At 46.1% G+C, this 144179-nt stretch overlaps 4 protein-coding genes across 7 annotated transcripts in view; 1 reads left to right on the forward strand and 3 right to left on the reverse strand.

Moving 5' to 3' along the window:
* The window catches only part of LOC137381331 (zinc finger protein 229-like), a 5142-nt gene extending 411 nt beyond the window's left edge, over positions 1-4731 (reverse strand). The window contains exons 1-2 of one of the 4 annotated variants that reach the window (XM_068053741.1): positions 4690-4731; positions 1-2837 (exon numbers count right to left, since the gene is read on the reverse strand). The exon at positions 1-2837 is cut by the window's left edge and continues 411 nt beyond it. In XM_068053741.1, the coding sequence (XP_067909842.1) occupies positions 1309-2487 (1179 nt within the window). In that variant the 5' untranslated portion in view covers positions 2488-2837; positions 4690-4731 and the 3' untranslated portion in view covers positions 1-1308. The other 3 variants (XM_068053739.1, XM_068053742.1, XM_068053740.1) reach the window with 3 other exon arrangements.
* A 25453-nt stretch (positions 4732-30184) lies between these two features.
* Positions 30185-86772, reverse strand: LOC137381549 (zinc finger protein 271-like). Its single transcript, XM_068054245.1, has 16 exons — positions 86364-86772; positions 81618-81686; positions 75908-75979; positions 73101-73991; positions 67413-67508; positions 60008-60220; positions 58905-59097; positions 57165-57228; positions 56415-56421; positions 53682-53981; positions 45688-45781; positions 40597-40693; positions 35080-35091; positions 34496-34713; positions 33645-33887; positions 30185-32841 (listed from the first exon to the last, which is right to left on the reverse strand). The coding sequence occupies exons 4-16, from the start codon at positions 73880-73882 to the stop codon at positions 32077-32079; spliced, it is 3084 nt and encodes a 1027-aa protein (XP_067910346.1). The 5' UTR covers positions 73883-73991; positions 75908-75979; positions 81618-81686; positions 86364-86772; the 3' UTR covers positions 30185-32076.
* A 20695-nt stretch (positions 86773-107467) lies between these two features.
* Positions 107468-109529, reverse strand: LOC137381550 (zinc finger protein 165-like). Its single transcript, XM_068054246.1, has 2 exons — positions 109491-109529; positions 107468-107875 (listed from the first exon to the last, which is right to left on the reverse strand). The coding sequence occupies exons 1-2, from the start codon at positions 109527-109529 to the stop codon at positions 107468-107470; spliced, it is 447 nt and encodes a 148-aa protein (XP_067910347.1).
* Positions 109530-141133: 31604 nt separating this feature from the next.
* The window catches only part of LOC137381333 (zinc finger protein 271-like), a 17409-nt gene continuing 14363 nt past the window's right edge, over positions 141134-144179 (forward strand). The window contains exons 1-2 of the mRNA XM_068053745.1: positions 141134-141544; positions 142753-142902. The gene's annotated coding sequence lies outside the window, so the exon portion shown is untranslated. The remainder of the gene's footprint in view (positions 141545-142752; positions 142903-144179) is intronic.

Here is a 144179-nt window from a genome sequence, read left to right on the forward strand (position 1 = left end):
TACGACTGCAGAGATCATTAATGTGAAAAATACCAGATATGAGCCCCCAGACCAATTTAACAAATTACAGAAGATTTCACGTTTTAAGTCTTTTGTTATCACGGAAAAGAAATCCTCAATGAACTAAACAGTACTGTGTAAATAGCTGATACCCCAAATTACAATCAAAGGTATTTTCTTTACTTATTCATAATATCTCACACTACATTTATATGTTACACAGTCCTTTTTGATGAAATCCTTTCCGGTTAAAAGTCACAAATTCTTCCCAGGTGCAATGGGTTGCATCTCCCAGACTTTTCAAAAATACAATATTTTCTTTCTCACTTCTCTAAGCACTTATGACCTGAACATCTGTGAATAATGTGATTCCAGTGATCTTGTGTGCCCGCTACACCTCCGCAAACTTCGACTCTCAAAAAACAAGGTTTAGATTTCCACAACCCTTTGCTGTATATCTTCAGACAGCAGGCATTCGCTCTCTCTCGCCAGCTGCCTCTGCTGGGTGCCTTCTCTTACAGCTTCCCTTGAGGCCTCACCCTGATGGGTTCTCTTCCTACAGCCTGCTTGAGGCTACAAAGTGATGCTTCATTCCATACAGCCTGTTTTTCTCCAGAAAGTCTGTAAAATTTACTTGGTCCTAGAATTCAACAGTTGCTCATTCTTCTCCAAAATGCAAAGACCAGAAGTCCACTCTCACAAAGCTACTCGGCCTTCCATTGCCCCCAAGTGTTACCACCTACCGGTTTGTTTACTTGTTCTCAATGACTGATTCCTTGTTTTACAACCCAAACGTCTGGGAGGGTGAAACCCATTGTTCTTCAGGTGTTGGTGCTGTAGTCTCGGTTCCTTCAGAAAACAGTCTTTGATCTGTTCCCTCTGTTGTCCTGGTAACCTTTTACAGAGTGGAGGTGAGGTCAGCTGACCTCCTGGATTCCACGTTAAACTTTTTAAAAAAAATCACAATCTATAAAACATAATCATGTTCCAAGGTCCAGTGTTCCTAACACAGGTCACATCAACAGAAATGAACTGTGACTGTGGCTCAGTTGGTTCCATTGTCAGAAGGTTGTGGGTTCTGGCCCCACTCCAGAGAGTTTGCTGTGTGCAACTGGCTGCCGTGTTTCCTACATTACAACAGTGACTACACTTCAATCGTACTTCATTGGCTGTAAAGCACTTTGGCATGTCCTGAGGTAGTGGAAGGTTCTGTATATGTGCAGGTCTTTCTTTAACCATCAGAACGAACATGCTTCAGTCCTGGATGTGATTAACAGCGGCAACAACAGCAGAATCCAACCCCTGCAGTCACTTGTGAACTCGTTGATGTGTCAGCAGGTCAGATAACAAAGTGAATCCTTTCTCACACACGGAGCAGGTGAACGACCTCTTCCCAGTGTGAACTTTCTGGTGTGTCAGCAGATCAGATGACTGAGTGAATCCCTTCCCACACATGGAGCAGGTGAACGGCCTCTCCCCAGTGTGGGTACGCTGGTGTACAGTGAGGTGAGATGATCGCCTGAATCCAGTCCCGCAGTGAGAGCACTTGAAAGGTCTCTCGTCAGTGTGAACGCGGTGGTGTTTCAGCAGGTCAGATGAACGAGTGAATCCCTTCCCACACTCAGAGCAGGTGAACGGCCTCTCCCCAGTGTGAACTCGCTGGTGTGTCAGCAGACTGGATGAACAGGTGAATCCCTTCCCACAAACAGTGCAGGTGAATGGCCTCTCCCTAGTGTGAACTCGCTGGTGTTTCTGCAGGTCAGATGAACAGGTGAATCTGTTCCCACAAATGGAGCAGATGAATGGCCTCTCCCCAGTGTGAATACGCTGGTGTACTGTGAGGTCAAATGATCGTCTGAATCCAGTCCCACAGTGAGAGCACTTGAAAGGTCTCTCGTCAGTGTGAACTCGCTGGTGTGTCAGCAGGGTGGATGAACAGCTGAATCTGTTCCCACACTCAGTGCAGGTGAACGGCCTCTCCCCAGTGTGAGTGCGTTGGTGCCTCACCAGTTCACGTCTGCTTTTAAAGGTCTTCTCACATTCAGAACATTTAAAAGGTCTCTTATCACTGTGAATGCTCTTGTGTTTCAGCAGGGTTGATGAACAAGTGAAACCCTTCCCACACTCTGAGCACGTGAACGGCCTCTCCCCAGTGTGAACTCGCTGGTGTGTCAGCAGAGTGGATGACTGAGCAAATCCTTTCCCACACATGGAGCAGGTGAACGGCCTCTCCCCAGTGTGAACTCGCTGGTGTGCCAGCAGGTTGGCTGACTGAGTGAATCCCTTCCCACACACGGAGCAGGTGAACGGCCTCTCCCCAGTGTGAGTGCGTCGATGAACATCCAGATCAGACGGGGAATTGAATCCCTTCCCACAGTCCCCACATTTCCACGGTTTCTCCCCAGTGTGACTGCGTTGATGAGTTTCCAGCTCAGACGGGTAATTGAATCCCTTTCCACAGTCTCCACATTTCCATGGTTTCTCCATGGTGCAGGTGTCCTTGTGTCTCTCCAGGTTGGATGATCAGTTGAAGCCTTATCCACACACAGAACACGTGTATGATTTCTTCCTACTGTGAATGGTGCGATGTTTTTTCAGGCTGTGTAACTGGTTAAAGCTCTTTCCACAGTCAGTCCATTGGAACACTCTCACTCAGGTGTGTCTCAGTGTTTTCCAGTCACACTGATGTCTGAAACCTTTCCCCACAGACAGAACCAACAAACATTTCGCCTTCCACTTTCAAAGGCCAATGATATTCAGCTCCTGATGAATCGAGTCAGATCTTGATGTGATGTTTGGTTTGAGTTTCCTGTCTGCAAATCTCCTCTTCTAATACCCTGTAAAAGGAGTTTACAAAAGTCATCACAGGATAAAAATTCAGAATCGTGAAATTTGAATTCAATTCATAAAACTGGAATTACAAAGCTAGTCTAATGGTGACCATGAAAGCATTGTCGATTGTTGTAAAAACACATCTGGTTCACTCATGTCCTTTCGGGAAGGAAATCTGTTGTCCTTACCTGGTCTGGCCTACATGTGACGCCAGACCCACAGCAATGTGGTTGACTCTTAAATGCCTTCAGTGGGCAATTAGGAATGGGCAATAAATGCTAGCCTAGCCAGCGATGCCCACATCCCATGAACAAATAAAAAAGACAATTCTAGTTTCTATAGAACATTCTTTCCTCTCTTCTTCCCCCAAACATGTGGTTCATTCAAACTAAAAGATGATAAAGTAAGCAAAGTCCCAACAAAAGCAAAGGGAATAAAAGCAAAATACTGCAGATGCTGGAAATCTGAAATAAAAACGGGAAGTGCTGGAAATACTCAGCAAGTCTGGCAGTATCTGTGGAGAGAGAAAAACAGAGTTAACATTTCAGGTTGATGACCTTCCATCAGAACTGGTGAAGGTTAGAAATGTAATAGGTGTGCTGAAAATTAAAGGGGAGTAAGAAGAACAAGAGGGAAAATCTGTGATAGGGTGGAGGACAGGAGAGATTAAATGACAAAGATGTCATGGAATAAAAGACAAAGGGAGTGCTAATAGCTGTAGCAGAAGACAAAGTGTTCAACCAGAGAAAGTGCTAATGGGATAATAAAGTACAGCTCTGTCCGAAAACAAAAACATGAAAAACAAGATTAAGACAGGTGCTTGTTAAAAGAAAACAATGAAAATGGGGATCATGGTCTGAAATTGTTGAACTCAATCTTCATTCTAGAAGGCTGTAAAGTGCCTAAAGCAAAGGGAACCTTTCCAACAAAACCGGAGTGTTGTTAATAGTGTCTGAGAGACACTCAGTATCCGAGAGACACTCAGTATCCTGAAATGACCACCGGATGCAGAAGGTATCAAGCATTCTCCCTCCCCAGGGCCACCGGGCACGGCCAAGACCACGGAAGAGAGGCTGGCAGCCAGAGTGACACCCCAACATCCTGGATTTACACATTGCTGCTTTAACCAGGCCCAAGAGCAGGTCCAGAAGATTCTCTGACTTATCCAACCCCTCCACATTGAACAACGAAAGATTAGGAGCGTGCGACTAAATTGTAACTAAAAGTTCAGTAGCAGCCCCTTTACAGGAACTCTAACCTCTCACACTGAATATTTACATGGCTCATGAACTCCTCGAGGCTGCAAACTTCACATGCAGTCAGGGTGTGGGTGAAGCTGCTAAAAACCCTGTTGTCCAGGATCCTCCATCTCTCAGGCATTCGGACCCAGTTGGGAACAGAGACTCTGTGCCCTCACCAAGTTGGCTGCACATCCCCGACCCCACCCCACCCAAGATAGCGGCCAGTGAGCCTGCTGGTCTGGGCCTATAACCGCGGGGTAAACACGGGGCTTGTGGCCTCTTATTCAGGGCCTCAATCGACCCCAATTGACCATGTAGCTGCCCAGCTTACCCACGGCTCCGATTCCCTCCCTCCCCGTGTACACAATATCCTCCCGAGAACTCTGTTCCGCCTCAGTCTGTCAGTGTTTTCGGTTTCTGTTCCCGGATATTCCGGGTCTCCCTTCAATCGAGGAACTGAGTCCCTCCTTTTAATTTATTATTAGTTTCAAACAGGGCCTGTTACCGGGAGAAGCCCCGCAGCTGCCATCCCCGCTCAGAGCAAACGCGGGAGCTTCTAATTCGGGCTTTTGCGGCCTACGGCAGGTGTTTCTGAGGTTTCCCCGCCAACTCTCACCCGCTGCAAAAGCATCTCCAGCCCTCGCACAGCGATGATCACAATGACACAGCGCATGCTCCAGATACAGGCCGCATTGCGCTTGCGTACTGGACTCCTGTAGCATGACTAGGGCACATTCAAGGCCGCGGGGAATACTGGGAAAGAGCCCCGCCATTTAGTGAAGAAAAGTCTGTGGTCGGATTGTGATTAAATAAATCATACCCAAATGCCTGTACCTTCTTTGATTGTTGAGATCTGGATTTGATTAATAATACTTTGCAAATACTTGCCTGAGAGGGAGTGCAACGAATGCTCTCTAGGCTGATTCTATAATTGTCCTATCAGGAGAGATTGAGTAGACTAGGCCCATATTCCTCCAAGTTTGTGAATTCGAGGTGATCTTACTGAAACATATAAAATTCTAAAGGGGCTTGACCGAGTAGATGCTGGGAAGAAGTTTCCCATGGCTGTTGAGTCTAGAACTAGAAGTCACAGACTGAGAATAAGAGTTCAGCCATTTAAGATTTTTTGAAATTTTATTCTTTCATGGGATGTGGGCATCGTTGGCAAGGCCAGCATTTGTTGCCGATCCCTAATTGCCCTTGAGAAGATTGTGCTGAGCCAATATGCTGAAAATTGTTTTCAATGAAAGAATTAAAATTCTCCACCCCAAAGGGCTGTGGATGCTCAGTTATTGAGTGTAGTCAATAAAGAGATTGTTAGATATAAATACCGTGGCTACAAGAGCAGATCAGAGGCTAGGAATTCTGTGGCGAGTAACACAACTGCTGACTCCCCAAAGTCTGTCCATCATCTACAAGGCACAAGTCAGGAATGTGATGGAATACTCTCCATTGCCTGGATGGGTGCAGTTCCAACAATACTCAAGAAGCTCGACACCATCCAGGACAAAGCAGCCCGCATGATTGGCACCCCATCCACAAACATTCACTCCCTCCACCACCAACACACAGTGGCAGCAGTGTGTACCATCTACAAGATGCACTGCAGCAACGCACCAAGGCTCCTTAGGCAGCAACGCACCAAGGCTCCTTAGACAGCACCTTCCAAACCCACAACCTCTACCACTGTGAAGGACAAGGGCAGCAGAGGCATGTGAACACTATCACCTGCAAGTTCCCCTCCAAGCCACACACCATCTTGGAACTATATCGCTGTTATATATTGCCTCGGAACTATATCGCCATTCCTTCACTGTTGCTGGATCAAAATCCTGGAACTCCCTTCCTAACAGCACTGTGGATGAACCTACCCTTAATGGACTGCAACGGTTCAAGAAGGTGGCTCACCACCATCTTCTCAAGGGAAATTATGGATGGGCAATAAATGCTGACCTAGCCAGCAATGCCCATATCCCATAAATGAACAATAAAAAAAAAATTCTTGGATACAAAGGGAGTCAAGGAATATGGGGATAGTGCAGGAGAGTGGTGTTGAGGATGAATTGGGAGAAATGTTCCGGACACCTGGTGGGTTAGTGGCGGGTGGACTCCCTGCCGGAGGAGTTAACACCTTTTGCGTGGAGCACCATGCACCTCCTCTATCTGGGAGTCCACCTGAGCCCCGCTGAGAAAGCCTAGCTGGCAAACTGGCAGGAGTTGGAGGCGAAAGTCATCACTCGGCTGGGGTGCTGGACAGGACTGCTCTGAGTGCTTTCCTACAGGGGCCAAGCACTGGCCATAAACCAACTGTTGGCCTCGATGCCGGAACTGCTCATCGGACCCAGACCCTGTAACCCTCCTTTGGAGCTGATCCCATACAACCTGAGCTGCCTCTCGGAAATGCCCTCTGTTTCATACCAGATTGCGAGGAGGGGTTTCCTATACGAGCTGATCCTGCTCTCTCTTCACTTACTCACCCTCGTCTGCCACTTGTACATGCCATGGCGGTCCGTGTTGCAATCTGGTGGTGATGGGAAACCCCAGTGGAGGTCACTCTACGCAGGAGTCCTCCCCATTTACATTGGGGACCTTGCATGGCAGACCCATGCAATAGGCTTTTAAGTAGGTTCACGGACTCCCAGGCCGCCTGTAATTTCTGCAGCCTGGACGAGTCCGTATTCCCTGTTTATATGGAGTGTGCGAGGTTGCAGCCTCTCTTTGAGTATTTAAAGGGGCTACTCCTCAAGTTTTGGCTGCACTTCAGCCCCACGCTCCAGATCTTCGGACACCCGGTACAGAGGGGGGTGGGCCAGGAGGAGAATCTCCTCATTGGTCTGCTCCTGGGCCTGGCCAAGGTGGCAATTCACAGGTCCAGGCAGTGGGCTATCAGGGGTCCATCTGCCCTGATTGCCTGACCCTCTTCCGATTGACCCCGTGTGTCTCTGGAGAAGGAGCATGCAGTGTCCGCTGGTTCGCTTGAGGCCTTCTGTGACCGGGCTAGTCATAGATACAGAAAATTGCATTTTAATTTGAGTTTTGTTTACCTGTTTTTAATAAAGTTATTTATCTAAAGTACATATAAAGGGGGCCTGAGGAATGAAGGGCCGCTCGACAAAAATAAATAAAAGGGGCCTGGGGTATAAAGGCCTCCTTTAAAAAAAAAGTGGGGAAAAAATGGGGTTAGATAATGTTCCCTCTACACTGTCCAATCAAACAATCCCAGGAAAGTGTAGAGAAAACTATATTTTGTATCTAAATCTTGCTGTCGCTTCCCTGGGAGTCTCGGATGTTGACAATAGCTGCTCTGACTGATAAAATTTCCACTTCCTTTGCACTGACGTCCATCACTTTGATGAGCAATATACTCACCGAAAGGAGGGTACACAAACCCCTCAGCTTCTTCCCCCGGACACAGATACTGACCAACAAGGACTGTCAAGGACAATGACATTTCTCACTCAATAAGGTAGAAATTGATCCTGTATCTCTCCCCATTAATCCTGGGCTCCAAGGCTTGAATCCTGCTCCTGTTTCCCTTCCTGTAACAGCACTGAACTAAACCCAGCCCATAATGAGCAGGACTCAGGGAGGTTGGTTTTGGGCAATGCAGTGATGTCATAAAGCAGCAACATTCAGCTCAGCTGGTGGAGAGCTGGGACATCCTGTCTCAAAACACATCCCATCCTATTCATACTGAGAATCCCAGGGTGGAGAGCTGGGACATCCTGTCTCAAAACACATCCCACCCCATTCATACTGAGAATCCCAGGGTGGAGAGCTGGGACATCCTCTCTCAAAACACACCCCACCCTGTTCATACTGAGAATCCCAGGGTGGAGAGCTGGGACATTCTGTCTCAAAACACATCCCATCCTGTTCATACTGAGAATCCCAGGGGAAGGGCCAAGGCCCAGTGTGTGAAACACAATGAAGTGGGGAAAGGGGTGGAGAGAACAGGAGATAAATTAAGGAGTAGGGACTGAGGGACACCAGGCTTCAGTTTTAGAGTGAGAAGACTGACTTTAGTATTATTTGGATCCAGGGAGAGAACAGGGAGCAGATGGGGAAACTGGTGTGGATGCCAGCACAGTGAGGATATAGGGGAGGGAGACTGTGTAGAGCTGTGTATTACGGGTGTAGGAGAGACAAGAGAGGAAAGGTCAGAGGAGCAATTACTGCAGCAGTGTCCATAAATAGTGAGATTAAGAAAGGATGGGGTTAGAGTGGACCATGGACAGTCTGTTAAACTATCTCTTTGCTATGACCAGTTTTCCTTCTGATAAAAATAGCCTCCTGTAGCCCAATGATACAAACAGCCCATTCAACTCCACCATTATCCTTTGGTTTAGTGATGTCTCCCTTTGTGAAACATCGGCTGTTGTTAAGGCTTTTCATTCTGACTTGCTCACAGTGTGAAATGAGCTGCAGAACTGCCAACACCATCAGCTTTAAGGAGATGTTTCCCTTTGGAGATGGGATGTTCATTGAGTTTGATCAGGGGGATATTGGACAGGAAGCACACAGCATGGACATTACACTGCAGCTGGGATATGTGAGAGTGTTACAGAGAGGTTTTCAGGCACTTTATTAAACAGACACTTCTTTCCAAAAATATACTTTATTCATAAAATTTCTTTAAAAAAAACCCATAACTAATTGAATTGGACTTTAGATATAGTGCAATAGAGATCAGTTTCTTTCAGTACAGTACATGAGGTGCCTCACTACACTTGCCATTTCAGGTTATATTTACAATGTGCGTTTACATTCCACGTCAAACACTCTCTGGTGCATACAGCCCAAGGGGTTTTACACGGGTTCCAGCCCTTGGTATACTATGGTGGGAGGACCTTACACAGTGGCCTTTCCACATTGAGCCTTTGTGGCGGCTGCCCCAAGCTTTAGTGCGTCCCTCAGCACGTAGACCTGGACCTTGGAATGTGCCAGTCTGCAACACTCGGTCGTGGACAACTCTTTGCCCTGGAAGACCAGCAAGTTTCGGGCAGACCAAAGAGTGTTTTTCACCGAGTTGATGGTCCTCCAGCAGCAGTTGATGTTTATCTCAGTGTGCGTCCTTGGGAACAGCCCGTAGAGCACAGAGTCCTGCGTTATGGGGCTGCTTGGGTTGAACCGCAACAAAAAACACTGCATCTCTTTCCAGACCTACCACATCTTGGTGCTTGTTTGAAAGTTCTAGCAAAGCAGCAGTCTGCCAAATGAGTGACAGTCTGCTCAGGGAACCATGGGACAGGATCCACCATCTCCTTTTCCTGCAGGGCATCTAGGATATTACGCTGCCTGATGGACTTGTGGTCAAAGGCATTTCTCTGCACAAACTTTTCCATGAGGGACAGGTGGTATGCATGGTCCAACTGAATGGAGAGTTCCGCATCAACGTGGTCAGACTCATCCTTCACAACACTGGGGACAGATAGAACCTCAGCACATAGTGACACTTGGCGTTTGCGTACCGAGAGTCTATGTACAGCTTGATGCAGCCGCACACAAAAGTGGCCATCAGGATGAGGCCACTTTTCCCCCTTTATTTAGAGGTTTGAACATCATGTCCCTGCGGACATGGTCCATTCTCAATCTCCAGATAAGGTGGAAGATAGCTCGGGTGACCCCCACAGTGTAGCAGTGGGGTATGGGCCAGACCTGCACCACGTACAGTAACACCGAGAGTGCCTCACACCTGATGACCCGGTTCTTACCCGCAATGGAGAGGGAGTATTGCTCCCACATGACCAGTTTCTGTATCACCATGGCTGTTCAGTCCTTCCAGTTTTTGACACATGCCCCAGCCCCTCTGAACCATATCCCCAGCATCTTCAGGTAGTCTGACCTGACAGTGGATGGGACAAATGATCAGTCAGCCCAGTTCCCAAAGAACATGGGTGGCACAGTGGTTAGCACCACAGCTCCAGCGACCTGGGTTCGATTCTGGGTACTGCCTGTGCGGAGTTTGCAAGTTCTCTCTGGGAACATGTCGGTTTCTGCTGGGTGCTCTGGTTTCCTCCTGCAGCCAAAGACTTGCAGGTTGTCAGGTAAATTGGCCATTATAAATTGCCCCTAGTATAGGTAGGTGGTAGGGGAATTGAGGAAAGGTAGGGATGTAGTAGGAATATGGGATTAATGTAGGATTAGTATAAATGGGTGGGCCGATGGGCCTGTTTCAGTGCTGTATCTCTAAATTAAATAAATAAACATGGGCCTCGCTCTTGCTGTGATTTACTTTGGCTCCCGGGGCCAGTTCGAACTAGTCGCAGATGCTCATCAGCCTACGAACAGAAAGTGGATCCAAGCAGAAGACGGTGACATTGTCCATATACAGGAAAACCTTGACCTGAGTGCCTCCGCTGCCTGGGATTGTCACCCCGCTAATGCCTGCATCCTTCCTAATGGATTCAGAAAACGGTTCAATACAGCAAAGAAACAAGACAAGGGAGGGAGGACAGCCCTGTCTGACCCTGGATTTGATCGGAAAACTTTCCGATTCCCACCTATTGATTGAGAGTGCACTACTGATATTTGTGTAGAGCAGTTGGATCCAATTGTGGATTCCCTCCCCAAACCACATTTTGGACAGCACGTCCATCGTGTAGGTGTGCGATATCCTGTCAAAGGTCTTCTCCTGGTCCAAGGTGATGAGGCAGATGTCCACCTCCCTGTTCCGTACATAGGCGATCATATCCCTGAGTAGCGCGAGGCTATCAGAGATCTTCCTGCCAGGTACAGTACAGGTCTGATTAGGGCGAATCACCAACTCCAGAACAGACTTGACCCTGGCGATGACCTTGGTTGTTGTAGTCCACATTAAGCAATGAGATGGGCCACCAATTTCTGATTTCCGCCCTAACCCCCTTCTGTCTCTGTCACTTCCAGGACACCTTTGAGGATGAAGGCTCTCTTGATGTCTGCCTTGATGGCTTCCCAGCAGTGGGTCGGGGACTCAAAGAGGAATTTCACGGTTCTCCAACTTTTGTAATCCCTTTTGAGTTCCTCAGTGTTCGTTGGGGTCAATAGTTTTATGTTCAGCTTCCATGTCTCCCTGCCAACTCTCTGGTTGTGCTATAGGAGGCAGTGGTCAGAGAAGAACACAGCTTGACTCAGTGGATCTGATCGTGAATGCATGGGACACAAACACGAAGTCAGTCCTGGAACAGACGGACCCGTCTGGTTTCGACCAGGTGCATCTACATTGTGCTCCGTCTGCAGGGTTGCTGAAGACGTTGTACAGCTTGGCATTTTTACTGTTTCCATCAGGAGTCTGGACGTGGCTGCTGGATCGTCCAGCCACATTGATGATGCAATTGAAGTCACTGCCTAGAATAACCAGCCTGGACATCGCCAGCAGCAGTGGGAGCTGCTGGAGCACAGTTAGCCACTCGCTGTATTGAACCAGGGTGTACACATTGATTAACTGGACAGGAGCATTTTTGTACGTCTGTTACAAGGAGATGACTGCCCACCATCTCCTTAACTTTGGAGATGGTGAATTTTCCCCATGCAGCAGAATACCCATACCAGTGGAATGGGAATCATTTTCTCCTGACCAGATTGATGGCCCACACCCCTGTGGAAACAGCAAGTCAGCTTTGACTTTGGCCAGGTAACCCAAGGTCAAAACACATCCCGCAGTGGCTTTAGGGCTACACACATTAATAGAGGCAATTTTTAATCCCATTTAAAGATATTAGATTACCAGTCCAAAAGTCTATGCAAGTTCCAGCTCCTGCGTGTGTTCCTGCATACACGTGATGTTTGCAAATTGTTGCACTCGCAGGGCTGAGATACAAGTCCTGTTCTGCCATGGGAGCGGTACTGTTTTTCCACTTTGTTCCTTGTCAAGGCCATTGCTGCTCCCAGTTTCCCAGAGCTGGGGGGCGCTGGTTGTTCTCTCTGCCCCTCTCTCTCTGTCTCCCCTCCCTCTTCTCCCTGTCTCTCTGTCCTCCCTCTCTCTCCCCTGACTCTCTCTGTCTCCCCTCTCTCTCATCATCCCCTTCTCTCTGTGCCCCCTTCTCTGTCCTTCTCTCTCTCTGCCCATTCTCTCTCTCTATCCCCTTTTCTCTCCCCTCTCTCTCTGTTCCCCGTCTCTCTGTATCCTCTCTCTTTGTGCCCCTTTCTCTCTCCCCTCTCTCTCTGTTCCCCCGTCTCTCTGTCCTCTCTCTCTATGTTGTTCTGCCTCACTCTCTCTCTTTGTCCACCTTCTCTCTCTCTGTCTCTTTCTCTCTCTCTCTCTCTCTAACAGTTGCCGTGAGTGGGAATTGACAGCAGAGCAGTTATGTGGCTGGCCAACTTTTAAAAAAAATCACAACTGTCAGTTTCACAGCTGACAGGTACTGAGAGCAGGAACAACGCTTCCGAACTTCAGACAGATTTCTGGTTTTCTGGCGGGTTTTTAAAAAATATTGCAACCCGACAGAAAACCACAAATCTGTCTGAAGTTCAGAAACAGCTGTGAAACTGACAGTTGCAATTTTTTTCCATGCCAGTCTGGTCAGAAACAAAAAGCCAATGGGAAATTCCTCATCCCTGAAATTAGCAGATATAGACCTCAAATATGTTTACCATGGTCACTGGTGTCTATGTACGGACACATTGCTGACCGCTGCTGATCAACATTTTCCTTAAAGAGACACAACTCTCCCTGTCTCTGCTGGATAATGGCCCGATTACTGAAAACCACGCCATCAATTTTCAGACTGTAACTGACCTCATCTCTTCCAGAGGAGAACTGAACCCAGCCAGACACTGCATCTTCAGGGAGGAGAGAGAGAGGGGAACCAGAGAGTGTAGAACTGAACCCAGCCAGAGTCAGCACCTTCAGGGAGGGGAGAGAGAGGAAAACCAGTGAGTGTAGAATTGAACACAGCCAGAGACAGCACCTTCAGGGGATGAGACAGAGGGGAACCAGTGAGTGCAGAACTGAAACAAAAACAAAAAATGCTGGAAATATTTAGTAGGTCTGGCAGTATCTGTGGCGAGAGAAACAGAGTTAATGTTTCAGGTCTTGACCTTTCATCAGAACTGGTAAAAGTTAGAAATATAAGAGGGTTTGAGCAATTGAAAGTGATGGTGGGGGCGGGGGAAAGAAGAACAAAAGGGAAGGTCTGTGATATGGTGGAGGGCAGTAGAGATTAAATGACACAAGTTTTCATGATACAAAGCCAACTAAAGAAACAAAAGATGTGTCAAGGTGAGATGTACATGGCTCTCCAAATGCAAAGTAAAGCGATGAAGAAAGAAACAGTGGATGGGGGAGGGGGAGGGGAAGGGGGGGTTAAATGAATAAGCAAAACAAAAATGAAAGAAGAAAAAGAGGGGCAGAGGTTATAATCTAAAATTATTGAACTTGATGTTTAGTCCAAAGGCTATAAAGTGACCAATTGAAAGATGAGGTGCTGTTCCTCGAGCTTACATTGAGCTTCATTGAAACACTGCAGCAGGCCAAGGACAGAAAGATCAGAGTGGGAGCAAGGTGGAGAATTGACATAACAAGTGACAAGAAGCTCAGGGTCGCGCTTGCGGACTGGGCAGAGATGTTCCACAAAACGATTACCCAATTTGCATTTAGTCTCCCTAATGTAGAGGAGACCACATTGTGAGCAGCGAATACAGAATACGGCACTGAAAGAAGCAAACGTAAATCGCTGTTTCAGCTGGAAGCAGTGTCTGAGGCTCTGAACGATGAGAAGGGAGAAGGTTAAAGGGCAGGTGTTGCGTCTCCTGTGTTTGCACAGAAAGGTGCCACAGGAAAGGGGTGAGGTGTTGGAGGTGACTGAGGAGTGGACCAGGGAGATCAGAGGGAATGCTGAAAAGGGAGGGGAAATGTGTTTGGTGGTGGCATCATGCTGGAAATGGCGGAGGATGATCCGTTGAATATAGAGGCTGGTGGGGTGGAAGATAAGGACAAGGAAAACCATATCATGGTTCTGCGAGGGAGGGGAAGGGGTGACAGCAGAAATGCATGAAATAGATCGGACGCCATGGAGGGCCCTGCCTCGGTTGAGGAAAAAGGGAGATGGGATTGGGGAACTATGAGGTTGGAGGCCGTGGAGGGAGGATCTCCCAAGGAGATAAGGTCAGTGACAGTCTTGGATACAATGGTTTGATGTTCGGTAGTGGGGTCATGGTCCAGGGGGAGGTAGGAGAAAGTGTCACAGAGTTTGCATTCAGCTCTGCTAGGTAGAGGTTGGTATGCCAGACAACAATGGCACCACCCTTATCAGCAAGTTTGATCATGATGTTAGGGTCGGACCTGAGAGAACAGAGTGTGGCAAGTTCAGAGGGAGAAAGATGAGAGTGAGTAAGGGGAGCAGAGTAATTGAGACTGCCGATATCATGCTGTCAGTTCTCAGTGAAAAGATTGAGGTAGGGTAAGAGGCCAGAGGGAGGGGTCCAGGTGGAGGGAGAATATTGGAGATGGGTAAAAAGGTTCGCTGAGTGGGGGAATGACTTCTGGCCAAATAAGTGGGTGCGGAGGCAGAGGCAATGGAAGAAGAGCTCAGCATCATGCCGAGCGCAAAATTCATTGGGTTGGGCGGGGGCAGTAAGGGAATGAAGCTGAGGCCTTTTCTGAGGACAGATTATTCAGAACCAGAGAGGGGAAGATCAGAGGGCATTCTGAATACACCACAAAGCGTAAGATTCTAAGAAGAGATGGGGTCAGAGGGAAGGGAAGGGGAAGAAGGGTCCAGAGGGGTGTTGCTACCCATGAGTTGTTGCAGTTTGTGATCCTTTACACCTGAAAGGAAGATAAAACGTTTTTTGTTGAAGCACTGGATGAGGTGAAGGATGAAATTAAACTGTGGAGCAGCACAGGTTTGAGATAAAGTGAGTCGATGCTGCTGGAGAGAGAGGTTGAGAGTGTGCATGTGACAGTGCATGGCATTGAGAGTGGATCTTAGGATCCAGCGAGGACAATGGTCGAGGAATGCTGAATGTCCAGGAGAAATATGTAATCCTGGGTGGATAGGAACATAGAAACTAGGAGCAGGAGTAGGCCATTTGGCTCTTCGAGCCTGCTCCGCCATTCATTATGATCATGGCTGATCATCCAACTCAGTAACCTGTTCCCGCTTTCGCCCCATACCCTTTGATCTCTTTAGACCCAAGAGCTATATCTAACTCCTTCTTGAAAACATACAATGTTTTGGCCTCAACTGCTTTCTGTGGTAGCGAATTCCACAGGCTCACCACTCTCTGGGTGAAGAAAAAGATCCGAAACATGAAGGGTGGAATTTCAGGAGGAATCCACATGGAATAAGTTGGAGCCAGAGACAGTTGTTGAGGAAGGAGATGTGGCTATGATAGCGAGTTTTTGTAGTTACCTGATCAAAACTCAAGAAGAGAGATAGAAAACAATGAAGGTGAACAAGGTAGAAGAGACAAACGACGATCCCCATCAGAAAGAAGAGCAGAACTTCTTCCAGGTGGGTACTCCTGGAACAGAAGTGGCAGTGAATCAAACACTAACACAGAAACAAAATACTGTGGATGCTGGAAATTGGAAAAAAAAACACAGAAAACGTTGGAAATACTCAGCAGGCCAGCATCTGTGGAGAGAGAAACAGAGTTAATGTTTCAGGTCATGACCTTTCATCAGAACTGGAAAAAGTTAGAAATGTAACAGGGTTTGAGCAAATGAAGGGGAGTTGGGGGACGAAGAACAAAAGGGAAGGTCTGTGATAGGGTGGAGGCCTGGAGAGATTAAATAACAAAAGCTTTCAAGGTACAAAGCCAAGTGAAGAAACAAAATAAATAAAAACAGAAAGTGCTGGAAATACTCAGCAGGTCTGTCAACATCTGTGGAGAGAGAAACAGAGTTAAAATTTCGAGTCAGCTATGACTCTTCTCTTTTTATTTCAGATTTCCAGCATCCGCAGTATTTTGCTTTTATTGAAGAAACAAAAGATGTGTCTGGATAAGGTGTAAATGGCTGAATAGCAGCTGCCCAAACACAAAAAAAGAAACAAGGCTGGGGTGGGGGTAACGAACCAGCAAAAAAAAACGTGTTATGATCGAGGCAGGAGGAGTGCACTGTTAATTCAGTCCCACATCGCCACAGGTCACAACATATATTTAAATTTTCCCACTTACCAAAATAATCAATCAGACACTCTATTTTTCCCCAGAAAAAAAAACACACCAAACAGGTTTCTTTAATAAATAAAATTATGCATTTATTATAACCAAATTAGGGCGGCACAGTGGCGCAGTGGTTAGCACCGCAGCCTCACAGCTCCAGGGACCCGGGTTCGATTCCGGGTACTGCCTGTGTGGAGTTTGCAAGTTCTCCCTGTGTCTGCGTGGGTTTTCTCCGGGTGCTCCGGTTTCCTCCCACAAGCCAAAAGACTTGCAGGTTGATAGGTAAATTGGCCATTATAAATTGTCACTAGTATAGGTAGGTGGTAGGGAAATATAGAGACTGGTGGGGATGTTTGGTAGGAATATGGGATTAGTGTAGGATTAGTATAAATGGGTGGTTGCTGTTCGGCACAGACTCGGTGGGCCGAAGGGCCTGTTCAGTGCTGTATCTCTTAAAAAAAAAGTCTTAACCAATAATGAAGTAACCATACACACGAATTGAAATATTAAAGCCCCTTATTTTATCCTAGCCCTCACACACACACTCACATACATAACCGGTTAACTGGGGAAACAGCTGTTACAAAGAAATAGAAGGAGTAATAAAAAACACTCATGCTTAAAAGAAGATAAGGAAGTCCTTTGTTTGGCGAGGTGTCCCAAAGGCAAATAGGTGGCTGCCACTAGGAATCCTTCCAGGAAATGTTGATGAATGGTCTGGGTAGGCTTTCAAGGAATGCAGCTACTGAAGGCTTCACATAGGTCTTACATCAGGTATGTAGCAACAAAGGTTTCAATTCTCACACATTTGATGCAAGGTTATTTTAAAGATGCAAGGTTTCTGTAAACATTCAGGATGTCTTCAAATAGAGGAGGCGACTGTACAAATTGTTGCAGAATTGCTTTTCAAGAGAGAAAGATGGACTGGCTGGATTTTCTGTTTTCCTGGCAGGTCAATAATCAAACTCCAACTGCCTGTTTTAGCCAAACCAACTGGCTTTTTTAACCATTCAAAATTAAATCAAATTTTCCAGAGGCAAGTCCACGATAGCCATAAATCCTGACTTGTCAATAAGCAAATAGATCTCCAGGCCAAACCCCCTGCAGGGTTCTTTACAAATATGTGCCTTCCAGTAAAAACTTGTTTATTGGTCAACCTTCTGTTGACCTTCCTTTTAAGAAAAACTTCCACAAAGTTCAGCAATCTCCAGATGATTCAATGTCCAAAATTCAACTATAATTTCTCAAAAAAAAATTTACACAGAAAAACAGAAGCACTCAAGTAACACATGAACATGGGGGCAGAGGTTATGATATAAAATTATTGGCTTATAATGTTACCAAAAAGCATAGTAAGCCTGAGAATTAGGAATATTTTAGAATTCAACAAAGGAGAACAAAAATTGGTAAGGAAAGAGAATGGGGAATATGAGAGTAAACTGCAAGGGACATAAAAGCAGATAACGTTTCTATAGGAATGCAAATAGGAAGAGATTAGAGAAAGTAAACATGGGCCCATTAGATGCAGAGATAGGTGAAATTATAATGGGGAATAAGGAAATTGCAGAAACATTAAACAAATACTTTGCATCTATCTTCATGGTAGAAGACTAAGGAATTCCAGAATAGGGAACCAAGGGTCTAGCAAGAATAAGGAACGTAAAAAAAACCCAGTATAAGTAAAGAAATTAATGGGACAAAGTGGTGACAAAATCCCCTGACAAAAACCGCAAGATCAGTGCTTGGGCCTCAGCAATTTACAATCTATATTAATGACTCAGATGAGGGGACTGAGTGAAATGTATCCAGGTTTGTTGATGATACAGAGTTAGGTGGGAAAGTGTTCAAATCCTCTGAAGAAGGAATTTTCCTCCACACAAGATCAGGGGGCAGGTTGTTCAACCTTGCCCGTCTAAGAGCGAAGTCCAAAGTACGGAAAGTCCTCATCAGAGAACTCCTCTTTGCTGACGATGCTGCTTTAACATCTCACACTGAAGAATGCCTGCAGAGTCTCATCGACAGGTTTGCGTCTGCCTGCAATGAATTTGGCCTAACCATCAGCCTCAAGAAAACGAACATCATGGGGCAGGATGTCAGAAATGCTCCATCCATCAATATTGGCGACCACGCTCTGGAAGTGGTTCAAGAGTTCACCTACCTAGGCTCAACTATCACCAGTAACCTGTCTCTAGATGCAGAAATCAACAAGCGCATGGGTAAGGCTTCCACTGCTATGTTCAGACTGGCCAAGAGAGTGTGGGAAAATGGCGCACTGACACGGAACACAAAAGTCCGAGTGTATCAGGCCTGTGTCCTCAGTACCTTGCTCTACGGCAGCGAGGCCTGGACAACGTATGCCAGCCAAGAGCGACGTCTCAATTCATTCCATCTTCGCTGCCTTCGGAGAATACTTGGCATCAGGTGGCAGGACTATATCTCCAACACAGAAGTCCTTGAAGCGGCCAACATCCCCAGCTTATACACACTACTGAGTCAGCGGCGCTTGAGATGGCTTGGCCATGTGAGCCGCATGGAAGATGGCAGGATCCCCAAAGACACATTGTACAGCGAGCTCGCCACTGGTATCAGACCCACCGGCCGTCCATGTCTCCGTTATAAAGACGTCTGCAAACGCGACATGAAATCGTGTGACATTGATCACAAGTCGTGGGAGTCAGTTGCCAGCATTCGCCAGAGCTGGCGGGCAGCCATAAAGACAGGGCTAAATTGTGGCGAGTCGAAGAGACTTAGTAGTTGGCAGGAAAAAAGACAGAGGCGCAAGGGGAGAGCCAACTGTGCAACAGCCCCAACAAACAAATTTCTCTGCAGCACCTGTGGAAGAGCCTGTCACTCCAGAATTGGCCTTTATAGCCACTCCAGGCGCTGCTTCACAAACCACTGACCACCTCCAGGCGCGTATCCATTGTCTCTCGAGATAAGGAGGCCCAAAAGAAGGTGGGAAAGTAAGCAGTGAGGAGGATACAAAGAGGCTGCAGAGGGATATAGACAGGTTGGGTGAGTGGGAAAGAACATGGCAGATGGAATACCAATATGGTGACATTTGAAGTTATCCATTTTGATAGGAAAAATTAAAAAATCAGATTTTTTTATTTTTCCTATGAATGGTGAGGGACTGAAAAATGTTTGAATTCAGAGGGACCTGGGAGTCATTGTCCATGAATCACAGAAAGTTAACATGCAGGTACAGCAAGCAATTTGGAAAGTAAATGCCATGTTAGCTGTTGTTACAAAGGGATTGTGGTATAACAGTAAAGTCTTACTACAATTATACAGGGCATTGGTGAGGCCATACCTGGAGTACTGTGTGCAGTTTTGGTCTCCTTACCCATGGAGGGACATACTTGTCCTTGAGGGAATGCTAGATCTGAATTACTAGTTCTGTAACATAAGCACTATGCTAAAGCACCCCCACTATGCTCCATTTCCTTCTAGGTGGAGAGATTGAGTAGAATAAGCCTATATTCCCTGGAGTTTAGAAGAATGAGAGGTGATCTAACTGAAACATAATGATGTCTTAAGGGATTTGACATGGTAGATGTTGAGAAAATGTTTCATCTGGCTGGGGAATCTCGAATGCTAGGTCACAGACTCAGGATAAGTGATCAGTCATTTAGGACTGAGATGAGGAGAAATTTCTTTACTTTGTTACGACTGAGGCGGGAGGAGTGCACTGTTTTTCTAGTTCCACTTCTCCACAGGTTACAACATATATTTTTACCCAGTTACCGATCATACTGTCAATCATACTATTTTTATCCCAGAACAAAATACACCAACCAGGTTTCTGTAATAAACAACAAAATTATCAGTTTATTATAAAACAAGTGTTAACCAGTAACGAAGCAAAGCATAAACACACAGATGAAATATGAAAGTTCCCTTTTTCACACGCACGCGCACACACACACGCACATGTTAACCGGAAAAATAAAAAGATTCTCTCTTTAAAGCGCTATTACAAAAAAAAACTGTTACAAGGCTTTTTGTTTTTGGATTAAAAACTTAGGATTCTGTGCGTTTTTTAAAATTGCAAAAGGCTTTCAGTGGATATTGAGAGACCTGCAAATAGCTGAACTTCATGAATGTTTGAAAGAAAGTTCAAACAAAAGCTGAACTCTATGGATATTCTGAACTTGTACACAAGAACAGGAAAGCAAGTAATTTCAAGGAAACCAGCAAGGGGTTTGACCTCTTGGCTACTCTTTGAGTGACAAGAAAGACTTTATGACTGGACATGTGACTTAGTTCTGGAAGTTTCAGCTTCAGGTTTGGAGCTGTTTAAAAAAAGCCAGTAAGTTGGACAAAGAGCAGGCATTTGAAATTTTATTTTGACCTGCCTGGAGATTAGAGGAAGACCCAGAAAAAGTGTTGCCTCTCTGTAAAGGAATCCTGCATCTCTTGAGAAGAAACCCTGTATTTCAAAGCTGGCAGATTCCAATTGCCTCCTGTCTCTAAAGAATCCCTGCATCCAGTGTGGTTCCTGTTTCCTCCTGTGTTTTAAGAGATCCTGAAATTTGAAGAAATCTTCTACTACTGTACTGCTGCTGTAAAACCTAAGACCACCTGTTGCTGCACAGCTGATGGAACACCTATGTGAAGCCTGCTGCAGTTAAATTTCCTTGAACGTCTACCCATTACAGACTGTTCATCATCCTCGCCTGGAAAGACTTTGAGTGGCATCCAACTATTCAACTCTGGGACACCTCACCAAACCAAAGAACTTACGACCAGAACATGACACACTGTGCTACATTTTAAGAGCCCACTGCCAAAGTAGGCGGTGTAACAAAATGTGGCCCGCCTACAAGGGCACCGCGTCACAAAGCCCGCTCCCCACGATGACATGGAGGGGGCGGGCGGGCGAGCTGTTGCTACCAAGGCGTCCGACGCCAATGTGCAGGCACCATTTTTAAAGAGTTTATAGCCCTCAGTGGCCATTTAAAATTTAAAGGACCAGGTAAGTAAACATTTTGCAAAAAACAATTACATTATCTTTCCAAGCATTTTCCCACCCTGCAATGGCATCTCACAACATTCCTGCCCTTCCCCACCCCCACACCCCTGGAATTTGTCTAGGTCATTAATATATATCAGGAAAAGCTAGGGTCCCAACACTGATCGCTGGGGAACTCCACTACAAACCTTCCTCCAGCCTGAAAAACATCCATTAACCACTACTCTTTGGTTCCTGTCACTCAGCCATTTTTGTATCCATGTTGCTACCGTCCCTTTTATTCCATGAGCTACAGGTTTTCTCACAAGTCTGTTGTGTGGCACTGTATCAAACGCCTTTTGAAAGTCCATGTACACCACAACAGCAGCATTGTCCTCATCAATCCTCTCTGTTACCTCCTTAAAAAACTCCATCAAGTCAGTTAAGCATGATTTTCCCTTAAGAAATCCATGCTGGTTTTCCTTAATTAACTCGCATTTGTCCATGTGACTATTGATTTTGTCCCAAATTATTTTTTCCAGAAATTTTCCCACCACCAAAGATAAACTGACTGGCCTGTAGTTCCTGGGCTTATCTTTACACCCTTTTTTGAACAAGGGTGTAATGTTTGCAATTCTCCAGTCCTCTGGCATCACCCCCGAGTCTAAGGAAGACTGAAAAATTATGATCAGTGCCTCTGTGATTTCCACCCTCACTTCTCTCAGTATCCTTGGATGCATCTCATCTGGCCCTGGTATTTTATCCACTTTAAGTACAGACAGCATATCTAATACTTCCTCTTTATCAATTTTAAACAGCTCTCGTGTCAGACTTACTTCCTCTTTCAACATTGCCTGGGTTGCATCTTCTTCCTTGGTAAAGACATATGCAAAGTATTCATTTAATACCTCAGCTATGCCCTCTGCCTCCATGTGTAAATCCCCTTTCTGGTCCCCACTCCTTTTAGCACCATTTTACTATTTATTCGATCTTTGCTAGTAGAACAAAAGAACAAAGAAAATTACAGCACAGGAACAGGCCCTTCGGCCCTCCAAGCCTGCGCCGATCCAGATCCTCTACCTAAACATGTCGCCTATTTTCTAAGGGTCTGTATCTCTTTGCTTCCTGCCCATTCATGTATCTGTCTAGATACATCTTAAAAGACGCTATCATGTTCGCATCTACCACCTCCGCTGGCAACGCGTTCCAGGCACCCACCAGCCTCTGCGTAAAGAACTTTCCAAGCATATCCCCCCTAAACTTTTCCCCTCTCACTTTGAACTCGTGACCCCTAGTATTTGAATCCCCCATTCTGGGAAAAAGCCTCTTGCTATCCACCCTGTCTATACCTCTCATGATTTTGTACACCTCAATCAGGTCCCCCCTCAACCTCTGCCTTTCTAATGAAAATAATCCTAATCTACTCAACCTCTCTTCATAGCTAGCGCCCTCCATACCAGGCAACATCCTGGTGAACCTCCTCTGCACCCTCTCCAAAGCATCCACATCCTTTTGGTAATGTGGCGACCAGAACTGCACGCAGTATTCCAAATGTGGCCGAACCAAAGTCCTATACAACTGTAACATGACCTGCCAACTCTTGTACTCAATACCCCGTCCGATGAAGGAAAGCATGCCGTATGCCTTCTTGACCACTCTATTGACCTGCGTTGCCACCTTCAGGGAACAATGGACCTGAACACCCAAATCTCTCTGTACATCAATTTTTCCCAGGACTTTTCCATTTACTATATAGTTCACTCTTGAATTGGATCTTCCAAAATGCATCGCCTCGCATTTACCCTGATTGAACTCCATCTGCCATTTCTCTGCCCAACTCTCCAATCTATCTATATTCTGCTGTATTCTCTGACAGTCCCCTTCACTGTCTGCTACTCCACCAATCTTAGTGTCGTCTGCAAACTTGCTAATCAGACCACCTATACTTTCCTCCAAATCATTTATGTATATCACAAACAACAGTGGTCCCAGCACGGATCCCTGTGGAACACCACTGGTCACACGTCTCCATTTTGAGAAACTCCCTTCCACTGCTACTCTCTGTCTCCTGTTGCCCAGCCAGTTCTTTATCCATCTAGCTAGTACACCCTGGATCCCATGCGACTTCACTTTCTCCATCAGCCTACCATGGGGAACCTTATCAAACACCTTACTGAAGTCCATGTATATGACATCTACAGCCCTTCCCTCATCAATCAACTTTGTCACTTCCTCAAAGAATTCTATTAAGTTGGTAAGACATGACCTTCCCTGCACAAAACCATGTTGCCTATCACTGATAAGCCCATTTTCTTCCAAATGGGAATAGATCCTATCCCTTAGTATCTTCTCCAGCAGCTTCCCTACCACTGACATCAGGCTCACCAGTCTATAATTACCTGGATTATCCCTGCTACCCTTCTTAAACAAGGGGACAACATTAGCAATTCTCCAGTCCTCCGGGACCTCACCCGTGTTTAAGGATGCTGCAAAGATATCTGTTAAGGCCCCAGCTATTTCCTCTCTCGCTTCCCTCAGTAACCTGGGATAGATCCCATCTGGACCTGGGGACTTGTCCACCTTAATGCCTTTTAGAATACCCAACACTTCCTCCCTCCTTATGCCGACTTGACCTAGAGTAATCAAACATCTGTGTCATGTCCCTCAACCTCAACATCCCTCATGTCCCTCTCCTCGGTGAATACCGATGCAAAGTACTCGTTTAGAATCTCACCCATTTTCTCTGACTCCACGCATAACTTTCCTCCTTTGTCCTTGAGTGGGCCAATCCTTTCTCTAGTTACCCTCTTGCTCCTTATATATGAATAAAAGGCTTTGGGGTTTTCCTTAACCCTGTTTGCTAAAGATATTTCATGACCCCTTTTAGCCCTCTTAATTCCTCATTTCAGATTGGTCGTACATTCCTGATATTCTTCCAAAGCTTTGTCTTTCTTCAGCCGCCTAGTATGCTTCCTTTTTCCTCTTAGCTAGTTTCACAATTTCACCTGTCATCCATGGTTCCCTAATCTTGCCATTTCTATCCCTCATTTTCACAGGAACATGTCTCTCCTGCACGCTAATCAACCTCTCTTTAAAAGCCTCCCACATATCAAATGTGGATTTACCTTCAAACAGCTGCTCCCAATCTACATTCCCCAGCTCCTGCCGAATTTTGGTATAGTTGGCCTTCCCCCAATTTAGCACTCTTCCTTTAGGACCACTCTCGTCTTTGTCCATGAGTATTCTAAAACTTACAGAATTGTGATCACTATTCCCAAAGTAGTCCCCTACTGAAACTTCAACCACCTGGCCGGGCTCATTCCCCAACACCAGGTCCAGTATGGCCCCTTCCCGAGTTGGACTATTTACATACTGCTCTAGAAAACCCTCCTGGATGCTCCTTACAAATTCTGCTCCATCTAGACCTCTAAGACTAAGTGAATCCTAGTCAATGTTAGGAAAATTAAAATCTCCTATCACCACCACCCTGTTGCTCCTACATCTTTCCATAATCGGTTTACATATTTGTACCTCTATCTCACGCTCGCTGTTGGGAGGCCTGTAGTACAGCCCCAACATTGTTACCGCACCCTTCCTATTTCTGAGTTCTGCCCATATTGCCTCACAGCTCGAGTCCTCCATAGTGCCTTCATTCAGCACAGCTGTGATATCCTCTTTGACCAGTAATGCAACTCCTCCACCCCTTTTACCTCCCTCTCTATCCTGCCTGAAGCATCGATATCCTGGGATATTTAGTTGCCAATCATGCCCTTCCCTTAACCAAGTCTCAGTAATAGCAATAACATCATACTCCCAGGTACTAATCCAAGCCCTAAGTTCATCTGCCTTACCTACTACACTTCTTGCATTAAAACAAATGCACCTCAGACCACCAGTCCCTTTGCTTTCATCATTTGCTCCCTGCCTACTCTTTCCCTTAGTCACGCTGACTTCATTATCTAGTTCCTTACAGGCTTTAGTTACTACCTCCTTACCTCCTCATTTGGTTCCCAACCCCCTGCCACATTAGTTTAAACCCTCCCCAACAGCGTTAGCAAAAGCACCCCCGAGGACATTGGTTCCAGTCCGGCCCAGGTGTAGACCGTCCAATTTGTAATAGTCCCACCTCCCCCAGAACCGGTCCCGATGTCCCAAAAATCTGAACCCCTCCCTCCTGCACCATCTCTCAAGCCGCGTATTCATCCTGACTATTCTTTCATTTCTACTCTGACTATCACGTGGCACTGGTAGCGATCCTGAGATTACTACCTCTGAGGTCCTACTTTTTAACTTGGCTCCTAACTCCCTAAATTCTGCTTGTAGGACCTCATCCCGTTTTTTACCTATATCATTGGTGCCTATGTGCACAACAACAACTGGCTGTTCACCCTCCCACTTCAGAATGTTCTGCAGCCGATCTGAGACATCCCTGATCCGTGCACCTGGGAGGCAACATACCATTCGGGAGTCTCGTTTTCGACCACAGAACCACCTATCTACTCCCCTTACAATCGAATCCCCTATGACTATAGCCCTTCCACTCTTAGTAGTCTGAAGCGACCACGTCTACTGACGAGGTCAAAGGCTTTGGTGAGATCTATGAAAGCAATGTAAAGGGGCATCTGTTGTTCGCGGCATTTCTCCTGTAGCTGGCAAAGGGAGAACAGTATGTCAATGGTGGATCTCTCTGCTCAAAAGCCGCACTGTGCCTCAGGGCAGACACGATCAGCCAGCTTCTGGAGTCCGTTTAAAACAACTCGAGCGAAGATTTTCCCCACTATGCTGAGCAGGGAGATTCCACAGTAGTTGTTGCAGTCACCGCGGTCACCCTTGTTCTTATAGAGGGTGATGATATTGGCATTGTGCATGTCCTGTGGTACTGCTCCCTCATCCCAGCACAGGCAAAGCAGTTCATGGAGTGTTGAGAGTATAGCAGGCTTGGCACTCTTGATTATTTCAGGGGTAATTTTCCAGGGACTTTTCCACTGGCTAGAGAATCAATGGCATCACTGAGTTCCGATTTTCTTGGCTGTTCGTCCAGCTCATTCATGACTGGCAGAGACTGGGCTGCATTGAGGGCGGAATCAGTGACAACATTTTCCCTGAAGTACAGCTCTCAGTAGTGCTCCACCCAGCGGTCCATTTGTTTGCGTTGGTCAGTGATCGTGTCCCCTGATTTAGACTTGAGGGGTGTGATCTTCTTGATGGTTGGTCCAAAAGCTCTCTTAATGCCATCATACATTCCTCTGATGTTTCCAGTGTCGGAAGCCAGCTGAATACGACAGCATAGGTGTTGCCAGTAGTCATTTGCACAGCGCCTGGCTGTTCTTTGTGCAGTGCTTCTGGCTGCTTTAAGTGCTACGGATGTTAGCTCGCTGGGGGCTTTCTTGTAGTTCAACAGTGCAGTGTGCTTAGCGGTTATGACAGGTTCCAGCTCTTCAAAGTGAGATTGAAACCAGTCTGCATTCTGCTTGTCTCGTTTTCCAAAGGTGGTCATTCCTGAGTCATGGATGGCCGCTCTGATGTGGGCCCACTTCATCCCTGCATCCCCTGCAGGTGTGTTTTGAAGGGCTTTTTCAAGTGAATTTAGAAACTTATGTAACAGCTGTGGATAGACTACTAGCAAAGATCAGATGTCCAGCAAAGCTAAGTATCATCACCTCATTCCATGACAATATGAAAGGCACAATTCAGCATAGCGGTGCCTCATCAGACCCCTTTCCTATCCTGAGTAGCGTGAAACAGGGCTGTGTTCTCGCACCTACACTGTTTGGGATCTTCTTCTCACCGCTGCTCTCATATACATTGAAGTCTTCAGAAGAAGGAATTTTCCTCCACACAAGACCAGATGGCAGGTTGTTCAACCTTGCCCGTCTTAGAGCGAAGACCAAAGTACAGAAGGTCCTCATCAGGGAACTCCTCTTTGTTGACGATGCTGCATTAACATTCCACACAGAACAGTGTCTGCAGAGGCTCATCGACAGGACTGCAGCTGCCTGCAACGAATTTAGCCTAACATCAGCCTCAAGAAAACGAATATCATGGGACAGGATGTCAGAAATGCTCCATCCATCACTATCGGCGACCACGCTCTGGAAGTGGTTCAAGAGTTCACCTACCGAGGCTCAACTATCACCAGTAACCTATCTCTCGACGCAGAAATCAACAAGCACATGGGAAAGGCGTCCGCTGCTATGTCCAGACTGGCCAAGAGAGTGTGGGAAAATGGCGCACTGACACAGAGCACGAAAGTCCGAGTGTATCAAGCCTGTATCCTCAGTACCTTGCTCTACGGCAGCGAGGCCTGGACAACGTATGTCAGCCAAGAGTGACGTCTCAACTCATTCCATCTTTTCTGCCTCCAGAGAATCCTTGGCATCAGGTGGCAGGACCGTATCTCCAGCGCAGAAGTCCTCGAGGCGGCCAACATCCCCGGCATATATACCCTACTGAGCCAGCGGCGCCTGAGATGGCTTGGCCACGTGAGCCACATGGAAGATGGCAGGATCCCCAAATAAGCAATGTAGAGCGAGCTCGTCACTGGTATCAGACCCACCAGCCGTCCACGTCTCCGCTTTAAAGAAATCTGCAAACGCGACATGAAGTCCTGTGACATTGATCACAAGTCCTGGGAGTCAGTTGCCAGCGATCGCCAGAGCTGGCAGACAGCCATAAAGGCGGGGCTAAAAAGTGGTGAGTCGAAGAGACTTAGCAGTTGGCAGGAAAAAAGACAGAAGCGCAAGGGGAGAGCCAACTGTGTAACGGCCCTGACAACCAATTTTATCTGCGGCACCTATGGAAGAGTCTGTCACTCTAGAATTGGCCGTTATAGCCACTCCAGGCGCTGCTCCACAAACCATTGACCACCTCTCGGCGCTTACCCATTGTCTCTCGAGACAAGGAGGCCAAAGAAGACGACGGCTATTTATATGCCGATAGAAAACTTTGGGATTTCCTTTAATGCCAGCTGCCAGTCTCTTTTCATTCTCTCTCTTTGCTTCCCTTATTCGCTTTTCCACTTCCCTTCTGGACCTTCTATATTCAGCCTGGTTCTCAATAGTATTTTCTACCTGGCATATGCACACTTTTTCTTTTTTATCTTAATCTTTACCTGTTTTGACATCCAAGGAGCTCTGGATTTGTTTGCCCTACTTTTGCCCTTTGAGGGAACATACATTGACTGTGCACAAACTCTCTCTTCTTTGAAGGTAGCCCATTGTTCATCTATCGGTTTTCCTGCCAGCTTTTGACTCCAATTTATTTGCCCCGGCTCCATTCGTATCCCACTCAGTGCGCTCTCTGGTGAAAAAATCATGCCGTTTCCCCAGCAAGAGTTCGGGTGGCACCTGTATCCCTAAGTATAACTACAGGTTTACCTGCCTCACTTGAGGAATAAGGAGTTACTTTTCCTTTTGACAAGAATTTGCTATAACTCTTATATCTTATTCACGACCCATCCACTCTCAGTGATTTTGTACTTGGCCATACAGCTGCACTCAGAGCTATAGCCTGATCCGCCGTACTCTCGGTCAGGGCCCCTTTCTCTGCATTGGCTTTGTGTACCCCAATAATTCCCATGGGTTTACTTCCCAACCTCCAGCATTCTGCACGAAGGTGTTCCATCTTGGGACAATGGCAACATTTAGGCTTGCAACCTCACTTCCAACTTCAGCTTCTTCCTTTCTGACCTGAGGAGGAGATGCCAGGGTGTTCCCAGCTGTCCCTTCTTGTCCCCAGCTACTTGCCTTCCTTTCACCCTCCCACCTTCTATCCTTCTCAGGTTTGTGGGGGTGACGGACAAAGGATTTGGGCTTATACACAAGCTCGTAATCATCAGCGATTTCCGCTGCCTGTCTGCCTGGTTCTCTACATGGGTTCTTACTAACTGAGGGAGTGAGTTTTTAAATTCTTCTAGGAGAATTAATTCCCTCAGGTTCTCATAAATGGCCTCTACCTTTGGTGCCCGAATCCGACGATCAAAATTAAGTCGCTTTACTCTCTCAAATTCTATAAAAGTCTGCCCAGGCTGTGTCGGGAGGTTCCAAAATTTCTGCCAGTATGCTTCAGGGACTAACTCAGAAGCAGCGACAATAGCCTTTTTTGCCATCTCATAGTCTGCAGAGGCCTCCTCAGAAAGCATGGCATTAACTTCATCAGCTCTGCCCATCAACCTGCTTTACGTAAGCAGTGTCCAGCTTTCCTTTGCCCGCTTCATCTTTCTGGCTATCTTTTGAAAAGAAATGAAAAATGACTCTACATCCCTTTCCTCAAACTTAGGAGGGCTTGCACAAATTTGAACAGCTCTCCACTGGGTCCTGGGCTGGAGTCAGATCTTTCCTCACTAGAACTTTCCTTGGAGTCAAGGCCACCCCGTCGTCTTAGGTTCAGCATTTTTATTACCAGTTCCCTTCCTTCTCTTTGAAATGCTCTCTTTTTCTCTTTCATCTCTTTCAAGTTCAAATTTTTTTAAATTTGCAATTCCCTTTCTTCCTTTTTCAGTTCAAGCTCAAGCTGCTTCATCTGAAACTGAATTTTAGCTAATTCAACTGAACTAACCTCTGGTTCATCTTTTTCTTCTTCCAAGTGCAAATGCTGTGCTATTAATTCAATTATGTTTGCTTTCTTAGCTCCTGGTTTTAACTCTACCACTAACAGTTCAGCCAAATCAATTAGTTTAGCCTTGGTTAAGTTTCTCAAATCACTCAGGGATACATCTTCCTTCCCCAGAAAGGTTGTAGCAACTAACAAAGAAATTCCAGTAGCATAGATTTTACTCTATTGCACAAGAAACCTGATTTTTTTTTTTTTACTTTTCCTCTTTTAAATTATTATCCCACTTACAATTGTACATCAGCTGTGTTGGGTTATCCCGCAATGAGCCCCCAGCTATATGTTATGACCGAGTCAGGAGGAGTGCACTTGTTCCACTTCTCCACAGGCCATAACATATTTAAATTTTTACCTTGTTACCGATACGGTCAATCTATTTTTATCCGAGAATAAAATACACCAACCAGGTTTCTGTAATAAACAACAAAATGATCACTTTATTATAAAACAAGTGTTAACCAGTAACGAAGCAAAGCATAAACACACAGATTGAAATATGCAAGTTGCCTTTTTACCTTTCCCCCATCCCATACACACAGGTTAACTGAAAAAAGAGATTTTCTCTTTAGAGCTCTATTACAAAAACAAAACAAAAAAGAATACTTTGGCCAAATACTTGCCAATTCTTGAAGAAAAAAAAAGATATGGAAAGATGCCAGAAGTCCATTGTTTTGGTTTGGCACACCAAATACACGTAGATGGCTGTCACTGGGATCTTCCTAGAACTGTTCTTTTCAGGCGAAGTTGAAGATCAGTTTGTGCAGGCTTTCCAGGAAAGATGCGGCATCAATTTCTCTATTTCTTACACTTGCTTCTAGGAGCTTCTCAAAGAGATGGAAAAACTGGCAGGCTTTTCAAAGAGTTGGAAAAGGCTGAATGGGGTTTATCCTTGGCAGCTTGATTTTTTTAACTCCTTTTCAAAACACTGTCTATACTCCAACTGCCTGTCCAAAGCAAAGCCAAAAAAAAAATTTCAGGAGTCAAGCCTCCTGACCCCGATAAATCATGATCTGTCACTTCTCTGTAAACATCTTTCCCCAGGTCAAAAAGTCCCCGCTGTGTCCTTACCTGAAAACAGGTGCTTTCCAGTAACTGTTGTTTACAAACCAAGTCCAAAAGACCTTCCGATGACCTATCTTAAAAAAGAACACAAAGTCCAGAATCTATGGAATCCTTTTCTCAGTTTTAAAACACAAGTCTTCAAAATTTAACAAAAAAAAGGAAGCACTCGTAACAACTTAAAGGGTTGTGAATCTTTGGAATTGTCTACCCAGGGAGTTGTTGATGCTCAGTTGTTGATTATACCTATGATAGAAATTTATAGATTTTTGGGTACTAAGGGGATTAAGGGATATTGGAATAATGCGGCAAGGTGCAGTTGAGGTAGAAGATCAGCCATAATCTTGGTGAATGGCAGAGCAGGCTTGAAGGGCCAAATGGCCTGCTCCATCTTCCATTTATTTTGTTCACTGAACATCAGTCTGTTCCTCTCAAGCTTCTGAGTGAGTGAATTAAATCTATCATGATAAATCACCAAGATACCAGATGACAAGTTATGCCCTAAACATCATTTATTGGTTATAAATCAAAACTGTGTTAAATCTGGGCACATAGACATTTTATAGATGCATAAATGTAATCAGAGTTATCCAGCAGTTGAGCACTAATAGGGAGAGTATTTCACAAAACAAGTAACAAATGTTAAACAGACTATTCAGTGATCCACTGTAAATCAGCACTAATGGATGCTGAGTATTAATTACAACAGGGACTGGAATCTGAGATTATAAATTGGCGAGTTTACTTTAAGAGTAACTCCTTCAATATTTGACATGTTAACAGCTGCGAACAGACCATCTATCAAACAGCTCAAGTCTGCCAGTGCTTATAAACATTCAGAGCTTAAACAGTTCAATACATTTACTGAGTGGATTTAAATTGAAAACAAGGTTTGCAGACACGATGGTCTAATCACACATGAATGAGAGATGCTTTGGGGCACAGGCTCAGCCCAGGAGGGGCAAATGGCCCCAGAAATAAATCCCAACTGTCAGAATGAACATGGTCTGTTCTCGATATGATTAACAGCAACAATGACAGCAGAATCCAATCCCTGTAATCATCTGTGAACTCACTGGTGTCTCAGAAGGTTGGATGACTGAATGAATCCTTCCCACACTCGGGGCACGTGAAAAGACTCTCCCCAGTGTGAGTGCGCTGGTGTACAATGAGGTTGCCTGATTGCCTGAATCCAGTCCCACAGAGAGAGAAGGTTTATTGTCAGTGTGAACACATTGATGGGACATCAGTCCCTGGGAACTTTTATAGCAATTTCCACAGGCTGGTCATTTAAAAAGGTTTCTCATCAGTGTGAACCTGCCGGTGTCTCAGCAGGTGGGATGAACGATTGAATCCCTTCCCACACTCAGAGCAGGTAAAGGGCCTCTCCCCAGTATGAACACGCTGGTGTGTCAGCAGATTGGATGACTGAGTGAATCCCTTCCCACATATGGAGCAGATGAATGGCCTCTCTCCAGTGTGAACTCGCTGGTGTTTCAGCAGGTTGGATAACTGAGTGAATCCCTTCCCACATACGGAGCAGGTGAATGGCCTCTCCCCAGTGTGAACGCGCCGGTGTTTCAGCAGGTTGGATGACTGAGTGAATCCCTTCCCACACTCAGAGCAGGTGAACGGCCTCTCCCCAGTGTGACAGCGTTGGTGCCTCAGCAGGTCAGATGAATCAGGAAATCTCTTCCCACACTCAGAGCAGGTGAACAGCCTCTCCCCAGTGTGAACTTGCTGGTGTCTCAGCAGGTGGAATGACTGAATGAATCCCTTCCCACACACTAAGCAGATGAACGGCCTCTCCCCAGCATGAGTGCGCTGGTGTGCAGTGAGGTGGCCTGATCGGCTGAATCCCGTCCCGCAGTGCGAGCACCTGAATGGTCTCTCGTCAGCGTGAACACGTTGATGGGACATCAGTCCAACAGAACTTTTATTGCAATTCTCACAGTCCGGACATTTAAAAGGTCTCTCATCAGTGTGAACTGGCTGGTGCCTCAGCAGGTCAGATGAATCAGGAAATCTCTTCCCCCACACTGAGCAGATGAATGCCTCTCACAAATGTGAATATGCTGATGCTCCCTCAGGGGACGTGGGCTTTTAAAGCTCTTTTCACAGTCAAATCATTTAAACTCTCTCGCGTCAATGTCAACGTGCTGGTGTTACCACACTCTAAGCAGGTGAATAGCCTCCCGGTGTGAGTGTGCTCAATTATTTCCAGCTCAGACAAGTAATTGAATTCCTTCTCAGAGTCCCCACATTTCCACAGCTTCTCCCCAGTGTGACTGTGTTAGAGTTTCAACAGGCCGGATGATTGGCTGAAACCTCGTACACTCACAGAACATGTGCATAATTTCTCCACGCTACGAACAAGGCTTTTTGCTTCCATGATCAAAGGCCGATGATATTCAGATCTGATGAATCGAGTGACTCTGTCAGATCTTGATGTGATGTTTGGTTTGAACTTCCCGTCTGGAAATCCTCCCCTTCAACCACCCTGTAAAATTAATTTAAAATGGAAAAATGGAGTGAGAGAGAACCCACAAAAACACAAAGGCAGGTTGTGAAATTGAGCTGAATGAATCTAGTAATTTATGGGACCAGAACAGAGAATGGGCTGGGCTTCAGGGTCCCAGTGACCAGTAGAGAAAATCATTGACTCATTGATTTTATTCTCACTCTGCAAACAGGGGCTGGAGAACTGAACCCAGGCAGAGGGAGAGAGAGAGAAAACTGGCAGTGGAGGAAAGAAATGGTGCAGATGGTGCAATAGGTTTGGATTTCAACACAGGGAGGAGGGAGAGTGCGTGGGACAGGGATTTACAGCTTTGGGGGAAAGAGAGGAAAAAATGTACCGTAGAAACTAGAATTGTCTGTTCTGAATTTCTATCCTGTACTGACAGTGATGACTTTTGTAAACTCGTTTTACAGAGTATTAGGAGGGGATGATTTGCAGACAGGAAACTCAAACCAAACATCACATCAAGATCTGGCAGAGTCTCTCGAATCAGCAGGACCTGAATATCATCGGCCTTTGAATGCAGGGAGAAACCATAGATGTGTTCTGCGAGTGGACGAGGCTTCAATTGATCACCCAACTTGGAAAGACACAAGGACACCCACACTACGGAGAAACTGTGGAAATGCGGGGATTGTGGGAAAGGATTCAGTTCCCCATCCCTGCTGGAAATTCAATGACGCAGTCACATGTGTTCACCTGCTCTGTGTGTGGGAAGGGATTCACTTGTTTAACCAACCTCAATTCATACCAACTTCTTCACACTGCTAAGAGACCATTTAAATGCTCTGACTGTGAGAAGAGCCTTAAATGCAAAAAGTACCTGATGCAACACCAGCACATTCACACTGGAGAGAGGCCATTCACCTGCTCCACATGTGGGAAGGGATTCACTAAGTCGAAGAACCTGATGAGACACTAGTGAGTTCAAAGGGACTGCAGAGGTTGGATTCTGCTGTTATTGCTGCTATTAATCACATTCAGGACTGAACTGTGTTCATTCTGACAGCTGGGGTTTGTTAATAGTCCCTGTAACTGGGCTGGAGTGCAATATTTTGATTATATCTTTAATTTAATCTTGATTTCTTCAAGGAAAGATTAATTGATCAGCCAGGATATAACTGAATGGTGCAGCAGGCACGATGGGCTGAAAGGCCCACTCCCTGTACTTTCTCCCCACTCTCTAACTCTGCTCATGTGCTGGTTTCCTGTTGCAGTGTCTTCTCCCTGGTTCCCTATGACTTTCCATTCATCAGCTGTGTTTGAGTCCAAGTCTATTAGGAACCTGGGAACATGAGTCGGCCACTTAGCCCTGTCAAGCCTGTTCTGGTACTCCATGAGATCAGGGCGGATCTGTGACCTAACTCCATTGACCCATCTATTATTGTAATACTGGCTTCCCCAGTCTGTTACAATGCGAATAAAAAATAACTTTCATTTACATCATACCTTTAGGGTAGGAAAGTGTCCTGAGGAGCATCTCAGAGCATAAGCTGACAAATCAAACAAACATTGACACTGAGCTAAAGAAGGGGATATTAGGAGGATTGACTGAAAGCTTGGTCAAAGATGCAGGTTTTTGGGAAGGTCTTAAAGGAGGAGAGATATGGACTGGCAGAGAGGTATAGGGAGTTCCTGCAGCATCTGTGCAGACATAAACAGAGTTAATGTTTCTGCAGGAGGTTTGGATGAAAAGTTTGTCCACCAAAGCGGAGGATTTCCAGCAATTTCTGCTTTAATTTCCAAAGCTGAAGTGAAGCTGCGACACTCACCGTTTAAACCAGCTGAATAGAAACAAATACAAAATATATAAAATATTTAAATTCGCTGGATTAAAATGCTGAACTCCCTCCCTTAACAGCACTGTGGGTGAACCTACCCCACATGGACTGCAGCGGTTCAAGAAGGCAGCTCACCAACATTTTCGCAAGGGCAATTAGGGATGGGCAAGGGCTTTACCAGCAGTCCCATAAGTGAATAAATAAATATTCCAAATCCTGAGGAATTTTCTGGATTTCAAACTCTCGGGAGGCTACGCCCCGTCCTCCCGCTGCAGGGTTTAGAAAGTTGGTGAACAGCTTTAGGGTCCTAATAAGATCCAACAGTTCCCATCTACTGGATGGCAGCTGGTGTAGACCTGACTCCCCGAGTAGGATCCCACAGGTCCCATGTTTATCCTATGGTGATAAGCCCAGGGGAGCGGGATCACTGGCTGCCATCTTGGACAGGGCGAGGTCAGAGTGCATGCATGGCCAACTTAGTGGACAGGGCTTCAGGGTCCCAGTGACCAAGAGAGAAAATCATTCATTCATTGATTTTCTCAATCTTATTCTCAACCTGCACAAAGGGGCTGGAGAACTGAACCCAGCCAGAGCAGAGGGAGGGAGAAAACTGGCAGTGGAGGAGGGGAGGCGGTGATTTAGTGGTAATGTCACTGGACTAACAATCCAGAGACAGAGGCGAATTCTCTGGGGACATGGGTTCAAATCCCACCATGGCAGATGGTGAAATCCGAATTCAATTAATAAATGGAATTAAAAAAAAAAGCTAGTCTCAGTCATGGTAACCAGGCAATAATTGCCGATTGTTGTAAAAACCTATCTGGTTTAAAGGCCTGCTACCTGACGGGACCTGACATGTGTCGGGTTCGGGCCGGGTCGCACTTCCGGGTCTGGTATTTGGGCTCAGCTTGGGTCGGACCAGATTGGACATGCTCTATCACCACTTCAGGTAAGTGACTCTAATGTTAATTTACTTTTTGGACTTTAAAGGTGGTTTTGTTACAGTTACTTTAAGCTTGTGCAGGTTAGGAACAAAGTGAAAAATGGAAGGTAAGTTAACTGATGGTTGGATTGGGTTAGGTCGGGTGCGGAAGGAAAAATGGAAGTACTCGGGCCGGGTCGGGTCGGGCTCGGATGGGGTTCTGTCGGGCTCGGGTCAGGTCTCATTTACAGACCCGAGGAGGCCTTTAATCTGGTTCACTAATTTCGTTTAGGGAAGGAAATCTGCCATCCTTATCTGTCTGGCCTAGATGTCACACCACACCCACAGCAATGCTCTTAAATTCCCTCTGAAAGCCACTCGGAGAAAAGTCTAAAACAAATGACAGGTGGTCCATCCGATTTCATCGACCTAGGCACTGGATACAACAGCAGCAAACCCAGCCCTGTCGACCCTGCAAAATCCTCCTTACGCTCATCTGAGAGCTTGTGCCAAAATTGGGAGAGCTGTCCCACAGACCAGTCAAGCAACAGCCTGACATAGTCAGACTCACGGAATCATACCTTGCAGACCATGTCCCAGACACCACCATCACCAACCCTGGGTATCTCCTGTTCCACCGGCAGGACAGACCCACCAGAGGTGGTGGCACAGTGGTAAACAGTCGGGAGGGAGTTGACCTGGGAGTCCTCAACATCAACTTCAGACCCCATGAAGTCTCATGGCATCAGGTCAAACATGGGCGAGGAAACCTCCTGCTGATTTCCACCTACTGCCCCCCCCCCACCCCACCACCACCCAACCACTCAGTTAATGAATCACTACTCCTTCATGCTGAAACCAACTGGAAGAAGCACTGAGGGTGGCAAGCACACAAAATGTACTCTGGGTGGAGAACTTCAATCTTCACATTGAGGATACCATCCATCATGTGTGGCACTACCACTGTGCTAAATGGAACAGATTTCAAACAGATCCAGCAACTCAAAACTGGGCATCCATGAGGCACTGTGGGCCATCAGCAGCAGCCGAATCGTACTCAACCACAATCTGTAACCTCACGGCCGAGGATATCCCCATTCTACCATTACCATCAAGCTGGGGGACCAACCCTGGTTCAATAAAGAGTGCAGGTGGGCATGCCAGGAGCAGCACCAGGCATACCTAAAAATAAGGCATCAACCTGGTGTAGCTACAACACAGGACTACCTGCATGCCAAACAGCTGAAGCAGTATGCAATAGACAGAGCTAAGCAATCCCACAATCAACGGATCAGATCTAAGCTCTGCAGTTCTGCCACATCCAGTCCTGAATGGTGCTGGACAAATAAGCGACTGACAAAACCCCACAAATATCCCCATCCTCTATAATGGGTGAGCCTAGCACATCAGTGCAAAAGACAAGGCTGAGGCATTTATATCCATCTTCAGCCAGAAGTGCCAAGTGAATGATCCATCTTGGCCTCCTCCTGAAGTCCCCAGCTAGACTTCAGCCAATTCACTCTAACTGATATGAAGAAACGACTGAAGGTACTGGATACTGCAAAGACTATGTGCCCTGACAACAGTACTGCAGACTTGTGCTTCAGAACTGCCATGCCCCTGGCCAAGCTGTTCCAGTACAGCTACACTGGAATCTATCCAGAAATGTGGAAAATTGCCCAGATATGTCCTGTGCACCAAAAGCAGGACAATCCAATCCGGCCAATTAACACCCAATCAGTCTACTCTCGATGATCTGTGAAGTGATGGAAGGTGTTGTTGACAGTGCTATCAAGCAGCACCTACTCAGCAATAGCATGCTCACTAACTCTCAGTTTGGGTTCTGCCAGGGCCACTCAGCTCCTGACCTCATTACAGACAATCCAAACATGGACAAAAGAGCTGAACTCCAGAGGTGAGGTGAGAGTGCTCTTGACATGAAGGCAGCATTTAACCGAGTATGGCATCAAGAAGCCCTAGCAAAACTGGAGTCAATGGGAATTAGGAGGAAAACTAGTTGGGAGTCATACCTTGCACAAAGAAAGATGGTTGTGGTTGTTGGAGGTCAATCATCTCAGTCCCAGGACAGCACTGCAGGCGTTCCTCAGGGTAGTGCCCTAGGGCCCAACCATCTTCAGCTGCTTCGTCAATGACCTTCTCTTCGTCATAAGGTCAGAAGTGGGGATACTGATTGGTGATTGTACAATGTTCAACACCGGCACAGTGGTTAACACCGCAGCCTCACAGCTCCAGTGACCCGGGTTCAATTCTGGGTACTGCCTGTGTGGAGTTTGCAAGTTCTCCCTGTGTTTGCGTGGGTTTCCTCCGGGTGCTCCGGTTTCCTCCCACATGCCAAAGACTTGCAGGTTGATAGGTAAATTGGCCATTAGCAATTGCCGCTAGTATAGGTACGTGGTAGGGAATTATGGGGACAGGTGGGGATGTGGCAGGAATATGGGATTAGTGTAGGATTAGTATAAATGGGTGGTTGATGGTCGGCACAGACTCGGTGGGCCGAAGGGCCTGTTTCAGTGCTGTATCTCTAAACTAAACTAAACTAAACCATTCATGACTTCTCAGATACTGAAGCAGTCCACATTCATAATGTAACAAGACCTGGACAACATCCAGGTTTCGGCTGATAAATGACAAGTTACATTCACGTCACACAAGTGCCGGGCAATGACCATCTCCAACAAGAGAGAATCCAGCCATCTCCCCTTGACATTCAATGGCATGACCATCGCTGAATCCCCCACTATCAACATCCTGGTGTGGGGAGGGGTTACCATTAACCAGAAACTGAACTGGACCAGCCACAGAAAGACTGTGGCTGCAAGAGTAGATCAGAGGCTGGGAAGTCTACAGCAAGTAACTCATCTCCTGACTCCCCAAAGCCTGTCCACCATCTACAAGGCACAAGTTAGGAGTGTGATGGAATAATCTCCACTTGCTTGGATTAGTGCAGCTCAAACAACACCCAAGAAATTCAACACCATCCAGGACAAAGCAGCCTGCTTGATTGGCACCCTGTCCACCACCTTCAACATTCATTCCCTCCACCACCGACACACAGTGGCAGCAGTGTGTACCATCTACAAGATGTACTGCAGCACCTTCCAAACCTGTGAGTCTACCACCTAGAAGGACAAGGGCATCAGATGCATGGGAACACCACCACCTGCAAGTTCCCCTCCAAGCCACACAACATCCTGACATGGAACTATATCGCTGTTCTTTCACTGTTGCTGGGTCAAAATCCTGGAACTCCCTTCCTAACAGCACTGTGGGTGTATCTAGACCACATGATCTTCAGCAGTTCAAGAAGCAGGCTCACCACCTCCTTCTCAAGTCAAATTAGGGATGGGCAATAAATGCTGGACTAGCCAGCGACATCACATCCCATGAAAGAATAAAAAAAGGTGTAGATTGTATGATGGGTTTGGCTTTCAGCACAGAGAGGAGGGAGTGTGTGCAGGACGGGGATTTACAGCTTGTGGGGAAACAAGAGAGAAAAAAATGTTCCATAGAAACTAGAATTGTCTTTTTTGAATTTCAATCCTGCACTTAGCTAATCCTCAGTTGCCCTTAGAAATGATGATAGTTAGCCTCCATCTTGAACTTCTCCAGGAGTGAGTGGATTTTAACTGAGTGGCAATGAAGAAATGGTGATATATGTCCAAGTCAGCGTGTGTCTTGGAGGTGATAGTCTTTCCATGCAGCAGCTGATCTTGCCCTTCTGGGTGGTGAGAGTTGTGGGTTTGGGAGGTTCTGTCAAAGAAACCTTGACAAGCTTCAGCCGATCATCTGGCCTGTTGAAACGCAAGTGCAGTCACACTGGGTAGAACCTGTGGAAGTGTGGGGAACGTGGGAAGGAATTCATTCCCCATCAGAGCTGGAAACTCATTGACGCAGTCACACTGGTGAGAGGCCATTCACCTGCTCCGTGTGTGGGAAGGGATTCACTCTGTCATCCCACCTACTGATACACCAGCGAGTTCACACTGGAGAGAGGCCATTTACCTGCTCCGTGGGTGGGAAGGGACTTCATCAGTTATTCAACCTGCTGAGATGCCAGTGTGTTCACAAGTGACTGCAGGGGTTAGATTCTGCTGTTATTGCTGCTGATAATCACATCCAGGACTGAACCATGTTCATTGTGATAGTGGGGTTTATATCTGTTGACGTTAATCATCTTCATAGCTGGGGTGGAGTTTAATATTCTAGCAATTGGTCTGCTTTCCTTTGTGACCTTTACTCTTCAAATAAAGTAGCTCCCTTTGGGCTATTCTCAAGGTTTTGTGGGATGAAAGCAAACAGTGATTTACTTGCACTTCTTGCAATTTAGTATATTATATCCACTGCTCACAATGCGGTCTGTTCTATATTGGGAAGACCAAACGCAGATTGGATGATCACTTTGAGGAACACCTCAGTTCAGTGTTCAAGAATGACTGAGTTTCAGGTCACTTGCCATTTTAATTCTCCATCCTACTCCCGCTCTGACCTCGGCCTCCTGCACTGTTCCAATGAAGCTCAATGGGAGCTCGAGGAACAGCAGCTCATCTTTCAATAAGGCACTTTACAACCTTCCGAACTCAAATTGAGTTCAGCAGTTTCTGTACCAACACAGAGTTGTCGGGATCGGGAACGCTCCACCTGAAAAGGTGGTGGAACCTGATTCTATCATTAATTTTAAAAGGGAGTTGACAGGTATTTGAGAATGAGGAACTTACAGGATTACAAACAGCAAGTGGGTGTGTGGGACTAAGCATGACTGCTCTTTCAAAGAGCCAGCACAAACACAAAGGGCTGAATGGCCTCCTTCTGTGCTGTAAGTGTCTGTGATTGCAGTAATTAGCTATTTAACCCCTCGAGCCTGTTCGACTGTGCAATGAGATCATGGCTGATCTGTGACTTAACTCTATATACCCACCTTTGCCCCATATCCCTTAATACCTTTGGTTAAAAAAGATCTATCAATGTCAGATTTAAAATTAACATTGATCTGGCATCAACTGCTGTTTGTGGAAGAGAGTTCCATACTTCTACCACCCTTTGTGTGTAGAAGTGTTTCCTAACTTCACTCCTGAAAGGTCTGGTTCTAATGTTACGGGGACAAAGTGGGGGAATGGGACTATGCCCCCTAGTCCTCGATTCCCCAAACAGTGGAAATAGTTTCTCTCCATCTATAATATCAGTTCCAATATCTTGAGAACATAGATCAAATCAACCCTTGATCTTCTAAATTCAAGTGAATGCAACCTCGTGTTGAGGTGATGTATTTTGACAGAAGGGAGAGGGGGAGGCAATATATGCTGAATGGCACAGTTCTAAAGAGTGTGCAGGAACAGAGGGACCTGGGGGTTCACATGCACAGATCTTTGAAGGTGGGAGGAAATATTGAGAAAGTAGTTGGCAAAGCACATAGGGTCTTGGGCTTCATAGATAGGGGTTCTCATTCATAGAGTTATACAGCACAGAAACAGGCCCTGCAGCCCATCGTGTGTGCGCTGGCCATCCAGCACCATCGAATCCCATTTACCAGCACTTGGCCCGTAGCCTTGTATGCTATGGCGTTTCAAGTGCTCATCTAAATACTCCTTAAATGCTGTCAAGGTTCCTGCCTCTACCACCCCTTCAGAAAGTACATTCCAGATTCCTGCCACCCTCTGGGTGATAAAATGTTTCCTCAAATTCCCTCTAAACCTCCTGCCCCCTTCCTTAAATCTATACCCCCTGGTTATTGACCCCTCCGCTAAGGGGAAAAGTTTCTTCCTATCTAACCTATCAATGCCCCTCATAATTTTATATACCTCAGTCACGTCCCACCCTCAGCCTTCTCTGCTCTAAGGAAAACAATCCCAGCCTTTTCATAGTCTCTCTTCATAGCTGAAATGCTCCAGCCCAGGCACATCCTGGTGAATCTCCTCTGCACCCTCTCCAGTGCAATCACATCCTTCCTAAAATGTGGTGCCCAGAACTGTACACAGTACTCCAGCTGTGGCTAGCTAGTGTTTTATACAGCTCCATCATTACCTCCTTGCTCTTATATTCTGTGCCTCGGCTAATAGAGGCAAGTATCCCATATGTCTTCCTAACCACTTATCTACCTGTGCTGCTGCCTTCAGTGATCTATGGACTAGTACACCAAGGTCTCTCTGACCCTCTGTACTTCCTAGGGTCCTACCAGCCATTGTATATTCCCTTGCCTTGTTATTCCTCGCAAAATGCATCATGCCACACTTCCCAGAGGACTGGAGAATAGCCGATGTTGTTCCTTTGTTTAAGAAGGGTAGCAAGGATAATCCAGGAAATTATAGGCCGGTGAGCCTTACGTCAGTGGTAGGGAAATTATTAGAGAGGATTCTTTGGGACAGGATTTACTCCCATTTGGAAACAAACAAACTTATTAACGAGAGGCAGCATGGTTTTGTGAAAGGGAGGTTGTGTCTCACTAATTTGATTGAGTTTTTTGAGGAAGTGACAAAGATGACTGATGAAGGAAGGGCAGTGGATGTTATCTATATGGACTTCGGTAAAGCCTTTGACAAGGTCCCTCATGGCAAACTGGTACAAAAGGTGAAGTCACACGGGATCAGAGGTGAGCTGGCAAGATGGATACAGAACTGGCTCAGTCATAGAAGACAGAGGGTAGCAGTGGAAGGGTGCTTTTCTGAATGGAGGAATGTGACTGGTGGTGTTCCGCAGGGATCAGTGCTGGGACCTTTGCTCTTTGTAGTATATATAAATGATTTGGAGGAAAATGTAGCTGGTCTGATTAGTAAGTTTGCGGACGACACAAAGGTTGGTAGAGTTGCGGATAGTGATGAGGATTGTCAGAGGATGCAGCAGGATATAGATCGGTTGGAGACTTGGGCGGAGAAATGGCAGATGGAGTTTAATCCGGATAAATGTGAGGTAATGCATTTTGGAAGGTCTAATGCAGGTGGGAAGTATACAGTAAATGGCAGAACCCTTAGGAGTATTGACAGGCAGAGAGATCTGGGCATACAGGTCCACAGGTCACCGAAAGTGGCAACGCAGGTGGATAAGGTAGTCAAGAAGGCATACGGCATGCTTGCCTTCATCGGTCGGGGCATAGTGTATAAAAATTGGCAAGTTATGCTGCAGCTGTACAGAACCTTAGTTAGGCCACACTTAGAATATTGCGTGCAATTCTGGTCGCCACACTACAGAAGAGGTTTACCAGGATGTTGCCTGGTCTGGAGGGCATTAGCTATGAGGAGAGGTTGGATAAACTCGGACCGTTTTCACTGGAACGACGGAGGTGGAGGGGCGACATGATAGAGGTTTACAAAGTTATGAGCGGCATGGACAGAGTGGATAGTCAGAAGCTTTTTCCCAGGGTGGAAGAGTCAGTTACTAGGGGGCATAGGTGTAAGGTGCGAGGGGCAAAGTTTAGAGGGGATGTGCGAGGCAAGTTCTTTACACAGAGGGTGGTGAGTGCCTGGAACTTGCTGCCGGGGGAGGTGGTGGAAGCAGGTACGATAGCGACGTTTAAGAGGCATCTTGACAAATACATGAATAGGATGGGAATAGAGGGATACGGTCCCCGGAAGTGCAGAAGGTTTTAGTTTAGGCAGGCATCAAGATCGGCGCAGGCTTGGAGGGCCGAATGGCCTGTTCCTGTGCTGTACTGTTCTTTGTTCTCAGGATTAAATTCCATTTGCCACTGCTCCACCCATCTTCCCAGCCCATCTATATTGCCCTTGCTATTTATGACACCACCAATTTTCGTATCATCTACGAACTTACTGATCATACCTCCTATATTCAAGTCTAAATCATTAATGTACACTACAAACAGCAAGGGTCCAAGCACTGATCCCTGCGATTACACCACTGGTCACAGGCTTCCAATCGCAAAAACAACCCTTGACCATCACCCTCTGCCTCCTGCCACTGAGCCAATTTTGGATCCAATTTGCCAAATTGCCCCGGATCCCAGGGCAACTCACTCAACCAATCTCCCATGTGGGACCTTATCAAAAGCCTCACTGAAGTCCATTGTAAACCACATCAACTGCTTTACCCTCATCTACACATCTAGTCAGTGCCTCGATAAATTCTATCAAGTTAGTTAGACATGATCTGCCCCTGACAAAGCCATGCTGACTATCCTTGATTAATCCCTGCCTCTCCAAGTGGAGATTAATCCTGTCCCTCAGAATTTTTTCCAATAGTTTCCCAACCACTGATGTTAGACTCACCGGCCTGCAACTACCTGGTTTATCCCTGATACCCTTCTTGAATAATAGTACCACATTCGCTGTCCTCCGGTACCTGTCCTGTGGCCAGAGAGGATTTGAAAATTTGTGTCACAGCCGCTGCTATCTCCTCCCTTGCCTCACATAACAGCCTAGGATACATCTCATCCGGGCCTGAGGATTTATCCACTTTTAAGCCCCCTAAAACAGCTAATACTTTCTCCCTTTCAGTGCTAATATGTTCAAGTATATCACAATACCCTCCCTGATCTCTACACCTACATCGACCTTCTCCATAGTGAACACAGATGAAATGTAATCATTTAAAACCTCACTTGTGTCCTCCGGCTCCACACACACATTGCCACTTTGGTCCCTAATGGGCCCTACTCTTTCCCTTGTTATCCTCTTGCCCTTAATATACTTATAAAACGCCTTCGGATTTTCCTTTATCTTGCCCGCCACTGTTTTTACATGTCCCTTCTTCGCTCTAATTACTTTTTTAAGTCCCCCCCCTACACTTTCTATACTCCTCTAGTGCCTCCGCTGCTTTCAGCACTCAAACTGCCATAAGCCTCTTTTATTTCCTGATCCAATCCTCTATATCCCTTGACATCCAGGGTTCCCTGGACTTGTTGGTCCTACCCTTCACCTTAACGGGTACATGTTGGCTCTGACTATTGCCTCTTTGAATGACTCCCACTGATCTGATGTAGACTTTCCTACAAGTAGCTGCTCCCAGTCCACTTTGGCCAGATCCTGTTTTATCATATCAAAATCTGCCTTCCCCCAATTCAGTACCCTTATTTCCGGTCCATCTTTGTCCTTTTCCATAACGACCTTAAATCTTAGAGTTATGGTCACTATCCCCGAAATGCTCCACCACTGACACTTCTACCACTTGTCCAGCTTCATTCCCTAGGATTAGGTCCAGTACTGCCTCTTATTCACTGATGGTACAGGACTGCAGGACACAGATTTAAGGTTTTGGGTAAGAGTTACAGGGGATGAGAGGAAGAACTTTTTAATACAATGAGAGGTAATGACCTGAAATGCGTTGCCAACGAGGGTGGTGGACGCAGAGACGACCAATGATGTCAAAAAGATATTGATGGGTACTGGAAGGAAATAAACTTACAGGGATAAGGGAACAAAGGAGAGGAATGGGACTGATTGGATTGAATAGAGAACTGGCATGGACTCAAGGGGTCAAACAGCCTCCTTCTATGCCATAATGACCAAGACTCATTTATCCCTTGGAGTCCAGGTATCATTCAGGTAAATCTATGCTGCATTTTCTCCAAGGCCAATATATCCTTCCTAAGGTGTGGTGCCCAGAGCTGAACACACTGCTCCAGGTGTGGTCCAACCAGGGCTTTGTGTATCTCGGTGTTTTTCCAGTCACACTGATACCTTAAATCTTTTCCACAGACAGAACAGACAAACCTTTTGCCTTCCACATTCAAAGTCGATAATATTCAGGTTCTGATGAATCAAATGGGTTGAGCTTCTTGTCTGCAAATCCTCCTCTTCCAATACCCTGTAAAAGGAGTTTACAAAAGCCATCATTGTCAGTAGAGGATAGAAAGTCAGAAGAGACAAACATTTCTCTTGGTTTGAGCTTGCTGTGTGTAAACACTCCCCTTCTAAGCCCCTGAAAAAGGAATTTGCAAAAGCCATCACTGTCAGTCCAGGACAGAAATTCACAACATTCTCTCCTCCTGTTTCCTGGCCCAAGTTGGCCGCTCATGTACCTTGCTACACATTGCCCATTAGAAAGATGGCAGAAAGTCGAAGGACCATCTTGTGGGACTGCTCCTAAGCCTGGCCAAAGTGGCCATCAACAGGGCCAGGCAACGGGTAGTCGAGGGGGTCGTCCAGCCAGACTGTCTGCCTCTCTTCCACAGTTACGCCTGCACCCGGGTGATCCTGGAGAGGGAGCACACGGTGTCCAATGGTACGCTTGAGGCCTTCTGCGATCGGTGGAGTGCATCATCATGACAAGGAATAACATTTTAGTTTGATTAAGCTAAGTTTCCTTTATAGAGTCATAGCATCATTTACAGCACAGAAATGAGACCATTTGCCCCATCGAGTCCATGCCGGCTTTCCACGGAGCTATGCAGTCAATTCCACTCCCCGGCTCGATCCCTGTAGCCCTGCAAATCTACTTCTCTCGGTGGCCATCCGACCTCCTCTTGAATCATTGATTGTCCCCACTTTCATCAACCTTGTGGGTAGCGAGTTCCACGTCATTACCACCCACTGTATAAAAAAGTGCTTCCTCATATTCCCCCCGCATCTTTTGCCCAAAGCCTTCAATCTGTGTCCCCTAGTCCTTGTACCATTTGTTAATGGGAGGAGCTTTTCCTTGTCTAACTTATCTAAGTCTCTCATAATCTTGTACACTTCTATTAAATCTTTCTTGTAAGGAGAACAAATCCAGCTTTTCCATCCTAACTTTGCAACTAAAATCCTCCATCCCTGGAACCATTCTGGCAAATCTCCCTAAAATGTGGTGACCAGAACTGGACGCAATACTCCAGTTGGGGTCTAACCAGAGCTTTATAAAGGTTCAGCATAACTTCCCTGATTTTGTACTCAATGCCTCTATTTATGAAGCCCAAAATCCCATATATGCGTTACAAACCACTCTGTCAATATGGCCTGCCACATTTAAAGATCGAAGCACATGCACCCCTAGGTCCCTCTGTTTCTCTACACTCTTTAGAACTGTGCCATTAAGTGCATATTGCCTCTCCCCATTCCTTCTGCCAAAATGCATCATCTCACACTTGTCAGTGTTAAATTCCATCTGCTAGCTCTCTGCCCATTCTACTGGCCAATCTATGCAGGTGGTTCATCGTATCCTCACTGTTTGCCTCACCTCTAAGTTCAGCAAATTTTGAGATTCTATTCTGTATTCCAAGATCCAAGTCATTTATATATACCAAAAAAGCAGTGGTCCCAGCACTGACACTTGCGGCACACCAATGTCGACCACCCTCCAGTCTGAAAAACAACCATTTACTACAACTTCCTGTTTTGTGTCTTTAAGGCAAATTTTTTATCCAATAGTTTTGTTACTGCATACTACTGGTGCCCCGCACTTTAAGTTACTGATGCAACAAAAAGAGCTACATGGGAGATCAGGAGCCTACTTCCACATCCAACACCCACCCTGATACAAACTGGCTCTTAATTGGTCTGTCTGTGTTTCTCGACTCAGTTCTGTGAGCAACGCCTGCAATAAAACTGAAGCAAAATACTGCAGATGCTGGAAATCTGAAGTAAAAAGGAGCAAATGCTGGAAATACTCAGAAGGCCAGGCAGCATCTGTGGAGAGAGAAACAGAGTTAACATTTCAGGTACATTGAACTGCCGGAGCCTGCAACCTGGAAGTCAGAGTGGGAGAAGGAGCAAGAATAAGGAGAGGCAATATAGTCCAACACTCACAGCAGCCTACAATCCAGCTACGTTACTGGGATAGGGAAACAGAGTTTAAAAACACTCACCAACACAACTCCAGTAAAACATCCCAGGAGGAAAAGGGGGAGCAGTGTGTGTACCTGCCCTGATATCCCCCACCCCAGGCCTGTCAGTCAAACCCCCCACTCCTCCCAGTCCACAGCTCAGCCTAGCAGCTTCCTGCAGCTTGAGCCAGCCCTGCCCAGGTGTGGCCCAGTCCAAGGGGAGTCTTTGTGGAAGCGGGGAGGGGGGGAGTCTTTGTGGAAGCGGGCAGGGGGGGAGACTTTGTGGAAGCGGGGAGGGGGAAGGGGGGAGTCTTTGTGGAAGCGGGGGGGGGGGGAAAGAGAGGGGGAGTCTTTGTGGAAGTGGGGGGGGTCTTTGTGGAAGCAGGGAGGGGGGTCTTTGTGGAAGCGGGGAGGAGGGGGGTCTTTGTGGAAGCGGGGAGGAGGGGGTCTTTGTGGAAGCGGGGAGGAGGGGGTCTTTGTGGAAGCGGGGAGGAGGGGGTCTTTGTGGGAGGAGGTGATCTTTGTGGAAGCGGGGGGGGTCTTTGTGGGAGGAGGGGATCTTTGTGGAAGCGGGGGGGGGGGGGGGGGTGGTCTTTGTGGAAGCGGGGGGGGGGGGGGGCCGCCTGCCCTGTGCTGTGTGCCAAATGGTTCCTCCCTCCCCGAGGCCCCTTTATAACTGAGATAAGTTTCATTTAACGTTTTGCCCTTTGATGTTACTGTTTATTTATCCTTAGTTCCTCTAAAACAGCTGGAAAGATGGCGGCCGTTAACCCGGGCCTGTCACTGGAAGAAGCCCGGCAACTGCCGCCCTGTTCGGTGCAAACGCGGGACCGGGAGCTTCTTATTGGACGAGTTGAGGCCTAAACTGGGTGTTTCTGAAGCCTCCCCGCCGGCTCCATCGCCGCTAACCGACTGCGGATGCAACTCACTCGTACTGCGCCTGCTCCAAACACTCTTCGGTACCGCGCTGTTGCAGGACAAGAAACTCGCATCACTCTGAACTAAATAAGTTGTCTAGAGAGAGATCGAACCCAGAACTTTAACACCACACTTTGATCAACTGAGCTAACCAGCCAGTACATTTTAAGTGAGGTTGTCAGAGTCAATCTACCTTTGCCTTCCACATTTATATATTCAAAATACCCATGAAATGTGTTCTTTGTAGTGGAGAAAGTTGATGAGGATAGTGGTCTTCTTTGGCCTCCTTATCTCGAGAGACAATGGATACGCGCCTGGAGGTGGTCAGTGGTTTGTGAAGCAGCGCCTGGAGTGGCTATAAAGGCCAATTCTAGAGTGACAGACTCTTCCACAGGTGCTGCAGAAAAATTTGTTTGTTGGGGCTATTACACAGTTGGCTCTCCCCTTGCGCTTTTGTCTTTTTTTCCTGCCAACTGCTAGGTCTCTTCGACTCGCCACACTTTAGCCCTGCCTTTATGGCTGCCCGCCAGCTCTGGTGAACGCTGGCAACTGACTCCCACGACTTGTGATCAATGCCACAGGACTTCATGTCACGTATGCAGACGTCTTTAAAGTGGAGACATGGACGGCCGGTGGGCCTGACACCAGTGGCGAGCTCGCTGTACAATGTGTCTTTGGGGATCCTGCCATCTTCCATGCGGCTCACATGGCCAAGCCATCTCGAGCGCCGCTGACTCAGTAGTGTGTATAAGCTGGGGATGTTGGCCGCCTCGAGGACTTCTGTGTTAGAGATGCGGTCCTGCCACCTGATGCCAAGGATTCTCCAGAGATGGCGAAGATGGAATGAATTGAGACGTCGCTCTTGGCTGACATACGTTGTCCAGGCCTCGCTGCCGTAGAGCAAGGTACTGAGGACACAGGCTTGATGCACTCGGACTTTTGTGTTCTGTGTCAGTGCGCCATTTTCCCACACTCTCTTGGCCAGTGTGGACATAGCAGTGGAAGCCTTTCCCATGCGCTTGTTGATTTCTGCATCTAGAGACAGGTTACTGGTGATAGTTGAGCCTAGGTAGGTGAACTCTTGAACCACTTCCAGAGCGTGGTCGCCAATATTGATGGATGGAGCATTTCTGACGTCCTGCCCCATGATGTTCGTTTTCTTGAGGCTGATGGTTAGGTCAAATTCATTGCAAGCAGCCGCAAACCTGTCGATGAGACTCTGCAGACACTCTTCATTGTGAGATGTTAAAGCAGCATCGTCAGCAAAGAGGAGTTCCCTGATGAGGACTTTCCGTACTTTGGACTTTGCTCTTAGACGGGCAAGGTTGAACAACCTGCTCCCTGATCTTGTGTGGAGGAAAATTCCTTCTTCAGAGGATTTGAACGCATGTGAAAGCAGCAGGGAGAAGAAAATCCCAAAAAGTGTGGGTGCGAGAACACAGCCCTGTTTCACACCACTCAGGATAGGAAAGGGCTCTGAGGAGGAGCCATGTTGAATTGTGCCTTTCATATTGTCATGGAATGAGGTGATGATACTTAGTAGCTTTGGTGGACATCCAATCTTTTCTAGTAGTCTGAAGAGACCACGTCTGCTGACGGGGTCAAAGGCTTTGGTGAGATCAATGAAAGCAATGTAGAGGGGCATCTGTTGTTCACGGCATTTCTCCTGTATCTGACGAAGGGAGAAAGGCATGTCAACGGTCGATCTCTCTGCACGAAAGCCACACTGTGCCTCAGGGTAGACGCGCTCGGCCAGCTTCTGGAGCCTGTTTAGAGCGACTCGAGCAAAGACTTTCCCCACTATGCTGAGCAGGGAGATTCCATGGTAGTTGTTGCAGTCACCACGGTCACCTTTGTTTTTATAGAGGGTGATGATATTGGCATCGCGCATGTCCTGAGGTACTGCTCCCTCGTCCCAGCACAGGCATAGCAGTTCATGTAGTGCTGAGAGTATAGCAGGCTTGGCACTCTTGATTACCCATGAAATAATGCTGTCCTTCCCAGGGGCTTTTCCGCTGGCTAGAGAATCAATGGCATCACTGAGTTCCGATTTTGTTGGTTGTATGTCCAGCTCATCCATGACTGGTAGAGGCTGGGCTGCATTGAGGGCAGTCTCAGTGACAACATTCTCCCTGGAGTACAGTTCTAGGTAATGCTCAACCCAGCGGTCCATTTGTTTGCGTTGGTCAGTGATTATGTCCCCTGATTTAGATTTGAGGGGGGCGATCTTCTTGATGGTTGGCCCAAGAGCTCTCTTAATGCCATCATACATTCCTCTGATGTTTCCGGTGTCTGAGGCCAGCTGAATATGACTGCATAGGTGTTGCCAGTAGTCGTTTGCGCAGCACCTGGCTGTTCTTTGTGCAGTGCTTCTGGCTGCTTTAAGTGCTACGGATGTTAACTCGCTGGGGGCTTTCTTGTAGTTCAACAGTGCAATGCGCTTAGCAGCTATGACAGGTTCCAGCTCTTCATTATGAGATTGAAACCAGTCTGCATTTCTCTTTGCACTTTTGCCGTGGGTGGTCAAAGCTGACTCATAGATGGCGTCTCTGATGTCGGCCCACTTGGTCTCAGCATCCCCTGTGGGAGTGTTTTGAAGGGCTGTTACAAGTGAATTTAGAAATTTTTCTAACAGCTGTGGATGAGAAATTCTGCTCGTGTTGATGCGCGGGTGCTTCTGCTTGGAGATGATGCAACTTCTTTGGTCTGAGTCTAACTTTGCTGCACACCAGGGAGTGGTCGGTGTCACAGTCCGCACTGTGGAAGCTGCGTGTGATTTGAACACTGTTTAAGGCGGCTCGCCTTGTGACGATGAGGTCTAGCTGGTGCCAATGACGCAATCTTGGGTGCCTCCATGAAACCTGGTGACAGGGTTTAGTGTGAAAGAACGAGTTGGTGATGCAGAGGTTATGATAGGTACACAACTCAAGCAGTCTCTGCCCGTTCTCATTCATCCTTCCAATGCCACTGCGTCCAAGGCAGGAGGGCCATGAGTCATGGTCGGCCCCAACCCTTGCATTAAAGTCCCCCAGCAGGAATAGGTGTTCGGTGTTGGGGATGCTGCTAATGATGTTATGGAGTTCCTCGTAGAACTGGTCTTTAGCTTCATGTGGGGAGCAGAGTGTTGGAGCATAGATGCTGAGTAGGTGTACTGGGCCAGAGGTGGTGAGCAGTCGGATGGACAGTATGCGTTCCAAGCCATTTGAGGGAGGCTCTATCATGCTGAGCAAGGAGTTTCTGATGGTGAAGCCCACTCCATGCTGTCTTGGTTCTTCAGGATCCCTGCCCTGCCAGAAGAAGGTATCGTCTTGCTCTGCTCGAGATCCACTCGCGGGGAGGCATGTCTCCTGAAGTGCTGCAATGTCTACATTGAGTCTACTGAGCTCGTTGTTAATGATGGCAGTCTTCCGAGAATCGTTGATTTGTGTAAGGTCTTCCGACAGGCCAGGACACATAGTTCTGACGTTCCAGCTTGCAAAGCGAAGGGCTGGTACCTTCTTTCCTTTTTCGTTTTGTTTGGTGCTGTGTTGCAGTCCACCTTTCGGGCAATGACCCTGAGCTCCAAGCACCCATTGAAGCAGGTAGACTGTGGCGGGACAGAACCTTATTGACCGGGGGCTGCCCGGTTTGAGGCGGGCGGTAGCTGTCCAGTGAGATGCGATGACCTCTCCCACCAACAAAGGCAGCCCGTGGCGCCCAGTTTCTACGCCAGTTTAGCTGGACTTATAACTCGTAACTGCTGCCTTCCGTGTTGTTTCAGTCGTTGTGAGGCAACTATGGAGTGACCTCTCCATGGCGCATGCCTGGGCGAATGTATGGAGGTTGAGAGTTGCCCAATCGTCAAAACCCCCCTCTCGGCCTTTCTGGTGGGGTCCAAAGGAGTGAGGATAGTGGTAGTGTGATTGATATTGTGTACATGGATTTTCAAAAGGCATTTGGTGAAGTAACACGTAATCGACTTGTTAGAAACATTAAAGTTGATGGAATGAAAGGACCAGTGGCAGCCTGGAGTAAAGGCCTGCTCGGGTCTGTAAATGAGACCCGACCTGAGCTCGACAGAACCCCATCTGAGCCAGCCCCGACTCCTTCCATTTTTTCCCGGGCCTGACCCAACCCAACCATCAGTTAACCTACCTTCAATTTTTCACTTTATTCCTTACCTTCACAAGCTTAAAATCTTTTTCTTTGGCCTCCTTATCTCGAAAGACAATGGGTAAGCACCTGGAGGTGGTCAGTGGATTGTGAAGCAGCGCCTGGAGTGGCGATAAAGGCCAATTCTAGAGTGACAGGCTCTTCCACAGGTGCTGCAGATAAAATTGGTTGTCGGGGCTGTTACACAGTTGGCTCTCCCCTCGCGCTTCTGTCTTTTTTCCTGCCAACTGCTAAGTCTCTTCGACTCGCCACGCTTTAGCCCCGCCTCTATGGTTGCCTGCCAGCTCTGGCGATCGCTAGGAACTGACTCCCACGACTTGTGATCAATGTCACAGGACTTCATGTTGCGTTTGCAGACGTCTTTAAAGCGGAGACATGGACGGCCGGTGGGTCTGGTACCAGTGACGAGCTCGCTGTACAATGTGTCCTTGGGGATCCTGCCATCTTCCATGCGGCTCACATGGCCAAGCCATCTCAGGCGCCGCTGGCTCAGTAGGGTGTATATGCAGGGGATGTTGGCCACCTCGAGGACTTCTGTGTTGGAGTTACGGTTCTGCCACCTGATGTCAAGGATTCTCCGGAGGCAGCGAAGATGGAATGAATTGAGACGTCGCTCTTGGCTGACGTACATTGTCCAGGCCTCGCTGCCATAGAGCAAGATACTGAGGACACAGGCTTGATACACTTGGACTTTTGTGTTCTGTGTCAGTGCGCCATTTTCCCACACTCTCTTGGCCTGTCTGGACATCGCAGAGGAAGCCTTTCCCATGTGCTTGTTTAATTCTGCATCGAGAGACAGGTTACTGGTGATAGTTGAGCCTAGGTAGGTAGCTTAAAATAACTGTAGCAAAACCACCTTTACAGTCCAAAAAGTAAATTAACATTAAATTCACTTACCTGAGGTGGTGATAGAGCGTTTCCAATTTGGCTCGGCCCGGCCCGATCCGACCCGAGCCCGAATGCTGGTCCCGAAAGTGCAGTCCCGACCCGACACGTTGTCGCATCGGGTAGCAGGCCTTTAGCATGGAGACATAATTGCTGAGGGACAGAAAACAGAGAGTTGCCATTGCTGTATCCAGAGCTTTCAGCTGTTTCTTGATGTCACGTGGGGTGAATATAATTCTCTGAAGTCTGGTATCTGCGATAATGAGGGCCTCAGGAGAAGGACCAAGTGGATCATCCACTCGGCACTTCAGGCTGAAGATTGTTGCAAATACTTCAGCCTGGTCTTTCACACTGTGCTACTGGGTTCCACCCATCATTGAAAATGGGGATGTTCATGGAGACTCAGCCACTGGTTAGTTATTCATTAGTTGATGTTTAACAGCAAATGTGAATTCTTCTTCATACTTAATTGAACAGGTTTTGAAAGTGTTTCGATCCACATTTGAAACAAAGAGCTTGCATAGGTGAGGCAAATGCAACAAGCACTACACTACCGAAACATTGCACTATGAATGCTCATAGGAACCTGCCTGGAATGTTAAACTGTGCAGTTGTGCTGCAGTGCAGGAGTTTGTTTTGCAGAAGTAGAATTCCAGTGCTATATTTTGGAAGGCTCGAGACAAATTGATCCAGCAACGGAATCATAGAAGGACACAGCAAGGCCATTCAGCCCATTCATTGTGCCTATACTAGCTTTTTCAAAGACCTGTCCAATGAGTCCCATTTCCCTGATCTTTTTCCATAGCCCTGCAATTTTTCCATTTCAAGCAATTATCCAAATCCCTTTTCAAAACTGTGAGTTAAGAAAAATAATATTGAAAGAGGTGCAGGAGCTGCTGCAGTGTCAATGCACAGTGTACCTTCATTGACAAAGATTCTCTTCCCCAATGACACCAAGAGCTGGACTTGGGATTCGTGGACAGATTAACATGTTTTCAAAAAATATTTATACCTCTAATACATTCACATTCAAGTATTTTAATTGTTTCTTCTGATCAATCAAGTCCATATTTTGCTGAGTCACTACTTAGAGTCATACAGTTATACAGCACAGAAACAGGCCTTTTGGCACACCGTGTCTGTGCCGGCCATCAAGCACCTATCTAGTCTAATCCCATTTTCCAGCACTTGGCCCATAGCCTTGTGTGCTATGGTGTTTCAGGTGCTCATCTAAATACTTACTAAATGTTGTGAGGGTTCCTGCCTCTACCACCCCTTCAGGCACTGTGTTCCAGATTCCAATCATCCTCAAATCCCCTCTAAATCTCCTGCCCCTTACCTTAAATCTATGCCCCCTGGTTATTGACACCTCTGCTAAGGGAAAAAGTTTCTTCCTATCCATGCCCCTCATAATTTTGTATACCTCAATCAGGTTCCCCGCCCCCCCCAGCCTTCTCTGTTCTAAGGAAAACAACCCTAGCCTATCCAGTCTCTCTTCATAGCTGAAATGCTCCAGCCCAGGCAACATCCTGGTGAATCTCCCCTGCACCCTCTCCAGTGCAATCACATCCTTCTTATCGTGTGGCGACCAGAACTGTACACTACTCCAGCTGTGGCCTAACTAGCGATTTATGCAGCTCCATCATAATCTCCCCTTCTCTTATATTCTATGCCTCGGCTAATAAAGGCAAGTATCCCATATGCCTTCCTAACCACCTTATCTACCTGTGCTGCTGCCTTCAGTGATCTATGGACAAGTACACCAAGGTCCCTCTGACCCTCTGTACTTCCTAGGGTCCTACCATCCATTGTATATTCCCTTGCCTTGTTAGTCCTCCCAAAACGTATCACCTCACACTTCTCAGGATTAAATTCCATTTGCCACTGCTCTGCCCATCTTACCAGTCCATCTATATCGTCCTGTAATCTAAGGCTTTCCTCCTCACTATTTACGACACCACCAATTTTCGTGTCATCTGTGAACTTACTGATCATACCTCCTATATTCATGTCTAAATCATTAATGTACACTACAAACAGCAAGGGTCCCAGCACCGATCCCTGCGGTAGACCATTGGTCACAGGCTTCCAATTGCAAAAACAACCCTCTGCCTCCTGCCATTAAGCCATTTTTGGATCCAATTTGCCAAATTGCCCTGGATCTCATGGGCTCTTACCTTCTTAATCAATCTCCCAAGTGGGACCTTATCGAAAGCCTTACTGAAGTCCATGTAGACTACATCAACTGCTTTACCCTCATCTAAACATCCAGTTACCTACTCGAAAAATTCAATCAAGTTTGTTAGACATGATCTCCCCTGACAAAGCCACGCTGACGATCCTTGATTAATCTCTGCCTCTCCAAGTGGAGATTAATCCTGTCCCTCAGAATTTATTCCAATAGTTATCCTCCCATTGATGTTAGACTCACCAGCCTGTAATTACCTGGTTTATCCCTGCTACCCTTCTTGAATAATGGTATCACATTCGCTGTCCTGCAGTCCTCTGGCACCTGCCCTGTGGAAAACCATCCCAACTTCTCCAATCTATCCATGTAACTGAGGTTCCTCATCCCTCCAACCATTCTGGTGAATCTTTTCTGCACTCTCTCTAATGCCTTCACATCTTCTCTAAGTGTGGCGCCTAGAAGTGGACATGAAGGTGCAAAATTTGGATTTATTTTGGAGTGCCAGTCAGGACCAGCAGCTAGGCTGCTGAAGCATACACAGACAATCACAGCCTTACATGACAGCTAAAAAAAAATTGTACAAAGTGCTCAGCAAAAAATTTGCAATTAGGAAATGGGCAACACACAAACAATGCATAATAAAATCTAATTAAAAAATGGGGAAGGCCAGTGTCACATCATCTGATGGTCCCAGACCACGTCAATTCACCCCCATAAACCGGTTATGCAGAATACACACACATTCTTTACTGTCTCCGGAGGGACAGTACCAAGTCTCTGCATTACAGGAACACAATTATCAGCCCACCGGAGGCCATTGTGCTGTGGCATTTGCCTACTTAATACCATTAAGTTGTAACTGATAATGAAAACATGTATAAACTGTGCTCATTTGGACTTTGGTGGAGAAGCTCCCTGCATGCATAAAGACACCACTTGACTATTGCAACTGGACTCAGAGTGTTGAAATTTTATAACAGAGTATTTCTTGGACCTTTCAATTGGTGTAGTCGGCAGGATACAAAGGACGCAGGACACCAACGGGGAACCGGGACAAGTCACAGTGTGAGTACATTTCTATTCATCCTAAATCCGACTCCGTCCCAGCCCAGGAAGTGTCAGGTGCCCAGTGTATTCAAAACCTAGACTCCAGGCAATAGTCCAAGGGGTGGTAAGGGTGGGGTAGAAATGCTTGTATTATAGATTGTTACAATTACATTCAGTATTAGTCGCAAGTAATGAGTTTGGTCCAAGGGGACCCAGGTAAAACCGTACTGCTGACGACAACTATACCCTGACCGTCTTACCCAGAGATGGCCAGTAGTGAGGAACTCGAGTTGATACCGGAGGGATCCCTGACACGGCATTTGGCTGGCAAAAATAAGAAATTGATAGACAAAGATGATAAAGCATGGATCCTAATGTTCAGACAACACATAGAGTTAAGTCAGAGGGTAAATAAAATGCTGGCCGATAAACCCCAAAATGAAGAGTTAGAATGGACAAAAAATGTCATGTCAGTTTTGCCGGCACTAATACAGCCACCAGTGGCTCCGCAAAAAACAGGGAAAGGTGCTCAGATTGAAAGATAATGGTTGAAGGAAGTTAATCGGAAGATTCACATGGTAGGTTCTAAAACACTGTGTGAACAGTAAAAGAAAACTTTGTGTGTATGTGAGTTGGTTCAGTTTTCTGTTTGTATGTTTTATTTGAGTGTCCTGCTTGATTTTGTGTGTCTGTGCTCTAGTGTTCAGTGGATGTTGGAAGTCTTAAAATCTATCGTGCTGTGCTCTTGTGCTGAGAGAGAGAGAGAGAGAGAGTGTGACTCATGTCTCTGATTTCTCTGAGTTTGCAAGCCAGTGTCTGTGTCACTTAAAGGTTGTTTAACCCCTTGTGATCTGTTTTTGTATGTGATTTCAAAACAGTTGGTTGTTTAATGTGTTTCAAGAGTTTTTTTAATGGATGTAAGTGAGAAAGAAGTTATGATAACATGGATATTGAACTGTAAAAAAAAAAGATTGTTTCATTGTTCTAGGAGAGATATAGGGGGTTCTCTCCCCTGCTGTGTAAGACTGCTGTCAGGTTTAAATTTTGTCTGAAGTAGTACTGCGAAAATTCACCTTTGACTTGAGTTCCTACTTACAGTTGCTTCAAAGGGGACCTTGAAGAAAGAAGACCTGAGGAGCCAGAACTTAAGTTACTTTCTTTTGTTTCTTTGTAAAACGTGTGCTATGTTAATTGATTTAAGTTGATAAAGTTTACAGTGTGTGCATGGAGAATGCAAGTGGGAAGCTTCCAGTGAGAGAATGTGTGTGTAATAAAGGTTTGGTGTGGAGGATGTATGTTTTAAGTTTGTTTTCTGAAATTGTGATTTTGTAGTCTTAAGTTTTACTACTTTTGGGTTAAAGAGGATTTCACAATGGGAATTGTGACCTTGTTAAAGGGGGACAGTAATGGAAATAAGCATATGTTCGAAGTTATAAATTCCAGTTGGAATTTCTGATCAAAATTTCAATTCATATGGAATTTTGTTTTGTCCAACATGTAGGGATTTTTATTCAGAACAGAAATTTACAAATGCGAGTTAGAGATTGGGGGAAAAAAACACACGCTCAAACTGTATGTTTTAAGCTCAGACTGTGGGACGAACAAAGGATCATTTGTCAAAAGGAATTTAAAGGGTGAAATGAGACAATGTGGAAAAATGTTTTTTTTAATAAAAGGGTTTTAATTTTGGAAAAGGGAGTTTCCTTTGTTTAAAGGCAAGACCCAGTGAGCAGGGCGGTGAGAAGGAGTAGCCGGACACCCCGATCCAGGGTGCCCTGGACACCTCATCGCACACCGACCCCGAACCGCAAAACTAAGTCTGACCTGTGGAGGGAAGACCCCTCACAGAGCAGTGCTATTTTATTTTATTTTCCTTTCCTGCAGAAGCAAAGTCGAGCCAGGAACACAAGACAGGACGTACCCTGTGGCTCAGTGTGATGATAATCCTGATTAGAGCAGGACAGATGGATCGAGGGTGAATCAAGATGTCTTTCACTTACGGGTGAAAGCTGTCCTGGTGAAGACGACGTGGGAATGACAGATACACGGCATTGGACCCTAAGGCCCAAACACGCAGAGCTGACTACAACGGTGGACCCCCGGACCGATGCCACCACTCTATCACCGGACACAACAACATCCCAGAGACTATCTTGCCCAGACATGAACCCTGGGCCACGAAATGGACTGGTACTGTAGACAGGCGGTGAAGCGTTATATGATAATGTTAAACATGAAATTGTACCGGTAATTGTGAAATTGACAGGGATACAAATGCCCGAGTATTACAGTAATCAAGCATCTTTATGAAGATTATACAAATGATTAAGTAAGGCTGTGATTAATCAGACGGCTGATGCCACGGGCACCACTAGATTTAGGGGACATGCTGCTTTCCACCGCCAGAAGAGAGGGTTAGTTAACAATGTACTGACAGGGGTGAACACTGGGAGCTCTCTGGTAAACTCTCCTGATATTCAACAAATGGACTCTAAGGTTACGAATCTTAAGGGGATCATAAGACAACTGCTCTTAAGAACGGAGAGGGGCAGTGAAACGGCAGCGGCCCGAGGGAGCAAGAGTGTGGCATCCCTATTAGAAAGCGTACATGTTATAGAGACCCATGCTAAGACCACCAATCGCTTAATAGAAAGGGAGGAACGACAAGAGGACAATACCCAAAAAGGCCAGCTGCGCCACGCTTAGGGCCAGTGGATGGTTGGGCAACTAAGACACGATCTGGCCCAGATCCAAAGGGGGGAGGTACCAGACTGGATCAACAGTACCCCATTGAAATTGGCTCTTCCCCAGTTCATAATTCTTACTCTGGATTGTTCCTTATCCTTTTCCATTGCCAAACTAAACCATATGATACAATGATCATTGTTCCCTAATTGTTCCCCAACTGACACTTAATCCATTTGGTCCACCTCATTCCCAGGAACCAGGTCTAGCAGTGCCTCCTTTCTCATTGGACTGGAAACATACTGCTGTAGAAAATTTTCCTGAACATACGCCAGGAACTCTTGCCCCTCTCTGCCCTTTACACTACTATATTTGGATAATTAAATCCCCCATTATAACCACTCTATAGGTTTTGCACCTTTCTGTAATTTCCTTCAAAATTTGTTCTTGTACATCTTTCCCACTGGTTGCTGACCTATAGTCAACACAGAGCAATGTAATTGCACCTTTTTTGTTCCTTAGCTGTAGCCAATTAGATTCTGTCCTTGACCACTCTGGGACATCCACACTCTCCAGCACTGCAATGTTCTCCTTCATCAAAACTGCCACCCCTGCCCCTTTCCTCCCTTTCCTATCATAAGAACATAGGAAATAGGAGCAGGAGTAGGCCATTTGGCCCCTCGAGCCTGCTCCACCATTCAATTAAATCATGGCTGATCTTCTACCTCAATGTCATTCTCCTGCACTATCCCCATATCCCTTGATGTCTTTAATATCTAGAAATCTATTGATCTCTGTCTTGAATGTACTCAATGACTGAGCCTCTACAGCCCTCGCGGGTAGAGAATTCCAAAGATTCACAACCCTTTGAATGACAGAATTCCTCCTCATCTCAGGCCTACCTCTTATTTTATGATTACAGAGTCACAGAGGCCATTCAGCCCATTGTGTCCGCACTGGCTCTCCGAAAAAGCAATTCACTCAGTTCCCTTCCCCTACCTTCTCCCTGTAACCCTGCACATTCTTCCTTTTCATATAACAGTCTAATTCCCTTTTGAATGTTTCAATTGAACCTGGCTCCACTACTCTCAGGCAGCGCATTCCAGACCTTAACCACTCACACCCATTCTTTTAAATCTGTGCCTTCTCATTCTCGATCCTTTCACGAGTGGGAACAGTTTCTCCCTATCTATTCCATCCAGATCTCTCATGATTTTGAATACCTCTATCAAATCACCTCTCAGCCTTCTCTTCTCCAAGAAAAACAGTCCCAATTTCTCCAATCTATCTTCATAACTGAAACTCCTCATTCCTGGAATCATTCTCGTGAATGCACTGCCTGGGAGGGTGGTCGAGGCCGGTTGCCTCACATCCTTTAAAAAGTACCTGGATGAGCACTTGGCGCATCATAACATTCAAGGCTATGGGCCAAGTGCTGGCAAATGGGATTAGGTAGACAGGTCAGGTGTCTTTAATGCATCGGTGCAGACTCGATGGGCCGAAGGGCCTCTTCAGCGCTGTATTATTCTGTGATTCTGTGAATCTTTTCTGTACTCTCTCCAATACCCTCAAATCTTTCCTAAAATGCGGCACCAAGAACTGGATGCAATACTCCAGCTGAAGTGAACTAGTGTCTTATACAAGTTCAACATAACTTCCTTGCTCTTGTACTCCATGCTCCTATTAATAAAGCCCAGGATACCGTGTGCTTTATTAACTGCTCTCTCAACCTGTCCTTCTACCTTCAATGACTAATGCACATATACACCCAGGTCCCTCTGCTCCTGCATCCCCTTTAGAATTGTACCCTTTATTTTATATTGTCTCTCCATTTAAATACATTTAAGGCTGTGTCATAGGAATGTTTTTTTCTCCTGTAAAAACAAAGGTGTGCTGTGTACCTTTGAGGCTGAGAGAAGCTTTTATATTCTCTGGGCACAGTGTGTGCAAGCAGCACGCCTGTTTCCTAAGGCAACAGCAGGAGAGAGAAGATCACATGCCATATTGTATCAGTTGACAGTGTGTAAAGCCTGGCTAGATCTTTGAACTGCCAGACCTGCGAATTGTGCTCCTTGAAGGAAGGAAGGATTTGTATCTCTCAGCAGAAAATCTATATTGGCCTACAGGCTGTGTTTGCCTGAAGAGGAAAAAACCCCTGAAGGAATCTTTGTATTGTTGGAAATAGCAAATTCCTTTTCACTTTCAATCTCTAGGCAGTCTCTGCCTCAGGAGTGACTTTCTGTTGCCTTTTTATGTTTCTGGGAGTTCTGGAATTCTCAGTAAAGTTTCGACTGATAGACTGCCAATTTAAAAGTCCAAATAGACCTGTTGCTATACTCCTTGTTGAAAGTACTGTGTGACGCCTGCTATAGTTGAAGTACTTTGAACTCCTATCCATTACAACTGTTCATCAAATGCGCCTGGACTCTTCGAGGGGCATCTGACTATTCAACACTGGGACACCCCATCAACTGGGAACATAACTCACCAGGACTTACAACCAGCTATTTATTTTATTCCTAAGTAATAGCTCTAATTTTAAACATCATTTTGAAACTGGTTAACCGTTGGGTTTTGAATGTATGTGTGTGTGCATAAGGGAGGAGGAATAAGAGGTTATAAGGTCTTTAGACATAGATTTATCTCAATATTGTTTAAGATTTAGTTTATTAATAAATAGTTAATTTGTTGTTGTTTAAAGATACCTGGTATGGTGCGTTTTATTTTGGGGGTTACTAAGGTGTTTAATTTGGCTAATTTTCGGTAGGTGGGAAACTTTAATAATATGCTGTGACCTGTGGAGTAATGGGACTGAATTGACAGTGCATTACTCCCACCTCGGTCATAACATGTTAATTGGGGGCTTGATTGTCTGGGATCCAAATCCAACTGCAATTATGTGAATTATAAGGGGAGTAATAATTTGAAGAAAAATAAAAGGAACCAGGTTTCTTGTATAATAAGGCAAAGGCTATACTGTCAGAATGGCATTAGCAGTGGCTGCAGAGTTTTTGGGAAAAGAGAACGTTTCTCTCAGTGGCTTGAAAACTTAAACCAAGATTAAACTAAAAGATCTGAGAGCGCAATCAGGTGCTAAAAAAGCAGAGATATTTGATGTAATAGTCCAACATTTAAAGTTGGAACAAGAAGATAGTAAGTCAGAGAGTGAAGCAGTGGAATTAGCCAACATTCAGTTACAGTTGAGGCAACTGGAGCTTCAACAGGAAAAAGAAAAAGCAATAGCAATAAGAAAACTTGAACTTCAGAGTGAAAGAGTAGAGAGGGAGTTTAGGTTAAAAGAGATGGAATTAAGACAAAGAGGTAGTCTTGACTCCAGGGAAAATTCTGGTCAGGAAGAATCTGAACTCAGCCCAGGACCCAGTGAAAAGCTGTTTAAATTCATACAAGCTCTTCTTAAGTTTGAGAAAAGGGACATAGAGGCATTTTTCATATCTTTTGAAAAAATAGCCAAACAAATGAAATGGCCAAAGGAAAGCTGGTCACTTTATGCAAAGCAGATTGATGGACAGAGCTCATGACGTTTATGCCATGCTTTCTGAAGAGGCTTCTGCAGATTATGTGATGACAAAAAAGGCTATTCTCACTGCATATGAGTTAGTCCCTGAAGCTTACCATCAGAAGTTTCGGAACTAACAGAGATTGGCTGCAGAATTTGAGAGGGTGAAGCAAATTAATTTTGACCTTTGGATACTGGCATCAAAGGTGGAAACCACATACGAGAACCTTACAGAATTGATTTTCTTGGAAGAGTTTAAAAATTCAATCCCTTCGGTAGTGAGAACTCATGTAGATAAGCTGAAAGTTTTAAAAGCTAGGCAAGCAGCGGAAATTGCTGTTGAGTCCTTAATCAATTTTGTATGCTTCAATGAGATCACCTCTCATTTTCCGAAACTATCCTCATAGGACAATCTCAGGGATCAGTTACAGTGCAGAAGGAGGACATTCGGCCCATCGTGTCCACACAACGTCTCCAAAAGAGCAATTCCTTCAGTTCCATTCCCGACTTCTCTCCATAACCCTGTACATTCTTCCTTTTCATATATAAAATCTAATTCCCTTTTGAATGCTTCCTGGTGAACCTTCATTGCACTCCCTTGATGGCAATATCCTTCCTTAGGTAAGGAGAACAAAACTGTACACAATACAACAGCACAAGAAATAGGGGCAGGAGTAGACCAGATGGCCCATCGAGCCTGCTCTGCCATTCAAAACTATCATGGCTGATCTTAGGATTCAATTCCACTTTCCTGCCTGCTCACCATTTCCCTTGATTCCCTGATAGACCAAAAATCTATCTTTCCAGCCTTAAATGTATTCAACGATGGAGCATCCACAACCCTCTGGGGTAGGATTCCAAAGATTCACAATGCTTTGAGTGAAGTCATTTCTCCTCATCGCCATCCTAAATGATCTGCCCCTTATCCTGAGACTGTGTCCCTGTGTTTTAGATTCCCTGATCAGCGGAAATAATCTCTCAATGTCTATCCTATCCAGCCTTATAGAATCTTATATGTTTCAACAAGATCACCTCTCATTCTTCTAAAGTCCAGAGAATACCAGCCCAATTTACTTAGCCTCTCGTCAAAGACCAACCTCCTCATCCCACAGAATTGTTACAGTGCAAAAGGAGGCCATTCGGTCCATCATGTCTGCACTAGCTCTCCGAAAGTGCAATTCCCTCAGTTCCATTCCCATGCCTCTTCCTGTAACCCTGCACACTCTTCCTTTTCATCTCACTGTATAATTCCTTTTTGAATGTTTCACTTGAACCTGCCTCCACCACGTTCTCAGCAGCGAATTCCAGACCTTAACCACTCGCTGTATGAAAAAGTTCTTCCTCATGCCACTTTTGCTTCTCTTACCAAATACTTTAAATCTGTGCACTCTTGTTCTCGATCCTTTCATGAGTGGGAACAGTTTCTCTCTATCAACTCTGTCCAGACCCTTCATGATTTTGAATACCTCCATCAAATCACTTCTCAGACTTCTCTTCTCCAAGGAAAACGGTCCTAACTTCTATCAATCTACTTTCATAACTGAAATTCCTCATCCCTGGAACCATTCTGGAAATCTTTTCTGCACTTTCTCCAGTGCCCTCATGTATTTCCTAAAGTGAAGTGCCCAGAACTCGGCGCAATACTCCAGCTGAGGCCGAACTAGTGTCTTATATGCCCCTATTAATAAAACCCAGGATACAGTATGCTTTATTAACCGCTCTCTCAACATGACCTGCTATCTTCAACAAATTATGCACATATACATCTAGGTCCCTCTGCTCCTGCACCCTCTTTAGAATCATACCCTTTATTCTATATTGCTCCTCCATAATCTTCCTACCAAAATGAGTCACTTCACATCTCTCTACATTGAACTTCATCTGCCACCTGTCTGCCCATTCCACCAACTAGTCGATTTCCTTTTGAAGTTCTGCGCTATTCTCCTCACAGTTCACAATGCTTCCCAGTTTCGTATCATCTGCAAACTTTGAAATTTTGCCATGTACACCAAGGTTTAGGTCATTCATATATATTAGGAAAAGCAAGGGTCCCAACACTGATCCCTGGGGAACTCCACTACAAACCTTCCTCCAGCCCGAAAAACATCCATTAACCACTACTCTTTGGTTCCTGTCACTCAGCCAATTTCGTATCCATGTTGCTACCGTTTCTTTTATTCCATGAGCTACAAGTTTTCTCACAAGTCTGTTGTGTGGCACTGTATCAAAAGCCTTTTGAAAGTCCATGTACACCACTGCATTGTCCTCATCAACCCTCTCTGTTACCTCCTTAAAAAACTCTAGCAAGTTAGTTAAACATGATTTTCCCTTAAGAAATCCATGCTGTCTTTCCTTAATTAACTCTCATTTGTACATGTGACTATTGATTTTATCCTAAATTATTTTTTCTAGACGTTTTCCCATCATTGAAGTTAAATTGACTGGCCTGCAGTTGTTGGGTTTACCTTTACACCCTTTTTTGAACAAGGGTGTAATGTTTGCAATTCTCCAGTCCTCTGGCACCACCCCCGAGTCGAAGAAAAACTGAAAAATTATGGTCAATGCCTCTGCGATTTGCACCCTCACTTCCTTCAGTATCCTTGGATGCATCTCATCTGGTCCTGGTGCTTTATCCATTTTAAGTACAGACAGCCTATCTAATGCTTCCTCTTTATAATTTTAAACCCCTCTAGTGTCTGACTTATCTCCTCTTTCAAAATTGCCTGGGTACAGCTTCTTCCTTGCTAAAGACAGATGCAAGTATTCATTTAATACCCGAGCTATGCCCTCTGCCTCCATGTTTAAATCCCCTTTCTGGTCCATAATCGGCCCCACTCCTCCTTTTACCACCCTTTTATTATTTATATGCCTATAGAAAACTTTGGGATTTCCGTTAATGCTAGCTGCCAGTCTCTTCACATGCTCTCCCTTTGCTTCTCTTATTTTCTTTTACACTTCCCCTCTGGACCTTCTATATTCAGCCTGGTTCTCAGCAGTATTTTCTAAATGGCATCTGTCATAAGCACACTTTCCTTTTTTATCCTGATCTTTACCTGGTTTGTCATCCAGAGAGCTCTGGATTTGTTTGCTCTACTTTTTCCCTTTGAGGGAACATACCTTGACTGTGCCCGAACTATCTCTTCTTTGAAGGTAGCCCATTGTTCATCTACTGGTTTTCCTGCCAGCTTTTGACTCCAATTTATTTGCCCCAGCTCCATCCTTACCCCATTGAAGTTGGCCTTCCTCGAGATTGCTCTTTGTCCTTTTCCATAGGAGCAAGCTAGTGAATCTCTGCTGCACTGCCTCCATTGCAAGTATATCCTTTCTTAAATGTGGAGACCAAAACTGAACACAGTATTCCAGATGTACTCTCACCAAAACCCTGTACAATTGTAGCAATACTTGCTTATTTCTGTACTCCAATCCCTTTGCAATAAAGGCCAACATGCCATTTGCCTTCCTAATTCATTGCTGTACCTGCATGTTAACTTTTTGCGTTCCTTGTACAATCACACCAAAGTCTCTTTGAATATGGACACTTACAAGTTACACACCTGTTAAAAAATATTCTATTTTTCTATTCTTATGACCAAAGTGAATAACTTCACACTTCGCTACATTATACTCCATCTGCCATCTTGTTGACCACTCACTTAACCTGTCTATATCTCTTTGCAGCCTCTCTGTGTCTCCCCCCCCCACCCCCCACAGCTTACCTTTCCACCTATCTTTGTAACATCAGCAAACTTAGATACATTACTCTCTGTCTCTTCATCTAAGTCATTAATATAGATTGTACATAGCTGAGGTCCCAGCACTGATCCTTGCGGCACTCCACTATTTACTGCCTGCCAACTTGAAAATGCCCCATTTATGCCCACTCGTTGCTTCAAGTCTGTTAGCAATCATGTATCTATGCTAATATATTATCCCCGATTCCATGAGCCCTTATCTTGCCAATTAACCTTTTGGGCTGAATTTTACGCCACCCCAAAGAGCAGGTCGGTGGTGGGGGTTGGCATAAAATGGAGCGGGAGGCTCCGGGAGGCCTTCCTGACCCACTCCTGCCTCCGCCACCAATTTACGGCCACATAAGGTCCTTTGCCCACCTCCATGCATATTTTATGCGTGGCTGCTTGGGCAGCAGTGGACCAAGAGAAGCATCCCAGGGGGACCCTCATGATGGGGCACCCTGTGCCCTATGGAGGGCTGCCCCCACTACCCAACACGCCCCCTTCCCCCAATCGACCACCCTTGCCTTGCTGGGGCCCGACCGATTACTCCCAGCGAAGCAACCAAAACTTACCTGCCTTCCCGGCTCCCAGGCATCTTCTCTTCATGCTGGGCTGCTTTCCCAGCAGCTGCAACTAAGAGCTGCCGGCCCGCTGATTGGCTGACAGCTCTATTAGGTGCGACTTCCTACCTTAAGCGGGTTGAAGACCCGCCTCACACCAATTGAAGCCCGGGGACCCGCAAAATACGGGTCGGATCCCCAGGAGAGGCGGAAGCGTGTTGGCCACCAACTTTTCAGTCGGTGGCCAGCTCCCATCCGCCAACCGTAAAATTCCAGCCTTTGAATGGCCCCTTATCGAATGCCTTTTGGAAATCTAGGTATACTACATCTACTGGTTCCTCTTTATCTACCCTACTAGTTACATCCTCAAAAAACTCTAATAAATTTGTCAAACAGGATTTCCCTTTCGTAAAACCATGTTGACTTGTTCTAATCATACTGTGCTTTTCTAAGTGCATTGTTAAGACTTCCTTCATAATAGGTTCCAGCATTTTTCTAACGACTGATGTTAGGCTAACTGGCCTGTAGTTTCATTTTGTCTCTCCCCCCCTTCTGGGAAAGCGGTGTAACATTTGCCAACTTCCAATCTGATGGGACCATTCCCGAATCTAATGAATTTTGGAAAGTAATAGCTAGCGTATCCACTATATCTGTAGCTAAGATGTAGGCCATCAGGTCTTGGAGATTTGTCAGATTTTAGTCCCTTAAGTTTCTCCAATATTTTTCTCTGCTGATATGAATTTCCTTAATTTCCTCACTTTTTAGCCTTAGGTTATTGCCTATTTCTGGTATGGAACAATATTCCACTTGCCTTCCTAATTGCTTGCTGCACTGCATTTTAGTTTTCAGTGACTCATGAACAAGGACACCCAGGTCCCTTTGGACATCAACGCTTCCCAATCTGCATTTCTGTTTTTCTACCAAAGTGGATAACTTCACATTTTTCCACATTGTATTCCATCTGCCATGTTCTTTCCCACTCACTTAACCTGCCTAACCCCCTTGAAGCCTCTTTGCATCCTCCTCATAACTCACATTCTACCTAGTTTTGTGTCATCAGCAAACTTGGAAATATTGCATTGGGTCCCCACATCCAAATCATTGATATAGATAGTGAATAGCTGGGGCCTTGCGGTTCCCCACTAGTCACAGCCTGCCAATCTGAAAATGACCAGTTTACTCCTACTTTGTTTTCTATCCGTTAACCATTTCTCAATCCATTCCAGTATATTACCCCAATCCCATATGTTCTAATTTTGCTTACTAACCTTCTATGTGGGACCTTATCGAAAGCCTTCTGAAAATCTATATACACCACATCCACTGATTCCCCACTTATTGATTCTGCCGGTTGCATCCTAACAGGATTGTCAAACATGATTTCCCATTCATAAATCCATGTTGACTCTGCCCAATCCTACCATTAATTTCTTGGTGTTCAATTATCAGATTCTTTATCATAGATTCTAGCATTTTCCCTACTACTGATGTCAGGCTAACAGGTCTATAGTTCCCCATTTTCTCTCTCCCTCCTTTCTTAAATAGTGAGGTTACAATTGCTACCTTCCAATCTGCATAAACCATTCCAAAATCTATATAACGTTGGAAGATCACCACCAACGCATCCACTATCTCCATAGCCACCTCTTTCAACACTCTGGATTGGGAAGATGGTGGTGTAGTGGTAATATCATTGGACTAGTAATCCATAAGCCTAGGCTAATGCCCCGAGGACACTGGTTCAAATCCCACCATGGCAGCTGGTGGAATTTAAATTCAATTAATTAATTAATAAAAAAAAAATCTGGAATTGAAAGCTGTTTACAAGCAACAAGAACTGTTACTTACCAACCAATTAGCTTACAGATTTCCTGTGATGTCACTTTTTTTTTTTAAAACTCAGCGTGCGCCGATACAGCCAGAGAGAGAGACAGCGAGCGTCTGCTGCCCCGCCCCTAGGTGGAAAGGTAAGCTGTGGGAAGCGCACAGAGAGGCTGCATGGAGTATAATGTAGGGAAGTGTGAAGTTATTCACTTTGGTCGTAAGAATAGAAAGCAGAATATTTTTTAAAATGTGTGCAACTTGTAAGTGTTGGTGATCAAAGAGACTTGGGTGTGCTTGTACAAGGAATGCAGAAAGTTAGCCTGCAGATTCAACATGCAATTAGGAAGACAAATGGCATGTTGACCTTTATTGCAAGGGGACTGGAGTACAGGAATAAAGAAGTCTTGCTACAACTGTACAGGGTTTTGGTGAGACCACATCTGGAATACTGTGTGCAATTTTGGTCGCCACATTTAAAGAAAGGATATATTTGCATCGGATGCGGTGCGGCAAAGGTTCACTAGATTGGTTCCTGGGCTGAGGGGGGTTGTCCCATGATGAGAGGCTAAGTAAATTGGACCTGTATTCTCTGGAGTTTAGAAGAATGAGAGGCCATCTCACTGAAACACAAAAGATTCTGAAGGGGCTGGATAGGATAGACACAGAAATAGTTTCCATTGGTCAGGGAATCTAAAATACAGGGGCACAGTCTCAGGATAAGGGGCCGATCATTTAGGACTGAAATGAGAAGTATTTCACTCAGAGGGTTGTGAATCTTTGGAATTCTCTATCCCAGAGGGTTGTGGATGCTCCATCTTTGAATATGTTTAAGGCTGAAATAAACAGATTTATGGTCTCTCAGGGAATCAAGGATATGGCGAGTGGGTAAGAAAGTGGAGTTGAAGCCTAAGATCAGCCACGATTGTACTGAATGGCAGAGCAGGCTCGATGGGCCATATGGTCTACTCCTGCTCCTATTTCTTGTGTTCACACTGTTCTGATTGTGAGAAGAGCTTTAAAAGCAAAGAGGAACTGGTGACACACCAGCACACTCAGTGGGGAGAAGCCATTTACCTTCTCTGACTGTGGGAAGGGATTAACTGCACTATCCCACCTTCTAACACACCAGCGAGCTCATACAGAGGAGAGGCCATTCACCTGCTCTGTGTGTGGGAAGTGATTCACTCACTCATCCATCCTGTAAAAACACCGAGTTCACATGTGAGTGCAGGGGTTGGATTCTGCTGTTATTGATATTGCTAATCACATCCAACAACAACTTTCCTTCTTATAGCATTTTAACATTGTAAACATCCCAAGGAGAGTTAACAAAATTTGACACTGAACCACATCAGGAGAAATTAGGGCAGATGACCAAAAGCTTGGTCAAGGAGGCAAATTTGAAGGAGCATCTTAAAGGAGGGGGAAGAGGTAGAGAGGCAGAAAAGTTTAGGGAAGGATTCCCAGAGCTTAAGGACTAGGCAGCTGAAAGCACAGTCATCGATGATGAAGCAAACAAAATATGGGATGCACAAGAGGCCAGAATTAAGGACAGATATCTCAGAGGGTCATAGGGCTGGAAGACATTTAAGAGCGGGAGGGGTGAGGCCATGCAGGGATTGAAAACAAACACAAGAACTTTAAAATCGAGGAATTGCTTGACCGGGAGCCAATGTAGTCCAGCAAGCAACAGCTTAAAGCAACAAAGAATCAGTTTTTGTGCAAGTTCCATATTGCCAGCCTAAAGAGATAATGACCAACATTAATAGAATGCTTCATAGATTTTAAAATAATAACTGGTGGGTATTCTATCACTTAAATCCCAATGAGAGTAGGTTAGCAACCAACACAAGGTCTGAACCAACCATCAGGCCAAGCACAAGGTGGCCTGATGGTCAAGAAGGGTTAAAAGCCAGGGTCCACAATGCCTCGTAGAAGATTACGAAGAAGAACTCCAGCATGTGAAAAACCATCAACTCCAGCATGTGGCAAAGAGAGGACAGAAGAACTGAGAGTCTTCACGTTGTCTGTGACCAAAACACAATCGGAAAGGGCAACCATGAGAGTTACAAGGTCACTACCTGAATTTTAAGCATAACTTGATATTTCTTAATAAAGTTTTCCTAAATAACTACACCAAGTATCCTGTTACCACATTTGTCCGGACAAGACCATGACCAGAGTTAAAAGTGAGAAAGACTTGATGAAAAGAGAAATCTCACCCATAGAGGTAGTGAGGTAGAGCCGGTACAGCATGGTCACTGTACATGTGAAAACTAATGCTGTGATTTCAGATGATGTCGGCAAGGTGCAGCATGTAGACGAGAAATAGGAGGGGCCAAGGATAGATCCTTGGGGGACACCAGAGGTAACTTCAGGAGTGGGAAGAGACGGCACTGCAGGTGATACTCTGGATGTGATTAGATAGATAAAAATGGAACCAGGAGGGTGCAGTCCCACCCAGCTGAACAGTGGAGAGGTGTTGGAACAAGATGGTGTTGTCAGATGTAACAAAGTCTTCAGGCAGGTCAAGAAGGACAAGGAGGGATAGTTTACCTTTGTCACAGTCCATATAGGATGTCATTTGTGACTGTTATAAGAGCTGTTTCAATACTGTGGCGGGGGTGGAAACCTGATTGGAGGGATTCAAAGATGGAGTTCCAGGAAAGATGGGCACAGATTTGGGAGGCGACAACATGTTCAAGGATTTTGGAGAGGAATGGGAGGTTGGAGAAGGCAGTAGATTGCAATGATTCTGAGGTCAGGAGTTTTTTTGAGGAGGGGGTGATGACTGCAGATTTAAAGGAGAAAGGAACAGTACCTGAAGGGAAAGAACCATTAACAATATCAGCTCTAATGGGGAAGTTGGGTGGTCAGCAGTTTAGTGGGAATAGCATTGAGGGAGCAGGTGGGTCGCATGAACAAGTTGAGCTCGGAGAACATACGAACAAATGAATTCGGAGGAGTAGGCCACTCAGCCCCTCGAGCCTGCTCCGCCATTCAATAAGTTCATGGCTGAATTGATTACTCCACATTCCCGCCTACCCCCAATAACTTTTCACTGCCTTGCTTATCAAGAATCTATCCACCTCTGCCTTAAAAATATTTAAAGACTCTGCTTTCACTGCCTTTTGAGGAAGAGAATTCCAAAGATGCATGACCCTATGAGAGAAACACCTCCCCTCATCTCTGTCTTAAATGGGCAATGCCTTATTTTTAAACAGTGACCTCTAGTTCTAGATTCTCCCACAAGGGGAAACATCCTTTAAACATCCACCCTGTCAAGACCCCTCAGGATCTTATATGTTTCAACCAAGTCAACTTTTACTCTGCTGAACTCCAGCAGATAACATTTCCTCATAAGACAACGCACCCATTCCAGGTATTATTCTAGGAAACCTTCTCTGAACTGCTTCCAATGCATTTACATCCTTCCTTAAATAAGGAGACCAATACTATAATGGAAAGGGCATGAGGGGAAATAGGACAGAAACTACAGAAAGATGTGGGTTCAGTGCTTGGGCAAGGGGGATCTTTTAGAGGTAGATTGGCCTGGTGGGCTAGTGGAAGGGAGGGAAGCAGCAGAGGCAGCTGATTGGATGGTCTCAATCTTAGTGACAAAGAAATCCATGAGCTGCTCACAATTGTTGGAGGTGAGGATGGAGGAGACAGGGGAAAGGGGGAAGCACTAACTTGCGTTAGCAATGTTAAAAAGACTCCACACACTGCGTGTTTAACACAAGGCTGATTTATTTAACTTTTATCCAGAACATTAGCCCCTATAACTGGGCTGGAGTTTATCAGCAGAAACAGACCCCAATGAACATAGTTAAGTCCTGGATGTGAGTAACAGGAGAATCCAACCACTGTAGTTACTTGTGAACTCGCTGGTGTCTCAGCAGGGTGGATGACCGAGTGAATCCTTTCCCACACACGGAGCAGGTAAACGGCCTCTCCTCAGTGTGGGTTCGTTGGTGTCTCAGTAGGTTGGATGAGGTAGTGAATCCCTTCCCACACAAGGAGCAGGTGAACGGCCTCTCCCCAGTATGAGTTCGCTGGTGCGTCAGCAGATGGGATGAATGAGCAAATCTCTTCCCACACACGGAGCAGGTGAATGGCCTCTCCCCAGTGTGAACTCGCTGGTGTGTCAGCAGGTTGGATGACTGAGTGAATCCCTTCCCACATACAGAGCAGATGAACGGCCTCTTCCCAGTGTGAGTTCGCTGGTGTGTCAACAGGTTGGATGATTGAGTGAATCCCCTCCCACACACAAAGCAGGTGAACAGCCTTTCCCCAGTGTGAACTCGCTGGTGTCTCAGCAGGTTAGTTGAATCAGTGAATCCCTTTCCACACTCAGAGCAGGTGAACGGCTTCTCCCCAGTGTGAACTCGCTGGTGTGTCAACAGGTTGGATGGCTGAGTGAATCCCTTCCCACACATGGAACAGGTGAATGGCCTCTCCCCAGTGTGACTGCGCCGATGAGTTTCCAACTGAAATGGGTAATTGAATCCCTTCCCACAGTCCCCACATTTCCATGGTTTCTCCCCAGTGTGACTGTGCTTGTGACTCGACAGGCCTGATGAATGGCTGAAGCCTTGTCCACACAGAGAACACATGTACGGTTTCTCCTCACAGCGAACGGTGCTTTTTTCTTTCATGTTCAAAATCCTATGATATGTTGGTTACAATAAACTAAGCGACTCCTTTAGATCCTGATGTAATGTTTCTTCGGAGTTTCCAGACTGCAAATCCTCTCCTTCTAATACCCTGTGAAATTCATTTAAAGCAGAAAAAAGGGAATGTGAGAGACCACACAAAAACACAAAGGCAGTTCGTGGAATGGAGCCGAATGAATCTTTTAACCTGTGGGGCCGGCACTAGGAAAAAGTGACCATGAAAGCTACTGGATTGTTGTAAAAACCCAACTGATGTCCTTCAGCGAAGGTCTGGGCCTACACAAGACTCTGGCCTCTATGGGAGGATGGGGTGGGGGGTGGGGAGAGGTGGGAGCAGCAGGGGGTAAAGGAGAGGGATTTTATATAGCTACACTCGACCATAACTTTGACAGAACCTCTGAAACCCTCAACCTTTACCATCTCGAAGGACCAGGGTAGCAGGTGTACGTGAACACCAACCCCCTCAAGTCACACACCATCCTGATTTGTCTGACATCCAGTACCGGATGAACAGAAAATTCCTCCATTTAAATACCGGAAAGACTGAAGCCATTGTTTACAGTCCCTGCTGCAACCTCCACTGCCTGGTGACTGACTCCATCCCTCTCTTTGTCAACTGAGGCTGAACCAGACTGTTCAGAACCATGGTACCATATTTGACCCGGAGATGAGCTTCTGACCACATATTCCCGCCATCACCAAGACCACACAGGCTCCTGGTTAAGCAGCACTTCAATTTTAAAATGTTGATGCTTGTTTTCAAATGGCTCCATGGCCTCGCCCCTCACTATCTCTATAATCTCCTCCAACCCTCCAAGATATCAGGGCTCATCTAATTCTGGTCTCTTGAGCATCCCCGATTTTCATTGCTCCACCATTGGCAGCTGTTCCTTCAGATGCCAAGGCCCTCCCAAAACCTCTCCGCCTCTCTACCTTGCTTTCCTCCATTAAGGCACTCCTTAAAATCTACCTCTTCCACCAAGCTTTTGGTCATTTGTCCTAATATCTCCTTATGTGGCTCAATGTCAAATGTTGCTTTAAAACACTCCTGTGAAACATCTTTGAACATTTTATTACATTAAAGATGCTATATAAATACAAGTTGTTGTTGACGTGGACATGTATCATCGTTCCTTCATCATCGCTGGGTGAAAATCCTATAACTCATTCCCTACCACCACTGTGGAAGCACACATGAACTGTCATGGTTCAAGAGGAAGGTGCATCGTCACCTAAAATCATAGAAGGAGGCCATTCGGCCCATCAGGCCCATGCCAGATCTCTGTAAGAGAGACTTAGCTTGTTCCACTCCCTTGCCTTTTCCCCATAGTTGTGCAAATCCCTTCAGGTAATTAGCCAAATGCCTTTTGAAAGCCATGATTGAATTTGCCTCCACCACATTCTCATGCAATGACTTTTAGATCCTTAACACTCACTGCGTAAAAAGGTTTTTCCTCATGTTGGCGTTGGAAAGTGAGTTGCACTCAGGAGACTCCTGCACTACATGCCTGGTGGTCACCCATTCCCTCTCTGCCTGCTCACTCTTAAGCTGTAGGGTGACTACATCCAGAAACATGCTGTCAACACAGCTCTCAGCCTTGCAGGAGAGCTGCAGTGACGCCAGTTGCTGCTCATGCTCCGAGACCCAGAACTCAAGCTACTCCAGCTGACGATATTTCCTAAACATGCAATTGTCCAGCACGAGAAGTATCCTGGAGTTCCCACATGGAATAGGATGTGCATTGAACGGGACTGAAGTACCCTGCCTTAATTCTAATTATTAGATGATTAACTGCTTCTGTTCTGCTGACATCACTTTATTTTATAGGGAGGTTATTTTAAATAATACCGAAGACTTACATCGACTTAAGCCGACTTAAACATAGTAATTTATACTTCACCAAACTTAAAAACAGATCAGGCAATTAACTAAAGTTTTTAGTTTAACCCACTGCCCTCACTTACAGAAATATAGACAAGTGTAATACTAACCAACCAATCACCAACCTGTTGCGCTGTAACATCACTTTTTATTTTTTTCACTGAATATACGTTGTCATCACTCAGGTATTCGGGGTCCTGGAAAAGGCGTTTAAAAAAGCCATCACTGTGAGTCCAGGATAGAAATTCACAAAATTCTCTCCTCCTGCTTCCTGGCCAAGGATGCTGCACGTGCGGCCTGCTGCACACTGCCCCCAAGAAAGCGGACAGCAGTCAGGGCGACACAGTGGCGCAGTGGTTAGCACCGCAGCCTCACAGCTCCAGCGACCCGGGTTCAATTCTGGGTACTGCCTGTGTGGAGTTTGCAAGTTCTCCCTGTGTCTGTGTGGGTTTCCTCTGGGTGCTCTGGTTTCCTCCCACATGTCAAAAACTTGCAGGTTGATAGGTAAATTGGCCATTAGCAATTGCCCCTAGTATAGGTAGGTGGTAGGGAAAATATAGGGACAGGTGGGGATGTGGTAGGAATATGTGTTTTCTCAGACACAGCCCTGCCCCTTTCCAGTGGTGTCGTGTCGAAAGGAGAGGGTCTTGGTGGCTTTACCCCGAGCGTGTTCACGACTTCCTTGGCGACCTGCGTGGAAGTGTTGTCGGCTCCGTCTGTTTCCCTTTGCAGCACTTTGGCGCGCGCACACACACACACACACACACACACACATATAGTGTAGGATTAGTATAAATGGGTGGTTGATGGTCGGCACAGATTCGGTGGGCCGAAGGGCCTGTTTCAGTGCTGTATCTCTAAACGAAACTAAACTAAGTTAACCCAGGCCTGCCACTGGGAAAAGCCCTGCAGTTGCTACCCAACTCGGTGGTGTGACCTGAAGCTTCTTCTATTCGGGGTCTGAGACTGCAACTGGTGTTTATAAATTGGAAAATTTTCCCTATTTTGTATCGGGGCCTGGGGCTGTATTCAGTGCGTGTGAAGCCTGCGTTGGCCCGGGCTCCAGAGGAGCGTGGTGGAAGCAGGTTCATTGGAAGCATTCAAGAAGGAATTGGATTATTATCTGAATAGTAAGAATGTGCAGGGCTGCGGGCAGAGGACGGAGGAGTGGCAATAGCTGAATTGCTCCTTTAGAGAGCCAGCACAGATTCAACGGGCCGAATGGCCTCTTTCTATACTGTAACCATTCTAAGATTAATGATTCAGGTGAACCTCAACTCCCAGACCCGAATATAAAACAGTGAACATTATCCCCCAGAACCGAATATAAAACAGAAAACATTATCCCCCGGACCTGAATATAAAACAGAAAACATTATCCCCCGGACCCGAATATAAAACAGAAAACATTATCCCCCGGACCCGAATATAAAACTGAGAACATTATCCCCCGGACCCGAATAGAAAACAGAGAACATTATCCCCCGGACCCGAATAGAAAACAGAGAACATTATCCCCCGGACCCGAATATAAAACAGAAAACATTATCCCCCGGACCCGAATATAAAACTGAGAACATTATCCCCCGGACCCGAATATAAAACTGAGAACATTATCCCCCGGACCCGAATATAAAACTGAGAACATTATCCCCCGGACCCGAATAGAAAACAGAAAACATTATCCCCCAGAACCGAATATAAAACTGAGAACATTATCCCCCGGACCCGAATAGAAAACAGAAAACATTATCCCCCGGACCCGAATAGAAAACAGAGAACATTATTCCCCAGAACCGAATATAAAACTGAGAACATTATCCCCCGGACCCGAATATAAAACTGAGAACATTATCCCCCGGACCCGAATATAAAACAGAAAACATTATCCCCCGGACCCGAATATAAAACTGAGAACATTATCCCCCGGACCCGAATATAAAACTGAGAACATTATCCCCCGGACCCGAATATAAAACTGAGAACATTATCCCCCGGACCCGAATATAAAACTGAGAACATTATCCCCCGGACCCGAATAGAAAACAGAAAACATTATCCCCCAGAACCGAATATAAAACTGAGAACATTATCCCCCAGACCCGAATAGAAAACAGAGAACATTATTCCCCAGAACCGAATATAAAACTGAGAACATTATCCCCCAGACCCGAATATAAAACTGAGAACATTATCCCCCGGACCCGAATATAAAACTGAGAACATTATCCCCCGGACCCGAATATAAAACAGAAAACATTATCCCCCGGACCCGAATATAAAACTGAGAACATTATCCCCCAGACCCGAATATAAAACTGAGAACATTATCCCCCGGACCCGAATATAAAACAGAGAACATTATCCCCCGGACCCGAATATAAAACAGAGAACATTATCCCCCGGACCCGAATATAAAACTGAGAATATTATTCCACAGACCCGAATATAAAACAGAAAGCATTATCCCCCAGACCTGAATATAATACTGAGAACATTATCCACCAGATCCGAATATAAAACTGAGAACATTATCCCCCAGACCCGAATATAAAACATAGAACATTATCCCCCGGACCCGAATATAAAACATAGAACATTATCCCCCAGACCCGAATATAAAACAGAAAACATTATCCCCAGGACCCGAATATAAAACTGAGAACATTATCCCCCAGACCCGAATATAAAACATAGAACATTATCCCCCAGATCCGAATATAAAACATAGAACATTATCCCCCAGACCCGAATATAAAACATAGAACATTATCCCTCAGACCCGAATATAAAACATAGAACATTATCCCCAGGACCCGAATATAAAACATGGAACATTATCCCCCAGACCCGAATATAAAACAGAAAACATTATCCCCCAGACCCGAATATAAAACATAGAACATTATCCCCCAGACCCGAATATAAAACATAGAACATTATCCCCCAGACCCGAATATAAAACATAGAACATTATCCCCCAGACCCGAATATAAAACATAGAACATTATCCCCCAGATCCGAATATAAAACATAGAACATTATCCCCAGGACCCGAATATAAAACTGAGAACATTATCCCCCAGACCCGAATATAAAACAGAAAACATTATCCCCAGGACCCGAATATAAAACTGAGAACATTATCCCCCAGACCCAAATATAAAACATAGAACATTATCCCCCAGACCCGAATATAAAACTGAGAACATTATCCCCCAGACCCGCATATAAAACATAGAACATTATCCCCCAGACCCGAATATAAAACATAGAACATTATCCCCCAGACCCGAATATAAAACATAGAACATTATCCCCCAGACCCGAATATAAAACATAGAACATTATCCCCCAGACCCAAATATAAAACATGGAACATTATCCCCCGGACCCGAATATGAAACATAGAACATTATCCCCAGACCCAAATATAAAACAGAAAACATTATCCCCCAGACCCGAATATAAAACAGAGAACATTATCCCCCAGACCCGAATATAAAACAGAAAACATTATCCCCCAGACCCGAATATAAAACATATTACATTATCCCCAGGACCCGAATATAAAACATAGAACATTATCCCCCAGTCCCGAATATAAAACATAGAACATTATCCCCCAGACCCGAATATAAAACAGAAAACATTATCCCCCAGACCCAAATATAAAACATATAACATTATCCCCAGGACCCGAATATAAAACATAGAACATTATCCCCCAGACCCGAATATAAAACAGAAAACATTATCCCCAGACCCGAATATAAAACATAGAACATTATCCCCCAGACCCGAATATAAAACTGAGAACATTATCCCCCAGACCCGAATACAAAACAGAAAACATTATCCCCAGGACCCGAATATAAAACTGAGAACATTATCCCCCAGACCCGAATATAAAACATAGAACATTATCCCCCAGACCCGAATACAAAACAGAAAACATTATCCCCAGGACCCGAATATAAAACTGAGAACATTATCCCCCAGACCCGAATATAAAACAGAAAACATTATCCCCAGGACCCGAATATAAAACTGAGAACATTATCCCCCAGACCCAAATATAAAACATAGAACATTATCCCCCAGACCCGAATATAAAACATAGAACATTATCCCCAGAACCAAATATAAAACAGAAAACATTATCCCCCAGACCCAAATATAAAACATAGAACATTATCCCCCGGACCCGAATATAAAACATAGAACATTATCCCCCAGACCCAAATATAAAACTGAGAACATTATCCCCCAGACCCGAATATAAAACATAGAACATTATCCCCCAGACCCAAATATAAAACTGAGAACATTATCCCCCAGACCCGAATATAAAACATAGAACATTATCCCCCAGACCCAAATACAAAACTGAGAACATTATCCCCCAGACCCGAATATAAAACAGAAAACATTATCCCCCAGACCCGAATATAAAACAGAAAACATTATCCCCCAGACCCGAATATAAAACAGAGAACATTATCCCCCGGACCCGAATATAAAACATAGAACATTATCCCCAGACCCAAATATAAAACAGAAAACATTATCCCCCAGACCCGAATATAAAACAGAAAACATTATCCCCCAGACCCGAATATAAAACATATAACATTATCCCCAGGACCCGAATATAAAACATAGAACATTATCCCCAGACCCAAATATAAAACAGAAACATTATCCCCCAGACCCGAATATAAAACATATAACATTATCCCCAGGACCCGAATATAAAACATAGAACATTATCCCCAGACCCAAATATAAAACAGAAAACATTATCCCCCAGACCCGAATATAAAACAGAAAACATTATCCCCCAGACCCGAATATAAAACATATAACATTATCCCCAGGACCCGAATATAAAACATAGAACATTATCCCCCAGACCCGAATATAAAACAGAAAACATTATCCCCAGACCCGAATATAAAACATAGAACATTATCCCCCAGACCCAAATATAAAACATAGAACATTATCCCCCAGACCCGAATATAAAACATAGAACATTATCCCCCAGACCCGAATATAAAACAGAAAACATTATCCCCAGGACCCGAATATAAAACATAGAACATTATCCCCCAGACCCGAATATAAAACATAGAACATTATCCCCCAGACCCGAATATAAAACATAGAACATTATCCCCCAGACCCGAATATAAAACAGAAAACATTATCCCCCAGACACAAATATAAAACATATAACATTATCCCCAGGACCCGAATATAAGACATAGAACATTGTCCCCCAGACCCGAATATAAAACATAGAACATTATCCCCCAGACCCAAATATAAAACAGAAAACATTATCCCCCAGACCCGAATATAAAACATAGAACATTATCCCCAGGACCCGAATATAAAACATAGAACATTATCCCCCAGACCCGAATATAAAACATAGAACATTATCCCCCAGACCCGAATATAAAACATTGAACATTATCCCCAGACCCAAATATAAAACAGAAAACATTATCCCCAGGACCCGAATATAAAACATAGAACATTATCCCCCGGACCCGAAGATAAAACATAGAACATTATCCCCCAGACCCGAATATAAAACATAGATCATTATCCCCAGGACCCGAATACAAAACTGAGAACATTATCCCCCAGACCCGAATATAAAACAGAAAACATTATCCCCCAGACCTGAATATAAAACAGTGAACATTATCCCCTCCTGAGACCCAAATATAAAACAGTGAACATTATTCCTCCCCCCAGGCACGAATATAACACAGTGAACATGATTCTATGATAAAGATAATAATATAGTCTAACACTCACAGCAACCTACAATCCACCAGCTCTTAATTGGTCCGTCTGTGTTTCTCGACTCAGTTCTGTGAGCAACGGCTGCAATAAAAGAGGAGCAAAGTACTGCGGATGCTGGAAATCTGAAGCAAAAACAGAAAATGCTGGAAATACTCAGCAGGTCGGGCAGCATCTGTGGAGAGAAACAGAGTTAATGTTTCAGTTGCATCGAGCTGCTGGATCCTTTGGCCTGGAACTCGGAGTGGGAGAAGGAGGATGAATGAGGAGAGGCAATATTGTCCAACACTCGCAGCAACCTACAATCCACCTACAATACCGGGAGAGGGAGACTGAGTTTAGAAACACTCACCAACACGCCAGTAAAACATTCCAGGAGGAAAAGGGGGAGCAGTGTGTACCTGCCCTGATATCCCCCCAGGCCTGTCAGTCAAACCCCCCACTCCTCAGCTCAGCCTAGCAACTTCCTGCACCTTGATCCTGCTCTGCCCAGGTGTGGCACAGTCCAAGGGGACTTTTTATCAAACTAGGGAGCGGGTATTTGAAATGGGATAGTGAGAGTGTATAAAGATCATTGTTTAATACTTGGGCCTTGGGCCGCCCTTAGTGTTTGAACACCACTTGGAAGAAGCACTGAATGTAGCAAGGGCACAGAATGTACTCTGGGTAGGGGACTTGAATATCCATCACCAAGAGTGGCTCAGTAGCACCACTACTGACCAAGGAGGCTGCGTCCTAAAGGACATAGCTGCTAGACTGGGTCTGCGGCAGGTGGTGAGGGCACCAACAAGAGGGAAAAACCTACTTGACCTCATCCTCACCAATCTACCTGTCGCAGATGCATCTGTCCATGTCAGTATTGGTATGAGTAACCACTGCACAGTCCTTGTGGAGATAAAGTCCCCACTTTACACTGATGGTACCCACCATCGTGTTGTGTGGCACTACCACCGTGCTGACTGGGATAGATTTCAAACAGATCTAGCAACTCAAAATTGGCATCCATGAGGCACTGTGGGCCATCAGCAGCAGCAGAATTGAATTCAATCACAATCTGTAACCTCATGGCCCAGCATATTCCCCACTCTACCATCACCTTCAAGCCGGGGGACCAACGCTGGTTCAATGATGAGTGTAGGAGGGCATGCCAGGAGCAGCACCAGGCATGCCTCAAAATGAAGTGTCAGCCTAGTGAAGCTACAACACAGAACAACTTGCATGCCAAACAGCGGAAGAAGCACGCAATAGATAGGGCTAAGCGATCCCACAACCAATGGATCAGATCTAAGCTCTGCAGTCCTACCACATCCAGTCGTGAATAGTATTGGGCAATTAAACAACTAACTGGAGGAGGTGGCTACACAAATATCCCCATCTTCAATGATGGGGGAGCCCAGCACATCAGTGCAAAAGACAAGGCTAAAGCATTTGCATTAATCTTCAGCCAGAAGTGCCGAGTAGATGATCCATCTTGGCCTCCTCTTGAGGTCCTAGCATCACAGATGCCAGTCTTCAGCCAATCTGATTCACTCCACGATATCAAGAAACTGCTGAAGCCACTGGATGTTGCAAAGGCAATGGGCCCTGACAACATCCCAGCAATAGTACTGAAGACCTGTGCTCCAGAACTAGCTGCACCCCTAGCCAAGCTGCTCCAGTACAGCTACAACACTGGCATCTACCTGGCAATGCGGAAAATTGCTCAGATATGTCCTGTCCACAAAAAGCAGGCCAAATAAAACCCAGCCAATTACCCATCAGTCTGCTCTCAATCATCAACAATGTGATGGAAGGGATCTTCGACAGTGCTATCAAGTGGCACTTATTCAGCAATAACCTGCTCACTAATTCTCAGTTTGGGTTTTGCCAGGGCCACTCAACTCCTGACCTCATTACAGCCTTGGTCCAAACATGAACAAAGGAGCTGAACTCCAGAGGTGAGAGTGATTGTCCTTGACATCAAGGTAACATTTGACCCAGTATGGCATTAAGGAGCCCTGGCAAAACTGGAGTCAATGGGAATCGGGGGAAAACTCTCCCCTGGTTGGAATCGTACCTAGCACAAAGGAAGATGGTTGTGGTTGTTGGAGGTTAATCATCTCAGTCCCAGGACATCACTGCAGGAAATAAAACCAAAAAAGTGCTGGAAATACTCAGCAACTCTGGCAGCATCTGTGGACGGAGAAGCAAAGTTAACATTTCAGGTCAGTGACCTTTCATCGGAACTGGCAAAGGTTAGAAATATAATAGGTTTTAAGCAAATAAAGTGGGGGTGTGGCAAAAGAGAACAAATGGGAAGGTGCTGATAGGACAAAAGGTCAGAGAATAACTGACAAGGAGGTCATGGGGCAAAGACAAAGAGTGCGTTAATGGTGTGGTGAAATACAAAGCATTAGTGCACAAAGGGTGTTAAATGACAGAATGAAAGCCCTAGCCACAAGCAAAAACACGCTTCTGATATGTCTTCCTTTTTCCTTAACCGAGGATTCCCCCTCCTCCCCCCGCTGTGGTTAACAGACACCTCAAGTGTCCAGCCCATTTCCCGCACCTCTGTTCTCACCCCTTCCCCTCCCTCCCAGAACCGCGACAGGGTTCCCCTTGTCCTCACTTTCCACCCCACCAGCCTCCACATCCAAAGGATTATCCTCCACCATGTCCAGCGTGATGGCACGACGAAATGCATCTTCCCCTCCCCTCCAGTCAGCATTCCGAAGAGATTGTTCCCTCCACGACACCCTGGTCCCCTCCTCCAATACCCCAAAACCTCGTTCTCTTCCCAAAGCACCTTCCCTTGCATTCGCAGGAGGTGTAATACCTGCTCTTTTACCTCCTTTCTCCTCACTATCCAAGGCCCCAAACACTCCATTCAGGTGAAGCAGTGATTTACTTCCTTCAATTTAGTATACTGTATTCACTGCTCACAATGCTGTCTCCTCTACACTGAGAAGACCAAACGCAGATTGGGTGACTGCTTTATGGAACACCTACGCTCAGTCCGAAAACATGACCCCAAGCTTCCTGTCTCTTGCCATTTCAATACACCTCCCTGCTCTCATGTCCACATATCTGTCCTGGGATTGTTGCAGTGTTCCAGTGAACATCAACACAAGCTCGAGGAACTGCACTTTATTTACCGATTAGGCACACTACAGCCGGCCGGACTGAACACTGAGTTCAATAATTTCAGAGCATGACTGCCCCCCCCCCTTTATTTTTAGTTTTACTTTGTACTTTTTATTTGTATTTCATTCTATTTGTTTGTTTCATCGTTGCACTTTTTAAAAACCATGTGCCTGCCCACATTTATTTCTTTTTTTTTCATGTTTTTGCTTGTGGCTAGGGCTTTCATTATTCTGTCATTTAACACCCTCTCTGCACTAACACTTTGTATTTCACCACACTATTAACACACACTTTGTCTTTGCCCATGACCTCCTTGTCAGTTATTCTCTGTCCTATCAACACCATTTGTTCTCTTTTGCACCAACCCCACTTTATTTGCTTAAAACCTATTACATTTCTAACCTTTGCCGGTTCTGATGAAAGGTCACTGACCTGAAATGTTAACTTTGCTTCTCTGTCCACAGATGCTGCCAGATCTGCTGAGTATTTCCAGCACTTTTTTGGTTTTATTTCAGATTTCCAGCATCTGCAGTATTTTGCTTTTACATCACTGCAGGAGTTCCTCAGGTTTGTGTCCGAGGCCCAACCATCTTTAGCTGCTTCATCAATGAGTTTCCCTCCATCATAAGGCCAGAAGTGGGGATGTTCGCTAATGATTGCAAAATGTTCAGCACCATTTGTGACGCCTCAGATACTGAAGCAACCCATGTCCATATGCAGCAAGACCTGGACAACATCCGCTTGGGCTGATAAGTGGCAAGTAACATTCGCACCACATGAGTGCCAGGCAATGATCATCTCAAACAAGAGAGAATCTAATCATCTCCCCTTGATGTTCAATGGTATTACTATTGCTGAATTCCCCGCTATCAACATCCTGGGGGTTACCATTGACCACAAACTGAACCAGCCACATAAATACAGTGGTCTGCTTAATTGGCACCCCATCCACCACTTTCAACATTGACTCCCTTCACCACCACAACAATGTTACTTGTAGCATAGATAAAGGAGAAGCAGTGGATGTGGTGTATTTGGATTTTCAGAAGGCTTTGGATAAGGTCCCACACAGGAGGTTAGTAAACAAAATTTGAGCACCTGAGATTGGGGATAATATACTGCAATGGATTGAGAATGGTTAACAGACAGAAAGCAGGTAGTATGAATAAATGGGTCACGTTCAGGATAGCAGGCTGTTACTAGTGGTGTATCGCAAGGATCAAAGTGCTTAGGCCACAGTAGTTTAAAACCTATATAAATGACATGGATATGGGGACCAATTGTCATATTTCCAAATTTGAAGATGACACAAAACTAGGAGCAAATCTAAGTTCTGAGGAGGATGCAGGGAGGCTTCAAGGGATTTGGACAAGCTAAATGAATGGGCAAGAACACAGCAGATGGAATATAATGTTCATTGTTTAACATTCGGGCCTGGGGCTGCGCTTGGTAGAGGGAGTTTAATGGCCTTCCCCATGGAGTTTTGGAAGCTGGATATCCGAACGAGGCACCCAGTATTGAGAGCGTGGTGGGGGGGGGGGGGGGGAGGAGGGGCACTTATCGCCACCCCCTGCCTTTGCTGGCAACTGCCTTGCTCCCTACAGCTCCTCCCCCAGGACCCCTCCCACTCTGACCTACCTGTGACCTGGGTCAAGCACTGCTCCTGGGCTTCAGGTGGGTGCTCACATTTGCTATCGAAAGAAACTGATCTTTTTTACACTTTCCGAAATGTCTAACTATGAATTGTTTTGTAATGTACTTTTTTAAACAAATTTTGTTAATAAAGTATTTTGCTGAAGAAAAGACTGAGAGCTGCCTAGCTCTGATTGATCGGCAGCTTTCAGAGGGCGGGACTTCCGTCGCCGGGGTTCTTGATCCTGGGAAAGGCCCGCCGCTGTTGGCACTTGCTTCGGCTGCTTCCCACAGAAGGGGCTCGGCAGGAGTTTTCGGCGGCGCTTTTGCCGGAGGTCGACACCCTGTGATAAAATCATAGCCGGTGTATGTAAATCCCGCTGCCCACTCCCCTCTCTCGTTCCCGCCGACGACCTCTCACCTGACAACTCACAATACCTAAGTGATTGACGGCAGCTCCTGCCCAATAGAAAGCGGAGTCAGTTTTGGCGGATCGTTTATGAACCCGCCCACTACGTGCCGTGAGTCCCGCCCCTCACTCACTTCGATTGGTTGGCTGACCCACCGGCCGCTCAGTCCTCCAGGCCCGCTCCCTCTCTTACTATTGGTCCGTAGCTGCCGTCAATCAGTCAGGGGGCGGGCGGTGTTAGCTGAGCATGTGCGGCAGGTCGGGGTTGAGGTGGAGATCGCAGTTCGAGCATGTGAGAGGGAGGCGTGTTAATAAAGGCCGGGGCTCGCAGGTCACAGATACACCGAATGCGGAGCCAGGAGCCAGTCTAAACAGCGACCCCTCCAGCTGCGGCTTCCACCGCTTCTCCGGCCCATATCTGAAAGACCCTAACTGCCCCAAAGTCCAGGAGAAGCAGGGAGCGTCTGTAAATGGAGGAGAAATGGGGACTGGTCCATAGTCCATACGGCACAGAAGGACGCTATTCAGCCAATTGAGTTTGTGCCAGCTCTCCACGAAGCTATGCAGTCAGTCCCACTCCCCAGCTTGATCCCTGTCGCCCTGCAAGACGATTTCTCTCAAGATGCCATCCAACTTCCACTTAAACATAGGAGCAGGAGTAGGCCATTCAGTCCATCGTGCCTTCCCTACCATTCAATATGATCATGGCTGATCATCCATTTCAATGCTTTTTTCCCACACTATCCTCATATCCTGTTATTTGTATTTAGAAATCTGTCAACCTCTGCTTTAAACATACTCAATGACTGAGCTTCCACAGCCCTCTGGGGTAGAGAATTCCAAAGATTCACAATCCTCTGAGTAAAGAAATTTCTCCTCATCTCTGTCCTAAGTGGCTTCCCCCTTATTTTGAAATTGCTTCCCCTGGTTCTAGACTCCTCAACCAGGGGAAACTCCTTAGCTGCATCTACCCTGTCTATTCCCTAACTATTTTGTAGGTTTCAATGAGATCACCTTCGAAACTAGAGAATACGGGTCCAGATTCCCCAATCTCTCTTCATAAGACAGTCCCACCATCCTGGAAACAAGTCTGGTGAGCTTGCGTTGCACTGCCGCTATAGTAATAATATCCTTCCTCAGGTAAGGGGACCAAAACTGCACACAGTACTCCCCAAGTGCGGTCTAACCAAGGTTCTGCACAATTGAAGCAAGACTTCACTACTCCTGTACTCAAATCCTTTTGCGATAAAGGCTAATATACCATTAGCCTTCCTAATTGCTAGCTGCACCTGCACGTTAGCTTTCAGTGACATTGACAGATACCCAGGTCTCTTTGTATATCTACACTTTCTAACCTCTTACCATTTAAAAAATACTCTGCACATCTATTCCTCCTACCAATGTGCATAATCTCACATTTTTCCACATTATATTCCATCTGCCACGTTCTTGCCCACTCACGAAATCTATCCAAATTCCCTTGAAGCCGCTTTGCATCTTCCTCACAACACACGCTGCCACCTAGTTTTGTGTCATCTGCGAACTTGGAAATATTACATTTGGTCCCCACATCCAAATCATTGATATATATTGTGAACAGCTGGGGCCCAAGCACTGATCCTTGTGGTGCCCCACTAATCACAGCCTGCCAACATGAGAATGATCCGTTAATTCCAACTCTCTGCTTTCTGCCTGTTAACCAATCCTTAATCCATGCCAATATATTACCTCCTATCAATGTGCTTTAATTTTGCTAACCAACCTCCTTTATCAAAAGCCTTCTGAAAATTCAAGTATACCATGTTCACCAACTCGCCTTTATCAATTCTGTTAGTAACATCCTCAGAAAACTGCAACAGGTTCATCAAACATGATTTCCCATTCATAAATCCATGTTGCCTGTGCCCAATCAGATCATTATTATCCAAGTGTCCATTTATCACATCCTTTAGAATAGATTTCAGCATTTTTCCAAAGACTGATGTAAGGCTAACAGGTCTGTAATTCCCTGTTTTTTCTCTCCCTCCTTTCTATATTTCCCATTATAAATTGTCCTGACTCTGCCTGTAATGGACCCACATTTGTCTTAACTAAATGTTTCCATTTTACGTACCTGTAGAAGCTTTTACAGTCCATTTTTATATTTTTTGCTAGCTTACATTCATATTCTATTCCTTTCTTCATCAGTTTCTTCATCCTGCTTTGCTGTATTCTAAAATCCTCCTAATCCTCAATTTTACAACTAGTTTTGGCAACTTTAAAGGCCTTTTCTTTTAATCTTATGCAATCCTTAACTTCTTTTGTAATCTACGGTTGACTGCCTTTACTTTTGGGGTTTTTGTGCCTTGAAGAAATGTATAGTTGCTATAAACTATGTAATATTTATTTAAAGACTATCAGTTGCCTATGTACTGTCATACCTTTTAATGTATTTTCCCAATCTACCCCAGCCAATTTGCCCCTCATACCTTCATAATTTCCTATGTTCAAATTTAACACCCCGGCTTCAGATTGAACCACTTCACTATCAAACATAATGTAAAATTATGGTCACTCATACCTAAAGGTTCTTTTATAACAAGGTTATTAATTAGCCCTTTCTCATTACATAAAACTAGATCTAAAATAGCCTGTTCTCTGGTCGGTTCCACAACATACTGCTGTAGAAAACCATCCCTAACACACTCCAGAAACCCGTCCTCCACAGCATTAGTGCTCATTAGGTTTACCCAGTCTATATGCTGATTGAAGTCACCCATGCCACATGCTTCTCTAACCTTCTGATTAATACCCACACTACCACTACTGTTTGGTGGCCGATAAACAACAACTACCAATGTTTGCTGCCCCTTGCTGTTTCTTAGCTTCATCCAAAGATTCCACATTTTGTTCTTCCGATCTGAGATCCTCCCTTACTAATGTACTGATCCCATCCTTTATCAGCACAACACCACCTCCTTTTCCTTTTTGCCTGTCCTTCCTAAATGTCCTTGAAGATTCAGTTCCCGGTCTTGGTCACTCTGTCGCTATGTTTCCGCTATTTGAGCCTTTAAATCATCTACCTTGTTGTCAATGCTGTGTGCATTCAGGTGAGTGTCCTTAACCTTGTCTTCTTGACATTCTGCATTCTAAGCCTAGTTGATGCTCGCCTTTGTTTCGCCTGCCTTCTAATGTCACTTGCTACTTTTCTACCTCCTGTTACCAGCTGTACTTCCTTCCAATTTGAGCTGCCCTCAGGTTCCCGTCCCCCTGACAAGCTCGTTTAAACCCTGCCCAACAGCACTGTCAAATCTCCCTGCGAGGATATTAGTTCCGGTCCTGTTAAGGTGTAGCCTGTTCATCTTGTACAGGTCCCACCTGTCCCAGAACTGTTCCCAATGCCTCAGAAATCTGATGCCCTCTCTCCTACACCAATTCTCCAGTCATATGTTCCATCGATCTATCCTCCTGTACCTACACTTACCAGCACGTGGCACTTGGAGTAATCCTGAGATTACTGCTTTAGTGGTCCTGCTTTTTAATTTACTTCCTAACTCCCTAAAATTTGCTTTCAAGACCTCATCCCTCTTCCTCCCTTTGTCATTGGTACCAATGTGGACCACAACCTCTGGCTGTTCACCCTCCCCCAGAAGGATGTCCTGCAGCCACTCCATGACATCCTTGACCCTGGCACCAGGGGGGCAACACACCATCCTGGAGTCACATTTACTGCCGCAGAAACGTCTGTCTGATCCCATGACTATCGCATCCCCTATCACTATTGGTCTTCCACTCTTCTTCCTCCCTTCCTGTGCAGCTGAGCCACCTGTTGTGCCACAGACTTTGCTCTGGCTGCACTCTCCCGAGGAACCATCAACCTCACCAGTATCCAACTGAAAAACTGATTAGCAAGCAAGATAGACTCAGTGGACTCCTGCACTGCCTGCCTGGTTCTTTTAGTCTGCCTGACGGTCACCCATTCCCTCTCTGTCTGCATGCTCATAACCTGCGGTGTGACCACCTCCCTAAACGTGCTATCCACGTAGTCCTCTGCCTCGTGGATGCATAACAGTGACTCCAGCCACCGCTCGAGTTCCGAAACCTGGAGCTCAAGCTTCTGCAGCTGGTGACACTTTCTGCCGGTGTGCTCATTTAGGACACGTGGTGCAGACAAGCAGCAATGAGAGTCCCCTGAAATAATACTCTGAATGCAATGCTTCTTAAGCTTTGCTCGAGCTCAGAAACTAGTTTCAGCTAGCTACCTAATTAACTAGCTACAGATACTCTGAGTGTTAGTAGGAATTTTAATTAATTGCTAGATGTAAACAAAACAAAAGCTAGTCTTGAGAGATTAACCCTTAAAATTCACTCAATTACCAAACTCCCTTCTTCACACTCAGTGCAGGCAAGTAGCACTGAGAGTTCCCTCAATTTATACTCTGAGGTCATTGATCTTCCCCGCTTCCAATACCCTTGTGGGCAGTGAGTTCCAAGTCATTACTACAGCTGTGTTAAAAGTGCTTTCTCATATTCCCCCTGCATCTTTCTGCCCAAAACTTTCAATTTGTGCCCCCTAGTCCTTGTACCATTAGTTAATGGGAACAGTTTTTCCTTGTGTAACTAAGCCTGTCATAATTAGATTAGATTAGAGATACAACACTGAAACAGGCCCTTCGGCCCACCGAGTCTGTGCCGACCATCAACCACCCATTTATACTAATCCTACACTAATCCCATATTCCTACCAAACATCCCCACCTGTTCCTATATTTCCCTACCACCTACCTGTACTAGTGACAATTTATAATGGCCAATTTACCTATCAACCTGCAAGTCTTTTGGCTTGTGGGAGGAAACCGGAGTGGGAGGAAACTGGAGCACCCGGAGAAAACCCACGCAGGCACAGGGAGAACTTGCAAACTCCACACAGGCAGTACCCGGAATCGAACCCGGGTCCCTGGAGCTGTGAGGCTGCAGTGCTAACCACTGCGCCACTATGCCGCCCTGGACACTTCCATTAAATTTCCCCTCAATCTCCTTTGTTTTTAAGGAGAGCTGTTCCAGTACAGCTACAACACTGGCATCTATCCTGCAATGTGGAAAATTGCCCAGGTATGTCCTGTACACAAAAAGCAGGACAAGTCCAACCCGGCCAATTACCGCCCCATCAGCCTACTCCCAATCATCAGTAAAGTGATGGAAGGTGTCATCAACAGTGCCATCAAGCGGCACTTGCTTAGCAATAACCTGCTCAGTGACGCTCAGTTTGGGTTCCGCCAGGGCCACTCAGCTCCTGACGTTATTACAGCCTTGGTTCAAACATGGCCAAAAGAGCTGAACTTAAGAGGTGAGGTGAGAGTGACTGCCCTTGACATCAAGGCAGCATTTGACCGAGTATGGCATCAAGGAGCCCGAGCAAAACTGAGGTCAATGGGAATCAGGGGGAAAACCCTCCACTGGCTGGAGTTATACCTAGCGCAAAGGAAGATGGTTGTGGTTGTTGGAGGTCAATCATCTGAGCTCCAGGACATCACTGCAGGAGTTCCTCAGGGTAGTATCCTAGGCCCAACCATCTTCAGCTGCTTCATCAATGACCTTCCTTCAATCATAAGGTCAGAAGTGGGGATGTTCGCTGATGATTGCACAATGTTCAGCACCATTCGTGACTCCTCAGATACCGAAGCAGACTGTGTAGAAATGCAGCAAGACTTGGACAATATCCAGGCTTGGGCTGATAAGTGGCAAATAACATTCGCGCCGCACAAGTGCCAGGCAATGACCATCTCTAACAAGACAGAATCTAACTATCTCCCCTTGATATTCAACGGCATTACCATCACTGAATCCCCCACTATCAACATCCTGGGGGCTACCATTGACCAGAAACTGAACTGGAGTAGCCATATAAATACCGTGGCTACAAGAGCAGGTCAGAGGCTTGGAATCCTGTGGCGAGTAACTCACTTCCTGACTCCCCTAAGCCTGTCCACCATCTACAAGGCACAAGTCAGGAGTGTGATGGAATACTCTCCACTTGCCTGGATGGGTGCAGCTCCAACAACACTCAAGAAGCTCGACACCATCCAGGACAAAGCAGCCCGCTTGATTGGCACCCCATCCACAAACATTCACTCCCTCCACCACCGACGCACAGTGGCAGCAGTGTGTACCATCTACAAGATGCATTGCAGCAATGCACCAAGGCTCCTTAGACAGCACCTTCCAAACCCGCGACCTCTACCAACTAGAAGGACAATGGCAGCAAATACATGGGAACACCACCACCTGCAAGTTCCCCTCCAAGTCACACACCATCCTGACTTGGAACTATATCGCCGTTCCTTCACTGTCGCTGGGTCAAAATCCTGGAACTCCCTTCCTAACAGCACTGTGGGTATACCTACCCCAAATGGACTGCAGCGGTTCAAGAAGGCAGCTCACCACCACCTTCTCAAGGGCAATTAGGGATGGGCAATAAATGCTGGCCTGGCCAGTGACGCCCACATCCCATGAATGAATAAAAAAAGAACAAACCCAGTCTTCCAACCTAACCTTGTAACCAAAATTCTCCAACCCTGGATCCATTCTGGTAAATCGCCTCTGCACCCTCCCAAGGACCCTCACATCCTTCCTGAAGTGTCATATTGAGAACTGGACGCAATACCCCATCTAGGGCCTAACCAGAGCTTTATAAAGGTTCAGCATAACTTCCCTGCTTTTGTACTCAATGCCTCTATTTGTGAATCCCACAATCCCATATTATTTACTAATCACTCTCTCAATATGTCCTGTCACCTTCAAAAAATCAATGCCCATCTTTAGAACCATGCCATTAAGTGTATATCGCCTCTCCCTATTTCTTCTGCCAAAATGCATCATCTCACATTTGTCAGTATCAAATTCCATCTGCCCAGCTCTCTGCCCATTCTGCTAGCCTCTCTATGTCCGTTGTAGGTGGTTCATATCATCCTCACTGTTTGCTGCACCTCCAAAGTTTGGTGTTGTCAGCAAATTTTGAGATTCCAAGATCTAAGTCATTTATATATATCAAAAGAGGAGTTGTCCCTGCACTGACCCTTGGGGAACACCACTGTCTACCATCCCCCAGTCTGAAAAGCAACCATTTACTTGCTGTTTTCTGTCCACAAGCTAATTTTTTAACCAATTGGACACTGACCCTCCTATTCCATGAGCCTCAATTTTGGTAGTACAGAACTTGAGTATTGCTGAAAATAGAGACATGTTGTCAAAGCTTTTTGTCTTGCGCTCATCAGATCAATCCACAAGAATAACCAATGTAAGGGAAAACAACAACTTATACTGTACGAGAAGAGAGTGTTGATTGGATGGCAAGTGGCTGTTTCATGCTGCTACTATGCAGTAGCAACACGTGTGGTGTTCGCCACTAACAAGATGCTGTCATCAAGCCAAAAAGATGTCCTGCCTTTCACACAAATGAGTAATGTGATATATGAATTTCAATGCCAGTGTGATGCTAGGTATATAGGCCGTACGTCCCAAAGATTGGTAGATCATATCAAACAACGTGTCCTTTCTGCTGTTCGCAACGGGCAAGGTACTAGCCATAACTAACCAGCCTGTGCTTGCAAAAGTCAAAACACAGTGTCCAACATTAGATGTGATTCCGCGATTGGACAACATTTACTAAATAATCCTCAGTATGCTAAGGATTACGCTGACAGCCAATTTAAGATTGTCAGTAGGGCTCGCAATGTGGCGCATTTGCGTGTACTGGGAGCTACATATATTAATATATAGGGCCCTGTTCTTTGCAGACAGAAAGAATATGTACAAACATTGCGCCTATTTCAGCTAAACAAAATAAGTGACAGCCATTCGCTGGTTCATTCCTCAGGGCAATGCCTTGACCAATCAAAGTCAAGCTGCTTGGTTTAAATTTCGAACAAAGCTTGGCAGTTAACTCAGTTACCGTAAGCTGGTGCATTTTCCATGGTAATGCCTCGACCAATCAGAGTCCACTTGCCAACCAATTAGCACTCTCTTCTCATTACAGTATAAGTTGTTGTTTTCCCTTACATTGGTTATTCTTGCAGATTGTCCTGATGAGTGCAAGATGAAAAGCTTCGACAACATGTCTCTATTTTCAACAATACACAAGCCTCAGTTTTGTTAACCAGCCTTTTATGTGGTACCTTATCAATTGCTTTCTTAAAATCCATATCAACAACATCCACAGCATTTCGTTCATCAAACATTTCTTACTTCATCAAAATATTCAATTAGATTTGTCAAGCATGATCTGCCTTTTAGAAATCCATGCTCCAGTGCTATCTGTCTCTCTCAATTCTTTATTTTTCTCTCTAATGTTACCTCCTGGTTCCCATTCCCTTGCCAAGTTAGTTTAAACTCTCCACAAAAGCACTAGTAAACTGCCCCTCTAGAATATTGGTCCTGGCTCTGTTCGGGGCAACCTGTCCGGCCTGTAAAGGTCTCATCTTCCCCAGAAACAGTTCCAATATCCCAGGAATCTGAATATCTCCCTCCTACATCATCCTTCCAGCCATTCATTCATCTGCTTTATCCTCCTATTTCATTACCAGGAGTAATCTGGAGACTACTACTTTTGAGGTCCTTTTTGCTAGTCTCCTTCCCAGCTCCCTAACATCTGCCTGCAGGACCTCATAAATTATGTGCATTTCCATTTTTATTGTTTGGAAATTACAGCAGTGATTTGGGGACCAGATTGGAGACAAAAGCACAGCCGTGCTGGGAATCAAACATCGTAATGTGAGGCAAAAGCAAAAACAATGAATACTTGAAATCTGAAATAAAAACAGAGTTAACGTTTCAGGCTGATGACCTTTCATCAGAGCTTAATGTGACCACTTTTAACGCCTCTGTGAAGGGCTTTGAGACGTTTTTACTATGGTCAAGGTGCTATATAAATGCAAGTTGTTATTGACTGTGGGCGGGGATTCATTTGCCATCTGAGCTGGAAACTCATGGGTCCAATCACATTGGGGAGAGGGTGTCCATGAGCTGAATGTGGAAAGGGATTGGCTCAGTAATCCCATTTACTGATACACCAGCACAGTCACACTGGAGCGAGACCATTCAGGTAGTTCACGTGTACGAAGGGATTTTCCTATTTTTCCCACCTGTTAACATCCGAGCTTCAATAGTTCAAATGATTTGATGCATGATCGGTGCAGTCTTATTGGAGAGAGGATGTTAAATGTTCTGTGTGTGTGAAGAGATTCACCCGTTCACCCCACGTGCTGAGACACCAGTGAGTTCACATCATGACTGGAGGGGTTGGATTCTGTTGTTATTGCTGCTGTTTTGGGGACTTCTGTTTCGCCCAATTTGATTCCCCTTCTTTCTGCTCGATAATGAAGGGTCGGTGAACTGAGGTTTCTGTATAATTTGTTTCCTAATCTTATTGATTGGTCCAGCCCCAATCTTCACCACATTGCAGCAAAAAAATCACAATCCACACCGGGGCCTTCAGTGGTGGGGCTTTTACCCAATATTCTCCATGGTTGAGAATGTTCCCTATTCGCAGCACAGGAGACCAGCACACAGGCGCAGTGCTGAACAGTGTTTTGAACACTGAGTCAAGAAACACAGCCGGTTTGTATCGGGGTGGGTGTTGGATATGGAAGTCAGTCCCTGACCTGTGTAGGTCTTTTTTGTAGTATCAGTTTGAGCTGGAGTGGAGATGGAGAAGAAGCTGCTGGGTTTAACCCTGAGTACTGTTGAGCTTAATCAGGCCAAACAATTTCCAATGTGAGACTGTGAAGTGAGGTAGAGTCCAGGGGAGATGAAGTTGCTAAACGGACACCGACCATTCAATGTAAAAGAGTATTGTTTTAGTAACAAGTATTTCTGCAGAGACTTTAAATCCATTTTGCATATATAGATTTTTTACTTCATTCTTGGAACATGGGTATCATTAGCAAGACCAGCATATATTGCCAATCTCCAGCTGCCCATTGAGAAGGTGGTGGTGGGCCTTCTTGAACCGCTGCAGTCTGTGTGGTGAAGTTGCTGCCACAATGGTGTTAGGGAAGGAGTTACAGAATTTTTACCCAGCAATGATGAAGGAACAGTGATATATGTCCAAAACAACATCAACTTGTAGCTATATAGTGCCTCAAATGTAATAAAATGTCCCAAGGCATTTCACAGGAATGTTATGAAGCAACATTTGACACTGAGCCACATTAGGAGATTTTAGGACAGACGAGGTAGGTTTTAAAGAGTGTCTGAAATGCAGAAAGTGAGGTGGAGAGGATTAAGGAGGGATTTCTAAAGCCTATGGCCTTGGCAGCTGAAGGCACGACCACCAAAGGTGGAGTAATGAAAATCGGGGATGCTCAAGATGCCAGAATTAGCTGAGCCCTGATATCTTGGAGGGTTGTGGGGTTGGAGGAGATTATAGAGATAGGGGCGAGGCCATGGAGGGATTGGAAACAAGCATGAGATTTTTAAAATTGGGGTGCTACTTAACTGGGAGCCTGTATAGGGCAGCGAGCACAGTGGTGATGGGTGAACAGGATTTGGTTTGAGTAAGGACACAGGGAGCAGAGTTTTGGATGATCTCAAGCTTACAGAGGATAGAATGTGGGAGCCTGGCTAGGAGCGTGTTAGAATAGTCAAGTTGAGAGGTAACAAATGCATGGATGTAAGTTTCAGAGACAGATGAGCTGAGGCAGTGGCAAAATTGGGTGATGTTACTGAGTGGAAATAGGCGGTCTGAGTGATGGTGCCGATATGCAGTTGGAAGCTCATCTTGGGGTCAAATATGACACCAAGGTTATGAATGGTCTGGTTTAGCCTCAGACAGATTCCAGGGAGAAGGATGGAATCAGTGGATAGGGAGTGGAGTTTGCAGTGGAGACCAAAGACAATGGCTTCAGATTTCCCAATATTTAATTGGAGGAAATTTCTGTTCATCCAGTACTGGATGTTGGACATTTCAGGATGGTGTGCGACTTGGAGGTGATGGTGTTCACATACACCTGCTACCCTGGTCCTCGAGATGGTGGAAGTTGAGGGTTTGGTAGTTTCTGTCAAACCTCTGCTCAAGTTGTAAATATATAAAATGCCTCTCCTTTGCTCCCTGTTCATCTCTCTCTCTCCCCTCCCTCTCTCTCCCTCCCTCTCTCTCTTTCCTCCCATAGAGGCCAGAGTCTTGTGTAGGTTGTTAAGACCGAATGCTCAAGACAAAGCCCACAATTAAAATATACGATTCTGATTGTGATGGGAGAAACACACTGTTGATTCAGTCCTGTCCCTCCACAGATCGCCTAACATATAATTTTTAAACATTCCAAATTAAAACCAAATAGTACCGTCTATTAATCCCTGAATGAGGCTAACCAAATCAGGTGTTTTAAAAAATTAGAAAAACTAAATTCTTAAACACTACTAAGATATAAATGACATTTAAAATAGAAAAAAATAGAGTCCTTACATATTTACAATCCTCCTGCTGATATTGTTAATGGTTGTCTCTCTTCAGACACTGTCCCTTCCTCCTTTCAATCTGCAGTCATCATCCCCTCCTCAAGAAAACAACCCTTGACCCCACTGTCCTCACAAACTAAAGCCCCATCTCCTGGGGGTGCATGTGTATCAATCTTTGAAGGTGGCAGGACATAGTGAAAGAGTGGTTAGTAAAGCATATGGGATCTTAAGCTTCATAAATAGGGGCATTGAGTACAAAAGCAGGGATGTTATGCTGAACCTTTATAAAGCTCTGGTTAGGCCCCAACTGGAGTATTGCGCCCTGGAACTCGCTGCCCACAGTGGTGGTGGAACCAAAGACAATAAATGACTTCAAAAGGAGGTTGGATCACCATTTGAAGGAAATAAACTTACAGGCCTACGGGGACCGAGCAGGGAGTGGGACTAACTGGAAAGCTCCATGGAGAGCCAGCATACACTCGATAGACCAAATGGCCTCCTTCGGTGTCATAATTGAATTTATGACCTCCCTTTCCTTTCCCAAATCCTTGAATGCATTGTCTCCTCCTAAATTCGTGCCCATCTTTCCCGGAACTCCATGTTTGAATCCATTCAATCAAATTTCCGCCCTCAATAATACAGAAACAGCTCTTATCAAAGTCACAAATTACATCCTATGTAACTCTGACAAAGGTAAACTATCCCTCTTTGTCCTTCTTGACCTGTCTGCAGCCTCTGACATGGATAACCACACCATTCTCCTGCAACGCCTCTCCACTGTTGTCCAGCTGGGTGGGACTGCACCCTCACGGTTCCATTTTTAACTGTCTAATCGTAGCCAGAGTATCACCTACAATGGCTTCTCGTCCAGCTCCTGCACCGTTACCTTCAGTGCCCCTCAATGATCTATCCTTGGTCTCCTCCTATTTCTCATTTACACGCTGCCCTTCAACAACACATCCGAAAACACAAGGGGGAATTTTATGCAGTGTGCTGTGGTGGATTTGGTGATGTGCGGGGTGATATAATCAGGCGGGATGTGTTTTTTCAAATTCCCGACGGCGGGATATTTTAGAAGAATTAAGTCGGCAGCGTATTTGTGGCATTCCTGGGTTCCCCTAGCATGGTGGCAGATTGCAGCTTTGCATTCATTTCAATAACATGAATACTCATTACTCTATGCATAGTTAGGATTTTGTCCTACTTGCCAGATTAAGTGAATGGTGAGTGATATTCCCGTGCCACCCAATTCATGATTGTTTCAACATGTCGTGCAACAGTCAGATTTGTACAGTTGAGTTTCAGGACTGTGTTCTTCTCTTTTTCATTCAGCCGCTAAACCAATGCTAGCATTGGAATGGATGTTTGCCTCCAGGCTTGGCCCCAGCAAGGATGAATCACCTCAGGGAATGGCGGTGACGGCATGGTTACATGGAGGAGCAGGGGAGGGGTGGGGCTGATAGGATGCATGGAGGAGAAGGGGAGGGGTGGGGCTGATAGGATGCATGGAGGAGCAGGGGAGGGTGGAGTGGAGCGTCCAGGTTGTGGAATAGTTGATGTTGATGGTGAAGATGCATTTTGTCGGCCATGGGCATGGTGGATGCATTAGATCAGTACAGTGTGAAGATATTTGGTAAGGGCATAAAGGGAGCTGTGGTGCAAAGTGAGGGTACTGGCTAGCAGAGGGAATGGTCACAGTCAATGGGGACAAATGGATTCTGTAGGGAGCAAGGTCGAGACTAATGGGTGGGTATTTGACAACTTCATATGGAAGGAAATGGGACTCGGCAACAATTGTCAGTTTGATGTGAGGAGGTTAAAGAATAAGAGTCAGCATGTCAATCGTAACAGGACTAGGAACGGGGGAAGGATGATCTGAATACATTGATTACACTGCACAGTAATGGGGGGAGGCTCAATGGAAATGGAGGGTAAGGTAACAGTAACATTGGGTGGGTCAAGGGTGATGGGTTCAAGCTGGAAGGTTACAGGAGGAGGTTGGAAGATGGGGAGACTTGCCCTGAATTCCACATGCACCAGCTTCTCCAATGATAATGGGAACCACATGGACACTCAAGGATTGCAGGGAGAGTGGGAGGAGGCAAATGACAGCGGGTGTGTCTTCTACCTGGCTGCAATTTCTAGGCAGACATAAGGGAACTGTTTATTGCCTCAAATTCTCAGCTCACTAGCAACAGAGGGCTGAATCACCATGCTCTGCTTATTTATTGTCCAGAAAAGCCACAACCACATGGGTCTCATACACCCAATTTGTCTAGTACCATGGGAAGAAGAACAAAGAGAGAGACGAGGGAGGGCTCTTTTCCCTCATGATGCCAAAGCACAAGCAATAGGCAGAACAGGAAGGTGAGGATGCCACGAATGATAACATTGAGGAACGGCCTTATCGAAGACGGACACTGGCACGTCATTGCATCCTCAGGACAAGGACAAATTACCTTCAAATCTCAGAGAGGCAATGCCAGAGACACCTAAGCATGTCATGTGAAATGGTCACAGAAATTTGTAGGATCCTGCAGCATGACCTGCAGCCGCTCGGCTTCGGTGGGAATCCCATGCCAGTTGCTCTCAAGGTAATTGCTGCACTGCATTTTCTCTCTAGCGGCTTCTTCCATGGGATTCGCTGGCAACATATGTGCATCTCACAGTCTACGACCCACAGATGCATCAAAGCGGTGACCAATGCCCTTTTTCGATGTGCCAATGATTTCATTTACTTACCTGTAGACGAGGACAGCCAGGTAGCGAGGTCTGCTGCCCTCGGCCCCATTGCTGAGTTCCCTAGAGTGCATGGGGGGGGGGGTCAACTGTATTCATGTGGCCATTAGAGCTCACTGGAAGCAGCCTGCTGTCAATCACAAAGGCTTCCACTCTTTAAATGTGTAACTGGTTTGCGACCACAGGAGAAGAATAATGCACGTTTCCCAGGGAGCTGTCATGACTCCTACATTTTGAGGAACTCCCAGCTGCCAGTAATTTTCGAGGAGCCAGCCGAAGTGGATGGATGGATCCTGGGTGACAAAGGTTACTCACTTTGTCCATGATTGATGACACCAGTACATCATCCCCAAAGTGCTGCTGCAGAGAGGTACAATGTCACTCACACATCCACCAGAGCTATCACTGAACACACCATTGGCTTGCTGAAAATGCGATTCCGCTGCCTTGACCAGTCTGGAGGAGCTCTTCAGTACGCACCACAGAGGGTGTCATGAGTAATCGTTGTCTGCTGTGCCTTGCACAACCTTGCAATTAGACGTGGCAACATTCTGCAGGCAGAGGAACAGGAGGAACACCAGTCCTCCTCAGAGGATGATGACTTAGGGCGGCACAGTGGCGCAGTGGTTAGCACTGCAGCCTCACAGCTCCAGGGACCCGGGTTCGATTCTGGGTACTGCCTGTGCGGAGTTTGCAAGTTCTCCCTGTGTCTGCGTGGGTTTCCTCCGGGTGCTCCGGTTTCCTCCCACATGCCAAAGACTTGCAGGTTGATAGGTTAATTGGCCATCATAAATTGCCCCTAGTATAGGTAGGTGGTAGGGAAATATATAGGGACAGGTGGGGATGTGATAGGAATACGGGATTAGTGTAGGATTAGTATAAATGGGTGGTTGATGGTTGGCACAGACTCGGGGGGCCGAAGGGCCTGTTAAAGTGCTGTATCTCTAAACTAAACTAAAACTATGAAAAGTGTGAGGAGGAGGACAACAATGACATCATCGATATGAGGGCCATGGAGAGACATGCAAAGGACATCAGGGAGAACCTCATTTATGCACGTTTCAGCCAACAATAGGCCACATCATCAGGGAATGTTGGGAGGAGAAACGTAACAATTCCCCACAGAAATTCCCTTTTGTATGAGGTCTGATTGATCTCTACAATCTTAACGAAGAGTGGCTACACTTTCATGTGATTGGCATTTAAAATCATCCATGGGCTATGATGAATGTGACTGCACATCACTGCAAATAGTGTTAGGTTATGACTGTAGAAAACAAAAGTAAGGTTTGACAGTATTGGAAAAAGAATAATCATCAGTCGGAAAACAGCCATCATTGAAGAGTGAAGGTTCAAATTCCAAGGAGTCATGGACACTGGACATTTCCTGAGCTGCCTTGCAAGCTTCATTGTGTTCCTGCCGTAGGCCTCCAGAAAACTTCTTTATGTCCATCTATAACCAAGCAAAACATTACTGAGAGTGGATCAAATTTTGCATGAAATAACAATGTTTTAATACATATTTGCATGTGTTGACATTTCTGTCATCTGTGCCACCCTTGTGCTCAAAACTGTTTGTTTCCTGTTCCTGCCACTACGTCTAGGTGCTACCCTGACATTAGCAACTGAGGTGGAGACAGTCTGCTCAGTGCACTGCCCCGTTGCTGTGGATGACCGTGGCTGATGTCCTCTGGAGGTAAGGGGGTGTCAATGTTGGGGGGAGGACGAGACATTGCTTACCCTGGGGGTGTCCTGAGATGAAGGCCCTGGGGCAGCTGTCACAAGCTCCTCCTCCATCTGTGTACACGATGGCACCTGCCTGTCTCCCTGAGGGGAAGGAGCACCTGGAGGGAGGTCCAGGTTCCTCATCCCCTTCTCGCTTACACAATGCTGCATGGAGCCCATGGCAACAGCGAAGTACAGATCAGATCACATATAGAAACATCGAAAATAGGAGCAGGAGTAGGCCATTCCGTCCTTCGAGCCTGCTCCGCCATTCATTATGATCATGGCTAATCATCCAACTCAGTAACCTGTTCCCGCTTTCCCCCCATATGGCTCGAATGGTAAACCAGACTCACCACGGAGCTCGCCAGACTCTCGACTGAAGAAGCCATACGCTCATATGCCTGGGACATGGCAGGCATCATGGCTTGCATGGACTCCTCCATGGCATGTGCAAAGCCACGCATGACTTCAGGCATCTCTGACATATTTTCCACATGGCTTTGCTGCACATCCAGCAGATTTCTCGTAGCAACAAACAGAGGATCATCATGAGCATGGGATTGAGAAGGGGCCTGGTTCCCAGCAGTCCTCCAATTGTAAGGGGACCTGGCTGGCACATGCTCCCACAGCTGCTGGGATGTGTCTGTGTTGTGACACCAGCTTGTAACCCAGATTCTAATATTAAACCCTCCCGCGGACCGTGTGGATGTGTCTGCGGTGGCGGAGGTGGAGGAAGGGGCAGGTGACGGTGCAACCGCTGGGGCATTGGCTTCTTCTTCCACTCCAGAGGAGGATTCTTGGGCCACGTGACGTTCTGCTGCTCGAGTGTGGGCACCTGCAGTGGAGACACAAACAGAGGCACTTTAAGCATCTGCTTCACATGAGTTCACACAATTTCCTTCAGTTTCCACTCATGGCTGCAAGAGCAGAGATGACACTTCTTCCTTACGCCTTATGGCTCCTGTCTCGCCATCTCTGCTCACCCTGCCTCTCTCCCTTCGCGATCTCCTCAGCACTGGTCAGCACCCTGATGTCAGGCACTCCTCCTCCCGTTCTAGCATGCTCGTGCTGGTTGTGGCTTCATTTCTCCTGCAACAGACAGTGCAGATTTAATGACATAGCAAATGATGCATCACAACCATTGTATATATGCATCAACATTACTCATTCTGCATTGGCTTTCACCCAACACATCCAATCACATAAACAATACTAATCTAAATCATTTAGTAAATGGCACCAAGGCTGCTCGTGCATTTCACTGCATTCCTTGCGTACCGTCTGCCTTAAAGACAGAGCCATGGAAGAAAACAATGGAGCAGCCTCGCCAGGACCACCTACCCTCGCTGATCTGAGCAAGTTATTGATGCGCTTGTGGCACTGCCCCCATTGTTCTAAGAGTTACCCCATCGTTCGTGACCTCCTCCACTACCTCCATACAGGCTGCCTTGGTGAGGCAAGAGAGTCTTCACACTCCAGCTGCAGGGAAGAGAACCTACCACCTTTCCCTGGTGGCCTGGAGGACAACCTGCAGGGAGGCATCACTGAACCGTGGGGTGCTGGCTGCCATGAGATTCACTTTGGCTGCGGGGAAAATAAATGATATGAGGTTGGTGGTGACTTTCACAAAATAAGGGAGGCAAAAACATTTTGATTGAAGTGAAAGCTTCAACTAAGTTATTCTGAAGATACTTACATGAAAGGAAAGTTGCTGCCCTTGAGGCTGCAAGCACAATGTTTTATATCTGTGGCGATCATGGTGCTTGGGGCAGTGACAGCAAGTTCCACCAAAGATCCCACATGTTCCCTGTGCCCATCACTGCATGGCTAATTTAAATACAAAATCACATAGGAAACGGGATTTGCAGCGGGAGCTGAGGTTATGACAACTTCCGGTCCTGCCGTCGGGAATGGCACAGCACTCATAAGATTCCACCCACGTCAGTTTACACATGTACACTGACGACCCCCAGCTCGACCTCACCACCACCTCTCTCAAGCCCTCCACTTTTGGTACACTATCAGATTGCTTGTCTGACATCCAGTACTGGATGAGCAGAAATTTCCTCCAATTAAATCTTATGAGGACTAAAGCCATTTGTTTTCATTCCCTAGCTACCAACTCCATCCCTCTCCTTGGGAACTGACGAAGGCTAAACCAGACCATTCATAACCTTGGTGAATTATTTGACCCTGAGATGAGCTTCCGACTGCATTTCTGCTTCATCACTAAGACCGCCTATTTCCAACTCTGTAACATTGCCTGTCTCTGCCCCTGCCTCAGCTCATCTGTTGCTGAAACCCTCACCCATACTTTTGTTATCTGTAGACTTGATTATTCCATTGTACTACTGGTTGACCTCATACATTCTATCCTCTAAATTTGTGGTCATCCCAAACTCTGTTGTTTGTATCCTACAGCACACCAAGTCTCATTCACCTATCACCCCTGTGCTCGCTCACCTACATTGGCTCCTGGTCAAGCAACGCCTTGATTCTAAAATTCTCATCCTTGTTTTCAATCCCTGCGGGTTCCCACCCCTCCCTATCTCTGTAATCTCCTCCAGCCCTACACCCCTCCAAGATATCTGCCCTCTTCCAATTCTGGCCTCTTGGACATTCCACATTTTGTTTCCTCCACCTTCAGTGTCCGTGCTTTCAGCCTAATCCCTAAGTTCTAGAATTCCCTCCTTAAACCTCTCCACCTCTCTACTTCTTGTTCCTCTTGGTAATCTGCTCCAATTTCTCCTTCTGTGGCTCAGTGTCAAATTTTGTTTTTGGGGAGGCTGTGGCGTAGTGGTATTGTCACTGGACTAGTGACCCAGAGACCCAGGGTATTGCTCTGGGGGCATGGTTTCAAATCCCACCACAGCAGAGGGTGGAATTTGAATTCAATTAATAAAAAAATCTGGAATTAAAAAGCTAGTCTAATGATGGCCATGAAACTGTTGTCGATTGTTGTAAAAACCCATGTGGTTCACTAATGTCCTTTAGGGAAGGAAATCTGCTGTCCTTACCTGGTCTGGCCTAACATGTGACTCCAGACCCACAGCAATGTGGTTAACTCTTACATGCCCTCTGAAATGGCCGAGCAAGCCACTCAGTTATTTCTAACCGCTACGAAGTCAATAAAAAGGAATGAAAAACTGTCTTCCTACCCCACATGGACTGCAGCGGTTCAAGAAGGTAGCTCACCACCACCTTCTCAAGGGCAATTTGGGATGGGCAATAAATGCTGGCCTGGCCAGCGACGCCCACATCCCATGAATGAATTTTTTAAAAACCCTCCTTGCGATGGTGTACGATGTTAAAAGTGCTACAGGAAGTCAAGTTGTTTTGGATGTGATTGATAACAGCACTAACAGCTGAATCCAACCCCTGTAGTCACATGTAAGCTTGTTGGTATTTTTACAGATTGGATGAGTGTGAATCCATTCCTACACACAGAGCATTTAACGGCCTCTCTCCTGTATCATAGAATCTGAGAAAGTTTAAGGCACAGAAAGAGGCCACTTGGCCCATCGTGTCTGTGCCGGCCGAAAATCGATCCACCTATTCTAATCCCACCTTCCAGCATTTAGTCCATAACCCTGCAGATTAAGGCACTTAAGGTTCATATCCAGACTCCTTTTGAATGAGTTGAGGGTTTCTGCCTCAACTACCCTTTCAGGCAGTGAGTTCCAGACCCTCACCACCCGCTGGGTGAAAAAGCTTTTCCTCATCTCCCCTCTAATTTTTCTACCAATCACTTTAAATCTAAGCCCCCTGATCACTGACCTCTGTGCTCAAGTGAATAGACCCTTCACCTCCACTCTATCCAGGCCCCTCAAAATTTTGTATATTTCAATCAGATCTCCCCTCAGCCTTCTTTGTTCCAAGGAGAACAACCCCAGCCTATCCAATCTTTCCTCATCGTGCACTTTTGCAGTCCTGGCAACATCCTCGTAAATCTCCTCTCAAGTGCAATTACATCCTTTCTGTAATGAGGTGACCAGAACTGCACACAGTGCTCAAGTTGTGGCCTAACCAATGAGTTATACAGTTCCAACATAACCTCCCTGCTCTTGTATTCTATACCTCAGCTAATAAAGGAAAGGATTCCATATGCCTTCTTAACCACCTTATCGACCTGCCCTGCTTCCTTCAGGGATCTGTGGACATTCACTCCAAGGTCCTTTACTTCCTCTACACTTCTCAGTATTTTCTCATTAATCGTGTATTCCTTTGCCTTGTTTGACCTCCCCAAGTGCATCACCTCACAATTCTCCAAGTTGAATTCCATTTGCCACTTTTCTGCCCATCTGACCAGACCATCAATATCTTCCTGCAGCCTACAGCTATCCTCCTTGTTATCTACCACACGGCCAATCTTTGTGTCATCTGTAAACTTCTTGATCATGCCCCCTACATTTACGTCCAAATCGTTAATATATACCACAAAAAGCAGGGGACCCAGTACTGAGTCCTGCGGAACACCACTGGAAACAGCCCTCCAGTCACAAAAACACCCGTCAACAATTACTCTTTGTTTCCTGCCACTGAGCCAATTTTGTAACTATCTTTGCTGCATTTCCTTGGATCTCATTGGATCTTATTTTTGTAACCAGTCTGCCATGTGTGGCCTTGTCAAAAGCCTTGCTAAAATCCATGTAGGCCACATCAACTGCACTACCCTCATCTATCTTCCTTGTTACTTCTTCAAAACATTCGATCAAGTTGTTCAAACAAGACCTTCCCTTAACAAATCCATGCTGACTATCCTTGATCAACCTATGCCGTTCTAAGTGACAGCTGTACGAGCTCACTGGTGTGTTAGAAGATGGGACAATACAATGAACCTCTTCTCCCATTCAGAGCAAGTGAATGGCCTTTCCCTAGTCTGAACTACCTGGCATGTCAGAAGGTTGCCTGACAGAGTGACTCCTGTCCCATATATGGAGCAGGTGAATGGCCTCTCACTGATGTGAACCCGTCGGTGTCCCAGAAGGTTGGATGACCGAGTGAATTCCATCCCACACAGGGAGCAAGTGAACGTCCTCTCCCCAGTGTGACTGCATTGATGAGTTTCCAGCTTGGAGGGTAATTGAATGCCTTCCCTCAGTCCCCACATTTCCACGGTTTCCCTATGGTGTGGGTGTCCTTGTATCTCTTCAGGGTGGATGATCAGTTGAAGCCTCGTCCTCACACAGAACACGTCTATGGTTTCTCCCTGTTGTCAATGATGCGATGTTTTTTCAGGCTGTGCAACTGGTTAAAGCTCTTTCCACAGTCAGTGCACTGGAACACTCTCACTCGGGTGTGTGTGTCTCGGTGCTTTTCCAGTCACACTGATGTTTGAAATCTTTTCCCACCGACAGAACAGACAAACGTTTCTCCTTCCATAATCAGAGGCTAATCATACATGAATTAAGTGATTCCATAAGATCTTGCTGAGGTTTTTGGTTTGAGTTTCCTGTCTGCAAATCCTCTCCTTTTAACGCCCTCTTTTCATTCCCCTAAATCTATATATTCCTGTCCCACACACTTCCCACCCCCCAACCACCCCCCCCCCCCACCCCCCGCTTATTGTTCCAGATTTTACCCCCAGTCTCGCACAATTTCTTTTCTTCTCTCCAGATTCTCTCTCTTCCTCTTGGGCTGTGGATCAGTCTCACTCATTGACTCTAATTCTACCAAATAATTCAGCTCACAACAACAATCATCTTTAATGACTTTATTTGTAGTTTTGAATGGACAGAACGAGTCACATATTCCCGATTGTGGAAAGGAGGAAGTCCAGTGGTTAGTTCACATCTTCCTTCTGCCCAGGTCTGTTCTGACAAGCTGTGTCTATCTGAGTTATATTTATACAGACTCTAAGTGATCAGATCTCACTGAACTGTGACACAAGCTGTGTCTATCTGAGTTACTCTGTCCAGACCCCTCATGATTCTATCAAATCTCCTCTTAATCTTCTCATCTATAAAGAGAGCAGCCCCAGCTTCTCCGATCTATCCAGGTAATTGAAGTCTCTCATCCCTGAATCCATTCTCATAAATCTTTTCTACACCCTCTCTGAAGCCTTCACATCCTTTCTAAACTATGATTCCCTGGAATTGGACAAAACACTCCAGTTGAGGCCAAACCAGCGTTTCATACAGGTTTATCATAACTTCCTTCTTTTGTGTTCTGTGCCCCTATTTATAAAACCCAGGCTCCTTTATGCTTTGTTAACCACTTTCTTCACCTACAATAATTTGTTCCTCCGCTCCTCCTCCCCTTTTAGGATTGTACCCTTTATTTTTTATTGCCTCTCCTCGTTCTTTCTATAAAAAAGAATCAACACATATCTCTGCATTAACAAAGAACAAAGAACAGCACAGCACAGGAACAGGCCATTCGGCCCGCCAAGCCTGCGCCGATCTTGATGCCTGCCTTAACTAAAACCTTCTGCATCTCTGGGGACCGTATCCTTCTATTCCCATCCTATTCATGTATTTGTCAAGATGCCTCTTAAACGTCTCTATTGTACCTGCTTCCACCACCTCCCCCGGCAGCAAGTTCCAGGCACTCAACACCCTTTGTGTAAAGAACTTGCCTCGCACATCCCCTCTAAACTTTGCCCCTCTCACCTTAAACCTATGTCCCCTAGTAACTGACTCTTCCACCCTGGGAAAAAGCTTCTGACTATCCACTCTGTCCATGCCGCTCATAACGTTGTAAACCTCTATCATGTCGCCCCTCCACCTCCGTCGTTCCAGTGAAAACGGTCCGAGTTTTTCCAACCTCTCCTCATAGCTAATGCCCTCCAGACCAGGCAACATCCTGGTAAACCTCTTCTGTACCCTCTCCAAAGCCTCCACGTCCTTCTGGTAGTGTTCCATCTTATCCATTCATTCCACCAGCCTGCCTCTGTCCTCTTGAAGATTATCACTATCCTTCTGACAGTTTACAATAATTCCAAGTTTTGTGTCATATGCAAATTTTACAACTGTACCCTGCACATCCAAGTCTACATCATTAATACTGATGAAGAAAACCAGTGGTGCTAATACTGATCTGTGGCTTATAACCTTACCAAGAATAGTAGTAAGTTGGAGGATTCGGGGTGTTTTAGAAACCAGCAAAGGGCCATCAAAAAGTTGATAAAAATGGAAAAAATAGAATGAGAGAAAACTAGCTGGGAATATTTAAACATATTGTAAGCCTTTAAAAGTATATAAAAAGGAAGAGAGTAGCTGAAGCAAATGTTAATCCCTTAGAAGCAGAACAAGAGAAGTTATCATGGGGAATGAAGAAATGGCAGAGACATTGAACAAATATTTTGTGTCTGTCTTCACAGTAGAAGACACAAATTACATACCAGAAATAGAGGATAATCTGCGGGCTAAAAGAGTGAGGAGATTAAGGCAATTAATGTCAGCAGAGAAGCTTGAGGGACTAAAATCTGACAAATCCCCAAGACCTGATGGCTACATCCGAGGGTTCTAAAAGAGGGAGCTGCTGAGATAGTGGATGTGCCGGTTGTGATTTTTCCAAAATTCCCTGGATTCTGGAATGGTCCCAGCAGATTGGAAGTTGGCAAATGAAGTGAGCTGACAGTGACTGCCCTTGATATCAAGGCAGCATTTGACCAAGTAGGTCATCAAGGAGCCCTAGCAAAACTGGAGTCAATGGGAATCAGGGGGAAAACTCTCCACTGGTTGGAGTCATACCTAGCACAAAGGAAGATGGTTATGGTTGTTGGAGGTCAATTATCTCAGCTCCAGGACATCACTGCAAGAGGTCCTCAGAGTAGTGTCCTAGGCCCAACCATCTTCAGCTGCTTCATCAATGACCTTCCTTCAACCATAAGGTCAGAAGTGGGGATGTTCGCTGATGATTGCACAATGTTCAGCACCATTCGCGACTCCTCAGATACTGAAGCAGTCCTTGTAGAAATGCAGCAAGACATGAACAATATCCAGGCTTGGGCTGATAAGTGGCAAGTAACATTCGCACCTCACAAGTGCCAAGCAATGACCATCTCCAACAAGAGAGAATCTAACCATCTCCCCATGACATTCAATGGTATTACGATTGCTGAATCCCCCACTATCAACATGCTGGGGATTACCATTGACCATAAACTGAACTGGAGTAGCCATGTAAATACTGTGGCTACAAGAGCAGGTCAGAGGCTAGGAATCCTGTGGAGAGTAACTCACTTCCTGACTCCCCAAAGTCTGACCACCATCTACAAGGCACAAGTCAGGAGTCTGATGGAATAATCTCCACTTGCAGCTCCAATAACACTCAAGAAACGCAACACCATCCAGGACAAAGCAGCCCGCTTGATTGGCACCCCATCCACAAACATTCACTCCCTCCACCACCGACGCACAGTGGCAGCAGTGTGTACCATCTACAGGATGCACTGCAGCAACACACCAAGACTCCTTCAACAGCACCTTCCAAACCCACGACCTCTACCAACTAGAAGGACAAGGGCAGCAAATGCATGGGAACACCACCATCTGCAAGTTCCCCTCCAAGTCACACACCATCCTGACTTGGAACTATATCGCTGTTCCTTCACTGTCGCTAGGCCAAAATCCTGGAACTCCCTTCCTAACACCACTGTGGGTGTACCTACCTCACATGGACTGCAGTGGTTCAAGAAGGCAGGTGACCAGCACCTTCTCAAGGGCAATAAGGAATGGGCAATAAATGCTGACCAAGCCAGTGATGCCCACATCCCATGGGATCCCATTCCACGCCCACATCCTATTGGGTCGAAAGGGATAAAAGGGTATGGGGAGAAAGCTGGAACAGGCTACTGAGTTGGATGATCAGCCATGATCATAATGAATGGTGGAGCAGGCTCGAAGGGCTGAATGGCCTACTCCTGTTCCTATTTTCTATGTTTCTATGAATGAATAAAAAAAAAAGTAACACCACTGTTCAAGAAAGGAGGGAGAGAGAAAATGGAACTACAGGTCAGTTAGTCTGACATCAGTCTATGTGAAAGTGTTGGAATCTATTATTTCGTAAGTCTTAACAATGCACCTATTAAAGCATAGTATGATCAGACAAAGTAAACATGGTTTTGGGAAAGGAAAATTGTGTTTGACAAATTTATTAGAGTTTTTTGAGGATGTAACTAGTCGGGTAGATAAAGGAGAGCCAGTAGATATAGTATACCTGGATTTCCAAAAGGCTTTCGATATGGTGCCACAGAAAAGGTCACTAGGCAAGATATGGGCTTATGGAGTTGGGGGTAATATATTAGCATGGATAGATGACAGGAAGCAAAGAGTAGGGATAAATGGGGCATTTTCAAATTGGCAGGCTGAGACTAGTGGAGTTCCGCAAGGGGCAGTGCTGGGCCTCATCTATGTACAATATATATTAATTTCTTAGACGAAGAGACAGACAGTAATGTATCTAAGGTTGCTGACAGTACAGAGCTATGTGGGAATGTGAGCTGTGGGGAGGATACAGAGAGGCTGCAAAGAGACATAGATAGGTTAGGTGAATGGACATCAAGGTGGCAGATGGAGTGTAATGTAAGGAAATGTGAAGTTTTTCACTTTGGTATTAAGAGTAGAAAATCAGACTATTTTATTAAAGGCATGAAACTTGTAAATTTTGATGTTATGAGAGACTTGTGTGTACTCGTACATGGAATACAGAAAGTTAACATCCATGTACAGCAAGCAATTAGGAAGGCAAATGGCATATCAGCCTTTATTGCAAAGGGATTGGAGTACAGGAATAAAGAAGTCTTGCTACAATTGTACAGGGTTTTGGTGATACCACACTAGAATACATTGTGCAGTTTTGGTCTGCATATTTAAAGAGGGATAGGGTTCTGATGAAAGGTCACAGACCTGAAACATGAACTTTGCTTCTCTGTCCACAAATACTGCCTGACCTGCTGAGTTTTTACAGTAATTTTTGTTTTCATTTCAGATTTCCAGCATCTGCAGCATTTTGCTTTTATTAAGGAAGGATATGCTTGCCTTGAAGGTTCACTAAATTGTCCCTGGTATGAAAGGGTTGTCCTATGATGAGAGGTTGAGTAAACTGGGCCTATACTCTCTGGAGTTAAGAAGAATGAGAGTTGATCTCATTGAAACACACAACATTAGAGTCATAGAGTCATACAGCACAGAAACAGGCCCTTCGGCCCAACGCGCCTGCGCTGACCATCGAGCACCCGTCCTAACTAATCCCATTTCCGTGCACTTGGCCCCGTAGCCTTGTATGTTATGGTATTTCAAGTGCTCATCTAAATACTTCTTGAATGTCATGCATGTTCCTGCCTCTACCACCCCTTCAGACAGTGTGTTCCAGATTCCAACCACCCTTTGGGTGAAAAAATTCCTCCTCAACTCCCCTCTAAACCTCCTGCCCCTTATGTTAAATCCATGCCCCCTAGTTATTGACCTCTCCACTAAGGAAAAAGTTTCTTCCTATCTATCCTATCAATGCCCCTCATAATTCTGTATACCTCAGTCAGGTCCCCCCTCAGCCTTCTCCGCTCCAAGGAAAACAACCCCAGCCTATCCAGTCTGTCTTCATAACTGAAATGCTTCAGCCCAGGCAACATCCTGGTGAATCTCCTCTGCACCCTCTCCATTACAATCACATCCTTCCGATATTATGGCGACCAGAACTGTACTCAGTACTCCAGCTGTGGCCTAACCGGCATTTTATACAGCTCCATTACAACCTCCCTACTCTTATATTCTATGCCTTGACTAATAAAGGCAAGTATCCCGTATGCCTTCCTATCCACCTTATCTACCTGTGCTGCTGCCTTCAATGATGTATGGACAAGTACACCAAGGTCCCTCTGACCCTCTGTACTTCCTAGGGTCCTACCATCCATTGTATATTCCCTTGTCTTGTTAGTTCTCCCAAAATGTATCACTTCACACTTCTCAGGTTTAAATTCCATTTGCCACTGCTCTGCCCATCTTACCAGTCCATCTATATCATCCTGTAATCTAAGGCTTTCTTCCTCACTATTTACGACACCACCAATTTTCGTGTCATCTGTGAACTTACTGATCATACCTCCTATATTCATGTCTAAATCATTAATGTACACTACAAACAGTTAGGGTGCCAGCACCGATCCCTGCGGTACACCACTGGTCACAGGCCTCCATTCGCAAAAACAACCCTCTGCCTCCTTCCACTAAACCAATTTTGAATCCAATTTGCCAAATTGCCCTGGATCCCATGGGCTTTTACTTTCTTAACCAATCTCCCATGAGGGACCTTATCAAAAGCCTTACTGAAGTCGATGTAGACTACATCAACTGCTTTACCCTCATCTACACCTCTAGTCACCGCCTCGAAAAATTCAATCAATTTTTTTAGGCATGATCTCCCCCTGACAAAGCCATGCTGACTATCCCTGATTAATCCCTGCCTCTCCAAGTGGAGATTAATCCTCTCTCTCAGAATTTTTTCCAATAATTTCCCTACCACTGATGTTAGACTCACCGGCCTGTAATTACCTGGTTTATCCCTGCTACCCTTCATGAATAATGGCACCACATTCGCTGTCCTCCAGTCCTCTGGTACCTCTTCTGTGACCAAAGAGGATCTGAAAATTTGTGTCAGAGCCCCCGCTATCTCCTCCCTTGTCTCACATAACAGCCTGGGATACATGTCATCTGGGCCTGGGGATTTATCCACCTTTAAGCGGCACAGTGGTGCAGTGGTTAGCACCGCAGCCTCACAGCTCCAGGGACCCGGGTTCGATTCCGGGTACTGCCTGTGTGGAGTTTGCAAGTTCTCCCTGTGTCTGCGTGGGTTTTCTCCGGGTGCTCCGGTTTCCTCCCACAAGCCAAAAGACTTGCAGGTTGATAGGTAAATTGGCCATTATAAATTGTCACCAGTATAGGTAGGTGGTAGGGAAATATAGGGATAGGTGGGGATGTTTGGTAGGAATATGGGATTAGTGTAGGATTAGTATAAATGGGTGGTTGATGTTCGGCACAGACTCTGTGGGCCGAAGGGCCTGTTTCAGTGCTGTATCTCTAATCAAATAATCAAAAAGCCCACTAATACAGCTAATACGTCCTCCTTTTCAATGCTAATTTGATCGTATATCATAATCCCCTTCCCTGATCACTACACCTACATCGTCCCTTTCCATGGTGAACACAGATGAAAAGTAATCGTTCAAAACCTCACCTATGCCCTCCGGCTCCACACACAGATTGCCTCTTTGATCCCTAATGGGCCCCACTTTTTACCTGGTTATCCTCTTGACTCTAACATACTTATAAAACGCCTTGGGATTTTCCTTTATCTTGTCTGCCAGTAATTTTTCATGCCCTCTCTTTGCTCTCCTAATTACTTTTTAAAGTACTCCTCTACACTTTCTGCACTCCTCTAGGGCCTCCACTGTTTTCAGCCCTCTGAATCTGCCATACACCTCTTTTTTTTTCCTTATCCAATTCTCTATATCCCTTGACATCCATGGTTCCCTTGACCTGTTGGTCCTACTCGTCACCTTTACAGGAACATGCTGCATCTGAACCCTCACAATTTCCCTTCTAAATGACTACCACGAGTCTGATGTAGACTTTCCTATAAGAAGCTGCTCCAAGTCCACTTTGGCCAGATCCTGTTTTATAATATTGAAATCTGCCTTTACTCAATTCAGTACTCTTATTTCCGGTCCCTCTATGTCCTTTTCCATAACTACCTTAAATCTTACAGAGTTATGGTCACTATCCCTGAAATGATCCCCCACTACCACGTCTACCACTTGTCCGGCTTCATTCCCTAGGATTAAGTCCAGTACCACTCCTCCTTTTGTAGGACTCTCTACGTGCTGGCTCAAAAAGCTCTCCTGAAGAATTCTGCCCCCTTTAATCTTTTTGCACCAATACTATCCCCTCTAATATAGGGGAAGTTGAAATCCCCTACTATTATTACCCTATTATTTTTGCACCTCTCTGAGATTTGCCTACATATCTGCTCTGCTACCACTGCCTGACTGTTTGGAGGCCTGTAGTACACTCCCAGCCAAGTGATTGCCCCCCTTTTGTTCTTAGGTTCTACCCATATGGCCTCATTAGAGGAACCTTCTAAGATATCATCCCTCCTTTCTGCAGTAATTGACTCCTTGATCAAAGTGCAATACCACCTCCTCTTTTACCCCCTCACCATCACATCTGAAGATTCTATACCCTGGGATACTGAGCTGCCAGTCCTGCCCTTCTCTCAACCATGTCTCAGTAATAGCAATAATATCATATTCCCATGTGTTAATCAACGCCCTCAATTCATCTGCCTTACTAGTAAGATTCTTTGCATTAAAATAGATACAATCCAGCCTTGCATTATTTGCCTGAGCCTTTATTTACTCTGTCCTCTGGACTGACTTAGCTTCTCATTTATATTTGATTGTACATCATCCCCTACTGTGCTTCCACTCTGTATCCCATCCCCCTGCAAAATTAATTTAAACCCCCCCAACAGCACTCGCAAACCTCCCAGCAAGGATGCTGGTCCGGTTCTGGTTCAGGTGCAACCTGTCCATCTTATACAGATCCCACCTTCGCCAGAAACAGGCCCAGTGATCCAAGAATCTAAAGCCCTCCCTTCTGCACTATCTCTTCAACCATGCATTCATTTGCTCTAACCTCCTATTCATATACCCACTAGCCTGTGGCACTAGAAGAAACCCAGAAATTGCAACCTTTGAGGTCCTGCTTTTTAATCTGCTGCCTAGCTCCCTAAATTCTTTTTGCAGGACCTCATCCCTCTTTCTACCTATGTCATTGGTACCAACGTGGACCACAACCTCCGGCTGTGCACCCTCACCCTCCAGAATACTTTATAGCCGCTCAAAGTGATATCCAAGACCTTTGCACCAGGGAGGTAACATACCATCCTGGAATCACATCTGTGACCACAGAAACGCCTATCTATTCCTCTAACCATAGAATCCCCTACCACTATTGCCCTCTTGTCCCTTTTTCTCCTTCCCAGCACAGCTGAGTCAGCCATAACATTCCGGTCATGACTCTCGGTGCATTCTCCAGAGGAACCCTCTCCCTCATCGGTACTCAGAACTGAATACCAGTTAGAAAGTGGGATGTCCTCTGGGGACTTTTGCACTACCTGCCCTGACTTCTTTGTCCATCCAGCAGCCACTCATTCACCCCCCGACTGAGCTCGCCTAGGCACCGGCTTGACTACCTCCTGAAATGTGCCATCCACATAGTCCTCCACATCGCGGATGCACCACAGTGACTCCAGCCGCCGCTCGAGCTCCGAAACCCGAAGCTCAAGCTTCTGCAACCGGAGACACATTGCAGATGTGTTCACCAAGGTCACATGGCATGTCCACGACTTCCCACATTGCACAGGAGGCACATTCTGCTTGGCCAAGCTGCCTCGCCATTACTTACTTTTACATTACTTTTTCTGAAGGGGCTGGATAGGGTAGACACTAAGAGATTATTTCCGCGCTTTGGGGAATCTAAAACATGGGGCCACAGTCTCAGGATAAGGGGCTGATCATTTAGGATTGAGATGAGGAGAAATTTCTGCACTCAAAGGATTGTGAATCTTTGGAATTCTCTACCCCAGAGGATTGTGGATTCTCATCATTGAATATATTTTAGGCTGAGATAGACAGAGGTTTGGTCTCTCAGGGAATCAGGTGATATGGGAGTGGGCAGGAAAGTGTTGAAGCCGAAGGTCAGCCATAATCGTATTTAGTGGTGGAGCAGGCTCAATGGGCCATATGTTCTGCTCCTGCTCCTATTTCTTATGGTCTGATGAACCTCACTATATACCTTGATCCAGTCTGAAAAACAACCGTTCATCACTACTCTCTGTCTCCTGTCACTCAGCCAACATCTCATCCATGCTGCAACTGTCCCTTTGATTTTTTAATATTTGTTTGTGGCCGTCACTGGCTAGACCAGCATTTATTGCCCATCCCTAATTGCCCTTGAGAAGATGGTGGTTCCAGGGAGTTCCAGGATTTTGACACAGCGACAGTGAAGGAACAGCGATATAGTTCCCAGTCAGGATGGTGTGTGACTTGGAGGGGAACTTGCAGGTGGTGGAGTTCCCATGCATTTGCTGCCCTTGCCCTTCTAGGTGGTAGAGGTCGCGGGTTTGGAAGGTGCTGTCAAAGAAGCCTTTGTGCGTTGCTGCAGTGCATCTTGTAGATGGTACACACTGCTGCCACTGTGGTGGAGGGAGTGAATGTTGAAGGTGATGAATGGGGTGCCAATTAAATGGGTGTCGAGCTTTTTGAGTGTTGTTGGAGCTGCACCCATCCAGGCAATTCGAGAGTATTCCATCACACTCCTGACTTGTGCCTTGTAGATGGTGGACAGACTTTGGAGAGTCAGGAGGTGAGTTACTCACAGCAGAATTCCCAGCCTCTTGTAGCCATGGTATTTATATGGCTACTCCAGTTCAATTTCTGGTCAATGGTAACCTCCCAGATGTTGATAGAGGGGGATTCAGTGATCGTAATGCCATTGAATGTCACGGGGAGATGGTTATATTTTCTTTTGTTTGAAATAGTCATTGCCTGGCCCTTGTGTAGCGTGAATGTTACTTGCCATTTATCAGCCCAAGCCTGGATATTGTCCAGGTCTTGCTGCATATGGATGTGGACTGCTTCAGTATCTGAGAAGTCGTGAATGGTGCTGAACATTGTGCAGTCATCAGTAAACATTCCCACTTCTGACCTTATGATGGAGGGAAGGTCATTGACGAAGCAGTTGAAGATGGTTGGGCCTAGGACACTACCCTGAGAAACACCTGCAGTGATGTCCTGGAGCTGAGATGATTGACCTCCAACAAACACAACCATCTTCCTTTGTGCTGGTACGACTTCAACCAGTGGAGAGTACCCCAACCCCGAATCCCATGAACTCCAGTTTTGGGCTCCTTGATGCCATACTCAGTCAAATGCTGTCTTGATGGGGAATTGTCAGAGGACACCACTAAATGGCTGGATTGGGAAGGGTACCAATAAATGGGCCATTGGGAAAGGGAACCAGTAAATGGGGGAGGGGAGGTGATCGGGAGAGGGCACAAGTACATGGGGAGATTGGGGAGGGCATCAGTAAATGGGAGGATTGGGGGAGGGTACCAGGAATTATGGGGATGGGGAAGGGCACCAGGAAATGGGGGGCGGGGAGAGATTTGACAGCACCTATAATTGGAGGAGGGTATCAGTAAATGAGGCTTGGTGGAGGGCATCAGTAAATCAGGCAGGGCATCAGTAAATAGGGAGAGGGGAGGGCACCAAGAAATGGGAGAGTGGGTGATGGCACCAGTGGATGCAGGGGATTAGGCAGGCACCATAGGGGGAGGGCACCAGTAAATGGGGGCATTAGGGGAGGGCACAAATAAATGGGGGGTTAGGAAGGGCACCAAGAAATGGAAGTGTGAGTGATGGTACCAGTAGATGAAGGGGATTTGGGGAGGCATCATTGAATGGGGAATTGGGGCTGGTCACCAGTGAATGGGGGAATTACATAAGAAAATACGAATATACGAATTAGGAGCAGGAGTAGGGCACGGCCTCTCGAGCCTGCTCTGCCGTTCAATAAGATCATTGCTGACTTTTTTGTAACCTCAATTCCATATTCCCGCCTACCCCGATAACCTTTCACCCCTTTCTTATCAAGAATCTATCTACCTGTCCCTTAAAAATATTTGAAGACCCTGCTTCCACCACTGCCTTTTGTGGAAGAGAGTTCCAAAGACTCACAACTCTCTGAGAGAAAACATTTCTCCTTATCTCTGTCTTAAATGGGCCCCCCCCTTATTTTTAAATAGTGACCCTGAGTTTTAGATTCTCCCACAAGGAGAAACATGCTTTCCACATCCACCCTGTCACAGAATCACAGAATTGTAACAGCACAGAAGGAGGCCATTCGGCCTGTCGTGTCTGTGCTGGCTCTCCGAAGGAGTAATTTACCTAATGCCACTCCCCCGCCTTCTCTCTGTAGCCCTGCACATTCTTCCTTTTCAGACAACAATCCAATACTCTTTTGAAAGCCTCGATTGAATCTGCTTCCACCACACTCACAGGCAGTGCATTCCAGATCCTAACCATTCCATGCGTGAAAAAGTTTTTCCTCATGTCGCCGTTGCTTCTTTTGCCAATTACTTTAAATCTATGCCCTCTCATTCCGATCCTTCCACCAATGGGAACAGTTTTTCCCTATCTACTCTGTCCAGACCGCTCCTGATTTTGAACACCTCTATCAAATCTCTACTCAACCTTCTCTTCTCCAAGGAAAACAGTCCCAGCTTCTCCAATCTACATACCTGAAGTTTCTCATCCCTGGAACCATGCTCGTGAACCTTTTCTGCACCCTCTCCAATCCCGCCACATCCTTCCTAAAGTGTGGTGCTCAGAACTGGACACAATACTTCAGCTGAGGCCGAACTAGTGTCTTATACAAGTTTAACATAACTTTTTTGCTTTTGTACTCTTTGCCCCTATTAATAAAACCCAGGATACAGTATGCTGTCAAGACCCCTCAGAATCTTATATGTTTCAGTCATGTCACCTCTTACTCTTCTAAACGCCAGTGGATACAAGCCTAGCCTGTCCAACCTTTCCCCATAAGACATCCTGCCCATTCCAGGTATTAGTCAAGTAAGCCTTCTCTGAACTGCTTCCAATGCATTTACATCCTTCCTTAAATAAGGAGACCAATACTGTACACAGTACTCCAGATGCGGTATAATTGAAGCATAACCTCCCTACTTTTGGATTAAATTCCCCTCACAATAAATGATAACATTCTATTAGCTTTCCTAATTACTTGCTGAACCTGCATACTAACCTTTTAGGATTCATGCACTAGGACACCCAGATCCCTCTGCATCTCAGAGCTCTGCAATCTCTCACCATTTAGATAATATGCTTCTTTTTTATTTTTCTTGCCAAAATGGACAATTTCACATCTTCCCACATTATACTCCATTTGCCAGATCTTTGCCCACTCACTTAAACTATCCATATCCCTTTTGTAGCCTCCTTACGTCCTCTTCACAACTTACTTTCCTACCTAGCTTTGTGTCATCAGCAAATTTAGCAACCCTTCATCCAAGTTATTTATATAAATTGTTAAAAGTTGAGGTCACAGCATTGATCCCTGTGGCACACCACATGTTACAGCTTGCCAACCAGAAAATAATCCATTTATGCCTACTCTCTGTTTCCTGTTAGCTAACCAATCATCTATCCATGCCAATATGTTAACTCCTATAGCATGAGCTTTTATTTTCTGCAATAACTTTTGATGTGGCACCTTATCAAATGCCTTCTGGAAATCTAAATATAGTACATCCACTGGTTCCCCTTTATCCACAGCACATGTTACTTCTTCGAAGAACTCCAATAAAATAGTTAAATATGATTTCCCTTTCACAAAACCGTGTTGAATCTGCCTGATTACTTTGAATTTTTTGAAGTGACCTGCTATAACATTTTCAAAAATAGCTTCTGACATTTCCCTAATACAGATATTAAGCCAACTGGCCTGTAGTTTCCTGCTTTCTGTCTCCCTCCCTTTTTGAATAAAGGTATTACAAAAGGAGGACAGCAGTAAATGGGGGACTGGGGAGGGCATCAGGAAATAGGGGTTTGGGGGAGGCAGCAGTAAATGGGGAATTGAGGAAGGCACCAATAAATGGAAGGCTGGGGGAGGCACCAGTAAATGAGAGGAATTAGCAGAGGGCACCACTAAATTGGGAATTAGGGGGACAGCACCAGTAAGTGGTGGGCATTGGTGCAGAGCAACACTAAAAGAGGGGTTGGAGGAGGGCACGAGTCAAAGGGGGTTTGGGAAGGGCATCAGTAAATGGGGGGATTAGGGAGAACATCAGTAAATGGGGGTATTGGAGGAGGACACCAGAAAATGGGGGGAATTGAGGGAGGTACCAGGAAATGGGGAATTGGGGGAGGCACCATTAAATAGGGGACTCGGGAGGGCACCAGTAAGTGGGGGAATTGGAAGAAGGCACCGCTAAATGGGGCATCGGGAAGTGTACCAGTAAATGCAGGATTGGGGCAGGGCACCAGTAAATGGGGGATTAAGGGAGAACACCTATAAATGGGGGGATTGGGATAGGGAACCACTTGTATGGACAAGAGCTGGGGCTGTGTTGTCGATAAGCAAACTGACCATGGCACCATGGCCCAGGAAGCCAAGTAGGGGGAGTTTAAAGGAATGTAGTGGTAGTAGGGGACAGTATAGTGAGGGCGAATGACACTGTCTCTGCAGCGAGAGGGAGAATCCAGAAGTCTGTGTTGCCTGCCCACTGACAGGGCTGGAGAGGAACTTGCAGTAGGAGGGGAAGGATCTAGTTGCCATCGTCCATGTAGGTACCAAAAACATAGATGAGACTAGGAAAGAGATTCTGCATAGGGAGTATGAGGAGCTAGGCACTAAATTAAAAAGCAGAATCTCAAAGGTAATAATGTCTGTATTATTACCTCAGCTACATGCAAATTGGCATTGTACGAAACAAGATTAGAGAGATGAATGCGTGGCTCAAAGTCTGGTGTGGGAGAAGTGGGGCACTGGCACCAGTACTGGGGAAATGGGGGCTGTACCGTTGAAACAGTCTTCATCTGAACTGTGCTGGGACCAGTATCCTAATGAGTCATATAACGAGAGAAGTAGAGAGGACTTTAAACTAAATTGAAGGGGGAAAGGATCAGGTAGGGGAATATTGTGTAAATTAAAGGGAAATGACAAGGCAATAGATCAAGGTAACAATAAAGGCAATGATAATCAGAGTATGGCAGGAAGGGACAGTGATTATAAAAGTAAAATACTGCGGATGCTGGAAATCTGAAATCTGACAGTGATTACAAACTTAAGAGTGTGCCAGCAGAAAGGGCCAGAGTTTACAAAAACTGTAAAAAAAAAAATGGAATTAAGGGCTCTGTATTTGAATGCCTGCAGCATTCACAATAAAACAGATGAATTGTCAGCTCAAATAGAAATTCATATGTGTGACCTGTTAGCCATTACAGAGACATGGCTACAAGGAAACCAAAGTTGAAACCTGAATATCCAAGGGTACATGACATTCAGGATGGACAGGAAGCTGGGAAAAGCTCTGTTAATTAAAAAGGTCATTCGACCCTTTGGGCCTGTTCCGCCATTCAAAAATGATCATGGCTGAACGTCTAATTCAGTACCCTGTTCCCGCTTTCTCCCCCTATCCCTTGATTCCTTTGGCATTAAGAAATATATCTATCTCCTTTTTGAATATATTTAGTGACTTGGCCTCCACTGTCTTCTGTGGTAGAGAATTCCACAGGTTCACCACACTGCTTCTCCCTTATTTATTCTACTTGTTACATCCTCAAAAAAACTCCAGTAGATTTGTTAAGCATGATTTCTCTTTCGTAATCCCATGCTGACTTTGTCCAATCCCGTTTATGCTTTCCAAGTGTTCTGCTATCACATCCTTTATAATAGACTCTAGCATTTTCCCCACTACTGATGTAAGGCTAACTGGTCTGTAATTCCCTATTTTTCTCTCTCTCCCTTTTTAAATAGTGGAGTTACATTTGTCACCCTCCAATCTGTAGGAACTGCTCCAGAGTCTATAGAATTTTGGAAGATGACCACCAATGCATCCACTATTTCCAGGGCCACTTCCTTTAGTACTCTGGGATGTAGATTATCAGGCCCTGGGGATTTGTCAGCCTTTGACCCCATTAATTTCCCTAGCACTTTTTTTTGCGCATACTGATTTCCTTCAGTTCCTCCCTCTCATTAGACCCTTGGTTCCTTAACATTTCTGGGAGGTTATTTGTGTCCTCCTTTGTGAGGACAGAACCAAAGTATGCATTTAATTGTTCTGCCATTTCTTTGTTCCCCGTTATAATTTCCCCCGTTTTCTCTTCACAATCAGTTTTTATGTTCCCTGCAAGTTTACTCTCATACTCTGTTTTCCCCCACTTAATCAACCTCTTTGTCCTCCTTTGCTGAATTCTAAACTGCTCTCAATCCTCAGACTTGCTGCTCTTTCTGGCAATTTTATATGCCTCCTCTTTGGATCTAATACTATCCCTAATTTCTTTTGTAAGCCACTGTTGAGCCACCTTGCTGGTTTTATTTTTGTGCCAGACAGGAATGAATAATTGTTGTATTTCATGCACACGCCCTTTAAATAATATCCATTGCCTATCCACCATCAACCCTTTTAGTAAAGTTCCCCAATTTACCATAGCCAACTCGCACCTCATACCTTCATAGTTTCCTTTATTTAGATTCAGGACCCTAGTTTCGGATTCAAATACCTCACTCTCCATCTTAATGAAGAATTGTATCATGTTATGGTCGCTCCTCCCCAAGGGACCCCGCACAACAAGATTGTTAGTTAATCCTTTGCACAATACCCAGTCTAGGATAGCCTGTTCTTTAACAAAAACAAGAAATGCTGGATTCACTCAGCAGGTCTGGCAGCATCTGTGGAAAGAGAAGCAGAGTTAACGTTTCGGGTCAGTGACCCTTCTTCGGAACTGACAAATATTAGAAAAGTCACAGATTATAAACAAGTGAGGTGGGGGTTGGGCAAGAGATAACAAAGGAGAAGGTGCAGATTGGACCAGGCCACATAGCTGACCAAAAGGTCACGGAGCAAAGGCAAACAATATGTTAATGGTGTGTTGAAAGACAAAGCATTAGTACAGATTAGGTGTGAATACACTGAATATAGAACATCAGCAAGTGCAAACCTGAAGAAAAACAACCTGAAAAAAACAGTGGGTAAGCAAACTGAACAAACTAAGATGAAATGAAATAAATGCAAAAAATGTAAAAAGGAATGCAAAAAAAAGGAAGAAAAATTAACTAAAAATGACTAAAAATGAAAGTAAAGTGGGGGGCTGTCATGCTCTGAAATTATTGAACTCAATGTTCAGTCCGGCAGGCTGTAGTGTGCCTAATCGGTAGATGAGATGCTGTTCCTCGAGCTTGCGTTGATGTTCACTGGAACACTGCAGCAATCCCAGGACAGAGATGTGAGCATGAGAGCAGGGGGGAGTGCCTGTTCTTTAGTTGGTTCCTCAACGTATTGGTCTAAAAAACTGTCACGTACACACTCCAGGAAATCCTCCTCCACAGTATTATTGCTAATTTGGTTTGACCAATCTATATGTAGATTAAAGTCACCCATGATTACAGTTGTACCCTTATTGCATGTGTCTCTAGTTTACTGTTTGATGCCATCCCTTACATCTCCACTATGGTTTGGGGGCCTATAGACAACTCCCACCAACGTTTTCTGCCCCTTGGTGTTTCTTAGCTCCACCCATACAGATTCCACATCATGATTTTCCGAGCCAATATCCTTCCTCACTATTGCTTTGATTTCCTCCTTTACTAACAATGCTACCTCTCCTCCTTTCCCTTTTTGCCTGTCCTTCCTAAATATTGAATACCCTTGGATGTTCAGTTCCCATCCTTGGTCACCCTGCAGCCATGTCTCCGTAATCGCAACTATATCATAACCGTTTATATCTATTTGCGCTGTTAATTCATCTTCCTTATTGTGAATGCTCTGTGCATTAAGACACAATACCTTTAGACTTGTCTTTTTAACATTGTTAGTCATCTTAGCTTTATTTTGCACTATGGCCCCATTTGTTTCTTGCCCTTGTTTTCTCTGCCTTCCACTTTTGCTTCTTACCTTTCTGTCTTCCATTTCTATCCTTGTTTCCTCCTCCTCTGTCTCCCTACTCAGATTCCAACCCCCCCCCCCCCCCCCACCTGCCATTCTAGCTTAAATGCTCCCCGACAGCATCAGCAAACACCCTCCCGAGGAAACTGGTTCCGGTCCTGCTCCGGTGCAACCCGTCCAGCTTGTATTGGTCCCACCTTCCCCAGAACCGGTCCCAATGTCCCAGAAATCTGAATCCCTCCCCCCTACACCAATCCTACAGCCATGTATTCATCTGATATACCCTGCTATTCTGCTCTTGCTAGCACGTGGCACTGGTAGTAATCCTGAGATTACTACCTTTGAGGTCCTACTTTTAATTTATGTCCTAAATCACTATATTCAGCTTGTAGGACCTCATCCATTTTTTTTATCTATGTCGTTGGTACCAATATGTACCATGACAACTGGCTGCTTGCCCCCTCCCCTCAGAATGCCCTGCAGCTGCTCAGAGACATCCTTGACCCTAGCACCAGGGAGGCAACATACCATCCTGGAGTCCCTTTTGCAGCCACAGAAACCCCTCTCTGTTCCCATTATGATTGAATCCCCTATCACAATAGCCCTGCCACTCTTCTTCCACCCCTCCTGTGCAGCAGAGCCACCCATGGCGCCATGAACGTGGCTCTTGCTGCTTTCCCCCGAGTCATCTCCCCAATATCCAAAGCAGTATACCTGTTAGAGAGGGGGATGGCTACAGGGGACTCCTGCACTTCCTCTCTTCCTCTACTCTTCCTGGTGGTCACCCATTCCCTTTCTGCCTTTGCAGCATTTGCCTGCGGTCTGACCACCTCACTAAATGTGCTATCCACGACGATCTCAGCATCGCGGATGCTCCACAGTGAATCTACCCGCTCCTCCAGTTCCGTAATGCAGGTAGCCAGTAGCTGCAGATGGATACACTTCCTGCACACATGGGCGTCAGGGACACTGGAAGCGTCCCTGATTTCCCACATAGCGCAGGAGGAGAATATCACGGGTGCGAGCTCTCCTGCCATGACTTACCTTTAGATTACTCAGTTACTCCCTTTAATTAAAAATACTAATTATGCGAGGGTCCTCGTTCTACTCCAAACACTACCCACTACAATCTAAAGTTCTTACCTTTACTTTTGAAGCTGCTGATAAATCCTACTAAAAATCAATACAGTTCACTAGGTAAAATAAACCTTACTCAAAAAAAGCTACTCACTTATTCCTTATTATTAAACTATTTACACATGCACCCTAACAGCAGTTACCTTGCAGCTTTCCTGTGACGTCACGGCTCACTTTGTTTTCAAACTCCGGCGCGCCTGGACTCCTCTCTGCTGCTCTCCCGGAAGATAAGGTCAGGCAGTGGAGTGTCCCAAACACATGCCTGGCCCAAAGAATGGTCTCGTGTTAATACCTACTGGGAAAATATTGCATCATGATATACACCATGAGGTGGTACCAGTGGTGTTGAACTTAACGGGGACAGGATTACCAGATTGGTATGGTAAAAAGACAAGGAGTCTGTATGAGTGACTGTTGGAACAAATGCTGGGCCAAGCCATTGGCCTGGAGATGGGGATAGTGGGTTGGAGATGGTACTACAAGTCTGCAGGGAATGGGATTAAATCAAGGGGAAAAAAATAGGGATTTAGTCAATGATGCTGCCACAGTATTTAACACGGGTAGATCACTCATGAATAGTTTGGATTAGGCCTCTCTGGAGGTAGAGATGCAAAACCTAAAGGGGAAAATGAAAGACATTTTGACTAAAGGGAATACCAACCAGGATTCTGAACTAAAAGAGGACCAAATTATGACTGTCCACCTGAAAGGCTGGCTGGAACAGTTGGAGAATCATGCCAGGACTATCAACAAATTAATCCGGGAGGATAGGAATGCCAATGATGAGGCTGCCAGAAATGATGTGTGTGTTATGTATGGCTCCTGGTTGGTGAAGCAAGCCCGTGAAAACATGAAACAAATTTATGATGGGGAAGTACCCTCATGGGTTACTAACGACTGTTTGGAAACACTGACTAAATATGAAAACAACATCATTGTATGTCAGCTTAGAGGTTTGGTACAGGTAGATCTGTACAGATAGATTGTAAAAGAAGAAATCGTAAGGTGATGGGATTGGTATTTTACTTTCCGGTAATACCACACAGGGTGACACCACTCCCGATATATCAGGTTGTGAACATTGGAGTTTTAGAAGGGAATAATCATGTGCAGTATCATGATATCCTACTGTAAGCAGTGAATATTCAGGAGGACTGCTGGTCCTGGAATGGAAAGGTAAATTTATACTGGTGTTCTGGATTAAAGGGAACTGACCGAAATCCATTTGATGTTTTGATCTGGTAGAAACGAGAAACTATTTCCTCTGGTGGGGGAATCAGGAACAAGGGGGTGTTAGCGGGAATGAATCTAAAAGAATCACTCGACACTCAGGTCTGCTCCAATGTCAAACAGTTTATTTAAGTTACGCCAGTGGGGAGCAGGTCACTGGGCTGTCCAGATGCCTCTCCACCGAACAAAGAAAAATCATCAATACTTATACATTTTCAAACAGTTACTCAGCCCATCCTGGCTGGACATGGTCCAATCATAATGATTACAGATTATATACATTGATTATTAAAGACCAATGGAAGCAGTTACCAGGCGTGGAAGGGGCTGCAGTTGGCTAAGCCCCATGATGCCTTGCAACCTCTTCATTGTTCACTAAGATTATATGTTACTAGTTACTCAAATAACATTTAAACAGTATGATATTTACTGCAGGTGCCTCTGCACTCGGGAATACCCTTCAACAGGGGCATCATCTTAAAGTTATTCAGGAGTGAAATCAGGCAGCAATTCTTCACACAAAGGGGACTAGAAATGTGGAACTCTCTCTTCCCTCAGTCTTTCCTGATAAGTACATCCTCTTCTACTATCATCCGTGTGAATCTTTTTTGCACCTTCTCCACTGCCTCTGTATCCTTCTTATAATACGGAGCCCAGAAATGTTCACAGTACTCCAAGTGTGGTCTAACCTATGATGTCCTCGGGACTGGAGTGAGGTTTAGCCAGGTTGGTAGAAGATTATGTCAGACAGAGACTGCAGGCTGTTGACCATAATGGTGTCCTCTTTATTCTGTTTTACTTTCACTTTCCCTTTACTAGCATGTGTGTCGACAGCAGCTCCAAATGTACAATGCAATTGCAATTCAAAACAAAGCATCACGCAACCAAAGTTCGACATAAATTTAACATAACTTTTCTGCTTTTCAATTCTGTCCCTCTGGTAATGAATCCCAGTGCTTGGTTTGCTTTTTATGGCTTTAGTAACCTGCTCAATGGAACACCCAGGGGAAGGGTACACCAAGCATACCTACTCTGAACCTAGTTTGATGCTCCCTCTGTGCCCAGCACTGCCTGTACCCACAGCACACAGAAGTGAATTTCAAAAGAAGGAAGGAATCTGTCAGCATTTGAAAGGTATTTACAAAGAATTCAAGAAGCTCCCAGAGAGTTTGGATCTTTATTCTCAGGAAGTTGGACATCAGACTGTTTCCTGTCAATACAGAGTTGTCTTACATGGCTGTGACCATCTTTGAAAGAGCTGCCAGTTAGATCCACTCCCCTGTCCTTTCCCTAGAGCCCTGAAAAGTCCTCCTCTGAACTAGAGATCCAATTTACTATGGAAAGTTACTATTGAATCTGCTTTCTCTCCCTTTCAGGCAGTGCATTCCAGATCACAACTCACTGCGTAAAAAAAGTTTCCTCACTTCTGCTTTTTGTCAATTATTTGATGTGATCTGTTTGCTTGTTCATCTTTTGTTAAATACATTTGATGAATGGATTGTAATTTAAATTTTAAAAAGAAAGACATGCATCTATATAGGGCCTTTCACGACCACTGGATGTCTCTTTTTAGTCAATGAAACACATTTTGAAATGTAGGAAACGTAGCAGGCAATTTTGTGCAAAAACAAGCTCCCACAAACAGAAATGTCAAAATGAACAGATAACCTGCTTTCGAGGTGTTGATTGAGGGATAAATATTGACCAGGTCACTGGGGGTAACTCCCCCGCCCTTCTTCAAAATAGTGCCTTGGGATCTTTTATATCCATCTTAGAGGGCAGACTGGGCCTTGGTTGAATGTCTCGTCTGAAAGATGGCACCTCCAACAGTGCAGCACTCCCTCAGTACAGCACTGGAGTGTCAGGGTAGATCTATGTGCTTAAGTGCTGGAGTGGGACTATGAGCCCACAACCTACTGAATCAAAGAAAAGAGTGTTCCCAACTGAGTCATGGCCGACACCAAGATTTGCAGGCGTGATGCTGTATTTGCACATCGAAGGTGAGAGAGATGCTGTGACACACATAAAGTTCAGTAGCTGAAAGTGTTTAACAGATTGGGTTTTGTGTTTAGTGATCCTGGGCGTGTTACCGATAACTTCCCTAGATGCCAAGGTTAGGAGAGGCATTCTGGAAGATATGGGGAGCTGGGACTTGTCAATGAGAGTAACCAAAGGTATGAGAACTGAAATAATATAGAGTTCTTTTTCTTTCTTTCTTTCTTTTGGGCCTCCTTATCTCGAGAGACAATGGATACACGGACCAAAAATGGAGCAGTCAGTAACAGGATATCAAGTAGACACCTCTTGTGCATCCCAGATTTTAATCACTCCACCACTGGTGGCTGTATCTTCAATTGCCTGGGCCCCAAGCTCTGGAATTCCCTCACTAAATCTCTCTGCCTTGGACCTCGCTTTCCTCATTTCAAGACACTCTTTAAAACCTACTTCTTTGACCAAGCTTTTGGTCATCAGTACTAATATCTCCTCTTGTGGCTCAGTGCCACAGTTTGTTTTATAATGCTCCTGTGAAACACCATGTGATGGACTATTACTTTAAAGGCGCTATATAAATATAAGTTGTTGTTGTCTTATTTTGGAGAAAAGAAATACTCAACACACTGTGTCTTTAACACAAAGTTGATTTATTTGAAATTTATCCAGAATAGTAACTCCTATAACTGGGCTGGAGTTTATTATCAGCAGAAACAGACCCCAGTGAACAGGGGCCAGTCCTGAATGTGATTAACAGCAGCAATACCAGCAGAATCCAACCCCTGCAGTCACCTTGGGAATTTGCTGGTGTGGCAGCAGGTGAGATGAAATAGTGAATCCCTTCCCCCCATCCCACACAAGGAGCAGATGAATGGCCTCTCCCCAGTGTAAACTCACAGCTTGATGAGCTGCAGCAAGAATTGAATCCCTTCCAACACACAGTTAAAGTGAATGGCCTCTCCACAGACTGTGCATCTGTGTGTCAGCAGACAACTTGTGTTGTTAAAGCTCTGCCCATACTTATAACACGTAACAGGTCTCTTAACACAGTGAACAAGTTGATGTGTCAGCAACTTTGATGAACAAGTGAATCCCTACCCACATACAGAGCAAGTGAATGGCCTGTCCAGCGTGTGAACACACTGGCATGTCAGCTGATGGGATGTGTGAGTGATTCCCTTCCCACACATGGAGCAGGTGAACGGCCTTTCCCCAGTGTGACTGTGCAGATGAGTTTCCAGCAGGGATGGGTAACTGAATTCCTTCCCACCGTTCCCACATAACCATGGTTTCTCAGTGATGCAGGTGTCCTTGTGTCTCTCAGGTTAAAGCCTCGTCTGTAAAATTACTCATTCCTTTAGTGCATGAACTATTGTAAAATTCATAGGAATACAAGTAATATCCAAAGAATATGAGGGGTTTTAACTTAAACTGGAACATATGTAACACATAGTTACTCCAGGAGCACATTTACACATGTTTATACTGTCGGGCTACACCCACAACTCTCTGATCATGTGTGAAATGACATCACTTCCTCGATGGGCTAAATGGCCTCCTTCTGTACTATAAATGACTCTGCATTTCCTACATTACAGCAGTGATTATACTTCCAAAGTACTTCCCAGGCTGTAAAGCACTTCAGGTTGTCCTGAGGTCGTCAAAGATGTTCTATAAATGCAAGTCTTTCTTAAAAGAAGATGGCTGTGGTTGTTGGATGTCAATCATCTCAGCTCCAGGATATTGCTGCAAAAGTTTCTCAGGACAGTGTCCGACATCCAACCAGGTGTTGGCAACATGTCCGTACACAGACACCGAGGTCTGTGGTAAAAAAATTTTGAGGTCCATGCCTGATAATTTCTGAGATGAGGAATTTCCCATCGGCTTCTTCTTCCAGCCTAGCTTTCAAAAAAAAAATTGCAATGTCAGTTTCACAGCTGACAGGTGCTGACAGCAGGAACAGCAGTTTCCCAACTTCGAACAGAATAGTGGTTTTCTGGCAGGTTCCAACTATTTTCTTAAAAGCCCACCGGAAAAACACGAAGATCTTCGAAGTTGGGAAGCCGCTGTTCCCGCTCTCAGCACCTGTCCACTGTGGAACTGACAGTTGCGATTTTAAAAAAAATGACCAACCACAAAGCTGTTCTGATAAGCATTCCCGTTCTCTGCAACTCTCAGAGAGAGAGAGGGGTCAGAGAGAGGGAACGGAGAGAGTGGGAACAGAAAGAGAGAGAGGGACAGAGAGAGAGAGGAGAAGAGAGAGAGAAAGAGAGGGGTTGGAGACAGAAGGGGGAATAGAGAGAAAGAGGGCAGAGAGAGAGGGGGCAGAGAGAGAGGGGCAGAGAGAGAGGGACAGAGAGAGGGGCAAGGAGAGATAGGGGAACAGAGAGAGAGGCAGAGAGAGAGAAGCAGAGAGAGAGAGAGGGCAGAGAGAGAGGGGCAGAGAGAGAGGGTCAGAGAGAGAGAGAGGAGGCAGAGAGAGAGGGTCAGAGAGAGAGAGAGGGTCAGAGAGAGAGAGAGGGGCAGAGAGAGAGAGAGGGGCAGAGAGAGAGGGGGACAGAGAGAGGGGGCAAAGAGAGATAGGGGAACAGACAGAGAGGGGCGGGCAGGGTTAAAGAGAGGGACAGAGGGGGCAGAGAGAGAGAGGGGGGAAACTGAGAGGGACAGAGAGAAGGAGCAAAGAGAGATAGGGGAACAGAGAGAGGGCAGAGAGAGAGAGAGGGACAGACAGAGGGACAGAGAGGAGGGGCAGAGAGAGAGGGAGAGAGAGAGGGACAGAGAGAAAGAGAAGGGGGCAGAGAGAGAGGCGAACACAGAGGAAGAGGGCACAGAGAGATGGGGGGGACAGAGAAAGAGGGGGATAGAGAGGGCAGAGAGAGCGGGGCAACAGAAAGAGGGGTGGGGGGGAAACAGAGAGAGGGGGAATGGAGAGAGAGGGGAAATGGAGAGAGAGGGGGAACAGAGAGAGAGAGGGGCAGAGTGAGAGGGGAATAGAGAGAGAGGGGCAGAGAGAAAGAGAGGGGAGCAGAGAGAGAGAGGGGGATGGGGGAGACAGAGAAAGAGGGGGCACAGAGAGAAAGAAGGGCAGAGAGAGGGGGAACAGAGAGAAAGGGGGAACAGAGAGAGGGGGACAGGTGGGGGACAGAGGTGGGGGGCAGAGAGAGTGCAGAGAGAGAGAGAGGGGTCAGAGAGAGATGGGACAGAGAGAGAGAGAGGGGAACAGAGAGAGAGGGAGAACAGAGAGAGGCAGGGGTGGTAGAGACAGAGAGGGGGAACAGAGAGAGATGGCAGAGAGAGGGAGGGGGAACAGGGAGAGGGGGACAGAGAGAAAGAGGGGGAGCAAAGAGGGAGGGGCAGAGAGAGAGATGGGCAAAGAGAGAGGGGACAGAGAGAAAAGGGGAGAGGGCAGAAAGAGAGGGGAACAGAGAGAGAGAATGGGTCAGAGAGAGAGGGGGAACAGAGAGAGAGATGCGGGACACAAAGAGAGATAGGGGACAGAGAGAGAGATGGGAGACAAAAAAGGGGAACGGGGGGCAGAGACAGAGAGGGAGGTGCAGAGAGAGAGTGGGGGCAGGGAGAGAGGGGGCAGAGAGAGAGAGACACAGAGAGAGGACAGAGAGAGGGGGCCGAGAGAGAGAGGGACAGAGAGAGAGGGACAGAGAGAGAGGGGGACAGAGAGAGAGAGGAGGCAGAGAGGGGGACAGAAAGGGGGGACAAGAAAGAGGGAGAGGGACAGAAAGAGGAAGGGCGACACAGAGAGGGGGGGGGGCACAGAGAGGGGCACAGGGAAAGACAGAGAGAGTGACAGAGAGAGAGAGAGAGAGTGATTAAGATCACTTCAGACAGATGGACATCTATCCAAATACTCTGCATCGCTACAAGTGTGCGGGCAAACAAGGAGTACTTGTACCAGCAAAAAAATGGCACATATCTCACTAAATCAGTGTCCAACATAGTGACAAGAAAGTAAGTCAATAAATTAGTCTTCTCATTTCAAGCTTCTTCACAAAAATGCACAGTTGTTGTTTTGATTCACAGTAAGATAAATTTTTAATGCCTTTATCTTTCTGAAATTGTTTCACCAGCCCCCAAAAAATTGTAATGTGGCCCCCACGCGAAAAGGTTGGACACCCCTGCTCCAAGCCTTTAACTTTGTGTTTTAAAATAACCTATCAGCTCGGTTATTTTAAAACACACGAGTTTAAAGGCTTGTGTTATGTAAACTAATTTTAAAATGGCAAAAGTCACTTGGGGAATGCCTTGATTTCTATGCTCTAACACGCATTACTTTCACTTGGGACACAAGCTCAGTGACTTGTTGAAAGTTGTTGGACTTTTATAACTATTGTAATTTTGCTGCTATCCATTTGGAATCGCATTTTTCCAGAACTTGTATTGAGAGGGAAAAAAGCAAAAAGAATCCAAGGAATCACCAGAAGTAGGCACTGTAGGTTCCACATGAATAAAAGAGTATGGTGTAATAGGGCTGAGTGATATTGGCAAAAACAGGATGCTGTTGACTCATATACAATAGTTAACAAACACAATGTAATGGTTAGCTTTAATAAACCTTAATCTCTGATGAACTGTCCACGATTCCTTAACAAAATCTATGCTGCATTTGCAGTTTTAAAAACTGTTGGAGAAGACATAGTAAAAATTCATTATGTTTCAATAACCATATTAGAAAAAGTCATTAACTGATTTTTTGTTGTTGTTGCTGTGAATTGGATTAAAGAACAAGTTTTACAAGTATGTCAAAGATCAGTAACTGCAATGTACATAATTTACTATCCAGTTTGAGGGCAGGTAACCTGACTGTCATTTGAAAGTTTTCCGTATCATATAATTATATTATGTTAAAAGTGCACATTTGCTAAAGGGTAAGAGATTTGGTTTGGACATAAATTGGTCAGCGTGACATGAAATCGTGTGACATTGATCACAAGTCGTGGGAGTCAGTTGCCAGCATTCGCCAGAGCTGGCGGGCAGCCATAAAGACAGGGCTAAATTGTGGCGAGTCGAAGAGACTTAGTAGTTGGCAGGAAAAAAGACAGAGGCGCAAGGGGAGAGCCAACTGTGCAACAGCCCCAACAAACACATTTCTCTGCAGCACCTGTGGAAGAGCCTGTCACTCCAGAATTGGCCTTTATAGCCACTCCAGGCGCTGCTTCACAAACCACTGACCACCTCCAGGCGCGTATCCATTGTCTCTCGAGATAAGGAGGCCCAACGATAGAAGAAGAAGATAGGAGTACAATTGTACAGATCGTGACTAAACATTTTGTAACTGAATAATACATGAAGTAACAACCGCTCAACATTTTGCAGAAAAGCTTTTTGTTAATAATTACCTTGACAGAGCTGAATCAGAATCAACAGTGATCAACTGAAATATAGACACAAATGAATTTAGGAAAATCGCTTTATTGGAAGGGTGCTCTTTATTGTAATTGTGTTTATCTAATTGTGTTACTAGCTTTGGTGAGCACATAACATTTTATCCATGGGAAATTCTGTTGTTTCTGTATTTTAGAATCCAGGACCTAGTTTAATAGCCTGTCAAGGTGAATAAACTAGTCTTGTCTACCTACCGTTATCTCTCTGCCCCTTCCTGTCCCACTTTGCCTTTCCGTTTTACATGACTCTTCTGAAGTACTATCTGCTTCATTCTATAAAATTCTCCTGATTTGGAGATCACTGCCCTTTTGTTGGCTTCCCTATCTTCAGACAAGGAGATGGAGAAGTTCATTACAAGGAGGTGGAGAAGTTGCACAAACATTGACCATCATGAGTTAAATTGTCTTGTGATAACAGCAGTATGATAAATGGCCCATCTTCCTAGTGCTGATTTTTCTACTGCCTCACCTCAATAACCACATTAACAATCCTCTTGAGTTTAATGGTTTAAAGGATGAATTTGCACTCTCTGAATCCACAGAGATCATCCAATAAGGTCCATTTACCACGCCATGACATGGAGTAGGCTAGCTCTATTCTATCAACATAAGTAATTTGCATTGGCATTGCATACTATTTTGCTTGCTAACTAGCTAATACAGTTGTGCGGCTCTCTATTGATGTTTGTATGCTTAGCTACTTTATTTATAGGGAGAAATGTGTTTTAAATTGGACTGTGTTTTGATGACATTAGATTGGCTATACACTTTATATACAGTTTAATTGCCTTCATGTCCATGACTGAGTCAATAATTTTGTCAAATGCCCATGGTGCAACATGTTGATGCCCAACCATCTTCAGCTGCTTCATTAAAGACCGTCGCTACATCATAAGGTCAGAAGTGCAGATGTTCACTGACGAATGGATGATGTTCAGCACCATTCTCAACTCCTGCAGCAAGACCTGGACAACATTCAGGCTTGGGCTGATAAGTGGCAAGTAATATTTGCATCACACAAGTGCCAGAAAATGACCATCTCCAACAAGAGAGAGTCTAACCATCTCCCTTTGACTTTAGACAGCATTATTGTTGCTGAGTTCCCCTACCATCATCATTCTAAGGGGTTGCCATTGACTAGAAATTTAACCGGACCAGCTATATAAATACTGTGACTACAAGAGCAGGTCAGAAGATGCTTCAACTCTGCAGTGAGTAACCCACCTCCTGACTCCCCAAAACCTGTCCACCATCTATCTACAAGGCACAAGTCAGGAGTGTGATGGAATACTCTCCACTTGCCTGGATGGGTGAAGCACCAACAACACTCAAGAAATTGCACACCATCCAGGACAAAGCAGCCCGCTTGATTGGCACCCCATCCACCACCTTCAACATTCACTTCCTGCGCCACCGACGCCCAATGGCTGACGCGCGTTTACCAACAGCTGCCAGTAACAAAGATGGCGCTGACTGAAACACATCACTGTGTGTAACTTCACAGGCAGCTGCCAGTAATAAAGATGGCGCTGCTCAAATTGGCACAAAAATATTAAACTATACAAAGTGATTGATGACAAAGCTACGTCATCAGCATGCGCCGCGCACACGGTCTCAGGCCCTCTGCGCATACGCTGCGGTCAGGATTGGCAGGACCAGTTTGCGCATGCGCAGATGACGTCATCGCGTAACGTCATCTTCCTCGGGGAACACGCCAGGTTGGCCTCTGCGCATGCGCAAACTGGTCCTGACAATCCGGACCGCAGCGCATGCGCAGAGGGCCTGAGACCGTGTGCGCATGTGCGTCAATCTTCCGAAAGCTTCGGCGCGAGTTTTTGAAAATGGAAGGAGGAGAGGTTTCGTCGGGAATTTTATCTCAATTATTTAGTCATTTTGGACATTTGCTTCATTTTTATTAGACAGAGTAGATTGTTCCAAGGTTAGTTGCTCTGAAAATATTTACATTGTCTGGGGCACCACATGTGCTCAAGGGAGGGAAGGGAGGAGGGACGGGGGGGAAGGGAGGGAGGGACGGGGGGGGGGAAGGGAGGGAGGGACGGGGGGGAAGGGAGGGAGGTGGGAAGGGAGGTCGGGGGGGGAGCAGCGGAGCGGAAGGGGAGTGCCTTTTTCTGTGCATGCGCCATAAACACAAGGACTGGCTGATGAGATGGAGCCAATTAATTTGCCCAACAATTGCCCGGAAGCACCTTCGGATGGAGGTGGCCATGCGCTGGACATCAGTCGCGTGCCACAATCCATGGATCCTGAGCGTTTCACCCCCTGGCCTAATGATCTGATGGACCATACATACGCCTGCCTGTTAAAAGCTCCACTTCCCCCACCTGCGGTACCCTCTCCTTGCTGTTCAGTTACACAGTCACCTGTTCCTGCACCCATCCAAGCAGTGCACGTGGACACACAGCCACATGTTTCCCCATCCGTCCTTGAAACAACCATGCAGAGCCTTGTGAGACTCCACAATTGCCAGCTGCTGCCTGTCAAGCAGAGAGGGCATCCAAAGCGGTCAAGCACTTGGGGAACATTCAGAAAGAAGAGACTGAGCACTGAAAGAAACAAGCATGCCGTGTCCAGTGGTAGCACACATGTGAATGCTCTTGCTGAGTACAAAACTGGTGAGGTGGGAATGCAGCCACACCGTTCTCCATCCTCAGTGTTGCTTGAAGGCAAAGGTAAAGAAAGAAATGGAAGGTGATGCTGATAGTAGTAGGCAGGATTATATGGGAGCGGATGGGAAGGTGCACGAGTAGCATAACCACTAGCAGAGAACAGCTGGGCTAAATGGCCTGCTTTATGTTCATAGTCCAAAAGAAATGTGCTTCTTTTTCCAGCACCCTCACATCATTCATGTTTTCCCAGAGAGCAGCATTGAACCATCACGAGATAGGGGCAGTAACATCATCCTGACTCCTACAGCTGAGGTGGGTACTAAGTGATTCATTGGCGGTGTTATCAGTACATGCCTTTACTGCAGAACATAAAGTATGCTCAACAGTAATTTCATTGGAGGGGGGAAGCTCTGACACTGATGTTCTTTCCTTATTTCTTTTCATGTAAAACATGCTGTCGAGAAAACAATCCTTGAGACTTAAGGTCAGCATTCAAGCAACGAAGGCAACTGGATCATGCTGCGGAGCTTGTCACGATACGGAAAGGAACCTTGCATTTATGGATGAAGTGGGAACGCACATTGGGATGCGTTTGGGGAACATTCACCAAGAATAGACTGAGCTCAGACTCTTGTGACTTTGCCTTCTTCACATGGACAATACAGTAGTGGAATAGAGAGCCAAGCGTTCATTCACCACAAGGCTCTCCAGGAACAATCTCTTTAGCTGTGCATAGCAGAGACTCGGCCTGTCTGTCTAACGGGAATGCTGGACACAACACTCATGTATCCATGCACAGCAGTTCCTCGGATACTTAATGAACTTAATAAAACTTTTCAATAATTAAACCCAGAATTGTTGAGGTTTTGTTTTGCATGCTATTTCCCCGACTTTGCAACTGCACTTCAGATATTCAACTATGGTGGAGGGGAGAGGGGGAGGGGTGGGTGAAGAGGGGGAGGGGTGGGTGAAGAGGGGGAGGGGTGGGTGAAGAGGAGGAGGGGTGGGGAGAGGGTGCATGCAAAATGCAGGGACCAGACAGTTGCAATGCCTGAAGTACTGTGGAGAAGTAGAGAAAGCAACTGGATTGGGCATCCGCAGCTGGAGGGAACGGCTGAATGGAGAACGCCAGAAGCGAGCGGCCGTAGAGAGCCGCGGGGAGCGAGTGTGCGAAGACCTTGGTGTTACCGGGTCCAGGGACTGGCCGGTAAGTCTTTTGCTGTTGTTTATGGCGCATGCACAGAAAAATGCACTCCTCTTCCGTTCCGCTGCTCCCCCCCCACTCTCTCCCCTTCCTCCCTCCTCCCCACTTCCCCCTTCTTTACCCCCCTCCCTCCCCCCCTCCTTCGCACCCCCTCCCTCTCTCTCTCCCCCCCTCCCACTCCCTCTTTCTCCCCCCCTCCCTCTCTCTCCCTCCCCCCCCCTCCCATTTCTCCCACCCCTCCCCCTTCGCCCCCTCCCTCTCTCTCCCCCCTCCCCCTTTCGCCCCCTCCCTCTCTCTCCCCCCACTCCCTTCCTCCTTCTCCCCCCTCCCCCTTTCGCCCCTCCCTCTCTCTCCCCCCTTCTCCCTCCCCTCCCCCTTTCGCCCCCTCCCTCTCTCACCCCCCTCCCCCCCTTCTCCCCCCCTCCCCCCTCTTCTCCCCCCCCTCCCTCTCCCTCCCCCACTCCCGCTTTCCCCCCCCCTCACTCTCCCCCCCTTCCTCTCTCTCCCCCCTCTCCCGCTTTCTCCTCCCTCTCCCGCTTTCTCCTCCCTCCCTCTCCCTCCCCACCCCCCTTTCGCCCCCCTCCCTCTCTCCCCCCTTCCTCTCTCTCCCCACCTCTCCCGCTTTCTCCTCCCTCCCTCTCCCTCCCCACCCCCTCCCTCTCTCTCCCTCCCCACCCCCTCCCTCTCTCCCCCCCTCTCCGCTTCTCCTCCCTCCCTCTCCCTCCCCACCCCCTTTCGTCCCCCCTCTCTCTCTTCTCCCTCCCTCTCCCTCCCCACCCCCTTTCGCACCCTCCCTCTCCCTCCCCACCCCCTTTCGCCCCCTCTCCCGCTTTCTCCTCCCTCCCTCTCCCACCCCACCCCCTTCGCCCCCTCCCTCTCTCCCCCCCCTCCCGCTTTCTCCTCCCTCCCTCTCCCTCCCCACCCCCTTTCGCCCCCTCCCCCTCTCCCTCTCCCTCTTTCTTCCCCCTCTCCCTCTTTCTCCCCCCTCTCCCGCTTCCCCCTCCTCCCCCTCTCAACCCCCCCCCGCTTTCTCCCCCTCCCCCTCTCAACCCCCCCTCCCTCCCCCCCTCCCCCTTTCGCCACCCCTCCCTCTCTCAACCCCCCCACTCCCGCTTTCTCCCCCCCTCCCTCTTTCTTCCCCCCTCCTCTCCCCCTCCCCCTTTCTTCCCCCCCTCCTCTCCCTCTCCCCCTTTCTTCCCCCCCTCCTCTCCCTCTCCCCCTTTCTTCCCCCCCTCCTCCCTCTCCCTTCCCCCCCTCCTCTCCCTCTCCCCCCCTTTCTCCCCCCTCCCATTCCCTTTCTCTCCCCCTCCCTCTTTCCCCCTCCCCCCTCCCTCTTTCTCCCCCTCCCTCCCTCCTTCTCCCCCTCCCTCCCTCTTTCTCTCTCCCCCTCCCTCTTTCTCTCTCCCCCTCCCTCTTTCTCTCTCCCCCTCCCTCTTTCTCCCCCCCCTTCCCTCCTTCTCCCCCCCTCCTTCTTCTCCCCCCCTCCCTCTCCTCCCCATTTCGCCCCCTCCCTCTCTCTCCCCCTCCCTCTTTCTCTCACCCCTCCCCCTCTCTCTTTTCCCCCCCTCCCTCTTTCTCCTCCCTCCCCTCCCCCTTTCGCCCGCTCCCTCTCTCTCCCCCTCTCCTGCTTTCTCCCCCCTCCCTCCTTCTCCCCCCTCCCTCCTTCTCCCCCCTCCCTCTCTCTCTTTCTCCCCCCCTCCTCCCCCTTTCTCCCCCCCTCCTCCCCCTTTCTCCCCCCCTCCTCCCCCCTCCCTCTTTCTCCCCCCCTCCTCCCCCCTCCCTCTTTCTCCCCCCCTCCTCCCCCCTCCCTCTTTCTCCCCCCCTCCTCCCCCCTCCCTCTTTCTCCCCCCTCCCTCTTTCTTCCCTCCCTCCCTCCCCCGCTTTCTCCCCCCTCCCTCTCCCTCTTTCTAACCCCCCCTCCCTCCCTCCCCCTCTCTCTCCCTCTCCCCTCCCTCTCCCCCCGGCAGCGCTACCGCTGGTCCCCCCGCGCTGCTGTCCCCGGCCCGCTCCATTCTCTCACTCCGGCCATTGTATTCTGCCACGTGTTTGTTAGGTTTCATCTCTGTGATTCTTTGAGCAGCGTCATCTTTAGTCCTGGCAGCTGCTGCAGTCGCAAGCTGTGACGTTTTCGTGGCACATGCTGTATTTGCGCATGTGCCAAAACAGCGCCACCTACCGATCGCGTTGTCAACAATTGCGGTCTAACCTATAACCCCCTCAATGGCACCGATCGCCACATCAACCACCGCATTCAGTTCCCCGCTCCCTCCCGCGATTGCCCCCTCAAGCGCCGCATTCAGGTTCCCGCTCGATCACTGCTTCTCTCCCCCGCTCCTTTCTGCGAGCCAATCCCAGTACTCCCTGCTCCCCCCACCTCGCCGTGCACTCCGCCGCACATATTGAGAAGTTCAATAGCGGGGCTTTAACCCGACATTCTTCCAGGTTGAGAATTATTCACACCACAGGAGACCAGTGCGCAGGCGCGGTGCCGAGATGTTCAGAGCATGCGCCGTGTCGCATGCGCACTCGGGAACAGTGGTTTGGAGCAAGCGCAGTGGAAGTGATGGCGATGGAGAGACGTTTTTGATTCGTATCTGCAGCCGGTAAGTGGCGGCGGGAGCGATGGAGCCAGTGGATAGACTTCAGAAACAGCCTGTGCAAGCCTCAACATCCTCAATAAGAAGCACCCTATTCCCCCTTCCCCCCCATTGCACTTAGTAGGGCGGCATCTGCGGGGCTTCTCCCAGTGACAGGTCTGGGTTAATGGTCGCCATCTTTCCAGCTCTTTTGGAGGAACTAAGGATTAATAAACAGTAAAATCAAAGGGCAAAACTTTAAAGGAAACTTAGCTGAGTTATAAAGGGGCCTGGGGGAGGGAAGGGAGGAACCATTTGGGACATAGTACAGGGCAGGAGGTTCCCCCACCCCACTCCTTGCTTCCACAAAGACTCCCCTTGAACTGGCTCAAGGTGCAGGAAGCTGCAAGGCTGAGCTGTGGACTGGGAAGAGTGGGGGGGTGTGGGGTTTGACTGACAGGCCTGGGGAGGGGGCTTTCAGGCCCCTTTTTGTCCTGGGATGTTATTTTTAATTAGAGATAATTAGAACATTACAGCGCAGTACAGGCCCTTCGGCCCTCGATGTTGCGCCGACCTGTGAAACCATCTGACCTACACTATTCCATTTTCATCCATATGTCTATCCAATGACCACTTAAATGCCCTTAAAGTTGGCGAGTCTACTACAGTTGCAGGCAGGGCGTTCCACGCCCCTACTAGTCTCTGAGTAAAGAAACTACCTCTAACATCTGTCCTATATCTATCACCCCTCAACTTAAAGCTATGTCCCCTCGTGTTTGCCATCACCATCCGAGGAAAAAGACTCTCACTATCCACCCTAACTAACCCACTGATTATCTTATATGTCTCTATTAAGTCACCTCTCCTCCTCCTTCTCTCTAACGAAAACAACCTCAAGTCCCTCAGCCTTTCCTCGTAAGACCTTCCCTCCATACCAGGCAACATCCTAGTAAATCTCCTCTGCACCCTTTCCAAAGCTTCCACATCCTTCCTATAATGCGGTGACCAGAACTGCACGCAATACTCCAGGTGCGGTCTCACCAGAGTTTTGTACAGCTGCAGCATGACCTCGTGGCTCCGAAACTCGATCCCCCTACTAATAAAAGCTAACACACCATATGCCTTCTTAACAGCCCTATTAACCTGGGTAGCAGGTTAGTTAAAAGTCTCCCTTGTGTCTCAGGATTCTTAAATCTGATTGGTTAAAAAGCCTTGCTGTTTCTTGTCTGGCGCAGACACCACAGATCCCCTGTAGAGGGCACCACACAGGACCAGATGCTGCATAAGAGGAAATCTACATCTGAGAAGCCCATGAAAACTCAGTGGACAGCTGTCAGTGCAGTGTGCGACAAGCACTGCTCCTTCGTTTGACTGGAATTGTGTTGGTGAGTGTTTTTAAACTCTGTTTCCCTATCCCAGTAATGTAGGTGGATTCCAGATTGCTGTGAGTGTTGGACTATATTTTATTTTAATATTTTATTTAGAGATACAGCACTGAAACAGGCCCTTCGGCCCACCGAGTCAGTGCCAACCAAGAACCACCCATTTACACTAACCTTACAGTAATCCCATATTCCCTACCACCTATTTACACTAGGGGCAATTTACAATGGCCAATTTACCTATCACCTGCAAGTCTTTGGCGGTGGGAGGAAACCGGAGCACTCGGCGAAAACCCACGCAGTCACAGGGAGAACTTGCAAACTCCACACAGGCAGTACCCAGAATGGAACCCGGGTCCCTGGAGCTGTGAGGCTGCGGTGTTAACCACTGTGGTGTTAACCATATTGCTTCTCCTCCCACTCTGATTTTCAGGCTGCAGGCTCCGGTGGCTCGACGTGCTTGAAACGTTAACTCTGTTTCTTTCTCCACAGATGCTGCCCGACCTGCTGAGTTTTTCCAGTTTTTTTCCTTTTATTTCAGATTTCCAGCATCCACAGTATTTTGCTTTAGTTTTATTGCAGCTGTTGCTCACAGAACTGCGTCGAGAAACACAGGCGGAACAATTAAGAGCCAGTTTGAGTCAGGGTGGGTGTTGGATGTGGAAATCGGTCCCTGAGCTGTGTAGAACTTTTTTGTTGCATCAGTAACTTAAAGGGAGGGGCACCAGTACATAGGAACAAGAGTAGGCCATTTGGCCCGTCGAGCCTGCTCCGCCATTCAAACAGATCATGGCTGGTCATCTACCTCCACGTCATTTTTTTCCCCACTATCCCCCTATCCCTTAATGTCGTTAGTATTTGGAAATCTATTGATTTCTGCCTTGAACTTGCGCAATGATTGAGTTTCCACAGCCCTCTGGGGTAGAGAATTCCAAAGATTCACCACCTTCTGGGTGAAGAAATTCCTCCTCATCTCAGTCTTAAATGGTCTACTCCGTATTCTGAGACTGTGTCCCCTGGAACCACTCAACCAGCCAGTGGAAGCATCCTATCCACATCTACCCTGCCACGCACGCTCTGTAAGAATTTTGTAAGTTTCAATGAGATCACCTCTCATTGTTCAAAACTCGAATACAGGCCCAGTTTCCTCAATCTCTCCTCCAAAAGACAATTCCGCCATTCCAGGGATTAGTCTGGTGAACCTCCGTTGCACTCCCTCTATGGCAAGTGTACCCTTCCTTAGATAAGGAGACCAAAACTGTACACAATACTTCAGGTGT

This window comes from Heterodontus francisci, chromosome 22 (assembly GCF_036365525.1).
Source record: "Heterodontus francisci isolate sHetFra1 chromosome 22, sHetFra1.hap1, whole genome shotgun sequence".
NCBI lineage: Eukaryota > Metazoa > Chordata > Chondrichthyes > Heterodontiformes > Heterodontidae > Heterodontus > Heterodontus francisci.

Excerpts from the sequence above, each read along its gene's own strand:
- LOC137381549 (XM_068054245.1), bottom strand. The coding sequence starts at position 73,882 with ATGAAAGAAAAAAGCACCGTTCGCTGTGAGGAGAAACCGTACATGTGT. Across the intron at positions 67,509-73,100 it reads AGACACCAGCGAGTTCACAA|AGCTGTCAGCCAATCAGCGG; the intron begins GTAACTACAGTG and ends CGCACCTAATAG. Across the intron at positions 57,229-58,904 it reads CACCAGGACAGCTTTCACCC|CCAAATGCCGTGTCAGGGAT; the intron begins GTAAGTGAAAGA and ends TATTTTTGCCAG.
- LOC137381550 (XM_068054246.1), bottom strand. The coding sequence starts at position 109,529 with ATGGAACACTACCAGAAGGACGTGGAGGCTTTGGAGAGG. Across the intron at positions 107,876-109,490 it reads ACGTGGAGGCTTTGGAGAGG|GGAGAAACCATAGACGTGTT; the intron begins GTACAGAAGAGG and ends CATTGACAACAG.